The 142,380-nt window shown below is 47.6% G+C and overlaps 7 protein-coding genes, 1 long non-coding RNA gene and 1 pseudogene across 13 annotated transcripts; 6 read left to right on the top strand and 3 right to left on the bottom strand.

Moving 5' to 3' along the window:
• Positions 1–24,978: 24,978 nt before the first annotated feature.
• On the top strand, positions 24,979–36,347 carry LOC139248317 (zinc finger protein 551-like). 2 transcript variants are annotated; one of them, XM_070872114.1, is made up of 2 exons: positions 24,979–25,004; positions 34,332–36,347. In XM_070872114.1, exon 2 carries the CDS (start codon positions 34,439–34,441, stop codon positions 35,306–35,308), a length of 870 nt encoding a protein of 289 aa, XP_070728215.1. In that variant the 5' UTR covers positions 24,979–25,004; positions 34,332–34,438; the 3' UTR covers positions 35,309–36,347. The 2 variants fall into 2 exon arrangements, with proteins under 2 accessions (XP_070728215.1, XP_070728213.1); XM_070872112.1 differs by lacking the exon at positions 24,979–25,004 and adding an exon at positions 30,455–30,638.
• A 1,574-nt stretch (positions 36,348–37,921) lies between these two features.
• On the bottom strand, positions 37,922–77,091 carry LOC139248268 (zinc finger protein 3-like). 3 transcript variants are annotated; one of them, XR_011591024.1, is made up of 5 exons: positions 77,039–77,091; positions 75,138–75,286; positions 54,189–55,235; positions 43,757–44,217; positions 37,922–39,085 (listed from the first exon to the last, which is right to left on the bottom strand). XR_011591024.1 is itself a non-coding variant. In XM_070872049.1 (3 exons), the coding sequence occupies exon 3, from the start codon at positions 54,868–54,870 to the stop codon at positions 54,196–54,198; it is 675 nt and encodes a 224-aa protein (XP_070728150.1). In that variant the 5' UTR covers positions 54,871–55,235; positions 75,138–75,286; positions 76,533–76,937; the 3' UTR covers positions 54,044–54,195. The 3 variants fall into 3 exon arrangements, 1 of the variants encoding a protein (XP_070728150.1); XR_011591023.1 differs by lacking the exon at positions 77,039–77,091 and adding an exon at positions 76,533–76,937; XM_070872049.1 differs by lacking the exons at positions 37,922–39,085; positions 43,757–44,217; positions 77,039–77,091 and adding an exon at positions 76,533–76,937 and having other exon boundaries at positions 54,044–55,235.
• Positions 76,710–78,875, top strand: LOC139248282 (uncharacterized). Its single transcript, XR_011591036.1, has 3 exons — positions 76,710–76,833; positions 78,332–78,633; positions 78,711–78,875. It is a non-coding gene; the product is annotated as an uncharacterized lncRNA (long non-coding RNA).
• A 19,992-nt stretch (positions 78,876–98,867) lies between these two features.
• On the top strand, positions 98,868–99,545 carry LOC139248147 (histone H1-like). Its single transcript, XM_070871894.1, has one exon. The coding sequence runs from the start codon at positions 98,868–98,870 to the stop codon at positions 99,543–99,545; it is 678 nt and encodes a 225-aa protein (XP_070727995.1).
• A 2,140-nt stretch (positions 99,546–101,685) lies between these two features.
• On the top strand, positions 101,686–101,997 carry LOC139248298 (histone H4). The gene has a single exon (XM_070872079.1). The coding sequence runs from the start codon at positions 101,686–101,688 to the stop codon at positions 101,995–101,997; it is 312 nt and encodes a 103-aa protein (XP_070728180.1).
• A 403-nt stretch (positions 101,998–102,400) lies between these two features.
• Positions 102,401–102,785, bottom strand: LOC139248146 (histone H2A type 2-A-like; annotated as a pseudogene).
• Positions 102,786–103,086: 301 nt separating this feature from the next.
• On the bottom strand, positions 103,087–131,859 carry LOC139248309 (histone H2B 1.2-like). Of its 3 annotated transcripts, XM_070872092.1 has the most exons (4): positions 131,811–131,852; positions 130,699–130,777; positions 130,160–130,248; positions 103,087–105,420 (listed from the first exon to the last, which is right to left on the bottom strand). In XM_070872092.1, exon 4 carries the CDS (start codon positions 104,183–104,185, stop codon positions 103,808–103,810), a length of 378 nt encoding a protein of 125 aa, XP_070728193.1. In that variant the 5' UTR covers positions 104,186–105,420; positions 130,160–130,248; positions 130,699–130,777; positions 131,811–131,852; the 3' UTR covers positions 103,087–103,807. The 3 variants fall into 3 exon arrangements, with proteins under 3 accessions (XP_070728193.1, XP_070728192.1, XP_070728194.1); XM_070872091.1 differs by lacking the exon at positions 130,699–130,777 and having other exon boundaries at positions 131,811–131,859; XM_070872093.1 differs by lacking the exons at positions 130,699–130,777; positions 131,811–131,852 and adding an exon at positions 131,662–131,721.
• Positions 131,860–135,573: 3,714 nt separating this feature from the next.
• Positions 135,574–137,009, top strand: LOC139248145 (histone H1-like). Its single transcript, XM_070871893.1, has 3 exons — positions 135,574–135,954; positions 136,021–136,220; positions 136,916–137,009. The coding sequence occupies exons 1-3, from the start codon at positions 135,574–135,576 to the stop codon at positions 137,007–137,009; spliced, it is 675 nt and encodes a 224-aa protein (XP_070727994.1).
• A 134-nt stretch (positions 137,010–137,143) lies between these two features.
• Positions 137,144–137,530, top strand: LOC139248144 (histone H4-like). Its single transcript, XM_070871891.1, has one exon. It carries the CDS (start codon positions 137,144–137,146, stop codon positions 137,528–137,530), a length of 387 nt encoding a protein of 128 aa, XP_070727992.1.
• Positions 137,531–142,380: the final 4,850 nt, after the last annotated feature.

Genomic DNA, 142,380 nt, shown 5'->3' with positions numbered 1-142,380 from the left:
CCTCATAGAAACGTTTAAAATTCTGATGGGTTTAGACAGGTTAGATGCAGGAAGAATGCTCCCAATGTTGGGGAAGTCCAGAACCAGGGGACACAGTCTAAGGATAAGAGGTAAGCCATGTAGGACTGAGATGAGGAGAAACTTCACCCAGAGAGTGGTGAACCTGTGGAATTCTCTACCACAGAACGTTGTTGAGGCCAATTAACTAAATATATTCAAAAAGAAGTTAGATGAAGTCCTTACTACTCGGGGGATCAAGGGGTATGGCGAGAAAGCAGGAATGGGGTACTGAAGTTGCATGTTCAGCCATGAACTCATTGAATGGCGGTGCAGGCTAGAAGGGCCGAATGGCCTACTCCTGCACCTATTTTCTATGTTTTGATTCTATGTCACCCGGAAGCCCAGTGAGATCAGACTGGTGTAACCAGGGGAGGATGGGCCCAGTAAGTTCAGACAGTGTGTAACCCGGGGAGGATGGGCCCAGTGAGATCAGACAGTGTGTAACCCGGGGGTGGGCCCAGTGAGATCAGACAGTGTGTAACCCGGGGGTGGGCCCAGTGAGATCAGACAGTGTGTAACCCGGGGGTGGGCCCAGTGAGATCAGACAGTGTGTAACCCAGGGGCCCAGTGAGATCAGACAGTGTGTAACCCGGGGGTGGGCCCAGTGAGATCAGACAGTGTGTAACCCGGGGGCCCAGTGAGATCAGACAGTGTGTAACCCGGGGGTGGGCCCAGTGAGATCAGACAGTGTGTAACCCGGGGGCCCAGTGAGATCAGGCAGTGTGTAACCCGGGGGTGGGCCCAGTGAGATCAGACAGTGTGTAACCCGGGGGTGGGCCCAGTGAGATCAGACAGTGTGTAACCCGGGGGCCCAGTGAGATCAGGCAGTGTGTAAACCGGGGGTGGGCCCAGTGAGATCAGACAGTGTGTAACCGGGGGGCCCAGTGAGATCAGACAGTGCGTAACCCAGGGGCCCAGTGAGATCAGACAGTGTGTAACCCAGGGGCCCAGTGAGATCAGACAGTGTGTAACCCGGGGGTGGGCCCAGTGAGATCAGACAGTGTGTAACCCAGGGGCCCAGTGAGATCAGACAGTGTGTAACCCAGGGGCCCAGTGAGATCAGACAGTGTGTAACCCGGGGGTGGGCCCAGTGAGATCAGACAGTGTGTAACCCGGGGCCCAGTGAGATCAGACAGTGTGTAACCCGGGGGTGGGCCCAGTGAGATCAGACAGTGTGTAACCCGGGGGCCCAGTGAGATCAGAAAGTGTGTAACCCGGGGGCCAGTGAGATCAGACAGTGTGTAACCCGGGGGTGGGCCCAGTGAGATCAGACAGTGTGTAACCCGGGGGCCCAGTGAGATCAGAAAGTGTGTAACCCGGGGGCCAGTGAGATCAGACAGTGTGTAACCCGGGGGGCCCAGTGAGATCAGACAGTGCGTAACCCAGGGGCCCAGTGAGATCAGACAGTGTGTAACCCAGGGGCCCAGTGAGATCAGACAGTGTGTAACCCGGGGGTGGGCCCAGTGAGATCAGACAGTGTGTAACCCAGGGGCCCAGTGAGATAAGACAGTGTGTAACCCGGGGGCCCAGTGAGATCAGAAAGTGTGTAACCCGGGGGCCAGTGAGATCAGACAGTGTGTAACCCGGGGGGCCCAGTGAGATAAGACAGTGTGTAACCCGGGGGCCCAGTGAGATCAGAAAGTGTGTAACCCGGGGGCCAGTGAGATCAGACAGTGTGTAACCCGGGGGGCCCAGTGAGATCAAACAGTGTGTAACCCTGGGGCCCAGTGAGATCAGACATTGTGTAACCCGGTGGCCCAGTGAGATCAGACAGTGTGTAACCCGGTGGCCCAGTGAGATCAGACAGTGTGTAACCCGGGGGCCCAGTGAGATCAGACAGTGTGTAACCCGGGGGCCCAGTGAGATCAGACAGTGTGTAACCCGGGGGCCCAGTGAGATCAGACAGTGTGTAACCCGGGGGTGGGCCCAGTGAGATCAGACAGTGTGTAACCCGGGGGCCCAGTGAGATCAGGCAGTGTGTAACCCGGGGGTGGGCCCAGTGAGATCAGACAGTGTGTAACCCGGGTTGGGCCCAGTGAGATCAGACAGTGTGTAACCCGGGGGCCCAGTGAGATCAGGCAGTGTGTAACCCGGGGTTGGGCCCAGTGAGATCAGACAGTGTGTAACCGGGGGGCCCAGTGAGATCAGACAGTGTGTAACCCAGGGGCCCAGTGAGATCAGACAGTGTGTAACCCAGGGGCCCAGTGAGATCAGACAGTGTGTAACCCGGGGGCCCAGTGAGATCAGACAGTGTGTAACCCGGGGGTGGGTCCAGTGAGATCAGACAGTGTGTAACCCAGGGGCCCAGTGAGATCAGACAGTGTGTAACCCGGGGGTGGGCCCAGTGAGATCAGACAGTGTGTAACCCGGGGCCCAGTGAGATCAGACAGTGTGTAACCCGGGGGTGGGCCCAGTGAGATTAGACAGTGTGTAACCCGGGGGCCCAGTGAGATAAGACAGTGTGTAACCCGGGGGCCCAGTGAGATCAGACAGTGTGTAACCCGGGGGCCAGTGAGATCAGACAGTGTGTAACCCGGGGGCCCAGTGCGATCAGACAGTGTGTAACCTGGGGGCCCAGTGAGATCAGACAGTGTGTAACCCGGGGGTGGGCCCAGTGAGATCAGACAGTGTGTAACCCGGGGGCCCAGTGAGATCAGACAGTGTGTAACCTGGGGGCCCAGTGAGATCAGACAGTGTGTAACCCGGGGGGCCCAGTGAGATCAAACAGTGTGTAACCCTGGGGCCCAGTGAGATCAGACAGTGTGTAACCCGGGGGCCCAGTGAGATCAGACAGTGTGTAACCCGGGGGCCCAGTGAGATCAGACAGTGTGTAACCCGGGGCCCAGTGAGATCAGACAGTGTGTAACCCGGGGGCCCAGTGAGATCAGACAGTGTGTAACCCGGGGGTGGGAACAGTGAGATCAGACAGTGTGTAACCCGGGGGTGGGCCCAGTGAGATCAGACAGTGTGTAACCCGGGGATCCAGTGAGATCAGACAGTGTGTAACCCGGGGGCCCAGTGAGATCAGACAGTGTGTAACCCGGGGGCCAGTGAGATCAGACAGTGTGTAACCTGGGGGCCCAGTGAGATCAGACAGTGTGTAACCTGGGGGCACAGTGAGATCAGACAGTGTGTAACCCGGGGGCCCAGTGAGATCAGAAAGTGTGTAACCCGGGGGCCAGTGAGATCAGACAGTGTGTAACCCGGGGGCCCAGTGCGATCAGACAGTGTGTAACCTGGGGGCCCAGTGAGATCAGACAGTGTGTAACCCGGGGGTGGGCCCAGTGAGATCAGACAGTGTGTAACCCGGGGGCCCAGTGAGATCAGACAGTGTGTAACCTGGGGGCCCAGTGAGATCAGACAGTGTGTAACCCGGGGGGCCCAGTGAGATTAGACAGTGTGTAACCCGGGGGCCCAGTGAGATCAGACAGTGTGTAACCCGGTGGCCCAGTGAGATCAGACAGTGTGTAACCCGGGGCCCAGTGAGATCAGACAGTGTATAACCCGGGGGCCCCGTGAGATCAGACAGTGTGTAACCCGGGGGCCCAGTGAGATCAGACAGTGTGTAACCCGGGGGCCCAGTGAGATCAGACAGTGTGTAACCCGGGGGTGGGCCCAGTGAGATCAGACAGTGTGTAACCCGGGGGCCCAGTGAGATCAGGCAGTGTGTAACCCGGGGGTGGGCCCAGTGAGATCAGACAGTGTGTAACCCGGGTTGGGCCCAGTGAGATCAGACAGTGTGTAACCCGGGGGCCCAGTGAGATCAGGCAGTGTGTAACCCGGGGGCCCAGTGAGATAAGACAGTGTGTAACCCGGGGGCCAGTGAGATCAGACAGTGTGTAACCCGGGGGCCCAGTGCGATCAGACAGTGTGTAACCCGGGGGCCCAGTGAGATCAGACAGTGTGTAACCCGGGGGTGGGCCCAGTGAGATCAGACAGTGTGTAACCCGGGGGCCCAGTGAGATCAGACAGTGTGTAACCTGGGGGACCAGTGAGATCAGACAGTGTGTAACCCGGGGGCCCAGTGAGATCAGACAGTGTGTAACCCGGGGGCCCAGTGAGATCAGACAGTGTGTAACCCGGGGGTGGGCCCAGTGAGATCAGACAGTGTGTAACCCGGGGCCCAGTGAGATCAGACAGTGTGTAACCCGGGGGCCCAGTGAGATCAGACAGTGTGTAACCCGGGGGTGGGCCCAGTGAGATCAGACAGTGTGTAACCCGGGGGCCCAGTGAGAGCAGACAGTGTGTAACCCGGGGGTGGGCCCAGTGAGATCAGACAGTGTGTAACCCGGGGGCCCAGTGAGATCAGACAGTGTGTAACCCCGGGGCCCAGTGAGATCAGACAGTGTGTAACCCGGGGGCCCAGTGAGATTAGGCAGTGTGTAACCCGGGGGTGGGCCCAGTGAGATCAGACAGTGTGTAAACCGGGTTGGGCCCAGTGAGATCAGACAGTGTGTAACCCGGGGTCCCAGTGAGATCAGATAGTGTGTAACCCCGGGGCCCAGTGCGATCAGACAGTGTGTAACCCGGGGTCCCAGTGAGATCAGACAGTGTGTGCCACGTACTAGTCAGAGTAGGAATCGCAGGATAGCGCAGATGAATACGTGGCTTGAGCAGTGGTGCAGCAGGGAGGGATTCAAATTCCTGGGGCATTGGAACCGGTTCTGGGGGAGGTGGGACCAGTACAAACCGGACGGTCTGCACCTGGGCAGGACCGGAACCAATGTCCGAGGGGGAGTGTTTGCTAGTGCTGTTGGGGAGGAGTTAAACTAATATGGCAGGGGGATGGGAACCAATGCAGGGAGATAGAGGGTAACAAAAAGGAGACAAAAGCAAAAGACAGAAAGGAGATGAGGAAAAGTGGAGGGCAGAGAAACCCAAGGCAAAGAACAAAAAGGGCCACTGTACAGCAAAATTCTAAAAGGACAAAGGGTGTTAAAAAAACAAGCCTGAAGGCTTTGTGTCTTAATGCAAGGAGTATCCGTAATGAGGTGGATGAATTAACTGTGCAAATAGATGTTAATAAATATGATGTGATTGGGATTACAGAGACGTGGCTCCAGGATGATCAGGGCTGGGAACTCAACATCCAGGGGTATTCAACATTCAGGAAGGATAGAATAAAAGGAAAAGGAGGTGGGGTAGCATTGCTGGTTAAAGAGGAGATTAATGCAATAGTTAGGAAGGACATTAGCTTGGATGATGTGGAATCTATATGGGTCGAGCTGCAGAACACCAAAGGGCAAAAAACGTTAGAGGGAGTTGTGTACAGACCTCCAAACAGTGGTAGTGATGTTAGGGAGGGCATCAAACAGGAAATTAGGGGTGCATGCAATAAAAGTGCAGCAGTTATAATGGGTGACTTTAATATGCACATAGATTGGGCTAACCAAACTGGAAGCAATACGGTGGAGGAGGATTTCCTGGAGTGCATAAGGGATGGTTTTCTAGACCAATATGTCGAGGAACCAACTAGGGGGGAGGCCATCTTAGACTGGGTGTTGTGTAATGAGAGAGGATTAATTAGCAATCTCGTTGTGCGAGGCCCCTTGGGGAAGAGTGACCATAATATGGTGGAATTCTGCATTAGGATGGAGAATGAAACAGTTAATTCAGAGACCATGGTCCAGAACTTAAAGAAGGCTAACTTTGAAGGTATGAGGTGTGAATTGGCTAGGACAGATTGGCGAATGATACTTAAGGGGTTGACTGTGGATGGGCAATGGCAGACATTTAGAGACCGCATGGATGAACTACAACAATTGTACATTCCTATCTGGCGTAAAAATAAAAAAGGGAAGGTGGCTCATCTGTGGCTATCAAGGGAAATCAGGGATAGTATTAAAGCCAAGGAAGTGGCATACAAATTGGCCAGAAATAGCAGCGAACCCGGGGACTGGGAGAAATTTAGAACTCAGCAGAGGAGGACAAAGGGTTTGATTAGGGCAGGGAAAATTGAGTACGAGAAGAAGCTTGCAGGGAACATTAAGACGGATTGCAAAAGTTTCTATAGATATGAAAAGAGATAAAGGTTAGTAAAGCCAAACATAGATCCCCTGCAGTCAGAATCAGGGGAAGTCATAACGGGAAACAAAGAAATGGCAGACCAATTGAACAAGTACTTTGGTTCGGTATTCACTAAGGAGGACACAAACAACCTTCCGGATATAAAAGGGGTCAGAGGGTCTAGTAAGGAGGAGGAACTGAGGGAAATCCTTATTAGTCGGGAAATTGTGTTGGGGAAATTGATGGGATTGAAAGCCGATAAATCCCCAGGGCCTGATGGACTGCATCCCAGAGTACTTACGGAGGTGGCCTTGGACATAGCGGATGCATTGACAGTCATTTTCCAACATTCCATTGACTCTGGATCAGTTCCTATGGAGTGGAGGGTAGCCAATGTAACCCCACTTTTTAAAAAAGGAGCGAGAGAGAAAACGGAATTATCGACCGGTCAGCCTGACCTCAGTCGTGGGTCAAATTATATAATCAATTATTAAGGATGTCATAGCAGCGCATTGGGAAAGAGGTGACATGATAGGTCCAAGTCAGCATGGATTTGTGAAAAGGAAATCATGCTTGACAAATCTTCTGGAATTTTTTGAGAATGTTTCCAGTAGAGTGGACAAGGGAGAACCAGTTGATGTGGTATATTTGGACTTTCAGAAGGCTTTCGACAAGGTCCCACACAAGAGATTAATGTGCAAAGTTAAAGCACATGGGATTGGGGGTAGTGTGCTGACATGGATTGAGAACTGGTTGTCAGACAGGAAGCAAAGAGTAGGAGTAAATGGGTACTTTTTAGAATGGTAGGCAGTGACTAGTGGGGTACCGCAAGGTTCTGTGCTGGGGCCTTAGCTGTTTACACTGTACATTAATGATTTAGACGAGGGGATTAAATGTAGCATCTCCAAATTTGCGGATGACACTAAGTTGGGTGGCAGTGTGAGCTGCGAGGAGGATGCTATGAGGCTGCAGAGTGACTTGGATAGGTTAGGTGAGTGGGCAAATGCATGGCAGATGAAGTATAATGTGGATAAATGTGAGGTTATCCACTTTGGTGGTAAAAACAGAAACAAACTATTATCTGAATGGTGACAGATTAGGAAAAGGGGAGGTGCAACGAGACCTGGGTGTCATGGTACATCAGTCATTGAAGGTTGGCATGCAGGTACAGCAGGCGGTTAAGAAAGCAAATGGCATGTTGGCCTTCAAAGCGAGGGGATTTGAGTCCAGGGGCAGGGAGGTGTTGCTACAGTTATACAGGGCCTTGGTGAGGCCACACCTGGAGTATTGTGTACAGTTTTGGTCTCCTAACTTGAGGAAGGACATTCTTGCTATTGAGAGAGTGCAGCGAAGGTTCACCAGACTGATTCCCGGGATGGCGAGACTGACCTATCAAGAAAGACTGGATCAACTGGGCTTGTATTCACTGGAATTCAGAAGAATGAGAGGGGACCTCATAGAAACGTTTAAAATTCTGATGGGTTTAGACAGGTTAGATGCAGGAAGAATGCTCCCAATGTTGGGGAAGTCCAGAACCAGGGGACACAATCTAAGGATAAGAGGTAAGCCATGTAGGACTGAGATGAGGAGAAACTTCACCCAGAGAGTGGTGAACCTGTGGAATTCTCTACCACAGAACGTTGTTGAGGCCAATTAACTAAATATATTCAAAAAGAAGTTAGATGAAGTCCTTACTACTCGGGGGATCAAGGGGTATGGCGAGAAAGCAGGAATGGGGTACTGAAGTTGCATGTTCAGCCATGAACTCATTGAATGGCGGTGCAGGCTAGAAGGGCCGAATGGCCTACTCCTGCACCTATTTTCTATGTTTTGATTCTATGTCACCCGGAAGCCCAGTGAGATCAGACTGGTGTAACCAGGGGAGGATGGGCCCAGTAAGTTCAGACAGTGTGTAACCCGGGGAGGATGGGCCCAGTGAGATCAGACAGTGTGTAACCCGGGGGCCCAGTGAGATCAGACAGTGTGTAACCCGGGGGTGGGCCCAGTGAGATCAGACAGTGTGTAACCCGGGGGTGGGCCCAGTGAGATCAGACAGTGTGTAACCCGGGGGTGGGCCCAGTGAGATCAGACAGTGTGTAACCCAGGGGCCCAGTGAGATCAGGCAGTGTGTAACCCGGGGGTGGGCCCAGTGAGATCAGACAGTGTGTAACCCGGGGGCCCAGTGAGATCAGGCAGTGTGTAACCCGGGGGTGGGCCCAGTGAGATCAGACAGTGTGTAACCGGGGGGCCCAGTGAGATCAGACAGTGTGTAACCCAGGGGCCCAGTGAGATCAGACAGTGTGTAACCCGGGGGTGGGCCCAGTGAGATCAGACAGTGTGTAACCCGGGGGTGGGCCCAGTGAGATCAGACAGTGTGTAACCCATGGGCCCAGTGAGATCAGACAGTGTGTAACCCGGGGTTGGGCCCAGTGAGATCAGACAGTGTGTAACCCGGGGCCCAGTGAGATCAGACAGTGTGTAACCCGGGGGTGGGCCCAGTGAGATCAGACAGTGTGTAACCCGGGGGCCCAGTGAGATAAGACAGTGTGTAACCCGGGGGCCCAGTGAGATCAGACAGTGTGTAACCCGGGGGCCCAGTGAGATCAGGCAGTGTGTAACCCGGGGTTGGGCGCAGTGAGATCAGACAGTGTGTAACCGGGGGGCCCAGTGAGATCAGACAGTGTGTAACCCGGGGCCCAGTGAGATCAGACAGTGTGTAACCCGGGGGTGGGCCCAGTGAGATCAGACAGTGTGTAACCCGGGGGCCCAGTGAGATAAGACAGTGTGTAACCCGGGGGCCCAGTGAGATCAGAAAGTGTGTAACCCGGGGGCCAGTGAGATCAGACAGTGTGTAACCCGGGTTGGGCCCAGTGAGATCAGACAGTGTGTAACCCGGGGGCCCAGTGAGATCAGGAAGTGTGTAACCCGGGGTTGGGCCCAGTGAGATCAGACAGTGTGTAACCGGGGGGCCCAGTGAGATCAGACAGTGTGTAACCCAGGGGCCCAGTGAGATCAGACAGTGTGTAACCCAGGGGCCCAGTGAGATCAGACAGTGTGTAACCCGGGGGCCCAGTGAGATCAGACAGTGTGTAACCCGGGGGTGGGCCCAGTGAGATCAGACAGTGTGTAACCCAGGGGCCCAGTGAGATCAGACAGTGTGTAACCCGGGGGTGGGCCCAGTGAGATCAGACAGTGTGTAACCCGGGGCCCAGTGAGATCAGACAGTGTGTAACCCGGGGGTGGGCCCAGTGAGATCAGACAGTGTGTAACCCGGGGGCCCAGTGAGATAAGACAGTGTGTAACCCGGGGGCCCAGTGAGATCAGACAGTGTGTATCCCGGGGGCCCAGTGAGATCAGAGAGTGTGTAACCCAGGGGCCCAGTGAGATCAGACAGTGTGTAACCCGGGGGCCCAGTGAGATCAGACAGTGTGTAACCCGGGGGCCCAGAGAGATCAGACAGTGTGTAACCCGGGGGTGGGCCCAGTGAGATCAGACAGTGTGTAACCCGGGGCCCAGTGAGATCAGACAGTGTGTAACCCGGGGGCCCACTGAGATCAGACAGTGTGTAACCCGGGGGTGGGCCCAGTGAGATCAGACAGTGTGTAACCCGGGGGCCCAGTGAGAGCAGATAGTGTGTAACCCGGGGGTGGGAACAGTGAGATCAGACAGTGTGTAACCCGGGGGCCCAGTGAGATCAGACAGTGTGTAACCCGGGGATCCAGTGAGATCAGACAGTGTGTAACCCGGGGGCCCAGTGAGGTCAGACAGTGTGTAACCCGGGGGCCAGTGAGATCAGACAGTGTGTAACCTGGGGGCCCAGTGAGATCAGACAGTGTGTAACCTGGGGGCCCAGTGAGATCAGACAGTGTGTAACCCGGGGGCCCAGTGAGATCAGAAAGTGTGTAACCCGGGGGCCAGTGAGATCAGACAGTGTGTAACCCGGGGGCCCAGTGCGATCAGACAGTGTGTAACCTAGGGGCCCAGTGAGATCAGACAGTGTGTAACCCGGGGGTGGGCCCAGTGAGATCAGACAGTGTGTAACCCGGGGGCCCAGTGAGATCAGGCAGTGTGTAACCCGGGGGTGGGCCCAGTGAGATCAGACAGTGTGTAACCCGGGGGTGGGCCCAGTGAGATCAGACAGTGTGTAACCCGGGGGCCTAGTGAGATCAGGCAGTGTGTAACCCGGGGGTGGGCCCAGTGAGATCAGACAGTGTGTAACCGGGGGGCCCAGTGAGATCAGACAGTGCGTAACCCAGGGGCCCGGTGAGATCAGACAGTGTGTAACCCAGGGGCCCAGTGAGATCAGACAGTGTGTAACCCGGGGGCCCAGTGAGATCAGACAGTGTGTAACCCGGGGGTGGGCCCAGTGAGATCAGACAGTGTGTAACCCAGGGGCCCAGTGAGATCAGACAGTGTGTAACCCGGGGCTGGGCCCAGTGAGATCAGACAGTGTGTAACCCGGGGCCCAGTGAGATCAGACAGTGTGTAACCCGGGGGGCCCAGTGAGATCAAACAGTGTGTAACCCTGGGGCCCAGTGAGATCAGACAGTGTGTAACCCGGTGGCCCAGTGAGGTCAGACAGTGTGTAACCCGGGGCCCAGTGAGATCAGACAGTGTGTAACCCGGGGGCCCAGTGAGATCAGACAGTGTGTAACCCGGGGGCCCAGTGAGATCAGGCAGTGTGTAACCCGGGGTTGGGCCCAGTGAGATCAGACAGTGTGTAACCGGGGGGCCCAGTGAGATCAGACAGTGTGTAACCCGGGGCCCAGTGAGATCAGACAGTGTGTAACCCGGGGGTGGGCCCAGTGAGATCAGACAGTGTGTAACCCGGGGGCCCAGTGAGATAAGACAGTGTGTAACCCGGGGGCCCAGTGAGATCAGAAAGTGTGTAACCCGGGGGCCAGTGAGATCAGACAGTGTGTAACCCGGGTTGGGCCCAGTGAGATCAGACAGTGTGTAACCCGGGGGCCCAGTGAGATCAGGCAGTGTGTAACCCGGGGTTGGGCCCAGTGAGATCAGACAGTGTGTAACCGGGGGGCCCAGTGAGATCAGACAGTGTGTAACCCAGGGGCCCAGTGAGATCAGACAGTGTGTAACCCAGGGGCCCAGTGAGATCAGACAGTGTGTAACCCGGGGGCCCAGTGAGATCAGACAGTGTGTAACCCGGGGGTGGGCCCAGTGAGATCAGACAGTGTGTAACCCAGGGGCCCAGTGAGATCAGACAGTGTGTAACCCGGGGGTGGGCCCAGTGAGATCAGCCAGTTTGTAACCCGGGGCCCAGTGAGATCAGACAGTGTGTAACCCGGGGGTGGGCCCAGTGAGATCAGACAGTGTGTAACCCGGGGGCCCAGTGAGATAAGACAGTGTGTAACCCGGGGGCCCAGTGAGATCAGACAGTGTGTAACCCGGGGGCCAGTGAGATCAGACAGTGTGTAACCCGGGGGCCCAGTGCGATCAGACAGTGTGTAACCTGGGGGCCCAGTGAGATCAGACAGTGTGTAACCCGGGGGTGGGCCCAGTGAGATCAGACAGTGTATAACCCGGGGGCCCAGTGAGATCAGACAGTGTGTAACCTGGGGGTGGGCCCAGTGAGATCAGACAGTGTGTAACCCGGGGGCCCAGTGAGATAAGACAGTGTGTAACCCGGGGGCCCAGTGAGATCAGACAGTGTGTATCCCGGGGGCCCAGTGAGATCAGAGAGTGTGTAACCCAGGGGCCCAGTGAGATCAGACAGTGTGTAACCCGGGGGCCCAGTGAGATCAGACAGTGTGTAACCCGGGGGCCCAGAGAGATCAGACAGTGTGTAACCCGGGGGTGGGCCCAGTGAGATCAGACAGTGTGTAACCCGGGGCCCAGTGAGATCAGACAGTGTGTAACCCGGGGGCCCACTGAGATCAGACAGTGTGTAACCCGGGGGTGGGCCCAGTGAGATCAGACAGTGTGTAACCCGGGGGCCCAGTGAGAGCAGATAGTGTGTAACCCGGGGGTGGGAACAGTGAGATCAGACAGTGTGTAACCCGGGGGCCCAGTGAGATCAGACAGTGTGTAACCCGGGGATCCAGTGAGATCAGACAGTGTGTAACCCGGGGGCCCAGTGAGGTCAGACAGTGTGTAACCCGGGGGCCAGTGAGATCAGACAGTGTGTAACCTGGGGGCCCAGTGAGATCAGACAGTGTGTAACCTGGGGGCCCAGTGAGATCAGACAGTGTGTAACCCGGGGGCCCAGTGAGATCAGAAAGTGTGTAACCCGGGGGCCAGTGAGATCAGACAGTGTGTAACCCGGGGGCCCAGTGCGATCAGACAGTGTGTAACCTAGGGGCCCAGTGAGATCAGACAGTGTGTAACCCGGGGGTGGGCCCAGTGAGATCAGACAGTGTGTAACCCGGGGGCCCAGTGAGATCAGGCAGTGTGTAACCCGGGGGTGGGCCCAGTGAGATCAGACAGTGTGTAACCCGGGGGTGGGCCCAGTGAGATCAGACAGTGTGTAACCCGGGGGCCTAGTGAGATCAGGCAGTGTGTAACCCGGGGGTGGGCCCAGTGAGATCAGACAGTGTGTAACCGGGGGGCCCAGTGAGATCAGACAGTGCGTAACCCAGGGGCCCGGTGAGATCAGACAGTGTGTAACCCAGGGGCCCAGTGAGATCAGACAGTGTGTAACCCGGGGGCCCAGTGAGATCAGACAGTGTGTAACCCGGGGGTGGGCCCAGTGAGATCAGACAGTGTGTAACCCAGGGGCCCAGTGAGATCAGACAGTGTGTAACCCGGGGGTGGGCCCAGTGAGATCAGACAGTGTGTAACCCGGGGCCCAGTGAGATCAGACAGTGTGTAACCCGGGGGGCCCAGTGAGATCAAACAGTGTGTAACCCTGGGGCCCAGTGAGATCAGACAGTGTGTAACCCGGTGGCCCAGTGAGGTCAGACAGTGTGTAACCCGGGGCCCAGTGAGATCAGACAGTGTGTAACCCGGGGGCCCAGTGAGATCAGACAGTGTGTAACCCGGGGGCCCAGTGAGATCAGGCAGTGTGTAACCCGGGGTTGGGCCCAGTGAGATCAGACAGTGTGTAACCGGGGGGCCCAGTGAGATCAGACAGTGTGTAACCCGGGGCCCAGTGAGATCAGACAGTGTGTAACCCGGGGGTGGGCCCAGTGAGATCAGACAGTGTGTAACCCGGGGGCCCAGTGAGATAAGACAGTGTGTAACCCGGGGGCCCAGTGAGATCAGAAAGTGTGTAACCCGGGGGCCAGTGAGATCAGACAGTGTGTAACCCGGGTTGGGCCCAGTGAGATCAGACAGTGTGTAACCCGGGGGCCCAGTGAGATCAGGCAGTGTGTAACCCGGGGTTGGGCCCAGTGAGATCAGACAGTGTGTAACCGGGGGGCCCAGTGAGATCAGACAGTGTGTAACCCAGGGGCCCAGTGAGATCAGACAGTGTGTAACCCAGGGGCCCAGTGAGATCAGACAGTGTGTAACCCGGGGGCCCAGTGAGATCAGACAGTGTGTAACCCGGGGGTGGGCCCAGTGAGATCAGACAGTGTGTAACCCAGGGGCCCAGTGAGATCAGACAGTGTGTAACCCGGGGGTGGGCCCAGTGAGATCAGCCAGTTTGTAACCCGGGGCCCAGTGAGATCAGACAGTGTGTAACCCGGGGGTGGGCCCAGTGAGATCAGACAGTGTGTAACCCGGGGGCCCAGTGAGATAAGACAGTGTGTAACCCGGGGGCCCAGTGAGATCAGACAGTGTGTAACCCGGGGGCCAGTGAGATCAGACAGTGTGTAACCCGGGGGCCCAGTGCGATCAGACAGTGTGTAACCTGGGGGCCCAGTGAGATCAGACAGTGTGTAACCCGGGGGTGGGCCCAGTGAGATCAGACAGTGTATAACCCGGGGGCCCAGTGAGATCAGACAGTGTGTAACCTGGGGGCCCAGTGAGATCAGACAGTGTGTAACCCGGGGGGCCCAGTGAGATCAAACAGTGTGTAACCCTGGGCCCCAGTGAGATCAGACAGTGTGTAACCCGGGGGCCCAGTGAGATCAGACAGTGTGTAACCCGGGGGCCCAGTGAGATCAGACAGTGTGTAACCCAGGGGCCCAGTGAGATCAGACAGTGTGTAACCCGGGGGCCCAGTGAGATCAGACAGTGTGTAACCCGGGGGCCCAGAGAGATCAGACAGTGTGTAACCCGGGGGTGGGCCCAGTGAGATCAGACAGTGTGTAACCCGGGGCCCAGTGAGATCAGACAGTGTGTAACCCGGGGGCCCAGTGAGATCAGACAGTGTGTAACCCGGGGGTGGGCCCAGTGAGATCAGACAGTGTGTAACCCGGGGGCCCAGTGAGATCAGACAGTGTGTAACCCGGGGATCCAGTGAGATCAGACAGTGTGTAACCCGGGGGCCCAGTGAGGTCAGACAGTGTGTAACCCGGGGGCCAGTGAGATCAGACAGTGTGTAACCTGGGGGCCCAGTGAGATCAGACAGTGTGTAACCCGGGGTTGGGCCCAGTGAGATCAGACAGTGTGTAACCCGGATGCCCAGTGAGATCAGATAGTGTGTAACCCGGGGGCCAGTGAGATCAGACAGTGTGTAACCCGGGGGCCCAGTGCGATCAGACAGTGTGTAACCTAGGGGCCCAGTGAGATCAGACAGTGTGTAACCCGGGGGTGGGCCCAGTGAGATCAGACAGTGTGTAACCCGGGGGCCCAGTGAGATCAGACAGTGTGTAACCTGGGGGCCCAGTGAGATCAGACAGTGTGTAACCCGGGGGGCCCAGTGAGATCAGACAGTGTGTAACCCGGGGGCCCAGTGAGATCAGACAGTGTGTAACCCGGTGGCCCAGTGAGATCAGACAGTGTGTAACCCGGGGCCCAGTAAGATCAGACAGTGTGTAACCCGGGGGCCCAGTGAGATCAGACAGTGTGCAACCCGGGGGCCCAGTGAGATCAGACAGTGTGTAACCCGGGGGCCCAGTGAGATCAGACAGTGTGTAACCCGGGGGTGGGCCCAGTGAGATCAGACAGTGTGTAACCCGGGGCCCAGTGAGATCAGACAGTGTGTAACCCGGGGGTGGGCCCAGTGAGATCAGACAGTGTGTAACCCAGGGGCCCAGTGAGATCAGACAGTGTGTAACCCGGGGGTGGGCCCAGTGAGATCAGCCAGTTTGTAACCCGGGGCCCAGTGAGATCAGACAGTGTGTAACCCGGGGGTGGGCCCAGTGAGATCAGACAGTGTGTAACCCGGGGGCCCAGTGAGATAAGACAGTGTGTAACCCGGGGGCCCAGTGAGATCAGACAGTGTGTAACCCGGGGGCCAGTGAGATCAGACAGTGTGTAACCCGGGGGCCCAGTGCGATCAGACAGTGTGTAACCTGGGGGCCCAGTGAGATCAGACAGTGTGTAACCCGGGGGTGGGCCCAGTGAGATCAGACAGTGTGTAACCCGGGGGCCCAGTGAGATCAGACAGTGTGTAACCTGGGGGCCCAGTGAGATCAGACAGTGTGTAACCCGGGGGGCCCAGTGAGATCAAACAGTGTGTAACCCTGGGCCCCAGTGAGATCAGACAGTGTGTAACCCGGGGGCCCAGTGAGATCAGACAGTGTGTAACCCGGGGGCCCAGTGAGATCAGACAGTGTGTAACCCAGGGGCCCAGTGAGATCAGACAGTGTGTAACCCGGGGGCCCAGTGAGATCAGACAGTGTGTAACCCGGGGGCCCAGAGAGATCAGACAGTGTGTAACCCGGGGGTGGGCCCAGTGAGATCAGACAGTGTGTAACCCGGGGCCCAGTGAGATCAGACAGTGTGTAACCCGGGGGCCCAGTGAGATCAGACAGTGTGTAACCCGGGGGTGGGCCCAGTGAGATCAGACAGTGTGTAACCCGGGGGCCCAGTGAGATCAGACAGTGTGTAACCCGGGGATCCAGTGAGATCAGACAGTGTGTAACCCGGGGGCCCAGTGAGGTCAGACAGTGTGTAATCCGGGGGCCAGTGAGATCAGACAGTGTGTAACCTGGAGGCCCAGTGAGATCAGACAGTGTGTAACCCGGGGTTGGGCCCAGTGAGATCAGACAGTGTGTAACCCGGATGCCCAGTGAGATCAGATAGTGTGTAACCCGGGGGCCAGTGAGATCAGACAGTGTGTAACCCGGGGGCCCAGTGCGATCAGACAGTGTGTAACCTAGGGGCCCAGTGAGATCAGACAGTGTGTAACCCGGGGGTGGGCCCAGTGAGATCAGACAGTGTGTAACCCGGGGGCCCAGTGAGATCAGACAGTGTGTAACCTGGGGGCCCAGTGAGATCAGACAGTGTGTAACCCGGGGGGCCCAGTGAGATCAGACAGTGTGTAACCCGGGGGCCCAGTGAGATCAGACAGTGTGTAACCCGGTGGCCCAGTGAGATCAGACAGTGTGTAACCCGGGGCCCAGTGAGATCAGACAGTGTGTAACCCGGGGGCCCAGTGAGATCAGACAGTGTGCAACCCGGGGGCCCAGTGAGATCAGACAGTGTGTAACCCGGGGGCCCAGTGAGATCAGACAGTGTGTAACCCGGGGGTGGGCCCAGTGAGATCAGACAGTGTGTAACCCGGGGGCCCAGTGAGATCAGGCAGTTTGTAACGCGGGGGTGGGCCCAGTGAGATCAGACAGTGTGTAACCCGGGGGCCCAGTGAGATCAGACAGTGTGTAACCGGGGGGCCCAGTGAGATCAGACAGTGTGTAACCCGGGGGCCCAGTGAGATCAGACAGTGTGTAACCCGGGGGCCAGTGAGATCAGACAGTGTGTAACCCGGGGGCCCAGTGCGATCAGACAGTGTGTAACCCGGGGGCCCAGTGAGATCAGACAGTGAGTAACCCGGGGGTGGGCCCAGTGAGATCAGACAGTGTGTAACCCGGGGGCCCAGTGAGATCAGACAGTGTGTAACCTGGGGGCCCAGTGAGATCAGACAGTGTGTAACCCGGGGGCCCAGTGAGATCAGACAGTGTGTAACCCGGGGGCCCAGTGAGATCAGACAGTGTGTAACCCGGGAGTGGGCCCAGTGAGATCAGACAGTGTGTAACCCGGGGCCCAGTGAGATCAGACAGTGTGTAACCCGGGGGCCCAGTGAGATCAGACAGTGTGTAACCCGGGGGCCCAGTGAGATCAGACAGTGTGTAACCCGGGAGTGGGCCCAGTGAGATCAGACAGTGTGTAACCCGGGGCCCAGTGAGATCAGACAGTGTGTAACCCGGGGGCCCAGTGAGATCAGACAGTGTGTAACCCGGGGGTGGGCCCAGTGAGATCAGACAGTGTGTAACCCGGGGGCCCAGTGAGAGCAGACAGTGTGTAACCCGGGGTTGGGCCCAGTGAGATCAGACAGTGTGTAACCCGGGGGCCCAGTGAGATCAGACAGTGTGTAACCCGGGGGCCCAGTGAGATCAGACAGTGTGTAACCCGGGGGCCAGTGAGATCAGACAGTGTGTAACCCGGGGACCCAGTGAGATCAGACAGTGTGTAACCCGGGGCCCAGTGAGATCAGACAGTGTGTAACCCGGGGGCCCAGTGAGATCAGACAGTGTGTAACCCGGGGGCCCAGTGAGATCAGACAGTGTGTTACCTGGAGGCCCAGTGAGATCAGACAGTGTAACCCGGGGGTGGGCCCAGTGAGATCAGACAGTGTGTAACCCGGGGGCCCAGTGAGATCAGACAGTGTGTAACCCCGGGGCCCAGTGAGATCAGACAGTGTGTAACCCGGGGTCCCAGTGAGATCAGATCGTGTGTAACCCGGGGGCCCAGTGAGATCAGACAGTGTGTAACCCGGGGGCCCAGTGAGATCAGACAGTGTGTTACCTGGAGGCCCAGTGAGATCAGACAGTGTAACCCGAGGGTGGGCCCAGTGAGATCAGACAGTGTGTAACCCGGGGGCCCAGTGCGATCAGACAGTGTGTAACCTGGGGGCCCAGTGAGATCAGACAGTGTGTAACCCGGGGGTGGGCCCAGTGAGATCAGACAGTGTGTAACCCGGGGGCCCAGTGAGATCAAACAGTGTGTAACCTGGGGGCCCAGTGAGATCAGACAGTGTGTAACCCGGGGGGCCCAGTGAGATCAAACAGTGTGTAACCCTGGGGCCCAGTGAGATCAGACAGTGTGTAACCCGGGGGCCCAGTGAGATCAGACAGTGTGTAACCCGGGGGCCCAGTGAGATCAGACAGTGTGTAACCCAGGGGCCCAGTGAGATCAGACAGTGTGTAACCCGGGGGCCCAGTGAGATCAGACAGTGTGTAACCCGGGGGCCCAGTGAGATCAGACAGTGTGTAACCCGGGGGTGGGCCCAGTGAGAGCAGATAGTGTGTAACCCGGGGGTGGGAACAGTGAGATCAGACAGTGTGTAACCCGGGGGCCCAGTGAGATCAGACAGTGTGTAACCCGGGGATCCAGTGAGATCAGACAGTGTGTAACCCGGGGGCTCAGTGAGGTCAGACAGTGTGTAACCCGGGGGCCAGTGAGATCAGACAGTGTGTAACCTGGGGGCCCAGTGAGATCAGACAGTGTGTAACCTGGGGGCCCAGTGAGATCAGACAGTGTGTAACCCGGAGGCCCAGTGAGATCAGACAGTGTGTAACCCGGTGGCCCAGTGAGATCAGACAGTGTGTAACCCGGGGCCCAGTGAGATCAGACAGTGTGTAACCCGGGGGCCCAGTGAGATCAGACAGTGTGTAACCCGGGGGCCCAGTGAGATCAGACAGTGTGTAACCCGGGGGCCCAGTGAGATCAGACAGTGTGTAACCCGGGGGTGGGCCCAGTGAGATCAGACAGTGTGTAACCCGGGGGCCCAGTGAGATCAGGCAGTTTGTAACCCGGGGGTGGGCCCAGTGAGATCAGACAGTGTGTAACCCGGGTTGGGCCCAGTGAGATCAGACAGTGTGTAACCCGGGGGCCCAGTGAGATCAGGCAGTGTGTAACCCGGGGGTGGGCCCAGTGAGATCAGACAGTGTGTAACCGGGGGGCCCAGTGAGATCAGACAGTGTGTAACCCAGGGGCCCAGTGAGATCAGACAGTGTGTAACCCGGGGGTGGGCCCAGTGAGATCAGACAGTGTGTAACCCGGGGGCCAGTGAGATCAGACAGTGTGTTACCCGGGGGCCCAGTGCGATCAGACAGTGTGTAACCCGGGGGCCCAGTGAGATCAGACAGTGTGTAACCCGGGGGTGGGCCCAGTGAGATCAGACAGTGTGTAACCCGGGGGCCCAGTGAGATCAGACAGTGTGTAACCTGGGGGCCCAGTGAGATCAGACAGTGTGTAACCCGGGGGGCCCAGTGAGATCAAACAGTGTGTAACCCTGGGGCCCAGTGAGATCAGACAGTGTGTAACCCGGGGGCCCAGTGAGATCAGACAGTGTGTAACCCGGGGGCCCAGTGAGATCAGACAGTGTGTAACCCGGGGCCCAGTGAGATCAGACAGTGTGTAACCCGGGGATGGGCCCAGTGAGATCAGACAGTGTGTAACCCGGGGCCCAGTCAGATCAGACAGTGTGTAACCTGGGTGTGGGCCCAGTGAGATCAGACAGTGTGTAACCCGGGGGCCAGTGAGATCAGACAGTGTGTAACCCGGGGGCCCAGTGCGATCAGACAGTGTGTAACCCGGGGGCCCAGTGAGATCAGACAGTGTGTAACCCGGGGGTGGGCCCAGTGAGATCAGACAGTGTGTAACCCGGGGGCCCAGTGAGATCAGACAGTGTGTAACCTGGGGGCCCAGTGAGATCAGACAGTGTGTAACCCGGGGGGCCCAGTGAGATCAAACAGTGTGTAACCCTGGGGCCCAGTGAGATCAGACAGTGTGTAACCCGGGGGCCCAGTGAGATCAGACAGTGTGTAACCCGGGGGCCCAGTGAGATCAGACAGTGTGTAACCCGGGGCCCAGTGAGATCAGACAGTGTGTAACCCGGGGGCCCAGTGAGATCAGACAGTGTGTAACCCGGGGGCCCAGTGAGATCAGACAGTGTGTAACCCGGGGGTGGGCCCAGTGAGATCAGACAGTGTGTAACCCGAGGGGCCCAGTGAGAGCAGACAGTGTGTAACCCGGGGGTGGGCCCAGTGAGATCAGACAGTGTGTAACCCGGGGGCCCAGTGAGATCAGACAGTGTGTAACCCGGGGGCCCAGTGAGATCAGACAGTGTGTAACCCGGGGGCCAGTGAGATCAGACAGTGTGTAACCTGGGGGCCCAGTGGGATCAGACAGTGTGTAACCTGGGGGCCCAGTGAGATCAGACAGTGTGTAACCTGGGGGCCCAGTGAGATCAGACAGTGTGTAACCCGGGGGCCCAGTGAGATCAGACAGTGTGTAACCCGGGGGCCCAGTGAGATCAGACAGTGTGTTACCTGGAGGCCCAGTGAGATCAGACAGTGTAACCCGGGGGTGGGCCCAGTGAGATCAGACAGTGTGTAACCCGGGGGCCCAGTGAGATCAGACAGTGTGTAACCCCGGGGCCCAGTGCGATCAGACAGTGTGTAACCCGGGGTCCCAGTGAGATCAGATAGTGTGTAACCCGGGGGCCCAGTGAGATCAGACAGTGTGTAACCCGGGGGCCCAGTGAGATCAGACAGTGTGTGCCACGTACTAGTCAGAGTAGGAATCGCAGGATAGCGCAGATGAATACGTGGCTTGAGCAGTGGTGCAGCAGGGAGGGATTCAAATTCCTGGGGCATTGGAACCGGTTCTGGGGGAGGTGGGACCAGTACAAACCGGACGGTCTGCACCTGGGCAGGACCGGAACCAATGTCCGAGGGGGAGTGTTTGCTAGTGCTGTTGGGGAGGAGTTAAACTAATATGGCAGGGGGATGGGAACCAATGCAGGGAGACAGAGGGAAACAAAAAGGAGACAAAAGCAAAAGACAGAAAGGAGATGAGGAAAAGTGGAGGGCAGAGAAACCCAAGGCAAAGAACAAAAAGGGCCACTGTACAGCAAAATTCTAAAAGGACAAAGGGTGTTAAAAAAACAAGCCTGAAGGCTTTGTGTCTTAATGCAAGGAGTATCCGTAATAAGGTGGATGAATTAACTGTGCAAATAGATGTTAATAAATATGATGTGATTGGGATTACAGAGACGTGGCTCCAGGATGATCAGGGCTGGGAACTCAACATCCAGGGGTATTCAACATTCAGGAAGGATAGAATAAAAGGAAAAGGAGGTGGGGTAGCATTGCTGGTTAAAGAGGAGATTAATGCAATAGTTAGGAAGGACATTAGCTTGGATGATGTGGAATCTATATGGGTCGAGCTGCAGAACACCAAAGGGCAAAAAACGTTAGAGGGAGTTGTGTACAGACCTCCAAACAGTGGTAGTGATGTTAGGGAGGGCATCAAACAGGAAATTAGGGGTGCATGCAATAAAAGTGCAGCAGTTATAATGGGTGACTTTAATATGCACATAGATTGGGCTAACCAAACTGGAAGCAATACGGTGGAGGAGGATTTCCTGGAGTGCATAAGGGATGGTTTTCTAGACCAATATGTCGAGGAACCAACTAGGGGGAGGCCATCTTAGACTGGGTGTTGTGTAATGAGAGAGGATTAATTAGCAATCTCGTTGTGCGAGGCCCCTTGGGGAAGAGTGACCATAATATGGTGGAATTCTGCATTAGGATGGAGAATGAAACAGTTAATTCAGAGACCATGGTCCAGAACTTAAAGAAGGCTAACTTTGAAGGTATGAGGCGTGAATTGGCTAGGACAGATTGGCGAATGATACTTAAGGGGTTGACTGTGGATGGGCAATGGCAGACATTTAGAGACCGCATGGATGAACTACAACAATTGTACATTCCTATCTGGCGTAAAAATAAAAAAGGGAAGGTGGCTCATCTGTGGCTATCAAGGGAAATCAGGGATAGTATTAAAGCCAAGGAAGTGGCATACAAATTGGCCAGAAATAGCAGCGAACCCGGGGACTGGGAGAAATTTAGAACTCAGCAGAGGAGGACAAAGGGTTTGATTAGAGCAGGGAAAATTGAGTACGAGAAGAAGCTTGCAGGGAACATTAAGACGGATTGCAAAAGTTTCTATAGATATGAAAAGAGATAAAGGTTAGTAAAGCCAAACATAGATCCCCTGCAGTCAGAATCAGGGGAAGTCATAACGGGAAACAAAGAAATGGCAGACCAATTGAACAAGTACTTTGGTTCGGTATTCACTAAGGAGGACACAAACAACCTTCCGGATATAAAAGGGGTCAGAGGGTCTAGTAAGGAGGAGGAACTGAGGGAAATCCTTATTAGTCGGGAAATTGTGTTGGGGAAATTGATGGGATTGAAAGCCGATAAATCCCCAGGGCCTGATGGACTGCATCCCAGAGTACTTACGGAGGTGGCCTTGGACATAGCGGATGCATTGACAGTCATTTTCCAACATTCCATTGACTCTGGATCAGTTCCTATGGAGTGGAGGGTAGCCAATGTAACCCCACTTTTTAAAAAAGGAGCGAGAGAGAAAACTGAATTATCGACCGGTCAGCCTGACCTCAGTCGTGGGTCAAATTATATAATCAATTATTAAGGATGTCATAGCAGCGCATTGGGAAAGAGGTGACATGATAGGTCCAAGTCAGCATGGATTTGTGAAAAGGAAATCATGCTTGACAAATCTTCTGGAATTTTTTGAGAATGTTTCCAGTAGAGTGGACAAGGGAGAACCAGTTGATGTGGTATATTTGGACTTTCAGAAGGCTTTCGACAAGGTCCCACACAAGAGATTAATGTGCAAAGTTAAAGCACATGGGATTGGGGGTAGTGTGCTGACATGGATTGAGAACTGGTTGTCAGACAGGAAGCAAAGAGTAGGAGTAAATGGGTACTTTTCAGAATGGTAGGCAGTGACTAGTGGGGTACCGCAAGGTTCTGTGCTGGGGCCTTAGCTGTTTACACTGTACATTAATGATTTAGACGAGGGGATTAAATGTAGCATCTCCAAATTTGCGGATGACACTAAGTTGGGTGGCAGTGTGAGCTGCGAGGAGGATGCTATGAGGCTGCAGAGTGACTTGGATAGGTTAGGTGAGTGGGCAAATGCATGGCAGATGAAGTATAATGTGGATAAATGTGAGGTTATCCACTTTGGTGGTAAAAACAGAAACAAACTATTATCTGAATGGTGACAGATTAGGAAAAGGGGAGGTGCAACGAGACCTGGGTGTCATGGTACATCAGTCATTGAAGGTTGGCATGCAGGTACAGCAGGCGGTTAAGAAAGCAAATGGCATGTTGGCCTTCAAAGCGAGGGGATTTGAGTCCAGGGGCAGGGAGGTGTTGCTACAGTTATACAGGGCCTTGGTGAGGCCACACCTGGAGTATTGTGTACAGTTTTGGTCTCCTAACTTGAGGAAGGACATTCTTGCTATTGAGAGAGTGCAGCGAAGGTTCACCAGACTGATTCCCGGGATGGCGAGACTGACCTATCAAGAAAGACTGGATCAACTGGGCTTGTATTCACTGGAATTCAGAAGAATGAGAGGGGACCTCATAGAAACGTTTAAAATTCTGATGGGTTTAGACAGGTTAGATGCAGGAAGAATGCTCCCAATGTTGGGGAAGTCCAGAACCAGGGGACACAGTCTAAGGATAAGAGGTAAGCCATGTAGGACTGAGATGAGGAGAAACTTCACCCAGAGAGTGGTGAACCTGTGGAATTCTCTACCACAGAACGTTGTTGAGGCCAATTAACTAAATATATTCAAAAAGAAGTTAGATGAAGTCCTTACTACTTGGGGGATCAAGGGGTATGGCGAGAAAGCAGGAATGGGGTACTGAAGTTGCATGTTCAGCCATGAACTCATTGAATGGCGGTGCAGGCTAGAAGGGCCGAATGGCCTACTCCTGCACCTATTTTCTATGTTTTGATTCTATGTCACCCGGAAGCCCAGTGAGATCAGACTGGTGTAACCAGGGGAGGATGGGCCCAGTAAGTTCAGACAGTGTGTAACCCGGGGAGGATGGGCCCAGTGAGATCAGACAGTGTGTAACCCGGGGGTGGGCCCAGTGAGATCAGACAGTGTGTAACCCGGGGGTGGGCCCAGTGAGATCAGACAGTGTGTAACCCGGGGGTGGGCCCAGTGAGATCAGACAGTGTGTAACCCAGGGGCCCAGTGAGATCAGACAGTGTGTAACCCGGGGGTGGGCCCAGTGAGATCAGACAGTGTGTAACCCGGGGGTGGGCCCAGTGAGATCAGACAGTGTGTAAACCGGGGGTGGGCCCAGTGAGATCAGACAGTGTGTAACCCGGGGGCCCAGTGAGATCAGACAGTGTATAACCCGGGGAGGATGGGCCCAGTGAGATCAGACAGTGTATAAGCCGGGGGCCCAGTGAGATCAGACAGTGTGTAACCCGGTGGCCCAGTGAGATCAGACAGTGTGTAACCCGGGATGTATGGGCCCAGTGAGATCAGACAGTGTGTAACCCCAGGGCCCAGTCAGATCAGACAGTGTGTAACCCGGGGAGGATGGGCCCAGTGAGATCAGACAGTGTGTAACCCGGGAAGGATGGGTCCAGTGAGATCAGACAGTGTGTAACCCGGGGAGGATGGACACAGTGAGATCACACAGTGCTGGTTTGTCTTAGCAATAGACAGTAAATTACGCAGTTTTGTCAAGAACTCTGGAAATTTGTGTGATGCTCCCGTTGGCTTGCCGGGGAAATGACAAACTCCAACAAGAATACTCAACCCTGAACTTTCAGTTTTATTAAGCGTCAGAAAAGTATACATTACATTCCACTGCACACCGTCAATATTTGTCTCATTTTCTGCCCTGCCATTATTAGATCTTCCGGTGAATGATGGAGTGATTGAGAAAGTTCCACAGGTGGAAGGAAACAGGGACTGTAGACTGAGGAACAATGGCCGGTGAACCAGCACAGGATTGTGAGAGCACCAACCAGAGATAACCCTTCTGATTCAAAGAGCTTCCATAGATCGACAGGGGCGAAAGGTAAGAGAGAGTCCCATTGACTCAGATACACCCTGGTCCTGGGGATGGACTGAGGAGAAAGGTCAGAGAGAGTCCCATTGACTCAGATACACCCTGGTCCTGGGGATGGACCACTGAGAAAGGTCAGAGAGAGTCCCATTGACTCAGATACACATTGGTCCTGTAGACAGTACACAAAGATTACAAGGTAAGGCAGGAAATGATGGGAATGAGATTGGGAGAGTCTGACCACCGAGCACAATTATCCAGCAGGAGGTCGTGCAGTGGGACATGAAATAAGATCAGTTTCTGTCTCTGAACACACAGTCACATTGAATCGTGTGTGTTTTTAGAGTAAATTAAGTATCACAGTGTTGAGGTAAGTGCAGTAGAGGTTGTATACATGGACTTTGAAAAGCCATTTGATAAAGTATCACATAATGGACTGGTTTGTAAAATTGAAGCACATGTGTTAAAGGGACAGTGGTAAATTGGATATGTAATTAGCTGAGGGACAGGGGGCAGAGAGCAGTGGTGGACCGATGTTTCTCCAACTGTGGAGAAGTTTACATTGGGTCAACCAGGTGTCACAATTGATGCCTTTGCTTTTCTGGTTATATTTTAAATGACCTGGTCTTCGCTATCGGGAGTGGACCTTCGAGGTTTGCTGAGGGCAAGAAAGTTGATTGTAGTAAATGGTGAGCAGGATCGCAGCAGGCTTTCGAAAGGCACAGACAGACTGGTGAACTGGACTGAAACATGGCAGATGCAATTTATTATAGCTCAGTGTGAAATGATACACTTTGGGAAGTTCAACATGGAGAAGCAGTATAATGCAGACGGTACTATTTTGAGGGGATGTAAGAGCAGAGAGACCTGGTGGTAAATATCCACAAATGTTTGAAGATGGAAGGGTAAGCTGATAAGACATTTAAGAGAGTGTATGGGATCTTTCACTTTTTAAATGGAGCACTAAACATAAAAACAAGGGGTTCAATGCTAACCCATTACAAATCAGTGGTGAGGCTGGAGTATTGTGTACAATTCTGAGCAACACACATTAGGAAGAATGCCAAGGTGTTGGAGAGGGTACAGAGGAGGTTTACCAGGATGATACCTGAGACTTCAATTATGTGGAGAGATTAGTCATGCTTGACCAATCTTCCAGAATTTTTTGAGGATGTAACTAATAGAGTGGATAAGGGAGAACCAGTGGATGTGGTGTATTTAGAATTTCAAAAGGCTTTTGACAAGGCCCCACACAAGAGATGTGCAAAATTAAAGCACATGGTATTGGGGGTAATGTATTGACATGGATAGAGAACTGGTTGGCAGACAGGAAGCAAAGTGTAGGAACAAACGGGTTCTTTTCAGAACGGCAGGCAGTGACTGGTGGGGTGCTGGAAGGTTCCATGCGGCTGGGGGGGTCGGGGGTTGTGGAGGGGGCGTAGTGGGGAGGTGCTGGGGTGGCTGGTCAGCCATGATCTTGTTGAATGGTGGTGCAGGCTTGAAGGGTCGAAGGGTCTACTCCTGCACCTATTTTCTATGTTTCTATGCTGGGACCCCAGCTATTTACAATATACATTCATGATTTAGACAAAGGAATTGAATGTAATATCCCTACATTTGCAGATGACACTAAGCTGGGTGGCAGTGTGAGCTGTGAGGAGGAAGCTAAGAGGCTGCAGGGTGACTTGGATAGGTTAGGTGAGTGGGTAAATGCATGGCAGATGCAGTATAATGTGGATACATGTGATGTTATCCACTTTGGTAGCAAAAACAGGAAGGCAGAATATTAACTGACAGATTGGGAAAAGGGGAGGTGCAACGAGACCTGGGTGTCATGGTACATCAGTCATTGAAAGTTGGCATGCAGTTACAGCAGGTGGTGAAGAAGGCAAATGGCATGTTGGCCTTCATAGCGAGAGGATTTGAGTATAGGAGCAGGGAGGTCTTACTGCAGTTATACTGGGCCTTGGTGAGGCCACACCTGGAGTATTGTGTACAGTTTTGGTCTCCTAACTTGAAGGACATTCTTGCTATTGAGGGAGTGCAGCGAAGGTTCACCAGACTGATTCCTGGGATGGCGGGACTGACCTATCAAGAAAGATTGGATCGACTAGGCTTATATTCACTGGAATTTAGAAGAATGAGAGGGGATCTCATAAAAATATATACAATTCTGACGGGATTGGACAGGTTAGATACAGAAAGAATGTTCCCGATTTTGGGAAAGTCCAGACTCAGGGGTCACAGTCTAAGGATAAGGGGGTAAGCCATTTAGGACCGAGATGAGGAGAAACTTCTTCACTCAGAGAATTCTGAACCTGTGGAATTGTCTACCACAGAAAGTTGTTGAGGCCCGTTCGTTAGATATATTCAAAAGGAATTAGTGGTGGCCCTTACGGCTAAAGGGATCAAGGGGTATGGAGAGAAAGGAGGAATGGAGGACTGAAGTTGCAAACATGCTCAGCCATGATCATATTGAATGGTGGTGTAGGCTCGAAGAGCCAAATGGCCTACTCCTGCACCTCTTTTCTATGTTTCTATAAGTTGGGATTGTTGCCTTTAGAGCAGAAACGGTTAAGAGGAGATCCAACAGAGTTATTCAAAATTGCGAGAGATTTTTATAGAGCAAGTCGAAAGAAATATTTCCTCTGACCAGTTGGGCTGTAAACAAAGATCACAGTTTTAAAATAATCGGCTAAGGAACTAGAGTGGAATTAGGAGAATGTGTTTTATGCAGAGGTTTCAGATCTGGAATGTACCACCTGAGAGACTGGTGGAAGCAAACTCCATAGGAACATTCAAAAAGCAATTGGACCTGTACTTTAAGAGGACCCATTTTCAGGGTTTTGGGGACAACGCTGGGGTGTGGGCTTAGTTGGGACAGCTTTTCACCAACCAGTACAGATTGGATGGGCTAAATGGCCTCCTATGTTGTAAGATTAGAAGGGGTTTGATCAAAGAGGTGACTCCAGTCTGAGGCAGAGCCCAGCAGATATACACCATCTCATTTTCTGTTTTATTTCAGATTTCCTTCCTCTGCAGTATTTTGCTTTTGTATTAGTGGAAATCTGGAACTTTCTCCACCCAAAATGCTGTTGAGTTTGGGGTTCATTTGAAAATGTCAAAACTGAGATTATTAGATGTTTGTTGGGCATTAAGATTCTGGAACCAAGGAAGGCCCATGGAGTCAAGGTACAGATCAGCCATGACCCAGTTCAATGGTGGAACATGTTGGAGGGGTTCAAGGGCCACCTCCTGTTGCTATGTTGCGATGTAGTCCTCCCACCACTGGCGGCGCTGCAGTGAAGTATTCTTGCTCCCCCACGCAGGCGCAATGTCGCTCCTGCAATGAATCCGGGGATTCCCAATGGGCGGGGTTTGCCTCTTGCGCTGGCCGGGCGGATGGCGCGGGCCAGTGTGCGAGTGACGGTAAGGAACAGAAGGGTTGCCCGGGTTACCGAGGCGGGGCCGGTGTGTGAGTGACGGTGAGGAACAGAAGGGTTGTCCGGGTTACCGGGGCGGGGCCGTTGTGTGAGTGACGGTGAGGAACAGGAGGGTTGCCCGGGTTACCGGGGCCACGCTCTGTCACTGGGATAACGGGGCTGTGTTGAGCTCACAGATTGAGAGCGGGCGGTTCAGTCCCAGACTTTGTATCACACACGGAGGGCCCGGGAATGGAACAGTGACGGGCTGGAACAGCGGGCAAAATGGCGCATCGCCGTCTGCAGGACTTTACATGTGGCAGTCTCAGGTCTGAGGCTTTCTATCAGAGGTCACAGTCTAAGGATAAGGGGGAAGCCATATAGGACCGAGATGAGAAACTTTTTCACCCAGAGAATTGTGAACCTGTGGAATTCTCTACCACAGAAAGTTGTTGAGTCTAGTTCGTTGGATATATTCAAAAGGGAGTTAGATGTGGCCCTTATGGCTAAAGGAATCAGGGGGAATGGAGAGAAGGCAGGAGTGGGGTACTGAAGTTGCATGATCAGCCATGATCATATTGAATGGTGGTGCAGGCTCGAAGGGCTGAACGGCCTGATCCTGCACCTATTTTCTATGTTTCTATGTGAAAGAAGGGAGGAAATGAGGCTTGCGCAGGAAAGAAGGTTCCTTGAATGAACACATTGTGAGGCTGTTTTGTGACTCGTCTGTGTGCGGTTAAAAACATGAAATGGAAATTGGCACATCCAATGACACTTATATTGCCAATGGTGCTTTCTAAGTTAATCTCTATATCCTAAACCGAATATCCTATTGATTGCCCTAACCACGAAAATCCCAATCGTAACAAGTAACCACAAGCCACAACCACTGACCTCTAAACCTATTATACCCAGCCCCTAACCAAGGCTAAGAACATAAGAGATAGGAACAGAAGAAATAGTAGCATTCAATAAGATCATGGCTGATCTGATCTTGGCCTCAATTCCACTTCCCTGCTCTCTCCCCATTACCCTTGACTCCCCTATCCTTCAAAAATCAGTCCATCTCCAACTTAAATATATTCAATTACTCACCCTCCGCTGCTCTCTGGGGTAGAGAATTTCAAAGATCACGAATCTATGAGAGAAGAAATTCCTCCTCAATTCCGTTTTAAATGGGCGACCCCTTATTCTCAGATGGTGCCACCTAGTTCTAGATTTCCCCACAAGTGGAAACGGAGATCAGAGGGGGAGCTAAAGACATGATAAGGAAGTAGTTAAACAATTATTTTGATGCAAGTAATACTGCAAGGTATGTTAGTAACAAGTAATTGTAATTAACTAACCCATCAAAATTAGCAAATACAATTACAAAGATCAGAACATTTCAAAGGCAATCACATGCAGTATGTTTGGAGTTCTACTAACTGCATTCAAAAATGGTTAAACAATACAGAAAATAGCAGATTTCCAGTCTTCAGTAAGATAGTTCTTTTGAGGGTTGGTTGAAAGGAATGTCAAATGAGTGTAAAGTGAGACACTCCGGTTCAGTCCATGACACCCACAAACCGTATACTCAAACGAAAGAAGCTTGGGATTTGATGTGGTAAAAGATGAACTGCGTGAGAAGTGAAATAATCTCGAGGAAGAAAAGGCCCAAAATGGAAGGGAAGAGAACATTAATTAGTCGTCTCTTATTATGGCGAAATCAAATATTCAACACACGGTGTTTGAAACAAGCTGATTTATTTAATATTTATAATCAATCTCCACCACGGTTATAGGGGTTATTAAGAGCAGCCGAAACAAAGTCTAACTGCCAGAATGAACATGATTCAGTGCCCAATGCAATCACAGTAAATCAGATTCCATTCACTAACAGGATTTTCCGATGGCGGCGTATTTACCCAGCATTCCCGGCACGGAGAATGTGCTGAACTCACACTACAGGATCCCAGTGCGCAGGCGTGGGACCTGGCTTTGTGTAGGGCATGCGCGGTGCGTGTAATGGCGGAACGGACTCAGTGAGAATCTGTTCTGTACAAGCGGCCATTTTCAGCGTGGCAGAGGGGAGTAATGGACCATCGGGTAGTCGGGGAGGCTTCATAAACAATTGGTGCCCGTCGGAAGCCCGGAATAACAACCTGAATATCGGCGATTGCAGCTTCGAGGCTTTCTCCCGGTCACAGGCCCAGGTTAATGGCGGCCATCTTTGTACAGGAAGGCAAGTTCGGTGGTTCGCCATCTTGCTTCAGTGAGCAACCAAACGCATGCGCGGCCATCTTGGTGCAGGAGCAATGTGAAATGCGTTAGTGTCTTTCCAACCGTTCCTCGTGGTTAAAGCAACAACTTAGTTATTTTATTCTCACTCTGGAGACCTCGGAATTCTTACCCTCTCTCCTAAAGGCGCTGCTCAGTGCTAAGCTTACAGTTTACATGCCAGACAATTGTAACAGGAAAGCCCCAGAGCGGTACACTCCCAGGGTTAGAATCCTCATGTACAGTCTCAGGGTTGAAATACCCGTGAACAGTCCCAGGGTTATTATCTCATAAGAACATAACATAAGAGGAGCAGGAGTAGGTCATTTGGGCCCCGGAGCCGGCTCTGCCATTCAATAAAATCATGGCTGATCTGATCATGGTCTCACTTCCACTTCTCTGTCCCCTCCCCATAACCTTTACTCCCTTATTGCTCAAAAATCTGTCTATCTCCACCTTAAATATATTCAATGACCCAGCCTCCTCAGCTCTCTGGGGCAGAGAATTTCATAGATTTGCAACCGTCAGAGAAGAAATTTCTCCTCATTTCAGTTTTAAATGGGCAGCCCCTTATTCTGAGACTATGTCCCCTAGTTTTAGTTTCCCCTATGAGTGGAAATATCCTCTCTGCATCCACCTTGTCGAGTCTCCTCATTATCTTATGTTTCAATAAGATCATCTCTTCTTCTTCTGAACTCCAATGAGTAGAGGTCCAACCTACTCAACCTATCTTCATAAGTTAACACCCTCATCTCCGGAATCAACCTAGTGAACCTTCTCTGAACAGCCTCCAGTGCAAGTATATCCTTCCTTAAATATGGAGATCAAAACTGCATGCAGTACTCCAGCTGTGGCCTCACCAATACCCTATACAGTTGTAGCAGGACTTCTCTGCTTTTTACTCTATCCCCCTTGCAATAAAGGCCAACACTCCACTTGCCTTCCTGATTACTTGCTGAACCTGCATACTAACTTTTTGTGTTTCATGCATGAGGACCCCCAGGTCTCCTGCAACAGGTTGCAATTTTTCTCCAATTTAATTATAATTTGCTTTTCTATTTTTTTGTGCCAAAGTGGATAACCTCACATTTTCTCACATTATACTCCATCTGCCAAATTTTTGTCCACTCACTTAGCCTGTCTATAACCCTTTGCAGATTTTTTGTGTCCTCCTCACAATTTTCTTTCCCACCCATCTTTGTATCATCAGCAAACGTGGCTACATTACACTCGGTCCCTTCATCCAAGTCATTAATATAGATTGTAAGTAGTTGAGGACTCAGCACTGATCCCTGCGGCACCCCACTAGTCACTACTTGCCACCGGAAAATGACCCATTTATCCTGACTCTATTTTCTGTTAGTTCGCCAATCCTCTATCCATGCTCATATATTACCCCCAACCCCATGAGCTCTTATGTGACACCTTATTGAACGCCTTCTGGAAATCCAACTAGACAACATCCACTGGTTTCCCCTTATCCACCTTGCTCGTTACATCCTGAAAGATCTCCAGCAAATTTGTCAAACATGATTTTCCTTTCATAAAACTATGCTGAGTCTGCTTGATTGAATTGTGCTTTTCCACCTGTCCCGCTGCTGCTTCCTTAATAATGGACTACAGTCCCAAAGCTGCAATCCCCATGTATCATCCCAGGGTTGAAATCCCATGTACAGTCCTAGGTTTAGAATCCCCGTGTACAGTCCTAGGTTTAGAATCACCGTGTACTGTCCCAGGGTTCATAGAATAATATAAATATACAGCAGGAAGGAGACCATTTCAGCCCATCGTGTCCATGCCTGCCGACAAAGAGCTATCCAGCCAAATCTGCCCTTCCAGTTCTTGGTCCTGGGTTTGAATCCCCATGTACACTCCCAGGATTAGAATCCCCATGTACAATCCCAGGGTTAGAATCCCCATGTACAGTCTCAGGTTTAGAATCCCCATGTACAGTCCCAGGGTTGAAATCCCCATGTACACTCCCAGGGTTAGAATCCCCATGTACAGTCCCAGGGTTAGAATCCCCATGTACAGTCCCAGGGTTAGAATCCTCATGTACAGTCCTACGGTTTAGAATCCCCAGATACAGTCCCAGGGTTTAGAATCCCCATGTACAGTCCCAGCATTGGAATCGTGTGACTGTACAGAGAAAAATTGAGGCCTTGAATCTGAGTTGAAAAACAATCATCGAAACATGATTCAATTTGTATACGAAACTATTTGAAATCAAATCAAATGAATTGTTGCGCCAAATGGGAAAGAAGTGATGTGTGGGCTGTGCAGGATTGTTTGTGCCTGATTACACAGCGTGACCCTGGCTCTCTACTCCAAATGCGCTTCATTAGGTTCACAGTCTGATTGACACTTCTAACTGACTGGATGGACCTCGCCCTTTAAACCCCATCAGAGAAATAAACATTTATAAAGCACTGGTTAGGCCTCAGCTCGAGTATTGTGTTCAATTCTGAGCTCCAAACTTTGGAATAATGCCAAGCTTTTAGAGAGGTTGCAGAAGGAATGGTCCCAGGAATGAACAACTTCAGTGTTGTGGAGAACTGGAGAAGGTTTTCTCCGGAGAGCAGTAAAGGGTAAAAGGAGATTTGATAAGAGATGTACAAAATCATGAACAATTTTGTTTCCAGTGGCATTATTGTAGGTAACCAGATGAGTCAGAGTTCCGATGATTGGCAAAAGAACCAGAGGTGAGATGTCGGATCGTTTGTTAGCCAGCGAGTTGTTATCATCTGGAATGCACTGTCTGAAAGGGTGGTGGAAGCAGATTGAATAGTAACTTTCAAAACGAAATTGGATAAAAACTTGAAGGAAAAAATATACCAAGCAAAGGGGGAAGAGCCATTGAACAGCTCCACAAAAGAGCCAGCATTGACACGATGGGCCAAATGGCCATCTTCTGTGCTGTACCACTCCCTGACAATGGCAGATGATCTTACCCAGAGTGCTCCATGTGGGGAAATATGCCCTATCTCCATCAGCAGGGGGGCAGCGTGTTGGTGCAGGAAGGGCTGGTCTCCGGAGAGCGCTTTCCTGAGACTGAGCGGAGCGAGCATAGCCTCAGCAACACCGAGTGCGGCTCTCAAGCCTCGGGTAACACCAAGTGCAGCTCTCAGGCCCCAGACAACACCGAGCGCGGCTCTCGGGTAACACCGAGTGCGACTCTCGGGCCCTGAGTCAGAGCCGCCAGGCCCGGCACCAGCAAACCCCAGGGAGAGTGCCACCCCCTGCAAGACAACAACTTGCATTTATACAGCAGGCCCAGCAATTCCCAGCCGCTCTGTATCAGGGAGGGCGCTGGATGTGGAAGTCTCTCCCTGACCTCCTGTGTGGGTCTGTTTGTTGCATCAGTTTGAGTTGGAGTGGGGAGGAGGGAGAAGCTGCTGGCTTTCACCCCCAGTACTTCTGGGCCCAGTGGGACCAACAATTTCCCATGTGGGACTGTCACGGGAGGTGGGTTCCCTTCCCTGATGGACAGTCATGACCCAGATGTGTTTTTACGACAAACTGGCAGCTTTCGTGGTCACTTTTTTCTAGTGCCAGCCCCACAAATGACCAGATTCATCAAGCTCAATTTCACAACCTGCCTTTGTGTTTTTGTGGTTCTCTCTCACTTACTTTTTCCTGTTTGAAATTCACTTTACAGGGTGTTAAAAGGGGAGGATTTGTAGACTGGAAGCTCAAACCTAAGATCACCTCAAGATCTGACAGTCACTCGATACATTGGGACTGGAATATTATCAGCTTTTGACCATGGAAGCAGAAGACATCGTTCACAGTGGGGAGAAACGATACACGTGCTCTGTGTGTGGACAAGGCTTCAGCCGATCATCCAAACTGGAGAGACACAAGCGCAGTCACACTGGGGAGAAACCATGTAAATGTGGGGACTGTGGGAAACGATTCAACTACCCGTCCCAGCTGAAAATACATTGGCGAGTTCACACTGGGGAGAGGCCGTTCACCTGCTCCGATTGTGGGACGGGATTCAATCGGTCATCCCATCTGCTGAGACACCAGCGAATTCACACTGGGGATCGGCCGTTCACCTGCTCAGAGTGTGGGAAGGGATTCACTCAGTCATCCAGCCTGCTGCTACACCAGCGAGTGCACACCGGGGAGAGGCCTTTCACCTGCTCTGAATGTGGGAAGGGATTCACTACATCACCCAACCTGCTGACACACCAGCACACTCACACTGGAGAGAGGCCGTTCGTCTGCTCTGAGTGTGGGAAGGGATTCACGACATCATCCTACCTGGTGACACACCAGCGAGTTCACACTGGGGAGAGGCCGTTCATCTGCTCTGAGTGTGGGAAGGGATTCACTCAGTCATCCAACCTGCTGACACACCAGCAAGTTCACACTGGGGAGAGGCCGTTCACTTGCTCTGACTGTGGGAAGGGATTCACTCAGTCATCCAACCTGCTGATACACCAGCAAGTTCACACTGGGGAGAGGCCATTCCCCTGCTCTGACTGTGGGAAGGGATTCACTCGGTCATCCAACCTGCTGAGACACCAGCGAGTTCACACTGGGGAGAGGCCATTCCCCTGCTCCGACTGTGGGAAGCGATTCAGTCGGTCATCCCACTTGCTGAGACACCAGCGAATTCACAAGTGACTGCAGTGGTTGGATTCTGCTAATCACATCCGGGACTGAATCGTGTTCATTCTGACAATTGGGATTTATAACTCCTGTAACGCTGATGTTAATAACTCCTGTAACTGGACTGGAGTTTAATATTTGATATATCGACACATAAATTAGTGTTGCTTTCAACACATTGCTGTCTTTCTCACCTGAATGTTTAGCATCACCTGGCTGGAGCTGAGAAAGGACAATCTGGGGGGAGGATCATACAGGGAGAACAAAACTTCAGCCTGGACACAGTCCTTCAGGGCCACACTAAGATCACCTCATTCTTCTGAACTCCAATGTGTATAGGCTCAACCGATTGTCATAAGTCGAACCCCCTCATCTCCGGAATCAACTCTGGAATCTGCAGCAGTCATGAACAAGGACCTGAGGCTTATTAAAAGACACATATTTCATTACAGACAAGGTTACACTGGGAGAAATGTTCAGTTAGAACATAAGAAACATAAGAAATAGGAGCAGGAGTAAGCCATTTGGCCTCTCGGGCTTGCTCCGCCATTCAATACATCATGACTGATCTGATCATTGACTCAGTTCCACTTCCCTGCACGCTCCCCATAACCCTTTACTCCCTTACCGCTCAAAAATCTGTCTATCTCCGCATTAAATATATTCAAAGACTCAGCCTCCACAGCTCTCTTGGGCAGAGAATTCCATAGATTTACAACCCTGAGAAAAAATTCCTCATCAAACAGTTTTAATTGGGCAACCCCTTATTCTAAGACTATGTCCCCTTGTTTAATTTCCCGTATGAGTGGAAATATCCTCTCTGCATCCACCTTGTCGAGCCCCCTCAAAATCTTATGTTTCGATAAGTTCACCTTTCATTCTTCTGAACTGCAATGTGTATAGGCCCAAACTACTCAACCTATCTTCATAAGACAACCCCCTCATCTCCAGAAGCTACCTAGTGAACCTTCACTGAACAGCCTCCAATGCAAGTATATCCTTCCTTAAATACGGAGACCAAAATACAGAGTCCATTACAGGCAAAATGCCGAGCAAACCAGCAGCACACTGGCACCTTAACAGTGTCTCATCGGTCTGCAGGCTTTTCTTAAATAGATTTCCTAAGTGGATATAAACTTATACTAGGTTTGCAGGCGTGATGCTCTATTCACATATTGGAGGAAGAAGCGATGCTGTGGGGTACACGCTAAGTCCAGTAGCTGGAAGTGATTAACAGACTGGGTTTTGTGTTTAGTGAACCCGGCCATGTTATCAATACCAGCAAAACGAAGCCCGTGGAATAACAGGGACAATGGCAGCATGGATATGAAAGTGGCTAAGTGACACAGAGTAGTGGTGAACAGTTGTTTTTCAGACTGGAGGAAGTGGTATTCCCCAGGGGTCGGTAGTAGGGCCATTGCTTTTTTTGATCTATATTAATGACTTAGACTTGGGTGTACAGGGCACAATTTCCAAATTTGCAGATGACACAAAACTTGGAAGTATGGTGAACAGTGAGGAAGATAATGATAGATATCAGAAAGACTTAGGCCTAGACGTTCCACTTTTTTTGCAAGATACCGGCCACTTAACGACCATTTTAACACTGAGATGAGGCGTAACACCCAGAAATCGCCCAACTAGCAACAAAATGGAAACTAACGCCCATGTATCGCTCACTTATCGGCCAGCATTACTTTTGGCATGTAGTTAATGCCGAGAATTAATAATACCGCCCGCCCACTTTTTTTTGCCATAAAGATCAGAATGAGTGAAACTAACACCCATAATATCGCCGAGCGTTACTTTCGGCACATCGGCCACATATCACCGAAAATATCGCTCGCCGAAAAACCCACTGAGAAAAAGTTGCTCTCACCTGAACTAAACCCAGCGGTATGGACGCCATGTTGTAAATCGGAGGTCGGTTCATATAAAATGCTGCTTCAAGTTCTGGGGAGTTTTGATGTACTGTGCAGTTTTGTAAGGTGATTTGAACATCTGAACAAACATCTTATCATAGTGTGGACGATTTGAATTTATTTTAGGTGTTTAATAGGTAAATTTATTGTTTGTGACCAATCGGTATGATACTGATTGTGATTGTAATGGGGCCTGTAATTTCTCAGCCTGTCTTGATGACTACGCACGTGCTGCAGACTAGAGATGGCAGACGGTATATTCAAGAGCAATATGTGCCCAGTCAAAGGGTAGGCACACTGAGGAGGAGGACAAGAACTTACACCCCACGCACTTTCAGGGAGAAGCGGTCTTATCTGAGACAATGCGCAACAGGGTTATGTGAAATAAAAAGCATTTAATGAGAACATTTGTATAAAATCATAATTATAACTGTAAAAAAACACCCCACCTCACCCCACAACAAATTGAAGACATTTATATCATTCATAAAAGTGTTCACATTTCAAACATAACTTCATAATCAAAGAACACAAATGCAATAAAACAAGGTCACCCCCCCTTCCCCCAAACCTCCCAACAAAATAGTAACCACAACATAAAATACTGTGACCAATAAAACTCCTGCGGCTATTCACCTCACTTTCCTTTCCTCCCCGCTTCTCCCCACCTCTACCCCTTCCCCTCCTGACTCCAAGCCACTTGGCCGAGGAGCTGTTCAGGCATTGCTTCACTGGGGGGGATGGCGGCAGAACCGCTGGTTGGCCGGATACGGGAGAGGATGGTCCCAAGGTGGGAACATCCTCTGAGCCAGAAGATCTTCCTCCAGGCTCTCGTGTCATTGGCAATGGGGGTGTGGTACCTTGGGGTGCAGTGCCACGCTCTGGGACTACTGGGAGCCCTCTGCCACCAGTGTTCCTGGCTATCACCTCCAGGGCCTCTGCCATCCGTGCCACGTACTCGGTCATGGTCGAGGACATGTTGGCCAGCTGTTGGGATATGCCCCCCATTGTCTGTAAGATCTGCTGACCTATGTCAACAATTCTCCTGGACAAGTGTACCATGTCCCCGCAGAGATCTGCCGCTCGTGGAGCAGACCTGCTGCGTCGAACCAACCTCCGCGTGGTCGGCACCGTCATGGACACACCTCGGCTGCCTTGGGGCAAGGTGCTTGGGCACGCTCCCTCCACGGTGGAGGAGGGCATGGCCGCAGAAGCACTCGATGTAATCGGTGTCGAATGCATTATGGAGCTTGGCGATGCACGCTCCTCGAAGTCCGCACTGTCATCCGTGGAGAAGGCACCCTGCAGCTCCACGGGCGAGGATCGGTGCTCCTCAGCACCAAATGGACAATCGTCTGGCGACTCCGGCCCCGGACCCCCAGCTCCTGGGCTCGGCGGTCTTGCATAGGGGCTACGCTGCTGACTGAGCTACAAAATGTAAATGAGGTTATTAGAGGAGAAGGGGGTGCTAGGGTCACAAGGTGATTCCGACACTACACCCAGCATGTGCACGACAAGCACCACCGCTATCAAAATCATCACCGCCATCACATTTCATGACCATGACCAAATTCTGCATTGCAATGATTCTCATGAGGCCATCATTATTCATGTAACACTTTTATCAATCATCTATCATATATTATTGGTCGGACATGAGTGGGTGTGGCATCTATTGACTTTACATCACGCAATGGTGTATACTTTACTCATGAGGCATCACATCAGGTTCTGCTGCTGCTTGTGTGGCCGACCCGGGGTGGCTCCCCACTAGTGCCAGCACCCACTCCTCGATGTCGGTGAGCTCGATGATGACTGGTGGTCCCCCACCCGTGCGTCGCTGCTCGGCCCTATTCTTCGAAAGCTTCTTCTGTAAAAGGTAACACCAGCACGATGTGGCATGAGATCATTGCATGAGATCATTGCTAGGTACTGTCACAGAGACTGATACAACATGATGGATTTAATCATGAATATTACAAAAATGATCATTATTTACCTAAAGACGTACACCGTCAATGCAGGATTTGAGTAAAACATTCTCGGTATAAGTGTAAGACATCACATCTGATTTTAATCACTCATTACACTTACAATTCAAATATAAGTAAATGTAAATAAATGTAATACTCTGGCAGATCCGACAAGGTCATTCCAGTGCTTGCAGCATTGGTTACCCTTACGCATCTCATTCGTCGCCGACATGGGGCTATGGGCTATGTCGGCCCATATCTTCTGGTAAACTTTTGGGGCGGGCTTCCCATGCACACCCTGGGTCAATTGACCCCAGCATGACTCCACCTCCCGCAGGAGGTAGGCATTTGCCTCGTCGGAGAATCTCCAAACTCGTTTTCCTCCTCCCAATATCTCCCACCTCACTGCTTTCACCAGCTTCCTCAGTCTTCACAGCGTGCTGTGTCACCTCCTCCATCCCTTCCATTTTAACTCTATTTTTTTGCCCCAAAAGCTCCGTGGGAATGTTATTTGAGCTCAAGTCTTTTTGCTGCTGGTAAATCTCCCTCCTACCTCCCACAACAGCCAAACAACCACACAGCACACCCACACACAGTTTCAGTTCCTCTCCGCTCTCTCTTCTCTGCGCATGTATTGATGACCCCTGACCTCCTGAAATGCGGGAAATTACCATTGTCAGGTCAGTTACGCATGATCCCAAATTGAGCACGCTGTTAGAGCCGCTACATGTGCTCCTACGCAAAGGTCGCAAATGGGTCTGGGGGGACAGCCAGGAAAGGGCTTTTGATAACAAACTGCGTGCTCTATGCTCCAACAATCTGTTAATGCTAATATGACCCATGTAAGAAACTTGTTTTAACGTGCGATGCATCGTCCTATCGGGTAGGGTGTGTGTGGCAGCATGTTAATGCCAAGGGTCAGTTACAGCTGGTAGCTTATGCCTCCAGAAGTCTGTCCCAGGCAGAAAGGGGCTACGGGTTGGTAGAAAAGGAAGCGCTTGCATGTGTATATGCAGTAAAAAATATGCACCAGTACCAGTTTGGCAGGAAATTTGAGCTGGAGACAGATCACAAACCCCTTACGTCCCTTTTGGCTGACAACAAGGCCATAAATGCAAATGCGTCGGCCCACATACAGAGGTGGGCACTCATGTTAGCCTCCTATGACTATACAATTCGGCACAGACCGGGCACTGAAAACTGCGCCAATGCACTCAGCAGGCTCCCACTAGCCACCACTGAGGGGACAACTGAGCATGATGCTGAGATGGTCATGGCTGTTGAAGCTTTCGAAAGCGAAGGCTCACCTGTGACAGCCCGTCAGATTAAAGTCTGGACAAATAAAGACCTGTTACTGTCTTTAGTTAAGAAATGTGTCCTGAATGGGGACTGGGCAGCCACGTTCGGGGCATGCCCTGAGGAGTTTAAACCGTTTCATAGGCGCAAGGATGAACTCTCGATTCAGGCCGATTGCCTACTATGGGGAAACCGAGTAGATATGCCCCAGAAAGGCAGAGAGGTGTTTATCAGAGAACTTCACAATGAGCATCTGGGCATTGTCATGATGAAGGCAATTGCCAGGTCACACGTTTGGTGGCCAGGGATAGATGCAGACCTGGAACTTTGTGTTCGCAGGTGCAACACGTGTGCCCAGCTGGGCAATGCGCCCAGGGAAGCCCCCCTTAGCCCCTGGTCCGCCAAACCATGGTCACGCATCCATGTGGACTACGCAGGTCCCTTCATGGGAAAAATGTTTTTGGTTGTAGTAGACGCCTACTCCAAATGGATCGTGTGACATTCTCAATTCAAGCACATCATCTGCCACGGTAGAAAGTCTACGGGCAATGTTCGCCGCCCATGGTCTACCGGACGTCTTGGTCAGCGACAATGGCCCGTGCTTTACAAGCATTGAGTTCCAGGATTTCATGGCAGGAAATGGTATCAACCATGTCAGAACGGCACTGTACAAGCCAGCCTCAAACGGCCAGGCGGAACGAGCAGTGCAGATAATCAAACAGGGGATGCTCAGAATCCAAGGGGGTTCCCTACAAAGCCGCTTATCACGCCTCCTGTTGGCCAATAGATCCTGACCATACTCGCTCACAGGGGTTCCACCCGCAGAGCTACTAATGAAAAGGACGCTCAAAACCAGATTATCCCTCATACACCCCACCATCAAAGAAATTGTTGAGAGCAGGCGCCGGTCATAATGTGACTACCATGACAGGAATGCGAGGGCGCGATGTATTGATGTCAATGACCCTGTCTTTGTCCTCAACTATGCTGCAGGGCCCAAATAGCTCACAGGCACTGTGATTGCCAAAGAGGGGAATAGGATTCTGGTAGTTAAACTTACCAATGAACAAATCAGCCGCAAACACGTGGACCAAACAAAAAGGAGGTTCAGCAACCTCATAGAAGAAGCAGAGGAAGAACACGATGTAGAATTCACTCCACCACAGGTGACCGAACACCGGAAGCAAGTGGAGGAGAGCCAAGTCACTGTGGGCAGTCCGGACAGGCCTGAGGCACCGCAAACAGCAGACACTCAGGCCAGCGCCCAACAACTGGAGCCTCAACTCAGGCGCTCTACAAGGGAGCATAAACCATCAGAGAGACTTAACCTGTGATCCCAATAAGACTTTTGGGGGGGGGAGGTGATGTCATGTATTCAACTGTCATTGTAATTCATGTATAAACTGACCTAAGTTGTACACCATGAGAACACTGACCACTAGGTGCTGAACTTGTGGGAGACACTCCTAACCTGGACTTTCAGGTATAAAAGGGAAAGCTCCACCCACCTTCGTCACTTCAGTGCTGGAATAAAGGTTACTGGTCACAGAGTGACCTTCTCTCAATTATGGGCCTCGTGTGCATTTGTACTGTATAGTAAGGACATATCAGAAACCTCCTGCTGATTACCACCTACCTCTCTCCGTCAGCTGATGAATAAGTACTCCTCCATGTTGAACACCACTTGGAAGAAGCAGTGAGTAGCAAGGGCACAGAATGTACTCTGGGTGGGGGACTTCAATGTCCATCATCAAGAGTGGCACCACTACTGACCGAGCCCTGAAGGACATAGCTGTCAGACTGGGCCTGCAGCAGGTAGTGAGAGAACCAACATGTGGGAAACACCTACTTGACCTCATCCTCACCAATCTACCTGTCATAGATGCATCTGGCCATGACAGCATTGGTAGCAGCGACCAACACACAGTCACTGTGGAGATGAAGTTCCGTCTTCACACGGAGGACACCATTCATTGTGTTGTGTGGCACTACCACCGTGCTAAATGGGATAGATTCAGAACTGATCTAGCAGCTCAAAATTGGGCAGCCATCAGCCATCAGCAGCAGCAGAATTGTATTCCACCACAACCTGTAACCTCATGGCCCAGCGTATCCCTCACTCTACCATTACTACCAAGCCTGGGAACCAACCCTGGTTCAATGAAGAACGTAGAAGATCAAGTCAGGAGCAGCACCAGGCATACCTGAAAATGAGGTGCCAACCTGGGGAAGCTGCAACACAGGACTACATGCATGCTAAACAGCGGAAACAGCATGCTATAGACAATGCTGCGGTGAGAGTGACTGCCCTCAAAATCAAGGCAGCGTTTGACCAAGTGTGGCATGAAGGAGCCCTAGTAAAACTGAAGCCAATGGGAATCAGGGGGAAAACTCTGCACTGGCTGGAGTCATACCTAGCACAAAGGAAGATGGTTGTGATGGTTGGAGGTCAATCATCACAGCCCCAGGACATCGTTGCAGGAGTTCCTCAGAGCAGTGTCCTAGGCCCAACCATGTTCAGTTGCTTCATCAATGACCTTCCTTCCATCATAAGTGGGGATGTTCGCTGATGACTGTACAGTGTTCAGTTCCATGTGTAACTCCTCAGATAATGGAGCAGTCCATGCCCACATACAACAAGGCCTGGACAACATTCAGGCTTGGACTGATAAGTAGCAAGTAACATTCGCGCCACACAAGTGCCAGGCAATGACAATCTCCAACAAGCGAGAGTCTACCCACCACCCCTTAACATTCAATGGTATTACCATCACCAAATCCCCCACCGTAAACATCCTGGGGGTCACCATTGACCAGAAACTTAACTGGACCAGACACATAAATACTGTGGCAACAAGAGCAGGTCAGAGGCTGGGTATTCTGCGGCGAGTGTCTCATCTCCTGACTTCCCAAAGCCATTCCATGATCTACAAGGCACAAGTCAGGAGTGTGATGGAATACTCTCCACTTGCCTGGATGAGTGCAGCTCTAACACTCAAGAAACTCAACACCATCCAGGACAAAGCAGCTCGCTTGATTGGCCCCCCATCCACCACCTTAAACATCCACTCCCTCCAATATCGCCCCCCTCCCATGTTATAAAATTCCCCGGACCCCCTGTAACACAACACAAGTATTCAGTGGCTGTAAAACGTTTTTGGATTTCCTTAAGCCACAGAAGCAGCGATAAAAAACGCAATTCTTTCCATTTCAAATCACATTTATTTTGAAATAAATAGTTATTTGACGATTAAGTGCAGTAATAGTATTACCTGGATTTCCCTCTCGAACTGCACTCGGAAAAGGTGAACGGCCTCTCCTCGGTGTGACTGCGTGGATGAATTTCCAGCTCAGACGGGTAATAGAATCCCTTCCCACAGTCCCCACATTCCCACGGTTTCTCCATGGTGTGGGTGTCCTTGTGTCTCTCTAGGTTGGATGATCAGTTGAAGCCTCGTCCACACACAGAACACGTGTGTGGTTTCTCCCCGCTGTGAATGCTGCGATGTTGTGTAACTGATTAAAGCGCTTTCCACAGGCAGTGCACTGGAACACTTTCACATGCTTTTCCAGTCACACTGATGATTGGAATCTTTTCTCACAGACAGAACAGACAAACATTTCTTTGGAAGACTTAAGATATTCAGGTCCTAATGAATCAAGTGATTCTGTCAGATCTTGACGTGATGTTTGGTTTGAGTTTCCCATCTGCAAATCCTCACCTTCTAATATCCTGTAAAAGGAGTTTAGAAAACTTATCACTAAGTACAGGATAGGAATTGAGAACAGACAATTCTAGTTTCTATGGAACATTCTTTCTTCTCTTGTTGTCCCAAACATGTGGTCCAATCAAACTAAAAGAAGCCAAAATAAGCAACAACTTCCCAACAAATGCAAAGAGAACCTTCCCAACGAAACCAGAAAGTTGTTCCCAGTGTCCATTCTGCAGCCTGAGGTGCCAATGATCACAGAAGGTATCTAGTGTCCCGGTGGATACCGCATGCTCTCCAATCTTCCCTCTTTTGTTATTGGTGCGAGGTACCTTTCGGAGGCCGTGCGGCCCATTCCGTTCCGCGCAGGCGCAATAGCTTCCGTTAAAGAAGCTGGTCCCGATCTACGCAAGACCGGCAGAGAGCTATGCAGTCACATGGCCGGCAGAGCGCTGTGCAGTCACATGACCGGCAGGGCGCTGTGCAGTCACATGGCCGGCAGGGCGCTGTGCAGTCACATGGCCGGCAGGGCGCTGCGCAGTCACATGGCCGGCAGAGCGCTGCGCAGTCACATGGCCGGCAGAGCGCTGTGCAGTCACATGACCAGCAGGGCGCTGCGCAGTCACATGACCACACAGCTTATAGCAAATGTTAATGCTCCCTCTCCAGAGCCATCTGGGCACAGATTAGATTGCAAAACAACTTATAATAATATCGTGTCTTTAAGATAGTAAAATGTCCCAAAGCGCATCACAGGAGCGTTATCACACAAAATCTGATATTTGGGCCAATGACCAAAAAGTTTACCAACGAGGGAGGGCGATTTTGGGAGGGAATTCCAGAGCTTAGGATCTCGGCAGCTGAAGACACAGCCGCTAATGATGAAGGATTAAAATGAGTGATACTTAAGAGGCCAGAGAGGGGCAAGGCCAAGGAGGGATTTGAAAACCAGGATGAGAATTTTAAAATTGAGACATTGCTTAACCGGGAGCCAATGTAGGTCAGTGAGCACAGGGGTGATGGGTGAGCGGGACTTGGTGCGAGTTAGGATACAGCCGTTTGGATGAGCTTAAGTTTATGGTGAGTGGAAGATGTGAGGCTGGCCAGGGGTGCATTGGAATAGACAAGTCTCGAAGTAACAAAGACATGGATGAGGGCTTCAGCAGCAAATGAGCTGAGGCGGGGGAGGAGTGGGCGACGTTACGGAGGTGGAAGTAGGTGGTTTTAATGATGGTTTTTGTATATGGTCAGAAGCTCATCGCGGAATCACATATCATGCCTAGGTTGCAATCAGTCTGGTTCAGCCTCAGATAGTTTCCAGGGAGACGGATGGATTTGGTGGCTAGGAACAGAATTTGTGGCGGGGACCAAAGACAATGGCTTTGGTCTTCCCAATATTCAGTTGGAGGAAATGTCTGCTCAACCAGTACTGGAAGTCAGATAAAGATTCTGACAATTTAGAGACTGTGGACGGGTGGAGAGAGGTGATGGTGAGGCAGAGCCGAGTGTTGTGAGCGTACATGTGGAAACTGATGCTGTGTTTTCAGATATCGCCGAGGGGCAGCATATAGATGAGAAATGGATAGATCCTTGGGGAACACCAGAGCTAACAATGCGGGAGGGGGAAGAGAAGCCATTGCAGGAGATTCTCTGGCAACAATTAGATAAGAATGGAACTAGGCGAGTGCAGTCCCACCCAGCTGGACAACAGGGGAGAGGTGTTGGAGGAAGATGGTTTGATCAACCGTGTCTGTTCAACCGTGTCTGTTTCGGTACTGTGGCAGGGGTGAAAAGCTGATAGAGGGAGTCAAACATGGGCAGGGATTTGGGAGGCGACAACACGTTTGGAAAGGAAAGGTATCACATTCATATCTTCACCAAAAGACTCAGACCAAGGGATGAAATAAGGAGTACACTATAAAAATGTTCAGGTTGCTCACTGTCCTTCTGGATCTCTATCCAGGGAGAACTGATGCATTTCTCGTAACTTGTGGTTAAATGTTCTCATCGAGGTGATGGATATCAGTGCAGGGGAATGGGTAATTCTGAGCATCTGGTGCCTGACTGAAGCACTCTCCAGTCAGGTACAGCATGGGTTAGATACAGAGTAAAGCTCCCTCTACACTGTCCCATCGAACACTCCCAGGGTAGGTACAGCACGGGGTTAGATACAGAGTAAAGCTCCCTCTACACTGTCCCATCAAACACTCCCAGGGCAGGTACAGCACGGGTTAGATACAACAACTTGTATTTATATAGCGCCTTTAAAGTAGTAAAAGTTACCAAGGCGTTTCACAGAAGTGTTATAAGACAAAAAAATTGACACTGTCACATAAGGAGAAATTAGAGCAGTGCGCAAAAGCTTGGTCAAAGAGGTAGGTTTTAAGGAGCATCTTATATGAGGAAAAAAGGTAGAGAGGCAAAGAGGTTTAGAGAGGCAATTCCAGAGCATAGGGCCGAGACAACAGAAGGCACGGCCAGCCAATGAATTGAGATGGAGTCAGTGGCTATGGAACGGACTTTGTGGCAGGGATTGGAAACAATGGCTTTGGTCGTCCCAACAGTTAATTGGAGAAAATTTCTGCTCATCCGGAACTGGATGTCGGACAAGTAGTCTGACAAATTAGAGACCGTGGAGGGGTCGAGAGAAGTGGTGCTGAGGTAGAGCTGGATGTCAGCGGCGAACATGTGGAAACTGACTCCGTGTTTTCGGATTATGTCGCCAAGGGGCAACATGTAGATGAGAAATAGGAGGGGGCCAAGGATAGATTCTTGGGGACACCAGACGTAATGATGTGGGAGTGGGAAGAGAAGCCATTGCAGGAGATTTCCTGGCTATGATTAGATAGATAAGAATGGAACCAGACGACTACAGTCCCACGCAGCTGGACAATGGTGGAGAGGCGTTGGTGTAGGATTCAGTGGCCATCTGTGTCAAAGGCTGCAGACAAGTCAAGAAGGACGAGGAGGAATAGTTTGCCTTTGTCACAGTCACAAAGGATGTCATTCGTGACTTTGATGAGAGCCGTTTTGGTACTATGGCAAGGGCAGAAACCTGATCGGAGGGATTCAAACAAGGAATTGCTGGAAAGATGGGTACAGATTTGGGAGGAGACAATACGTTCAAGGACTTGAGAGGAAAGGGAGGTTGGAGATGTTTGCAAGCACAGTGGGGTCGAGTTGTATTTTTGAGTATAGGGGTGATGACGGCAGATTTGAGGGAGAAGGGGACAGTACCTGAGGAGAGGTCAGCTAACAGGGGAGCCAGAAAAGGAAGTTGGGTGGTCAGCAGTTTAGTGGGAATAGGGTCAAGGGAGCAGGAAGTGGGTCTCATGGACAAGGTGAGCACGGAGAGGTCATGAGGGGAGAGTGGAGAGAAACTGGAGAAAGATGCGAGTTCAGGGCTAGGGCGGGGGGAGCCTCAGAGGAAGTTTGGCCCGTGGGCTAGGGGAAGGAAGGGAAGAGACAGAGTCGGCTGAACGGATGGTCTCAATATTTGAGACAAACAAGTCCATGAACTCCTCATATTTGTTGTCGGAGGTGAGGATGGAGGAGACAGGGGAGAGGGATTTAAGAAAATTATTAGCAGTGGAGAATAGAAGTCGGGGTTTATCTTTGCATTCCAGAATGATTCTGGTATAGTGTACAATTTTGGCAGAGGAGAGCAGGACCTGATAATGCTTTATGTGGTCCAGCAAGATCTGGCAGTGAATGGCTAAACCAGATTTGCCCCATATCCGTTCAAGTCTGTGTCCCTTGGACTTGAGGGAGCAAAGATGTGGGCTGTACCAGGGGAAAGGTCAATATGAGAGAGAGTAAGTGTTTTACTAGAGACTAGGGCATCAAAGGTGGAGGTGAGGGTGTGGTTGAGCAGATCGGTGGCTGCAGAAATGTCAAGGGGAATGAAGGCCAAAGGTTGGACAGTTGGGACTTCATAAGTGCAGTTGTAAGAAAGTTGGGACAGAGTTTTTTTCCAGAGGCGGACAGAGATGGAAGTAGGGTTGCAGGGGAGGGAGGAGGATGTGGGTGGAGAGCAATGAGGAAGTGGTCAGAGGTGGCCTTATCTGCAACTGACACGGTAGGAGTAGCAAGGCCACGAGAGATGGCAAGGTCAAGGGGATGGCCGTGAATATGGGTTGGGGAGTTTACATGGAGGGAGAGATTAAGGGAGGATAGGAGGCTAGTGAAGTCAGGAGAGAGAGCATGATGAATTGAGATGGAGGTTGAAATCACCGAGGATGAGAAATCATTCGGGCAGAGGTTGAGGGAGAAAAGCAGTGACGATATCTCGGTAATAAATTTCTAACGGTACTTGGGTGGGCGAAGAGAACGAGAATTTTAAATCAGATTTGAGAGGGGTGGAATAAGGTGAAATGCTCAAAGGAGGAGAAAGTGCCGGTGAAGTAGGGGGACAGACCAAGGTGTGATTTGGTGATGGGAGCCACACCCCACCACAGCGGTCTGAGCAGGACAAGTGGTGGAAGGTATAGCCGGGCGTGGAGGCTTCATTTAAGGTGTCATCACCTTTCAACCAAGTCTCCGTCAGGGCCATGATGTCAATGCAATCATCCACGGTGAGGTCAGAGATGGTGTGAACAGACATTCTGGAGGGAGATGCGGAGAGGGTCGGTGATGGTTGCCCCACTGCCAGCATCTACTGGGTCAGTGCTGGGTGAGGGAAAGAGGTGAGTTGGACGGGGAGGAGATTAGCAAGATTAGCCCTCAGTGGGCCTGCTGGGCGGGAAGGTCGTTGAGAGAGTAGGATGGGACAGTCGGGGTTGCTGCTCGTAAGGAGGTAGCGACGAGTGCCACGATGAGCCCTCCGTAGGATGCCAAGAGAGGCACAGAGGGATGCTGTAGGCTTGTCTAAGAAGGAGTCAATCCTGGGACAGCGGCAGGAGAGTAGGAAGGTCGAACAGTAATGAAGGATGGGTAGGGATTTGGGAGGGCAGAGTATCAGAGAGGAGAGATGGAAGGAGGTATGGCCACAGGAGAGAGCAGTCAGGCAGGGATAGAAAGAAAAGGAAAAGGGGAGAGAAAGTGGAAACGTATTGAATGGCTCGGGTCGGGAGCGGCAGCTGAAGTGCAGACGTGAATGACCGGGGAAAAGCTCAGGTTACATCGGCCTGGTTAAATGTAATCATTAATGGGATACATATTTCCTGGTAGCAGGGAATAGGTTGGAAACAATAGTAGGGAGAGCAGGGTCAGAGTCAGAGGTCCCATGGAGGGACAAAGCCGGTGTAAGCAGGATGGGACTGGCACAGAGCATCGACAGACCGCTGTCCATATTCAGAGACAGGTGTAGCAGGCAAGTGAAGTCCAGAAGCTATGTGAAAGGCAGAGAGTTCGAGGATGGAGGTTGTTGCCGTAGGAATGAGAGTCGGTGGCGGTGCAGAAAGATGATGGCGAAATAGCCGCAAGTTGCAGGTCACCGTAGATCAAAGCGACGGAGAAAATGTAAAACTACAAGCCAGCGACCAGCAAAGCTGGAAACCGGTAAAACAAGTCATCGGACAGGAAGTGAAGCAGCAGCTGTTAGCTATAGGCCAACATCGCTGAAAAACCAATGGAACCAGTTCAGCAGACACACGGCCACAGTTTAAATTAAAACAAATGTTTGTTTTGCAGCAGAGATAGAGTCACAGCAGGTAAAGCTTACACTGTAATCTACTGCAGTCCAGTGCAGAAACATAGTGGTGTGATCCAATGTAGTTCAAAACACAAACATAGTCTAGACGTTCAGAGATGGCCAGATCATCAGAAACCGATCTGAGAAATGAATTCGGCAGCTGAAGATACTGAAGTGACTGAATAACAGAGCAGAGACACAGCCGCTGAGTCAGAGTGTGGTCAGTAGAGCAGCGGAGTCCTGTTGGCGAGGAATCCAGGTGATGGAATCAAGTTTCAGCAGAGTTCCGGCAGGTGAACGAGCTCAGTGAGAATAAAGACACGCTGGGTCGGGGGGTAGGTAGCTGACTCAGCACGGGCAGCTTTAAACCTGTAGTTTGGGCTGAAATACCTTCACCATCAGAGCAGGGTATCAAGCAATGGGAGGAAGGAGATTGGGGGAAGAAAGGGCAAAGGATGACCAAGGATACAGTTGATGAGAAGAGCACCTCAGTAAGCAGCAGTTAGCCCAGGAGACATCTTGAATCGAATATAAACCCACCCCACAGTCACTGACACCAATCTCCTCCTGTCTGATATCAACCCACCCCACAGTCACTGACACCAATCTCCTCCTGTCTGATATAAACCCACCTCACAGTCACTGACACCCATCTCCTCCTGTCTGATATAAACCCACCTCACAGTCAGTGACACCCATCTCCTCCTGTCTGATATAAACCCACCCCACAGTCACTGACACCCATCCCCTCCTGTCTGATATAAACCAATCCCTCAGGCCCAGAATGATTAAACTCAGCCTGTGATTTGTACCAACGGTGATAGACAGGGCTTTACACTAAATAAGGGGGCGGGGGGGGGGGGGAAAGAAAAGAAAAGGAAGCAATGCAGGAAAGTGATTGTGGTAAGGATAACCAGATTATGTCAGGAAGGGACAGAGCATACAAACGAAAGAGTGTACTAACAAATAGGTTCCAGGTAAGGAAAAATAGCAATATGACAAACAGGACTATAGAACAAAATGTTAAGATGTCTAATAATGTTAAAAAGACATTTAAGAGCATTGTATCTGAATGCACAAAGCATCTGTAATAAGGTAGACGAATTAACAGCGCAAATAGATGTAAACGGATACGATATAGTTGCAATTACAGAGACATGGTTGCAGGGTGACCAGGGTTGGGAACTGAATATCCAAGGATATTCGATATTTCGGAAGGACAGGCAAAAAGGAAGAGGGGGTGGTGTGGTGTTGTTAGTAAAGGATGAAATCAGAGCAATAGTGAGAAAGGATATTGGCTCAGAAAATCAAGATGCAGAATCAGTCTGGGTGGAGCTAAGGAGCACCAAGGGGCAGAAAACATTGGTGGGAGTTGTCTATAGGCCTCCAAACAGTAGTGGTCGTGTTGGGGATGGCATCAAACAGGAAATTAGAGCTGCATGTAGCAAGGGTACTGTAGTATTCGTAGGTGACTTTAACCTACATATAGACTGGCCAAAGCAAATAAGTACTAATACTGTGGCAGATGAATTCCTGGACTGTGTACTAGATGGTTTTTTAGACCAGTATGTTGAGGAGCCTACTAGGGAACAGGCTATCCTAGATTGGGTATTGTGTAATGAGAAGGGTTAATTAACAGTCTTGTTGTGCGGGGTCCTTTGGGGAAAAGTGACCATAACATGATTGAATTCTTTATTAAGATGGACAGTGAAGTAGTCCAATCCGAAACTAGGATCCTAAATCTAAACAAAGAAAACTACGAAGGTATGAGGAATGAATTAGCTATGGTAGATTGGGAGGATTCATTAAAAGGCATGACAATGGATAGGCAATGGCTAATATTTAAGGAACGAATGCATGAATTGCAACAGTTATACATTCCTTTCTGGCGTAAAAACACAAAAGGAAAAGTGAACAAACCATGGCTATCAAAAGGAATTAAGGATAGTATTAGATCCAAAGAGGAGTTATACAAAGTTGCCAGAAAAAGTAGCAAGCCTGAGGATTGGAAGCAGTTTAGAATTCAGCAAAAAAGGACCAAGAGATTGATTAAGAAGGGAAAAATAGAATATCTGAGTAAACTTGCAAGGAACATAAAAAACGACTGCAAACGTTTCTACAAGTACGTAAAAAGAAAAAGATTAGTGAAGATAAATGTAGGTCCTTTACAGACAGAAACGGGAGAATTTGGAATGGGGAATAAGGAAATGGCAGAACAATTAAATATATACTTCGGTTCCGTCTTCACAGAAGAGGACACAAATAACGTCCCAGAAATGCTAGGTAACCAAGGGTCTTGTGAGCAAGAGGAATTAAAGGAAATGATTATTATTAAGAAAATAGTGCTGGAGAAATTAATGGGACTGAAGGCAGATAAATCCCCAGGGCCTGATGATCTGCATCCCAGAGTACTAAAAGAGGTAGCCATGGAAATAGTAGATGCATTGGTTGTCATCTTCCAAAATTCTATAGATTATGGAACAGTTCCTGCAAATTGGAGGGTGGCAAATGTAACCCCACTATTTAAAAAAGGGAGAGAGTAAACGGGGAACTACAGACATCAGTAGTAAGGAAAATGCTAGAGTCTATTATAAAGGGTGTGATAACGGCACTTAGATAATATCAAAGGGATTAAACAAAGTCAACATGGATTTATGAAAGGAAAATCATGTTTGACAAACCTACTGGAGTTTTTTGAGGATGTAACTGATAGAATAGATAAGGGAGAACCAGTGGATGTAGTGTATTTGGATTTTCAGAAGGCTTTTGATAAAGTTCCACATAAGAGGTTAGTGTGCAAAATTAAAGCACATAGGATTGGGTGTAATGCATTGGCATGGATTGAACATTTGGTTAACTAACAGGAAACAGAGAGTAGGAATAAACGAGTCTTTTTCGGGGTGGCGGGCAGTGACTAGTGGGGTACCACAGGAATCAGTGCTTGGGCCCCAATCTAAATATATAAATGATTTAGATGAGGGAACCAAATGTAATATTTTCAAGTTTGCTGACGACACAAAACTAGGTGGGATTGTGAATTGTGAGGAGGATGCAAAGACGCTGCAAGGCGATTTAGATAGATTGAGTGAGTGTGCAAACACATGGCAGATGCAGTATAATGTGGATAAATGTGAAGTTATCCACTTTGGTAGGAAAAACATAAAGACAAAGTATTATTTAAATGGTGATGGCTTGGGAAGTGTCGATGTAGAGGGACCTGGGTGTCCTTGTGCACCAGTCATTGAAAGCAAACATGCAGGTGCAGCAAGCAGTTAGGAAGGCAAATGGTATGTTGGCCTTCATTGCAAGAGGATTTGAATAAAGGAGCAAGGATACAGGGCCTTGGTGAGACCGCACCTGGAGTATTGTGTGCAGTTTTGGTCTCCTTACCTCAGAAAGGATATACTTGCCAAAGAGGGAGTGCAGCGAAGGTACACCAGACTGATTCATGGGATGGCAGGAGTGTCGTATGAGGAGAGATTGGGTCGACTAGACCTGTGTTCACATGAGAGGGGATCTCACTGAAATGTATAAGATTCTGACTGGGTTGAATAGACTGGATGCAGGGAGGATGTTTCCCCTGGCTGGGAAATCTAGAACAAGGAGTCACAGTCTCAGGATACGGGGTAGGAAATTTAGGACCGAGATGAGGAGAAACTTTTTCACTCAGAGGGTGGTGAACCTGTGGAATTCTCTACCACAGAAGGCTGTGGAGGCCAAGTCACTGAATATATTCAAGAGGGAGATAGCTAGATTTCTAGAAACAAAGGGCATCAAGGGGTATGGGGAAAAAGCGGGAATATGGTGTTGAGATAGAGGATCAGCCATGATCATATTGAATGGCGGTGCAGACTCGAAGGGCCGAATGGCCTACTACTGCTCCTATTTTCTGTTTCAATGAGGGGATTGCAGTACCAGATGGGAGGGACAACATTTGGAGACACTGATTCGCCACCAATTCCCATTCCCCTTCTTTCTGGTGGATAATGGAGGGGCCACTATGTGTAATGTGCAAGTAAGAAAGAATTGTCAGCAAGCTCTTTGTAATTGGAGATTTTATTCAGTGGAAACTTTGATACTGTATTGTAGATTTTGTACCAAAGATCAATTTAGGATTGAAGTAAAAGTTCATAATTTTATTGCAAACTAATTTCTGATGAGAATCCCTGAATCAGATCACAGACAGCAGTTCTTAAAGGGACACTGCAGCCCCAAGAACACAATCAGCAATATATCCAGAATATTCAACTCCAGCCCAGTTACAGGGGTTAGTAACACCAACAGAAACAAACCCCAACTGTCAGAATGAACACGATTTAATCGGAATGTGATTAACAGTAGCAATAACAGCAGAATACAAACCCTGCAGTCACTTGTGAACTTGCTGGTGTCTCAGCAGGTGGGATGACTGAGTGAATCCCTTCCCGCACTCAGAGCAGGTGAATGGCCTCTCCCCAGTGTGAACTCGCTGGTGAGTTACAAGGTGGGATGAATAAGTGAATCTCTTCCCACATTCAGAGCAGGTGAACGGCCTCTCCCCAGTGTGAACTCGCTGGTGTCTCAGCAGGGTGGATGACCGAGTGAATCCCTTCCCACACACAGAGCAGGTAAATGGCCTCTCCCCGGTGTGAATTCGCTGATGTGCCAGCAGGATGGATGGCCGAGTGAATCCCTTCCCACACTCGGAGCAGGTGAACAGCAACTCCGCAGTGTGAACTCGCTGGTGTGTTACAAGGTGGGATGAACAAGTGAATCTCTTCCCACAATCAGAGCAGGTGAACGGCCTCTCCCCAGTGTGAACTCGCTGGTGTGTTACAAGGTGGGATGAACAAGTGAATCCCATCCCACACTCAGAGCAAGTGAATAGCCCCTCCCCAGTGTGAACTCGCTGGTGTCTCAGAAGATTGGATGACCCAGTGAATCCCTTCCCACAATCGGAGCAGGTGAACGGCCTCTCCCCGGTATGAGTACGACGATGAATTTCCAGCCGTGATGGGATAATGAATCCCTTCCCGCAGTCACCACATTTCCACGGTTTCTCCATGGTGCGGGAGTCCTTGTGTCTCTCCAGGTTGGATGATCAGTTGAAGCCTCATTCACACATAGAACACGTGTACAGTTTCTCCCCAATGTGAATGCTGCGATGTTTTGTCAGTCTGTGTAACTAGTTAAAGCTTTTTCCACAGTCAGTGCACTGGAACGCTTTCACTCGGGTGTGTGTGTGTCTCGGTGCTTACCCAGTCATATCGATGTTTGAAATCTGTTCCCACAGGCAGAACAGGCAAACAATTATCCTTTCACATTCAAAGGCCGATGAAATTCAGGTCTTGATGAATCAAGTGACACTGTCAGATCTTGACGTGACGTTTGGTTTGAGTTTCCTGTCTGCAAATCACCCCTTCTGATACCCTGTAAAAGGAGTTTTCAAAACTCATCACTAAGTACAGGACAGAAATTCAGAATAGGCATAGGTAGTTTCCATCGAACATTCTTTCCTCTTCCAAAATTGTAAATCCCCGTCCCATAAAATGTCCCTCCTCCCTGTGTTGAAATCCAAGCACATCGCACATCTCTCGACTGCTTCTCCCCCACTTCCAGTTGTCACCAACAATTCTGACTGGGTTCAGTTCTACTCTCACTGGTTCCCCCTCCCTCTCCTCCCCTGAAGGTGCTGACTCTGGCTGGGTTCAGGTCTACACTCACCAGTTTCTATCCAATATGTGACCCATGTGCCCAATCTCCATGTGTGAACCTTGACAGGTTATTCCACTGTCCTCATCTGAGGCCTCACACGTGCATTTTCCAGCAGGGTCACAGGACCCACCTCCCAATGGCTCAGTGGGTGAAGTGGGGCTATCAAGCTCTGTTATAATTAAAGGGTTAAGAATGAAACTCGGAACTAAAACGAGCTGACATAGGATTTTGTAGTGGTCAACTTTCCAAAGATGTTTAAAGGGAAATATGTCAGAATGATTAATTGTTACAAGCTGTGTAACCGGAGGACAATGACAAGAGGCCAAACTGTTGAACCACAGGAAGCTCACAGGGCAAGGGGTCAAAAGTGACACATTGGAAAAACTCCATCTGGTATGAGATATAGGCGACTGATTGTGTGACGCGAAAGGGAATTCGTCAAGCAGCAATTGTGTACGTGGGCTTTGGGCCAATTAAACGGCATGTGGGGGAGGGAGGGGGCCGCGCTCGAGGCTGACATGCATCATTAAGTGAATAAAAGGTTGCTTGGAACTTTGTATCATTGGAGAGGCCTGGCTCCAGACAACCAGCAGGCGGCTCCCCACCGGTGCAAAATAAAGACGACTTGGATCTTCGAACCCAGACCTGGTGTTGAGTTTTATTTTAAATACCCCACTACAGAGGGTCAAAGCAACGCCCAGTGTGACTGAGGCAGATGTACAGGAGTGGCCCAGGTTTAATCTCTTCTGCATATCCTCCCCTTCTAATCCCCTGTAAAAGGAGTTTACAAAAGTCAGCACTGTAAGTAGGAACATAGGAAAAGGAAAACACCATTCAGCCCCTTTAGCTGTTCCACCATTCAATTAGATCGTGGCTGATCAGTCGCTTAACTCCGTCTACCTGCCTCGGTTCCATCAACCTTAATACCCTTGCCTAAGACGAATCGATCAATCTCAGTGTTGGAATTTTCAATTGGCCCCAGCCTCAGTTTTATGGGACACAGTTGCAACTTTCCACTACCCTTCAAGAACATAAGAAATAGGAGCAGGAGTAGGCCACACGGCCCCTCGAGCCTGCTGCGCCATTCAATAAGATCAAGGCTGATCTTGTACTTCAGCTCCACTTTCCCCGCATGCCTTGATCCCTTTCGTGTCTCAGCCCTGAATATACTCAACGACTCAGCATCCACAGGCCTCTGGGGTAGAGAATTCCCAACATTCACAACCTTCTGAGTGCAGAAATTTCTCCCTATCTCTGTCCGAAATGGCCGACCCTTTATCCTGAGACTATGACCTGAGACTATGACCCCTAGTTCTAGACTCTCGAGCCACGAGAAACAGCCTCTCAGCATTTGTGTGAGGAAGTGCTTCCTGACATCACCCTGAATGGTTTAACTCTAATTTTAAGATTGTGTCCCCTTGTTGTAGACTCCCTCACCAGAGGAAATAGTTTCTCTATCTACCCTATCATCTCCTTTAATCATCTAAAACAGCTCAATTAGATCACCCTTTAATCTTCTATATTCAAGGGAATACAAGCCTAGTCTGTGCAACCTGTCCTCGTCATTTACAGGTCATCACTGCAAGTACAGGATATTAGACATTTACAGCACAGAAGGAGGCCATTCGGCCCATCATGTCCGTGCCAGCCTAATCCCACTTTTCAGCTCTTGGTTCGTAGCCTTGTCGGTTATGCCACTTTAAATGCATATCCAAGTACATTTTAAATGCTATGAAGGTTTCTGCCTCCACCACCCTTTCAGGCAGTGAGTTCCAGACACCCACCACCCTCTGCATGAAAATATGACTCCTCAAATCCCCTCTGAACCTTCTACTAATTACTTTAAATCTTTGTCCCCTAGTTATTGACCCCTCTGCTAAGGGAAATAGGTTCTTCCTAGCCACCCTATCTAGGCCCTTCATAATTTTATACACCTCAATTAGGTCTCCCCTTAGCCTCCTCTGGTCAAAAGAAAACAACCCCAGCGTATCCAATCTTTCCTCATAGCTAAAATTATCCAGTCCTAGCAACATCCTCGTAAATCTCCTCTATGCCCTCTTTAGTGCAATCACATCTTTCCTGTAATGTGGTGACCAGAACTGCACGCAGTATTCTAGCTGTGGCCTAACTAGTGTTTTATATAGTTGAAGCATAACCTCCCTGCTCTTATATTCTATGCCTCAACTAATAAAGACAAGTATCCCATATGCCTTCTTAACCACCTTATCTACCTGGCCTGCTACCTTCAGGGATCTGTGGACCTGCACTCCAAGGTCCCTTTGTTCCTCTACACTTCTCAGTATCCTACCATTTATAGTATATTCCCTTGCCTTGTTAACCCTTCCTAAATGCATTAGCTAACATTTATGCGGATTGAATGTAATTGCCACTTCACTGCCCACCTGACCAGTACATTGATATCTTCCTGCAGACTGCAGCTTTCTTCTTCATTATCAACCACACGGCCAATTTTCATATTATCTGTAAACTTCTTAATTGTACCCCCTACATTCAAGTCCAAATCATTGATTATATACAACAAAACGCAAGGGACCATGTTCTGAGGCCTGCGGAACCCCACAGGGGTCACAAAAACACACATCAATCATTACCCTTTGCTTCCCGCCTCAGAGCCAATTTTGGATCCAACTTGCCACTTTGCCTTGGATCCAATGGGCTTTTACTTTTATGTGTGTCATGTGGGACCTTATCAAAAGACTTAAATCCATGTGGACTACATCAAACACACTACCATCATCAACCCTCCTTGTTACCTCCTCAAAAATTCAATCAATTTGATCAGACACAACCTTCCCTTAACAAATCCATGCTGACTGTCCTTGATTAATCTGTGACTTTCTAAGTGAAGATTTATCCTGTCCGTCAGAATTTTTTCCAATAATTTTCCCACCACCGAGGTTAGGCTGACTGGTCTGTAATTACTCGGTCTATCCCTTTCTCCCCTTTTAAACAATGATACATTGTTAGCAGTCCTCCTGTCCTCCGGCACCACATCTGTAGCCAGAGAGGAAAATGATGGGCAGAGCCTCTGCTCTTTTTCTTCTCTTAACAGCCTGGGATACATTTCATCTGGGCCTAGGGATTTATCCACTTTCAAAGATGCTCAACCCCTTAATACTTCCACTCTCATTATGTTTATTTCATCTAATATTTCACACTCATCGTCCCTGATTGAAATGTTCACATCGTCCCTCTCTCTTGTGAAAGCAGAAACAAAGTATTCATGTCAAACCATACCCACGTCTTCCGCCTCCACACATAGGTTTGCTTTATGGTCCCGAATAGGCCCTACTCTTTCTTTAGTTATCCTCTTGCTCTTAATGTATTTATAAAACATCTTTGGGTTTTCCTTGATTTTACTTGCCAATAATTTTTCATGCCCTCTCTTTGCTTTCCTAATTTCACCCCTGTACTTTTTATACTCCTCGAGGGGTTCTGCAGTATTGAGCGCTCGGTATCTGTCATAAGGTTGTCTGAATTGCTTTATCCTATCCTGTATGCCCCTTACGTTTGACAGTGACTTGCCCAAGTCTGAAACTGGAGTCTTAAACTTAAATAAAGCCAACTACATAGATATGAAGCGGGAGTTGGAAAAATAGATTAAAAGGTATGGCAGTAGATAAGCAGTGGCTAGCATTTAAATAAATATTTCTTAATTCTCAACAAAAATACATTCCATATAGAAACAAAAACTCCACAGGAAAAGTGATCTAAAGAAGTTAAGGATAGAATTGGATTCCAAGAAGAATAGTATTAAGCCTGAGGATTGGGAGTTTCAGAAACAGGAAAGGGTCACCAAAAAATTGTTAAAACGGGAAAAAATAGAATGAGAGAAAACTAGGCAGAAATATAAAAACAGATTGCAAGAGCTTCTATAAGTATATAAAGAGGAAGAGAGTAGAAAAAGTAAACATTGGTCCGTTAGAGGCTGAGACAGGAGAAATATTTTGTATCGATCTTCACAGTAGAAGACGTAAAAACATATCTAAAATGGTGGGGAACCTCGGGTCAAATGAATATAAGAACATAATAAAAAGGAGGATTGGCCATACGGCCCTTCGAGCCTGCTCCGCCATTTAATATGATCGTGGCTCAGGTCCACTTCCCTACCCGTTCTCCCTCATTAAGAAACTGTCTATTTCTGAGTTAAATTTATTCAATGTCCCAGCTTCCGCAGCTCTCTGAGGCAGTGAATTCCACAGATCCACAACCCTCAGAGAAGAAATTTTTCCTCATCTCAGTTTTAAATGGGCGGCCCCTTATTCTTAGATTATGCCCCCTAGTTCTAGTCTCCCCCATCAGTGGAAATATCCTTTCTGCATCCATCTTGTCAAGCCCCCTCATAATCTTATACGTTTTGATAAGATCACCTCTCATTCTTCTGAACTCCAATGAGTAGAGGCCCAGCTACTCAACCTTTCCTCAGAAGTCAACCCCCTCATCTCTGGAATCAACCTTGTGAACCTTCTCTGAACTGTCTCCAAAGCAGATATATCCTTTCGTAAATATGGAAACCAAAACTGCACGCAATATTCCTGGTGCGGCTCACCGATACCCTGTACAACTGAAGCAAGACTTCCCTGCTTTTATACGCCATCCCCTTTGCAATAAAGGCCAAGATTCCATTGGTCTTCCTGATCACTTACTATACCTGCAGCACTTTGCAAACTTTCATGCACAAGTACCCCCAGATCCCGCTGTACTGCAGCACTTTGCAATCTTTCTGCATTTAAATAATAACTTGCTCTTTGATTTTTCCTGCTAAAGTGCATGACCTCACACTTTCCAACATTATACTACGTCTGCCAAATTTTGCCCACTCACTTAGCCTATGTCTTTTCACAGATTTTTTGTGTCCTTCTCACACATTGCTTTTCCTCCCATCTTTGTATTGTCAGAAAACTTGACTATGTTACACTCGATCCCTTCATCCAAGTCGTTAATATAGATTGTAAATAGTTGGGGTCCCAGCACTGATCCCTGTGGCATCCCACTGGTTACTGATTGCCAATCTGAGAATGAACCATTTATCCCGACTCTCTGTTTTCTGTTAGTTAGCCAATCCTCTATCCATGCTAATAATTACCACCAACCCCGTGAACTTTTATCTTGTGTAGTAACCTTTTATGTGGCACCTTGTCAAATGCCTTCTGGAAGTCCAAATACACCACATCCACTGGTTCCCCTTTATCCACCCTGTTCGTTACATCCTCAAAGAATTCCAGCAAATTTGTCAAACATGACTTCCCCTTCATAAATCCATGCTGACTCTGCCTGACCGAATTTTGTTTTTCCAAATGTCCTGCTACTGCTTCTTGAATAATGGACTCCAACATCATCCCAACCACATATGTTAGGCTAACTGGTCTATAGTTTCCTGCTTTTTGTCTGCCTCCTTTTTTTTTTTAAATAGGGGTGTTAGCGTTAGTGTTTTCTCTGAAGAATCACTCAACACTCAGGGTCGGTTCCAATGCTGAAGCAGCTTTATTACGCTCAGCGGGAAGGAAAAACTCAGGACCGTATCCAGGTTTCTCTTCACAGAACAAAGAGTTACATGTACCTTTATATGTTTTACAACAGTTAAAAAACAGCTTACTGCAGTTACACAGCTCATCACGGCTGGACACAAGCCAATCATAACGATTATAGATTACATATAGGTTTTTTAATCCAATAGAATTCTCCTAGTAACCAGGGAACCATTGTCAATTTGGGTTGATCGATGACTTTATATGTTCTCTCCCTAGTTCTTTCATCTGGGAGAAATAATTGGTTTGTAGCCTTGTTTACAGCAAATGGTTTCCCTCTTATCTTTCTTCCTGGGGAATTAATTGGTTTATGGCCTTGTTCACAGGAGATGGCTTCCTTCTTATCTCTGCCTTCCCAGGCATTCCTACAGTGGGCCTCACAGGGTTATTGCTCGGTCAGTGAACGTTCAACAGTTCACAGTTTGACTACCTGATTTCCCATAATGCCTGGGCAGCCATTTTATGTGTGTGTCCATTTAAGCTTATGTGAGTTCTAAATATCCAGCAGGTGCCTAATGCCTAAGTCTATATATATCTTTCGACTCTCTACAACAATTCCCCCTTTCGGTAAAGGGACTAGCCCTAGTCCCCTTTTAACCGAAATACTGCCTTTATCTGATATTTGTGCACGGCCCGGTATTCCTTGCCTCAACGTGCTGGCCAGTCACGCGGTTTCAGGAGTTCCGGTTGCTCAAATCAAATTAACAAAGGCTAGCTCCTCCCGTCCCCTTATCAAACAGACTTGTTTAATATCCAGGGAACGGTGATTGGTCCGTTTCTGCCGTATGTGGCGCCTGCATACCTGGCAGGCCATCACGCCCCATGTTATTGCTAAGATTAATTGTATTCCGACTAGTGTGTGTGAAATAATTCGAATCCATGGGTGGATGTTCACATTTATTCCCCAGTCCCAGACCTTTCTCCACCAACTCTGACTTTGTAAGTCTACCTCGGTATCTTCTTTGATTTTAGTTTGTAGCTGGTGATAGAGTTTTACAGATTGACCCACTCTGAGCCTCAACTCCCGTAATACTTCGGTTAGATGTGGGATAGGGACCTGCTCTGGCTCGTCATAATCCTGCAAATGATCATGGAGCTGATCAGTTACTTCAATAACTTCGGACTTCCGGCGCCTAACCTGGGTGATATGCGCTTGCCCGATCGCGACAGGTCGTAGTGGTGTAAAGCAAAAGTTTGGCTGCGGTATAGGGCACTGCAGGTCATTATACTGGTATGAACGCTCAGTAGTAGAGACGCAGTATCTTCCCCTCCCTCCGTAGCCTGCCCTCGCGAAGTGCATGTGTGCGGGCACTATTTCTAGTACACACCCATTGGTTCGGTTAAACCCGCACTCGTCTAGTTCGCCTCGGCCCACCGGGTGAGGGCATACTGTGATTTCCCCCCTTTGCTTGCAATCTGCTAGGGAAATCCCGGTAAGTATGTTGTTTCGACGAACGGCAGAGGTGGTGGTCAGGTAGTAGCGTATGGAGACATTTTCCCGTATTACTCCGATATTCTCTAGTTGGTATAAGGGGAACGGCCCTGAGTCCGGCGTTGCTATGGGGATCAACAGGACTATCCCTATCCCGGTAGTCCTACCCATCTGGCAATCTGGAATTGCGGGGTATACTCGGGTCAGTCCCTTCAGAGTACAATTATCCAGTGTCCCCCTTTGGTTCGCCAACTGAGCTAAATGTGAACTGTCTATCCAATCGGGTACCTCCCCGCGTTGGATCTGGTTGAGGTTGTGGCGGATCTGTCCCACCATCCACAGACCATAAGCATGACAGAGTTGCCCCTGTCTTTGCTTTATTGTATCTTCTTGTTCTCTATCAATGAGGTGATTGATGGTTTTAGCGTGAGCTTCCAGGACTGAGATGCCATCCAACTGGATTTCGGCCCCCTCCTTTCCTAGGTTGGCCTGGTCTTCCTGGTTTTGCTCCACCCTCTCCAATAACCCCTTCATCACCCCTTTAAGCTGTTCTACCCTCTCATTTAGCCCTTGTATGTCTATCGAGTTCACTACGGAGGTTCCTGTATTGAAAACGGTAGCAACATCATTTACTATTTCCCTCTTCACCCTGGGTGCTAACCCCTGTCCCCGGAACTTACTGGCACCCATGGCATCGGCAGCCTGCTGCATTACGACTTTACTTAATACATTGTACATCTTCCTTGACTGTTCGGTACAATATTCCGGCATCTGGATGCCTGAAATATTGATCAGAACAGGCACAATTTCATGTTTAACATTATCATACAATAATTCCCCTTCGTTGTACATTGCAATCCCATTTTCTGGTCCCTTAGTAGTTATGGGACAAGGCAGTTCTTCGGGCAATGTAGTGATTCTTATGGGGCGCGGTGTCGGAGGGGGTGAGAAACATACATACAATTATATTGCAGCCGCCCCCGCCTCCTCGTAATACCCACACAGCCCCATTCCCTTCTTGCGGATGACTGATTGCTGGGATTGTCCCGGAGGCGCGCAAATTATGCCGAAAGTACATTCATCAGGCCCTTTGACATCCCTCCGTTTAATGCATCTGCTCCTTATACCCGTGGAGCACTGTACACATACTCTTATTCTTATTAGGATTCTTATTAGGATTCACTTGTAACCATGCATTAAAATAAGTCCTGTCCTTGCTCCAGTCCTTGGTTGCTGGGATGCACATTCCGTCCGTTAAATTAAACAAGACTCCATAGTTCATATAGTTGTTTATTTCCAGCGTGCTCTGCTGTCCGTCGGTGTTGCCCAGGGTACGTGCATGTCGCAGGGCTATCCATATTACGAGTAGCGCCTTTCGTATTCCCATTCCGGTAAGTATTATCTGTAATTTTAAACAGACGGCCTGGTCGTCACCAGGGGTTAAGTTTTTTTGCTCTACGAGTGTCCCTGTCACCCTGCAAAATCAGAAGGACAAGGTTATAATCGAACCATTTCGAGCTGAATCTGTAGGGCGTGCGCCCGTGTCTTTACCCACTTAAATATTACCCAAACTCCTATTATGACCAAGGCCAAAGCTATTCCTCCAAACATCGCTGTCTGCTTTACCGTTAGGTTGGGTTTGTGGACTACACCTACCCACCGTGGGGTACATTGGCTCTATTGCCAGAGGTGATGGTGCTATGGCTGCGCACTGCACTATCCGTCTAGTCCCGTTATCTCTTCCAGCCTGTTTATCTTAGCTTTTAACTCTTCAATTTGTTTTATTGAATATCTATTTCTTTATTGTATCAGGCAAGTATTATTACATAAGCTAGTTCTGTTTTTATTTTTGTTTCCTCTGTTAGGTGAGTCCTTTTTTTCCCTATTAAGAAATCCAAATTAATAATGTTCAGTATAAAACGGCTGTCAATGGAAAGGGTTAACTCCTTTCCAGGTTTGTAAGAAGACCTGATGTCATTACGTGACTTCACGTAATCATCTGAAAAAAAAGTCTTTGTGCCTTCAAAACTGGCTTCGAAATTAGGAATCCGTTAAACAGCATAAATCATTAGAGTAAACTCCAATGTTTTCTTAACTTCTAATTCAAGTACTTGCCAAAGAATTTTTTTTTTTTTTAAATTGTTTTAAAACAAGACCACACATACAATAGCAATTTTGTTTACTGAAATTCAATTCTGTTTTTTTTTTATTTCTCTCTTTCTCCTCGTTATCTTCAAAACCCTCCTGCTTGTTTAGACTGTTCGGGACATTTTGGAAATCTTTTCAAACTGCATTGAAACTTTTTCATAATTGAAAATTCGAATCCATGTAGAGTGTTTTTTACTTATTCCAATTTTTTTTTTTCCTCTTCTAATTAAACCAATATCTTTTTCACAGCAAACATCAACTAGTATTTAGTAAGTTATGTCTTTTTCCATTTAGTCCGTTACATCTTTTTTTTTTTCTTTCTTCAAATTAGGTTTTGTATTTTACACGGAGGGTTCGTAACTCCATAAAGTTGTTAATTTGTTTACTTTCAAAGTGGCGTCTTTATCTTTTTCTTTTTCTCCATAACTGGAATGGAGACCAGCTTTGAGAGTTTGAGTGCTGCCTTTCGTTATCTCAAAATGCTCCAGTTTCAAAGCCGTTACTAAAGCTTGCTGTTTTTTAACATTTTCCAAAAGTTCCTTTTACACCTTCGCAGATAGCTCGCCACTTGCCCAGGAGTTTGACCTGATCAGATTTAATTTAATCTTTTTTTTTTTAAATCCACCTCAGTATTTCCTGTGCCTTCTCTGAATATCTCAAAATCCCAATTCAAACTTTGTAATTTCAATCTTTATTTGAAACTTTTTTTTTTTAGAAGCTCTTTTTTTTTAAAGCATTCTTTATCTCATTCCGAGACTAAATTTATGTCTTTCAACCCAATCAATCATTGCATGTTTTCTTTCGGCAAGTAAGTGAGCATGTCAAATAAATATTTTGCTCAACAAACCTATTCTTTATTTGTTTATTCTCCTAGCTCCGTAACTTATCATCCGAATAAATCCACACCTGCGTTTCTAACTTAAATGTCTTAAAACTTCCCACATACAGGACAACATTACAAAGGGTTTAAAAAAAAAGACTTTCACTCTGTTTCTAAAATAAACAGACACTTGCATTCCTCTTCCAACCAGGCTTTCGGAACATGAAAACATAAAACAAAAATTCATTCTGCAGTCAAAAATCACACAGACACTTCTCACTCAACGATTAGACATTTACAACAGTCTCTCTTCTTGTTTTGGCCGGCTCTATTTTTGGATCCATGACCTTTCAGGGAATTCGTAGTTTTATCTAAATAATTCCTCACATAACTAATTCCTGAGGATTCCACCCTGCTTTAATCATTTTTTCAATTAGCTTCTTTTGTTTTTCCGCCAGGTGGCGGGTAAGCGACCCTTCTGGTCCCCACTCGAGTTTACTTGTTTTCATGGCCATTCCTGGGTAGGACTGGTATCGTTAGGAATCTACTCTCAGCGGTCCGCTTTCTTTCTAGCGCGACTTGTAGTAAACTGTCTCTTGGCTACTGTCAGGTCACAAGTTCTGCTGTTACACAAACTTATACAATTCTTAAAAACGCGTTTAAGCAATTCCCGCAGTGCTCTACGTATCCTTAACGACTACCTACCACCGCTCAGCCTGTTGGTCCGACCCTGTTCACAGGTTTGGATTCCGTTAGCCGCTGTACACCGCTTGGTTCTACCCCGGGGTATTTCAAATTTCACTACTGGGTCCGGAAGATGTCTCTCGGTATCACGATCCCACGGTCTAAGTGTGTTCCCTACGCCTACTTGGTTCCTGGCCGTCACGTGGGACAAAAGTCCTCTTAATTCAGGCTCAGGCTAGGCGTTTGAGATATTAGACCGTCTCCTCATGTCGATCAACCAGCTTCCACCTTCCGCACCCTTTATACTTAAAAATTGTTTTTTATACTCACCCGGGTTTTTTTTCCAAGGGCGTCCAGCGACTCCGGGAAATCCCGTCGACTACGCCATTGTTAGCGTTAGTGTTTTCTCTGAAGAATCACTCAACACTCAGGGTCGGTTCCAATGCTGAAGCAGCTTTATTACGCTCAGCGGGAAGGAAAAACTCAGGACCGTATCCAGGTTTCTCTTCACAGAACAAAGAGTTACATGTACCTTTATATGTTTTACAACAGTTAAAAAACAGCTTACTGCAGTTACACAGCTCATCACGGCTGGACACAAGCCAATCATAACGATTATAGATTACATATAGGTTTTTTAATCCAATAGAATTCTCCTAGTAACCAGGGAACCATTGTCAATTTGGGTTGATCGATGACTTTATATGTTCTCTCCCTAGTTCTTTCATCTGGGAGAAATAATTGGTTTGTAGCCTTGTTTACAGCAAATGGTTTCCCTCTTATCTTTCTTCCTGGGGAATTAATTGGTTTATGGCCTTGTTCACAGGAGATGGCTTCCTTCTTATCTCTGCCTTCCCAGGCATTCCTACAGTGGGCCTCACAGGGTTATTGCTCGGTCAGTGAACGTTCAACAGTTCACAGTTTGACTACCTGATTTCCCATAATGCCTGGGCAGCCATTTTATGTGTGTGTCCATTTAAGCTTATGTGAGTTCTAAATATCCAGCAGGTGCCTAATGCCTAAGTCTATATATATCTTTCGACTCTCTACAACAAGGGGCATTACATTTGCAGTTTTCCAATCTGCTGGGACCTCCCCAGAATCTAGGGAATTTTGGAAAATTACAACCCATGCATCCACAATCCCTGCTGATACTTCTCTTAAGACCCTAGGATGCAAGCCACCAGGTCCAGGGGATTTATCTGCTTTAATCCCATTATCTTACTGCATATCACCTCCTTAGTGATTGTGATTGTGTTAAGTTCCTCCCCCACTATAGCCCCTTGACTATCCACTGTTGGAATATTATTAATGTCCTCTACCATAAAGACTGATACAAAATATTTGTTCAGAGTTTCTGCCATCTCCATGTTCCCCATTACTAATTCCCCGGTCTCGTCCTCTAATGGACCAACATTTACTCTAGCCACTCTTTTCCTTTTTATATACCTACAGAAACTCTTGCTATCTGTTTTTATATTTCGTTCTAGTTTACTTTCATAGTCTATCTTCCCTTTCTTAATCATTTTTTTAGTCATTCTTTGTTGGCTTTTAAACACTTCCCAATCTTCTGTCCTCCCATTAGTTTTGGCCACATTGTACGCCCTTGTTTTTAAATTGGATACCGTTCTTTATTTCTTTAGTTAGCCACGGATGGCTACCTTTGCTCTTATGCTCTTTCCTCCTCACTAGAATGAAGGTGAGGAACTTAATTTAATTAATATAAGTAGAGAAAAAGTACTTGAGAAACTAATGCGACTAAAAGCCGACAAGTCCCCTGGACCTGACGGCCTACATCCTAGGGTTCTAAAAGGGATAGCTGCAGAGATAGTGGATGCATTAGTTTTGATCTTCCAAAATTCCCTCGATTCGAGAACAGTCCCAGCGAATTGGAAGGTGGCAAATATACCACTATTCAAGAAAGGAGTGAGAGAAAACAGGGAACTGCAGGCCAGTTTGCCTGAAAGCAGTCATCTGGAAATTACTGGAAGCCATTGTTAAGGAAGTGGTATCAGGGCACTTAGAAAATCATAACATGATTAGGCAGAGGCAACATGGTTTTCATGAAAGGGAAATCATGTTTGACAAATTTATTAGAGTATTTTTGAGGATGTAACTAGCAGGGCAGATAAAGGGGAACCAGTGGTTGTAGGATATTTGGATTTCCAAAAGGCATTCGATAAGGTGCCACATAAAAGGTTATTGCACAAGATGAGGGCTCATGGGATTGGAGGATTGGTTAACGGACAGAAAGCAAAGAGTAGGGATAAACGGGTCCTTTGCAGGTCGGCAGGCTGTAACTAGTGGGGTGCCACAAGGATCAGTGCTGGGGCCTCATCTTCGAACAAATCTACATTAATGATCTAGATGAAGAGACCGAGTGTAATGTATCTAAGTTTGCTGATGATACAAAATTCAGTGGGACAATAAGCTGTGAGGAGAACACAAGAGTCTGCAAAGAGATATAGATAGACTATGTGAGTGGGCAGGAAGGTGGCAGATGGAGTATTATGTTGGGAAATGTGAGGTAGGAAGAACAGAAGAACAGAATATCTTTTAAATGGTGAGAAACTTTTAAATGTTGGTGTTCAGAGAGATTTGGGTGTCCTTTTACAAGAAACACAGAAAGCAGGAACAGCAAGCAAAAAGGAAGGCAAATGGCATGTTAGGAAAATTGATGGGATTGAAGGCCGATAAATCCCCAAGGCCTGATAGTCTGCATCCCAGAGTACTTAAGGAAGTGGCCCAAGAAATAGTGGATGCATTGGTGGTCATTTTCCAACATTCTATAGACTCTGAATCAGTTCCTATGGATTGGAGGGTAGCTAATGTAACTCCACTTTTAAAAAAAGGAGGGAGAGAGAAAACAGGGAATTATAGACCGGTTAGTCTGACATCGGTCATGGAGAAAATGTTGGAATCAATTATTAACGATGTAATAGCAGCGCATTTGGAAAGCAGTGACAGGATCGGTCCAAGTCAGCATGGATTTATGAAAGGGAAATCATGCTTGACAAATGTTCTAGAATTTTTTCAGGATGTAACCAGTGGAGTGGACAAGGGAGAACCAGTGGATGTGGTGTATTTGGATTTCAAAAGGCTTTTGACAAGTCTCACACAAGAGATTAGTGTGTGAAATTAAAGCATATAATATTGGGGGTAAGGTGGATAGAGAACTGGTTGGCAGACAGGAAACAAAGAGTAGGAACAAACGGGTCCTTTTCAGAATGGAAAGCAGTGACTAGTGGGGTACCGCAAGGTTCAATGCTGGGACCCCAGCTCTTTACAATATATTTAATGATTTAGACAAAGGAATTGAATATATCTCCAAGTTTGCAAATGACACTAAGCTGGGTGGCAGTGTGAGCTGTGAGGAGGATGCTAAGAGGCTTCAGGGTGACATGGACAGGTTAGGTGAGTGGGTAAATGTATGGCAGATGAAGTATAATGTGGATAAATGTGAGGTTATTCACCTTGGTGGCAAAAACAGAAAGGCAGACTAGTATCTGAATGGTGACAGATTAGGAAAAGGGGAGGTGTAACGAGACCTGGGTGTCATGGTACATCAGTCATTGAAAGTTGGCAGGTGGTGAAGGCGGCAAATAGCATGTTGGCCTTCATAGCGAGAGGATTTGAGTATAGGAGCAGGGAGGTCTTACTGCAGTTGGACAGGGCCTTGGTGAGGCCTCACCTTGAATATTGTGTACAGTTTTGGTCTCCTAATCTCCTAAAGGGCATTTTTGCTATTGAGGGAGTGCAGCAAAGGTTCACCAGACTGATTCCCGGGATGGCAGGACTGACAGATGAAGGGGTAGCCTGGAGGAGGAATTCATAGAATGCATACGGGATTGTTTCTTCGAACAGTATGTTACAGAACCTACAAGGGAGCAAGCTATCTTAGATCTGGTCCTGTGTAATGAGACAGTAATAATAAACGATCTCCTAATAAAAGATCTACTCAGAATGAGTGATCACAGTATGGTTGAATTTGTAATACAGATTGAGGGTGAGGAAGTAGTGTCTCAAACGAGCGTACTATGCTTAAACAAAGGGGACTACAGTGGGATGAGGGCAGAGTTGGCTAAAGTAGACTGGAAACACAGACTAAACGGTGGCACAATTGACGAACAGTGGAGGACTTTTAAGGAGCTCTTTCATAGTGCTCAACAAAAATATATTCCAGTGAAAAAGAAGGGATAACCAGCCGTGGATAACCAAGGAAATAAAGGGGAGTATCAAATTAAAAACCAATGCGTATAAGATGGCCAAGGTTAGTGGGAAAATAGAAGATTGGGAAAATTTTAAACGACAGCAAAGAATGACTAAGAAAGCAATAAAGAAAGGAAAGATAGATTACGAAGGTAAACTTGCGCAAAACATAAAAACGGATAGTAAAAGCTTTTACAGATATATAAAACGGAAGAGAGTGACTAAAGTAAATGTTGGTCCCTTAGAAGATGAGAAGTGGGATTTAATAATGGGAAATGTGGAAATGGCTGAGACATAAAAACAAATATTTTGCTTTGGTCTTCACAGTGGAAGACACAAAAACCATGCCAAAAATTGCTGGTCACAGGAATGTGGGAAGGGAGGACCTTGAGACAATCACTATCACTAGGAGGGTAGTACTGGACAGGCTAATGGGACTCAAGATAGACAAATTCCCTGGTCCTGATGAAATGCATCCCAGGGTATTAAAAGAGATGGCGGAAGTTATAGCAGATGCATTAGTTATAATCTACCAAAATTCTCTGGACTCTGGGGAGGTACCAGTGGATTGGAAAGCAGCTAATGTAACGCCTCTGTTTAAAAAAGGGGGCAGACAAAAGGCAGGTAACTATAGGCCGGTTAGTTTAACATCTGTAGTGGGGAAAATGCTTGAAACTATCATTAAGGAAGAAATAACGGGACATCTAGATAGGAATAGTACAATCAAGCAGACGCAGCATGGATTCATGAGGGGAAATCATGTTTAACTAATTTACTGGAATTCTTTGAGGATATAACGAGCATGGTGGATAGAGGTGTACCGATGGATGTGGTGTATTTGGATTTTCAAAAGGCATTCGATAAGGTGCAACACAAAATGTTACTACAGAAGATAAAGGTACACGGAGTCAGAGGAAATGTATTAGCATGGATAGAGAATTGGCTGGCTAACAGAAAGCAGAGAGTGGGGATAAATGGGTCCTTTTTGGGTTGGAAATCAGTGGTTAGTGGTGTGCCACAGGGATCGGTGCTGGGACCACAACTGTTTACAATATACACAGATGACCTGGAAGAGGGGACAGAGTGTAGTGTAACAGAATTTGCAGATGACACAAAGATTAGTGGGAAAGCAGGTTGTGTAGAGGACAGAGAGAGGCTGCAAAGAGATTTAGATAGGTTAAGCAAATGGGCTAAGGTTTGGCAGATGGAATGCAATGTCAGAAAGTGTGAGGTCATCCAGCTTGGGAAAAAAAACAGTAAAAGGGAATATTATTTGAATGGGGAGAAATTACAACATGCTGCGGTGCAGATGGACCTGGGGGTCCTTGTGTACGAATCTCAAAAGGTTAGTTTGCAGGTGCAGCAGGTAATCAGGAAGGCGAATGGAATGTTGCCCTTCATTGCGAGAGGGATGGAGTACAAAAGCAGGGAGGTCCTTCTGCAACTGTATAGGGTATTGGTGAGGCCACACCTGGAGTAGTGTGTGCAGTTTTGGTCACCTTGCTTAAGGAAGGATATACTAGCTTTGGAAGGGGTACAGAGACGATTCACTAGGCTGATTCCAGAGATGAGGGGGTTACCTTATGATGATAGATTGAGTAGACTGGGTCTTTACTCATTGGAGTTCAGAAGGATGAGGGGTGATCTTATAGAAAAATTTAAAATAATGAAAGGGATAGACAAGATAGAGGCAGAGAGGTTGTTTCCACTGGTCGGGGAGACTAGAACTAGGGGGCACAGCCTCAAAATACGGGGGATCCAATTTAAAACCGAGTTGAGAAGGAATTTCTTCTCCCAGAGGGTTGTGAATCTGTGGAATTCTTTGTCCAAGGAAGCAGTTGAGGCTAGCTCATTGAATGTATTCAAGTCACAGATAGATAGATTTTTAACCGATAAGGAAATTAAGGGTTACGGGGAGCGGGCAGGTAAGTGGAGCTGAGTCCACGGCCAGATCAGCCATGATCTTGTTGAATGGCAGAGCAGGCTCGAGGGGCTAGATGGCCTACTCCTGTTCCTAATTCTTATGTAAGACTAGGCTTATATTCACTGGAATTTAGAAGAATGAGAGGGGATCTCACTGAAACATATAAAATTCTGATGGGATTGGACAGGTTCGTTGCAGGAAGAATGTTCCCGATGTTGGGGAAGTCCAGAACCAGGGGTCACAGTCTAAGGATAAGGGGTAAACCATTTAGGACCGAGATGAGGAGAAACTTCTTCACTCAGAGAATTGTGAACCTGTGGAATTCTCTACCACAGAAAGTTGTTGAGGCCAGTTCGTTAGATATATGCAAAAGGGAGTTAGATGTGGGCCTTACGGCTAAAGGGATCAAGGGGTATGGAGAGAAAGCAGGAATGGGGTACTGAAGTTGCATGATCAGCCATGATCATATTGAATGGTGGTGCAGGTTTGAAGGGCCGAATGGCCTACTCCTGCACCTATTTTCTATGTTTCTATGTTGTCCTTTATTGCAAGGGGGTTGGAGTACAAGAGTAAGGATGTCTTGCTACAATTGTACAAGGCCTCAAGTGAGACTGCACTTGGAGTACTGAGCACAGTTTTATCGAAGGAAGGATATACTTGCCTTGGAGACGGTGCAACAAAGGTTCACTAGTTTGATTCCTGGGATGAGAGGGCTGTGTTATGATGAGAGATTGTGCAGAATGGCCCTATACACTCGAGTTTAGAAGAATGAGAGGTGATCTCATTGAAACATTTCAGATTCTGAAGGGGATTGACAGGGCAGATGCTGAGAGGTTGATTCCCCTGGCTGGAGTGTCTAAGATCAGGGGGAACAGTTTCAGGATAAGGGGTAGGCCATTTAAGACTGAGATGAGGAGGAATTTCTTCACTCAGAACTTCTCTGTCCCAGAGGGCTGTGGATGCTGAGTCTCTGAATATATTCAAGGCTGAGATAGATGGATGTTTGGACTCTAGGAGAAACAAGGGATATGGAGATCAGACGGGAAAATGGAGTTGAGGTCGATGCTCCTATTTCTTATGTTCTTATGTTGACATCCAGGGGGCTCTAGATTTATTAGGCGCACATTTCTTTAAGTGAACATACTTGCTCTGAACCCTCAATCTCCTCCTTGAATGCCTGCCACTGCTCTGACACTGATGTATCTTCCAGTAGCTGTTTCCAGTCCACTTTGGCTAAATCACATCTCAGCATTGTAAAATTAGCTTTTCCCCCAGTTGAGAACTTTTTATTCCAGGTCTATCTTTGTCTTTTTCCATAACTACCCTAAATCTAACTGAATTGCGATCTGGGAGACTGAAGAGGGATCTGGGGGTCCTTGTACATGAAACACAATAGGTTAGCATGCAGGTTCAGCAAGTAACCAGGAAGGCAAATGGAATGTTGGCCTTTATTGCAAGGGGAATATAGAGTATAAAAGTAGGGAAGTCCTGCTCCAACTGTGTAGGGCGTTGGCAAGACCACACCTGGAGTACTGCGTACAGTTTTGGTCTCCTTATTTAAGGAAGAGTATACTTGCATTGGAGACAGTTCAGAGAAGGTTCACGAGGTTGATTCCTGAAATGAAGGGGTTGTTGCATGAAGAGAGGTTGAGCAGGTTGTGCCTACACTCATTGGAGTTGAGAAGAATGAGAGATGATCTTATTGAAACATACGATTCTGAGGGGGCTGGACAGGGTAGATGCAGAGAGGATGTTTCTCCTCATGGGGGAATCTAGAGCTGGGGGCATCGTTTTAGAATAAGGGGTCGCCCATTTAAGACAGAAATGAGGAGGAATTTCTTCTCAGAAGATCGTGAATCTTCGGAATTTTCTACTCCAAGGAGCTGTGGCGGCTTGATCATTGAATATATTTAAGGTGGAGATAGACAGATTTTTGAATGATAAGGGAGTCAAGAGTTATGAGAGCAGGTGGGGAAGTGGAGTTGAGGCCAGGATAAGATCAGCCATGATCTGATTGAATGCAGCAGCAGGCTCAAGGGGCCAAATGCCCTACTCCTGCTCCTATTTCTTATGATCACCAGCACAAAAATGTTCTTCTATTGATAACCTTTCCACCTGCCCAAGCTTCAGCCAGCCTAATCCCACTTTCCAGCTCTTGGTCCATAGCGCTTCAAGTGCACATCCAAGTACCTTTTAAAGGTGGTGAGGGTTTCTGCTCTACCACACTTTCAGACAGTGAGTTCCAGATCTCTACTATCCTTTGGGTGAAGAAATGTCCCCTCAAATCGCCTCTAAACCTGCTACCAGTCTATGCCCCCTGGTTGTTGACCCCTCTGCAAAGGGAAATCGGTCCTTCCTATCCACTCTATCGAGACCGCTCATAATTTTATATACCTTATTAATTAAGCACTCCACTCAGCCTCCTCTGTTCCAAAGAAAACAAGCCCAGCCTATTAAGAGAGTTGGTGGGCTGGAGGAGGTTACAGAGAAACGGAAGGCTGAGGCCCTGGAGAAATTTGAACAAGACGATAAGTATTTTAAAGGCTGATGGCATCTGCCATCTCACCCAGCTCAGAATGTGACTCACTACCAACAGGAAGGATGTTACTTTAACTACAACAAATGCTAATGAGCGGAAATCAATCTCTGTACCTTTAACTAACAACATGGAAAGAGAGAATTGAATGATCTTTAAACACCTAGTCCACTTGACACTAAAGTGTCTGAAACTCAGAATAGGAACACCAGGGAAACAAAATACTGACAAATGTTAAACTGTTTTGTTGACAAAAGAAATCTGGATTTAACTTTTAAAAGATAAATTGTTTTACAGGGGCTCACAATGACTCACCTGAGAGGCCGACCCAGGATCCAACCCTCAAGCACCACGATTGGTTTCAGAACTTGCTGATCCCTGAGCTCACCAGCCTCTGAGCTCTCTTCCTGTTGGTTCCCAATGCAATCAGTCACCACTGGCCAACATTACGCTGCCAGATTAAGCTGAGGGACACAGAGGAAGAAATAAAATGAGGCCGTGAACCTGAGTTAAGAAATAAAATTACAGAAGCATGATTAAATGAATGAGGAGAGACCTTATAAACTAAAGGGTACAATCCAAAAGGGGGGGGTGCATGAACAGTGAGACCTGTGGGTATATGTGCATAAATCGCTGAAGATGGCAGGACAGGTTGAGAAAGCAGTTAAAAAAGCTTACAGAATCCTGGGCATCACAGATGCACTGAGTACAAAAGCAAAGAATGTTATATGAGGAGAGACTGGATCAACTGGGCCTTTATTAACTGGAGTTTAGAAGGATGAGAGGGATCTCTAAGAAACGTATAATATTCTGACGGGACTGGACAGGTTAGATGCAGGAAGAATGTTCCCGACGTTGGGGAAGTCCAGAACCAGGGGACATAGTCTTAGGATAAGGGGTAGGTCATTTAGGACTGAGATGAGGAGAAACTTCTTCACTCAGAGAGTTGTTAACCTGTGGAATTCTCCCACATAGAGTTGTTGATGCCAGTTCATTGGATGTATTCAAGAGGGAGTTAGATATGGCCCTTACAGCTAAAGATATCAAGGGGTATGGAGATCAAGCAGGAAAGGGATACTGAGGGAATGATCAGCCATGATCTTATTGAATGGCGGTGCAGGCTCGAAGGGCCGAATGGCCTACTCCTGCACCTATTTTCTATGTTTCTATAATGAACCTTTATAAAACACTGGTTCAGCCTCAACTGGAGTACTGTGTCCAATTCTGGGCACCGCACTTTAGGATGTGAAGGCCCTCAAGAGGGTGCAGTAAAGATTTACAAGAATGATTCACGAGATGAGGGACTTCAGTTACGTGGATAGACTGGAGAAACTGGAGCTGTTCGCCTTGGAGCAGAGATGGTTGAGAGGAGATTTGATAGAGGCGTTCATCATCATGAGGGGTCTGGACAGAGTAGACAGAGAGAAACTGTTCCCATTGGCGGAAGAGTCCCGAAACCACAGATTTAAGGCGATTGGCGAGGGGGAAAGGGGACTCGCTGGGAGCTGGCATGGGCTCGATGGGCGAATGGGCTTCCGTGCTGTAACCATTCTCTGATTCTGTGAGCAGAACCACTCTGTTCCCTGACTCAATCGAAAGCCTTCCTGATTGTAACCACCTCTGTAAAAACTGCCCTGCACCGTTACTGCTCCAAGGTGAACCACCCCAGCTATTGCAGCTTGATTCATGTCACTGGTCACCATCCTGTACCTGATGGCCTCCCTGCACCAAGATGGCTGCCGCTCATATCACTGGTCACCATCCTGTACTTGACGGACTCCCTGCACCAAGATGGCCGCCGCGCATGCTCTCTGCCCTGCAGTTGGACAATGGGCCGTAATATGACGTCAGAACAAGCCACACCCCTCTCACTCCCTGCAACGAGCAGGAAGCCCCGTGCAGCACAAAGATGGCGGCAGAACTACCCAGCAACCGACATTTCTCTCCCACCGCCAGTAACCGAGGCCTAGCCCTGCCCGAAGCTCCCCTGCAGCCGCCGCCCGCGGTGTCAGTGAGTGTGCGAGTCCGCAGAGAGCCGCTCCTCCCTCCCCCGGCACACCGCCCGCGGTGTCAGTGAGTGTGTGAGTCCGCAGGGAGCCTGGGTGCGCCCCGGGCCCCTCCTCCGCTGCGGCTGCGAAACGTCCGGCCGGCCGCCCGCCCGCGGACAAGCTCCACAATGGGCTGGCCCCGCGCCTGCGCACAAGTCCCCGCCTCACCCGCTGCAGCTCTCCGAACATTCCGGGCCGCGAGCGGAGCCCGCCACCAACCGCCAACCCGTCCGCGCGCCGCCAATCAGCCCGCAGCCAATGGCGAGGCCGCGCGGGCCATCCGCCCACCCAGCGCGCGCTGCTCCGCGCCAATCAGCGGCGGGGGCGGGGCTTGGCTCCAATCAATCAATCTGAAAAATACAGGGCGCGCTCCTTAAAGGGGCAGGCTCTCTTCAAAGTTTAAGGCTCTGTGTCTGTTTAAAGGGGCAGTGTCACTGCCTGTTTCATCATCATCCTAGGCAATCCCTCGGAATCGAGGAAGACTTGCTTCCACTCTAAAAATGAGTTCTCAGGTGACTGAACAGTCCAATACGAGAACCACAGTCCCTGTCATAGGTGGGACAGACAGAGGTTGAGGGAAGGGGAGGGTGGGACAGGTTTGCCGCACGCTCCTTCCGCTGCCTGCACTCGATTTCTGCACGCTCTCGGTGACAAGACTCGAGGTGCTCAGTGCCCTCCCCAATGCTCTTCCTCCACTTAGGGCAGTCTTTGGCCAGGGACTCCCAGGTGTCAGTGAGGACGTTGCATTTTATCAGGGAGGCTTTGACGATGTCCATGTAACGTTTCCTCGCCCCACCTGGGGCTCGCTTGCCGTGAAGGAGCTCCAAGTAGAGCGCTTGCTTTGGGAGTGTTGTGTCGGGCATGCGGACGATGTGACCTGCCCAGCGGAGCTGGTCGAGTGCGGTCAGTGCTTCAATGCTGGGGATGTTGGTCTGATCAAGAACACAGACGTTGCTGCGTTTGTCCTCCCAGGGGATTTGCAGGATCTTGCGGAGACATCGTTGGTGGTATTTCTCCAGCGATTTAAGGTGTCTCTGTGCCTGTTTAAATTTGAAGCATCTCTGTCCGTGTTTAAAGGGAGAGGGGGTGAAATTTGGCGATAACTGGGTGTAAATGAGTTTATGACTGGACGCAGTGAGAACAGTGCCTCCCGCTAAATTTGGCAGGAGTTTTGCGGCGGCAGTAACACAGTGCGCCCCGCTTTGCTGCGCTTCGTGATGCTGATGTCATCGCCATGCATAGCACCCCGGCTCAAACATTGTCCTCGCCCCCTGGTTCTGACAACGACAGCTTCAGCAGTCGAGGGTCAGTCGGATGTCGGCTATTTACAGGTTTACTTTTAATCGGACAATAATGCTTCTTTCTTAGTTTCACATAATCTCTGTTGCTGTTTAAAGGGAGAGAGTCTCTATGCCCATTTAAAGGGAGAATTTCTTTAGATTCTCTTATTACTTCAAACAGGTATGTCCCGCTTTGTGATTTGGAGAACACAACAGACAGTGAGGTCAGCACCAGTGACACCGAACCTCAATGCTCACATCAGCATCTTGGAAAAGATAAGAGGAAGGCTGCAGCGTCCAGGAGGACACCATTTGAACAGCCAACAAATAGCAAGAGGCAAGGGGCAATCCACATTGGGGACTCTATCTTCAGGCACACATAGAGCACCCTATGTAGAGGTAATGCTCTGTCAAGAGAAATCTTCTGTTTTCCAGGGGCCAAGGTAGCTGATCTCCAGGATTGTGTGGAGGAACTAATGAAAGGTGAGTGTTAAGATACTGTAATAGGTTTACATATTGGAACTAACGATATCATGGATAGAAGTCCATTTGTTTTGCAGGATTCCTAGATGTCCTTCAGCAAAAGGGTGCAAGGGTAGTAGCTATTCCCAGTCATGTCCAGATCGATGGAGAGGAATAGCCGAATCATAGGGTTCAACATCTGGCTTCGGGACCTCTGTAAAAAGAAGCTTCACTTCATCGATAATTGGGAGGTGTTCGCTGGACAAGGTAAGTTGTTTCAGTCTCCATCTTAACTTCTTGGGAGCTAAAAGGCTGGCAGAGGCTGTTGAGCATGCTTTGAGAAAACATTTAAACTAACTCAGCTAGGGGATAGTGTCAATAAGTTCAAAGTTAGCCTCACTGCACATAATAATTACATCGATACTAAGCATGAAGATGAACCAGGTAGGAAGCAAACAAGAATTAATAACTTTAGGAAATAGTAATGGGAGATCTTTAAATTGCTTTCATGTTAATGCAAGGTGTTAGAAGCAAAGTGTTAGAATTGCAATCCTCTGCTGTGTTGGAGAGCTTAGACATATTGTACATTTCTGAGACATGACAATGAATGCACAGACATTCACCTAAAGGGGTTCAGAAAGAATAGAGCAGGTCAAAGGGGAGGTGGGATTGCTATTTTGATCAGTAAGAATCTAACAGCTAGAGAGAGACTTGATATTGCCTCATCAGGTACAGCTGAAGCTATCTGGGTTCAAGTGGACCAAGCTCACGGACAGGGATTAATTATCAGTAATTGTTAGAGGCCCCCGGGTCAGACACTTGAATGTAATGAGTTATTATGGAAACATATCACTCATGGTTTTAATATAAAATGCCACCTTTGTCTGGTGGGTGATTTCAATTTTTCTGGCATTTAGTAGCATGATGGTTTACCTGCTGGTGGGGGGAATTGCAGCTGAAATATTTATTGAAAATATACAAGACTGTTTCCTGACTCAACATGTTAATAAAGTAACTTGCAATAATCATATATTGGATCTGGTGTTTAGTAGTGAGCCTGACCATGTATCAGGCCTCCACGTGGGTGAACATCTGTGAACAACAGTGAATACATAGAAACATAGAAAATAGGTGCAGGAGTAGGCCATTCGGCCCTTCGAGCCTGCACCGCCATTCAATGAGTTCATGGCTGAACATGCAACTTCAGTACCCCATTCCTGCTTTCTCGCCATACCCCTTGATCCCCCTAGTAGACTACATCCAACTCCTTTTTGAATATATTTAGTGAATTGGCCTCAGAGAATTCCACAGATTCACCACTCTCTCGGTGAAGAAGTTTCTCCTTAATATTATAGGGTTCCAATTGATTAGTAGAACTAAAGGGACTGAGAACCTGCGACTCGCACCACATTTCAGAAGGGCAAACTTCTCCAAAATGGCAGAGGACTTGCAACAGGTAAATTGGCCAACCCCCCTCGGTGCTGATGCGACCGATGTTGAATATAAGTTGTTAAGAATAAGATTAAAAATGTGGAAAACCAACATGTAGCCAAAATCAAAAGAAGGGAATGTTGTAAGAAAAAGCCAAGGTGGCCGACTGGCTCTGTACAAAGATAAATAAGATATAAACAGAAATATCACTATAAATTAAAGATATTTAACACTCAGATAAATAGGGTGAATACAAGGAACAACCAAAGAAATCAAAGGCAGCTATTCGATCAGCAAAAAGGCTAATGGAAAAAAGGATTGTGGACAACTGTGGCAGTCATGGGAAGAGCTTTTTGAGTTATGTGAAGAGTCAGAGAACTATCAAAGACTGTTTTGGGCCACTGAAGGGTGTTCAAGGACAGGTTACAAAGGACTCACTGAGTATGGCGGAAATATTAAATGAGTACTTTGCATCAGTCTTCACCCTTGAAAATGATGCTCAAATATTAGAATTTAATAATACTAGTTTTATCAGTAACATTAACTTATATAAGAAGATTGTTTGAGAAAGAATTAAGAACTTGAAAATAGATCGAGCAGCAGGGCCGGATAATACCCACCCGAGGGTCCTCCGGGAGATGGGACATGTGCTGTGCGAGCCCCTGGTCTGTATTTTAAATAGCTCACTGCAATCTGGAATGGTTCCTACAGACTGGAAGGAGGCTAAGGTAGTCCCCGTTTAAAAAGAAATGTGACAAGGCAGACCCGGGTAACTATAGGCCCATCAGTTTAATATCAGCAATAGGTAAGATGCTTGAAAGAATCATTAAGGGATGCAATATATGAATATTTGGATAGGGAGGGACATATTAGGGGCACCCAACAAGGCTTCATAAAAAAGAGTTCATGTCTCACAACTCTAAATGTATTTTTTGAAAAAGTTACAAAGTTGGTGGATGAGGGAAGCCCAGTAGACATTGTCGACTTAGATTTCCAAAAAGGTTTTGACAGGATACCACACAAGAAGCTTCTCTGTGAGATGGGAGCCTCTGGTATTAGTGGAAATATATTGAGCTGGATACAGATCTGGCTGGCAGGATGCCGGTAAAGAGCAGTTATAGATGGATTTGGATCTGTTGGAGACCGGTCACCAATGGTGTCCCGCAGGGATCAGTGCTGGACCATTGCTTTTCACTATTTTTATTAATGATCTAGATTCAAGGGTTGACGGCACAATTTGTAAATACAGTGCTAGAACTGTAGAAGAGGCTCGTCTGATTCAGGCAGATAATGTTTTGGGAGACTGGGCTCATGACTGGAAAATGATGTATAACTTAGATAAGTTCAGTGGTATGCATGTGGACAGGGCAAATGCTCAACATTCGTACACCCTCTAGGGAAAGGCATTAAAGATGGTGGAGATAGAAAGAGATTTGGGCGTTCTAGTGCATACATCCTTAAAGGTACATGAGCAATGCTGTGCAGCGATAGCTAGAGCAAATAGGGTGTTGGGTGTATCCATAGGACAATGGAGTATAAGACGAGGCGTACTGTTTTGTCCTGATACAACACCTTAGTCAGGCTGCACTTGGAATACTGTGTCCAGTTTTGGTCTCCTCACATGGTGGATGATATTGAGGCTCTGGAAAAGGTGCAGAAGAGGGCCACTAGACTAATTTCAAGTCTAAAGTATCTTAGTTATCAAGAAAGGTTAAAAGAGTTGGGACTCTTTTCCTTAGAGCAGCGTAGGGGGATATTATTGAGGTTTATAAGATAATGAAGGGATAATAAATACCACCAACAATGTCTCCGCAAGATCCTACAAATCCCCTGGGAGGACAGACGCACCAGCATTCGCGTCCTCGATCAGGCCAACAACCCCAGCATCGAAACACTGACCACGCTTGATCAGCTCCACTGGGCAGGCCACATAGTTCGCATGCCAGACACGAGACTCCCAAAGCAAGTGCTCAACTCGGAGCTCCTTCACGGCAAACGAGCCAAAGGTGGGTAGCGGAAATGTTACAAGGACACCCTCAAAGCCTCCCTGATAAAGTGCAACATCCCCACTGACACCTGGGAGTCCCTGGCCAAAGACCACCCAAAGTGGAGGAAGTGCACCCGGGAGGGTGCTGAGCACCTCGAGTCTCAATGCCGAGAGCATGCAGAAATCAAGCACAGGTAGCGGAAAGAGCGAGCGGCAAATCTTCCCTCAACGACTATCTGTCCAACCTGTGATAAAGTCTGTGACTCTTGTATTGGACTGTTCAGCCACCAAAGAACTCACTTCAGGAGTGGAAGCAAGTTTTCCTCGATTCCGAGGGACTGCCTATGATGATGAATGAAGGGAATCGACAGTGTAGCAGCTGACAATTTATTTCATTTAAATAGGTTAGGCAGGACCAGGGGGCACAAATTTAAGTTGTACAGGCTAGATTTAGATTGGATGTCAGGAGCTGTTTTTTTTCCCCCAGAGAACAGTAGACCTCTGAAACAAGCTGCCCTCTCATGTATATCTGCCCGAGTATGTGAGTGTAATGTTTATTCTGTACCTGTCAGTGAGTGTGGGGGATATTCGGTACCTCTTCGCGTCAGGTGTGTGAGTGTTAGATTTAGTCTGTACCTGGTTGTTTCTGGTATGCAAATGTTGTGTTAATTCTGTACCTGTCAGTTTCCACTTTGTGACTGTGGGGTTATTCTGTAGCTGTCTGTCTCTGGTATATGAGTGTGGGATTTAATCTGTACCTGTTAGTTTCAGGTATGTGAGTGTAGGGATTAATCTGTACCTGTCAGTTTCTGGTATGTGAGCGTGGGTTTAATCAAAATCTGTAGCGGTCAGATACTGGTGTGTGAATATGGGTTTTATTCTGTATCTATAATTTTCTGGTATGTGAGGGTGGGCTTTTCTCTATCTTTCTGTCTTTGGTATGTGAGGATGGGATTTCATCTGTACCTGCCAATCTGTGGCTGGTATATGAGAGTGCAGTATAAGCGGTACCTGTCACTTTCTGGTATGTAAGCGTGGGATTTAATCTGTACCTGTCGTTTCTGGTGAGTATTGGGTATAATCTGTACCTGTAGGATTTCCTCACATTCTGTCAACTTCTGCTACAAAGTTTTTACCCTGAATTTGTCAGTTTCTGGTATGGGAGTGCGGGTTTCACTTTGTACCTGTCAGCATTTTATGTGTGATTATGAGTGTTTCCCTGTATATATCTGTCTCTGGTGTGTCAGGGTCTGATTTTCTCTGTATATACCTGTCTCTGGTGTGTAGCGTGGGATTTTCCCTGCATATATCTCTGGTATGTGATGGTGGGATTTTCTCGATATATATCTGTCTCTGGTATGTGAAAGTGGGATTTTCTCTGTATATATCTGTCTCTGGTGTGTGAGGGTGGGATTTTCCCTGTATATATCTGTCTCTGGTGTGTGAGGGTGGGATTTTCCCTGTAATATGTCTCTGGTGTGTGAGGGTGGGATTTTCTCTGTATATACCTGTCTCTGGTATGTGAGGGTGGGATTTTCTCCATTTATCTGCCAGTTTCTGAAATGTGAGTGTGGGTCTTCCTCTGTACCTGACAGTTTCTGCTTAATTGAGAATTGATGCCACCTATCTCATACCGTTTAATTCAACATCTTTCTTGTCTGTCACTGCTGCTGTAACTACATTCGTTGTTTTACGATTACCTTCACTTGGAGTATCCTTGGCACTGTTTGGGACCCGAACTCTGCTCTTCACCCATTTTTTGGACATTTAACTACCATTTTTACTATAGTTTTTCATTGAGCACTGATTTATTAGTTTGAAGTCCCTTTTAGTTTAATTTTGTTAATTTTAATTTACAAATGGGATTGACAATTGTCTTGTTGTAAAATCCTGCTGCAAGATCCCATAATTCAGTTCTGACCTGCGACGGATATTCAAAGTACCTCGGTTGAGATGGCCAAGACTCGAACCTGGGTCAACTGCTTGAAAGGCAGCTATGCTCAGCACTATACCACCATTGCCCACACATCAGTCATTTTGTTTTTGCAGACAAACTGCTTCTTACGGGTCTTCAGCGGGACCAATAAATTGCTGTGCAATCATTTTAATCAGAATGTAAGCACGGTGCTGGGACACCTTCCCTCCAATTACAAATGGTCACTGTGAATAGTAATCTTGCTTGGACCGAGCCCTCACCCCATTTATTAGTTTAAAGTCTGGACTGAGTCCTCACCCCAGTTACTTTTTCTTCAGTCCCCTATAGATTAAACAATAGTTATCACCAAAAATAAATGAAACCTCAATTTTGTGTGATAAATAAATGGATGATGAATGTGGCTTGTAAATGTTAGAGAAATGGCATTTGTTGGAAGGCACTCGTGTTCGGTTCTAAACTGCGACATGGTGACATAAACTGTATTAAATGGAGCCTGTTTGTGCTGGCCGAGAATGAAACCTGAGTCAACCCCTGGGAAGGCAGCTATGCTCACCACTATAGCACCATCACACTAAGTTTAACATGTAAACCTCTGTATTGACAGATGACTCACCATGGGTCTTTGGAGCTTTAGTCAGGACTAACTGCAATCATTGTAATCTGAACGTAAACAAGGTGTTCAGGTTATTTGTCTCCAGTTTAAAACAGTTACTGATGAATGGTTATCTTGTTGCACTACTGGCTGGCAGCCAGGAGATGGCACCAACCTCCAATAGTTTGGCTGTTGTGGATTGTGTCCACACCCAGACCGCTGTGAGTCTGGTGCTGCCCGGGGAGCTGGCCAAGCACGCCGTGTCGGAATGGGACAAAGGCAGTGACCATTGCAAATAAATTCACAACACAGGAAAAAGCATTAAAAAAGCAACGGCTCTTTTAAGAGGAAACCACAGTGTTAATTTAGTCGATTTATTCATTCTGCTATCGCCCTTTTATAAAATAATGATACAACACAGAGTGTGTGAGTTTCACTCTGTATCAATCTGTCTCTGGTATGTGAGTGAGTTTCACTCTGTACCAGTTCTGGTGTGTGAGTGCGCATTTTATTATGTACCAGCTGATTTCAGCTAAGTGGGTGTGTGGCTTACACTGTATGTATCAGTTTCTGTTTGCGAATGTGGGACTTAATCTACCTGTCAGTTTCTAATATGCAAATCTGTGTTTTACTCTTACTGTCAGGTTGTGAAAAGTGAGAGTGGGATTTACGCTGTAACTGTCAGTTTCTAGTTTGTGAATGTGGTTCCACTCTGTACCTGTCAGTTTCTGATTTGTGAGTGAGTTTTACTCTACAATTCATTTACCACTACATTAGTGTGGGTTTTCCTTTCTACCTGTCAATTTCTGCTATGGAAGAGAGGGGTTTACGTGAGTGTGGGTTTTAGTCTTTATCCGTCAGTCCCTGCTTTGTGTGTGTTATTTTTTTTTTCAGTATCTTCTCTATCTTGTCTGTGAATGTGGGTTTTATTATGTACCTGTCAGTGTCTGAAATGAGAACGTGGGTTTCGCTCTGTACCTGTCTGTCTCTGGAATTAAATTTGTGGGTTTTATTCTGTAACTCTCATTTCCTGTTACGTGAGTGTGGGTATTACTCTGTATCTGTCAGGCTCTAAGATGTGAATGTGGGTATTTCTCTGTATCTGCCAGTTTCTGGTAGGAGTGGAGGTTTTACTTTATATGAATAGAATACCAGAATATTGTTTAAAACCTGAGAGATTAGTAAACGTTGCAATTCAGAGGGACTTGAGGATCATTGTACACGAAACATTGAAAGTTAACATGCAGTTACCGCAAGCACTTAGGAAGGTGAAAGATGTGGGTCTATACACTTGGAGATGAGAAGAATGAGAGGTGATCTTATTGAAACATATAAGACCCTGAGGGGGATTGACAGGGTAGATGCTGGGAGGCTGCTTCCACTGGATGGACAGTCCAGAACTAGGAGTGTTAGACTCACAATAAGGGGGCAGCCATTTAGATCTGAGATGAGGAGAAATGTCTTCACTGAGAGGGTTGTGAATCTTTGGAATGCTCTATCCCAGAGGGATGTGGATGCTCAGGCGATGAGTGTATTCAAGACTGAGATTGACATTTTGTTTGATATTAAGGGAACCAAGGGATAGGGGGATAGTGCGGGCAACGGGAGTTGAGGTAGAAGATCAGCCATGATCTAATTCAATGGCGGAGCAGGCTCGAGGGGCAAATCATAGAATCATAGAAATTTACAGCATGGAAGGAGGCTATTCGGCCCTTCATGTCCGCGCCGACCGACCAAGAGCTATCCTGCCTAATCCCATTTTCCAGCTCTTGGTCCCTAGCCCTGAAGGTTACGGCACTTTAAGTGCACATCCAAGTATTAAATGTAGTGAGGGTTTCTGCCTCTAGCACCCTTTCGGGCAGTGTGTTCCAGACCCCCACTACTCGCTGGGTGAAGACATTTCCCCTCGTATCCCCTCTAAACCTCCCCCCAATTACATTAAATCTATGTCCCCTGGCTGTTGACCCCTCTGCCAAGAGAAACAAGTCCTTCCTTTCCACTCTATCCAGAACCCTCATAATTTTATACACCTAAATCAGGTCTCTCCTCAGCCTCCTCTCTCCAATTTTTCCTCATTGCCAATATTCTCCAGTCCAGGCAACATTCTTGAAAATCTCCTCTGCACCCTTTCCAGTGCCATCACACCTTACTGGAATGTGGTGACCAGAACTACACACAGTACTCCAGCTGTGGCCTAACCAGTGTTTTATACAGTTCAAGCATAACCTCCTTGGCTCTTGTATTCTATGCCTAGACTAATAAAGGCAAGTATTCCATATGTCTTCTTAACCACCTTATCTACCTGGTCTGATACCTTCAGGGATCCGTGGACATGTACTCCAAGGTCCCTTTGTTCCTCTACACTTTTAAGTGGCGTACCATTTAATGTGTATTCCCTTTCCTTGAAAGCCCTCCCCAAATGCATGACCTCACACTTCTCTGGATTGAATCCATTTGGCACTGCTCCACCCACCTGACCAGTACATTGATATCTTCCTGCAATCCACAGCTTTCTTCTTCATTAATCAACCACACAGCCTATTTTACTGTCAGCTGTAAACTTCTTAATCATACCCACAACATTCCAGTCCAAGTCATTGATATATACCACAAAAAGCAAGAGACCCAGCACTGAGCCCTTCGGAACCCCACTGGATACATCCTTCCAGTCACAAAAACACCTATCAACCATTACCCTTTGCTTTCTGCCTCTGAGCCAATTTTGGATCCAACTTGCCACTTTGCCCTGGATCCCATCGGCTTTTACTTTCGTGATCAGTTGGCCATGTTGGACCTTATCAAAAGCTTTGCTAAAATCCATATACACTACATCACATGCACTGCCCTCATCGATCCTCCTGGTGACCTCCTCGAAAAATTCAATCAAGTTAGTCAGACATGACCTTCCCTTAACAAATCCATGCTGACTGTCCTTGATTAATCCCTGTCTTTCCAAATGAAGCTTTATCCTGTCCCTCAAATGGCCAACTCCTGCTCCTATTGCTTATGTTCTTATATGAGTGTGAGTTCATTCTGCACCTATCTGTCTCTGGTATGTGAGTGTGAGTTCATTCTGTATCTATCTGTCTCTGGTATGTGAGTGCGAGTTCATTCTGTATCTATCTGTCTCTGGTATGTGAGTGTGAGTTTCACTCTGTGTATCTATCTATCTCTGGTATGTGAGTGTGAGTTTCACTCTGTATCTATCTGTCTCTGGTATGTGAGGGTGAGTTCACTCTGTATCTATCTATCTCTGGTATGCGAGTCTGAGTTCATTCTGTATCTATCTGTCTCTGGTATGTGAGGGTGAGTTCATTCTGTATCTATCTGTCTCTGGTATGTGCATCTATGCTTTTCTCTGTATCTGTTATGGTAGTCGGGGTTTTATTCTCCCCTTGTTATGTTCTGATATGTTAGTGAGTGTCCTACCCTATAACTGCCAGTTTCTGCTTAATTGGAAGTTGCTTTTCCTTTGTATCTGTCAGTTTCAGGTATGGGCGAGACGTTATAACCCTGTTCCAGTCAATAACTGGTAAGTGAGGATGGTCTTTACTCTATCTGTCAGTATCTGTTGTGTGAGTGTGGGTTTTACTTTGTACATGTCACTTTCTGGTATGTGATTGGGTGATTTATTTTGCAACTGTTAATTTCAAGTTAGTGAGTTAGTAATTTACACGATGTATCTTTCGCTAGAACACGAATGTGGTATTTACTCTGTATCTGTCAGTATCTAAGTGCAGGTTTTATTTTACCTGTCAGTTTCTGGTATGTGAGATTCAATTTTATTTTGTATCTGCGTCTCTGGTATGGGAGTATGGGTGGAGATAAGAAATAATCAGGAAAATAAGTCACTGGTGGGAGTGGTCTAAAGGGCCCCCTAACACTAGATACACTGTAGCACAGACTATAAATCAAGAAATAATGGAGGCTTGCAAGAAAGATACGGCATTAATCATGGGTGATTTTAATCTTAATATTGATCGATAAATCAAATTGGTAAATGTAGTCCCGAGGAAGAGTTAATTGAGTGTATTCGGGATAGTTTCTGAGAACAATACGTTGTGGAACCAACCAGGGTGCAGATTATTTTAGATTTGGTAATATGTAATGAGACTGGATTAATTAATAATCTCATACTAAAGGATATTCTCGGGAAGAGTAATCATAGCATGTTAGAATTTCAAATTCAGTTTGAGGGTGAGAATCTCAAACTAGTGTCCTGAACTTAAATAAAGGCAATTACAAAGATATGAAGGCAGAGTTGGCTAAAGTGGTCTGGGAAAATAGACTAAAGAGTAAGATGGTAGATGAGCAGTGGCAAACATTTAAGGAGATATTTCATATCTGTCAACAAATATATATTCCAGTGAGAAAGAAGGACTCTAAGAGAAGGATGAACCATCCATGGCTAACCAAGGAAGTAAAGGATGATATCAAATTGAAAACAAAGGCATACAAATGTTGCAAAGAATAATGGAAGGCCAGAGGATTGGAAAATATTTAGAAACCAGCAAAGGATGACTAAAAATAATAAAGAGAGAAGATAGATTACCAGAGTAAACTAGCAAGAATTATAAAAACAGACAGTAAGAGCTTCTGCAGGTATAGCTACAGTAAAAGTTGGTCTCTTAGACAATGAGACTGGGGAGTTAATAATGAGAAACAGAAAAATGGCAGAGACTTGGAACAAATATTTTGTATTGCTTTTCATGGTAGAAGACACTAAAAGCATCCCAATAACTGATAATCAAGGGGCTATTTGGAGGGGGTAAACTTAAAGCAATCATGATCACTAGATAAAAAGTACGAGGCTAATTAATGGGTGTAAAGGTGGACAAGTCGCCTGGATCTGATGGCCTGCATTCTAAGGTCTTAAAAGGCATGGATGCTGAGATATTGGATGCATTGATTGTAACCTACCAAAATTGCCTGGATTCTGGAGAGGTCCCATCAAATTGGTAAACCGCAAACATAATGCCCCTATTTAAGAAAGGAGGGAGACAGAAAGCAGGAAACTATAGACCAGTTAGCCGAACTTCGGTTATTGGGAAAATGCTGCAGTCCATTATTAAGGAAGCAATAGCAGGACATTTAGAAAATCATAATACAGTCAAGCAGAGTCAGCATGGTTTAATGAAAGAGAAATCATGTTTGACAAATTTGCTGGAGTTCTTTGAGGATTTAATGAGCAGGGTAGATAAAGGGAAACCAGTAGATGTTGCGTACAGTGTATTTGGATTTCCAGTAGGCATTTGACAAGGTGCCACATAAAAGATCATTGCACAAGATAAACGCTCAGGGGGTGAGGGGTAATATATCAGCATGCATAGAGGATTGGCTAAAGAATAAGTCGGGATAAACGGGTCATTTTCAGGGTGGCACAATGTAACTGTAACTAGTGGGGTGCCACAGGGATCAGTGCTGGAGCCTCAACTTTTTATAATGTATTAATTTATTAATTAATTGCATTATATTAATGACTTGGATAAAGGGACTGAGTGTAATGTAGCCAAATTGTTGATGACAGAAAGATTGGTGGGAAAGCATATTGTGATGAGGTGGCAAAGAATTTGCAACAGGATATCGATAGGCTAAGTGAGTGGGCAAAAATTTGGCAGATGAAGTATAATGTTTGAAAATGTGAGGTTTTCCACTTTGGTAGGAAAAATAAAAAGGCAAATTATTATTTAAATGGGGAGAGATGATAAAATGCTGAGGTACAGAGGGATCTGTGGTCCTTGTACATGAAACACAAAAAGTTAGTATGCAGGTACAGCAAGTAATTAGGAAAGCCAATGGAATGTTGGCATTTATTGCAAAGAGGTTAGAGTATCAAAGCAGAGCAGTGCTGCTACAACTGTACAGGGCATTGGTGAGACCACACCTGAAGTACTGCGTACAGTTTTGGTCTTATTTAAGGAGGGATATACTTCCATTGGAGACAGTTCAGAGAAGGTTCACGGGGTTGATTCCTGAGATGAGGGGGTTGTCTCGTAAATGCTGTAATTGTGAGGGATTTGAGTGTCTTAGTAAACACATCACAGAAAGTTAATGTGCAGGAACAGGAAGCAATTAGGAAGGTAAAAGTTTTGGGCCTATACCCTTGGAGATGAGAAGAATGAGAGGTGATCTCAATAAAACATCAGATTCTGAGGGGGATTTACAGGGTAGATGCTGAGAGGCTGCTTCCCCTGGCTGCAGTGTAGAACTAGGAGCGATAGACTCACGATAAGGGCTCGGTCATTTAGAACTGAGATGAGGAGACACTTGATCACTCAGAGGGGTGTGAATCTTTGGAATTCTCTACTGCAGAGGGCTGTGGATGCTCAGTCAATGACTGTATTCGAGACTGAGATCGGGAGGTTTTTGGGCACTAAGGGTTATGGGGATAAGGTGGGTAAATGGAGCTGAGATAGAAGTTCAGTTCAGGTATTATTGAAAGATAGAGCTGGCTCGAGGGGCTGTATGACCTACTCCTGCTCTTATTTCTTACTTTATTTTAGCGGTCACTCTTTGGGTTGTGAATGTGAGTTTTAGTCTGTATCTGTTAGATTCTGATGAGTGTGGGGGATTTACTCTCGCTATCAGTCCCCGATATGCAAGTGTGGATTTTAGTCTGTATCTGTTAGACTCTTAAATGCGAGTGTTGGATTTACTCTATAGCTGTCTGCCTCTTTGATGCGAGTGTGGGTTTTATTCTGTACTTGTCATTTTCTGGTATATATGAGTGTAGAGCTTAATCTATACCTGTCACTTCTTGGTATATGTGTGTGGCTTACATCTATACGTGTCACTTTCTGGTACTTGAGTGTGGGTATCTATTCTGTACCTGAAAGTACCTGGTATATGAGTGTGGGGTATAATCAGTACCTGTCAGTTATTGTCATGTGAATGTGGGTTTTAACCTGTACAAGTAAGTTTCACGTATGAGTGTGGGTTGCATCTGTACCTGTCAGTTTCTGGTAATATGAGTGTGTATTTTATCTGTCCCTGTTAATATGTGGTATATGAGTGTGGGTTTAATCTATATATCAGTTTCTGGTATTTGACTGTGTTTTATCCTGTACCTGTCAGTTTTTGGTATGTGAGTATGGGTGGTATTTTGTAACTGTTAGCTTCTGAGATGTAAGTGTGGGCATAATCTGTACCTGACGGTTTCTAGTATATGAGTGTTGATTTAATTTGTACTTGTCAGTTTCTGGTATGTGAGAGTGGGGTTTATTCTGTACTTGTCAGTTTCTCATATCTGAGTGTGTGTTTTAATCTGTTCCTGTCAGTTTCTGCTATATGAGTATTGTTTTAATCTGTACTGATCAGTTTCTGGTATGTGATTGTGGATTTTATTCTGAACCTGTCAGTTTCTGATATGTGAGTGTTGGTTTAATCTGTACCTGTCAGTTTCTGGCTTTTGAGTGGTAGTTTAACCTGCAACTGTCAGCTTTTATTTATGATACATGAATATGGGCTTTATACTGTATGTGTCTCTGATATGCGAGTCTGTGTATATTTCTGTAACTGTCAGATTTAGGTATGCATGTGGGGGTTTAATCTGTGCCTCTCAGTTTCTGGTGTGTTAGTCTGGGTTTAATCAGCACCTGTTAGCTCTTGCAATTTGGGTGTATGTTTTAGACTGTACCTGTCAGTTCCTGCTATATGAGCGGGGATTTACTCTGTATCTGCCCGTCTCTGGTATGTGAACGTGAATATCTGTTTTATGTTCTACCTGAATTTGTCTAATATGTGAGTAAAGGTTTTACCTTTCTGATAGGTGTGTGTGGGTTTCACTCTGCATCTGCCAGTTTATGAGATGGCAATATGTCTTTAGCTCAGCAACTGTCAGATTCTGCAATGCAAGTATCAGTTTTACTTTTTACCTCTGTTTTCTGACATGTGACTCTGGGATTTACACTCTACCTGTCACTCTCTGGTGTGGAGTTTACTCTGTGCGTGTCATTTTCATCTATGTGGGTGTGGGTTGTATATTGTATCTGTCAGTCTATGGTTTTATTCTGCACCTGTCATTTTCTGGTATATTCGAGGTGGCTTGATACTGAATCGCTCCTTTCCTGATACGTGATTATTGCTTTTGCTCTGTACCCGTCAGCTTCTAATATGAGAGTATGGTTTTTACTTTCTAACTTATATATTAAGGTATGTGATTGAGTGTTTTATTCTCTACCTGCCAGTTTCTGGCAAGTGAGTGCGGGTGTTTAATCTACATGTCAGTTTGATCTGTTTCAGTGATGAAACAGCGTCTGATTCTACTGCTCCATGTAACTCTTGTACTGTGGATTACTGTGGGACTGACTGCTTCTGCTGCCAGTGATAATAGGATTAAGGCCAGTTCTGTGTCTCTGCGCTCTGTGAGTGATATCGTACTTACTGTGTGTGAGAAGGAGCTGCCTGCACTGGTTGACAGTCCGTGTATGCCAGCAGTGTGGATTGACACTGTGTCAGTGTCTATATGTTCCTGTGTTTGTGAGTAAGTGAGTGAAAATGGATCTGTCTCTCAGTGCGATATGTTTGGACTTTGAAACAACATCTTGTTGTACTGCTCCAAGTGACTGTGGGATTCATAATGTAACTCTGGAAATTCGGATCACTGTGGGACTGACAGCTTCTGCTGCCTATGACAATAGGATTGAGACCAGTTTTGTGTCTCTGCGCTCTGTAAGTGATAATATACTTACTGTGAGTGAGAAGGTGCTGACAGCACTGTTCCTTGTGTTCCGGGTGGAGGAAAGATCACATTTATTCAGGCTCAGTGAAGTACTTCTCTCTGAGAATAATAATACGAGAACATTATTAGTTATGATATGGACAAGTGAGTGGGAGAATATAAAAAATAAAGTTATAATTAACATGTTTGTTTATAATAAAGTAAAGTATCTGGAGAGGGGAAACCGCGATACAAACAGTGTCATTGTCTGACCTCACTGCAGTACAGTGGCGCTCAGATTCTGCACACCAGGTGTGTAGGATGGTTCTATAGTAAGTTATCAGCATCCAGACACAACCCAAACCCAGCACTGGTCCATGAATAGGACCACCCGATTGGAACAGTCCAGGTTTATATCTCCCACTCCCATGGGATTATTTGTAAAATTCTGAATCTCTTCCTGGAATATAACTGTAGTACCTGGGCTGTACAACAATTGTTTTCAGTCAATTGAAACCGAGTTGAGGGCCTGTGTAGTTAACAGTATGTCACAGGGCCCAGATCCTGATGTATCTGAGGGAGCGACAGGCTCTCGATCACCAGCAACACGGTTCTGGACAACTCAATGCACCAAAACAAATTAACCGATGCTTGAAATGTCTTCTCCTACACTCCTCACCTGGTGTCTGCAATAGATGCACTTTGTGAAACTCCTCACAACCTCACCGTCGTGGCTGTGTTTCCACTGTTCACTGTCCAAGAACAACAGACATGATGAGATTGGAACTGAATCAGGAACATTCACTACAGATTTGGGGAAAGAAAGCAGCAATGATTTGAAAGAGCGAGGTGGTTTACTTTCACTGTTACCCCACACTGTATACACACAACTATTTTAGTAAAACAATAAATCAAGTGCCCCTTTATTAAAGGGGCATTAAAACAGACAAATTAAACTTTGGTGTTAAATGGATCAAATTAAAATTTGGTTCCCGGGGGTGATGATGCACTCCAGTCCCTCTGGCGCCCGCCTCTCACAGAAGGCCGCGAGCGTACCGGTGAACACCGCGTCGTCCATCTCCAGGGACACCCTGGCTCGAACATAACCGTGGAAGAGAGGCAGGCAGTCGAGCTGAACACCCGCTCGACCGCCCGCTGCCTGGACCGGTTAATGGCCACCTTGGCCATGCCCAGAAGCAGTCCTACGAGGAGGCCTTCCGATCTGCCCGCTCCCCTGCGCACAGTGGGCCCAAAGATCAGGAGCGGGGGACTGAAGTGCAAACGATTAACGAGTGTCAACCTTATGCAGGAGCCGTCAAGCAAACTCTGCCAAGTAACGTTCATTGGTTCATGTGCAACGGCCTGCGGAGAACCATGAGATGCTGCTGGAAGAACTGCTTACAACCAGAGTCATCAGAGGACCATTTTATCCTCAAGTAGAAAGTAAGAGACTGTCCACACACAGCCCGAGAATGGCCTCTCCCTTCCCCCACTCACTCCATGTTCCGGAACTAGTTCCTGCTCCACTCTGCCTCTGACAAACAAACAGCCCCCGACGGAACTAAACCAGGAACGTTCAGTCCTGGTTAGGAGAGAGAAAGCAGCAATGATTGTAAACAGCAGATTCTGCCCATTCTGTCTCCCTTCCCCCTGGACACACACTGTCCACACACAGCCCGAGAATGTCCTCTCCCTCCCCCCACTCACACCACGCACTGACACTGGTTCTTGCTCCACTCCGCCCCTTACACACAGCCCCCGACTCCCCCTGAACTCAGTGCCGGTCTCTGAGCCCATCTGCGGACACGCTCCCAAAGCGCTGCGCTGCTGTAAGGAGGCTGCTGCTCGCTGCCTTACCCCGGGGCCGCGGGCTCTCCATTCCCGGCTGTTTGAAACCATCTTCTTCTGCTCACTGAGTGAATGGCGATCACAGGCAGGACTGGGGGAAGGGAGGGCGCATGCGCTCTTCTGCTCACTGGGAATCGACACAGGGGGCGGGGCTGAGCCGCGCATGCGCAGCTCTCTGCAATAATTCAGCCTGTAAAAATCAAAGTGCACCTTTCCCAATTTACTTTTATCAGAATCTGAACAAAGGAACTGGGCCTGGGGGGAAAGGACAGAGAATGATTAAAGCTGGGAGCCTTGTCCCTTGAAGATGCTCAATTTGGGATCATTCCGTGCAGGGTGTTTCTCTCTCCATGAGCCCGTCTTCACAAAGCAATCCTGCAGAAACATCGGAGGGACGAGGGAGTGGGAGTGTTTGCTGGGACCGTGCATGAGTTAATATCTGATAGAAACAGTCCGAGATTAGTTTAAACACTCTCACTGTGAGTAATATCGAAGTACACAATCAACAGGTTATGGGTAGGGAGGAACTTATTACAATCACTGTCACTAATGAAGTAGTACTCGGTAAAATAATGGGACTAAAGGCGGACAAGTCCCCTGGACCTGATGGCTTACATCCTGTGGTCTTAAGAAATGTGGCTGTAGAGATAGTGGATGCATTGTTTGTAATCTACCAAAATTCCCTGGATTCTGGGGAGGTCCTAGCAGATTGGAAAATTGCAAATGTTTAAAAAAGGAGGCAAACAAAAAGCAGGAAACTATAGACCAGTTAGCCGAACATCTGTTGTTGTGAAAATGCTGGAGTCCATTATTAAGGAAGCAGTAGCAGGACATTTGGAAAAGCATGATTGAATCAAACAGAGTCAGCATGGTTTTATGAAAGGGAAATCATGTTTGATAAATCTGCTGGAGGTCTTTGAGGATGTAACAAGCACGGTAGATAAGGGGCAGCCTGTGGATGTGGTGTATTTGGATATCCAGCAGGCATTCGATAAGGTGCCACATAAGAGGTTACTGCACAAGATAAAATCTCATGGGATTGGGAGCAATATATCAGTATGGATAGAGAATTGGGTAACTAACAGAAAACAGAGAATCAGGATAAATGGGTCATTTTCCGGTTGGCAAACAGTAATGAGTTGGGTGCCACAGGGATCGGTGCTGGGTCCTCAACTATTTATAATCTATATCAATGACTTGAGTTTAATTTAGCCAAGTTTGCTGATGATACAAAGATGGGTGGGAAAGCAAATAGATATGCAAAGGGATCTCGACAGGCTAAGTGAGTGTGCAAACATTTGGCAGATAAGAACATAAGAAATAGTAGCAGGAGTAGGCCATATGGCCCCTCGAGCCTGCTCCGACATTTAATACAATCATGGCTGATCCGATCATAGACTCAGGTCCACTTCCAGATGTAATATAATGTGGGAAAATGAGAGGTTATCCATTTTGGCAGAAATAATAGAAAAGAAAATTATAATTTAAATGGAGAAAAATTGCATCGTGCAGCAGTACAGAGAGCCCTGGGGGTCCTTGTACATAAAACACAAAAGGTTAGTATGCAGGTACTGCGAGTAATCAGGAAGTCAAATGGAATGTTGGCCTTTATTGCAATGGGGATAGAGTCTAAAAGCAGAGAAATCCTGCTCCAACTGGACAAGGTATTGGTAAGGCCACACCTGGAGTACTGTGTACAGTTTTGGTCTCCGTATTTAAGGAAGGATATACTTACATTGGAGGCTGTTCAGAGAAGATTCACTCGGTTGATTCCGGAGATGAGGGGGTTGACTTATGAGGATAGGTTTGAGTAGGTTGGGTCAGTACACATTGGTGATCAGAAGAATGAGAGGTGATCTTATTGAAACTTATAAGATAATGAGGGGCTTGACAAGGTGGATGCAGAGAGGATATTTCCACATGGGGCAACTAAAACTAGGTTACATAGTCTTAGAATAAGGGGCTGCCCATTTAAAATTGGGGTGAGGAGGCATTTCTTCTCTGAGGGTTGGAAATCTATGCAATTATCTGCCCCAGACAACTGTGAAGGCTGTGCCATTGAATATATTTAAGGTGGCGATAGACAGATTTTTGAGCGATAAGGGAGTAAATGGTTATGGAGAGGGGGCAGGGAAGTGGAGCTGAGTCCATGATCAGATCAGCAATGATCTTATTGAATGGCAGAGCAGGCTCGAGGAGCCAAATGACCAACTCCTGTTCCGATTTGTTATGTTCTTATGGCCCTAAGCTGCAAGATTGCAGAGAGTACAACAGGCAAGCGAGTGATAAATGTGTGACATTATTTCTCTCACTCTCTGACACTGTCCCGCAGTGTGGGATTAATAATGCATCTGTCTCTGGTACAATATCAGTGAGAGAGGAGACTGCATCTTCTGTCTCTTCAAAGGGATCTTTCAGAATAAAACGGGACTTCACCGGTCAGTCTGGAACTGATACTGTGCATGTCTTTCTGTGTCTCACCGCCTTACATCGCACTCTCCTGTCTCTCGCTCAGCCCTCTCCCCTCTCTCTGCCTCTCTGTTGCTATCCCTCTCTCTTGTACTCTTCGTGAAGGCGGGAGACTGTTATTTAGCGTGATGTGGAAACACTGTTGGAAGTGCAAGACTGATAATGTCTCTGTTTCTCTCTGGTGCAATACGTGAAGGTGTGGCACTGTTACTGAGCGTATTATGGAGACTGATACAAAGTGGAAAACTGATACTGTGTCTGTCTCTGTGTCTTTTCCGCTGGTGCTGTACATTAATGTGTGATAACATTATTGAGAGTAATATGGAGACACAGTTCGGGAGTTTCAAGACTGATACTGTGTCTGTCTCTCTGTCGCTCTCTCTGCTCGCCATCTCTGGGTGTTGAGTATGGGATTGACAGGACACCAGTTACTGTTATATGTCGCTCATTTTCTGAGAAGAGAGAGACAAAGAGAGGTTGCAGGGGCGGTGAGCACATAATTTGTGTTTTCATGTTAGTCAAACATATTTCTGCATTCGAACAATATAACAACTTAAAAGCAGATATGGGTTAAGCCAGCCACAGCTGTGATTGGCTCCTGCCCCTGAATCTGGGAACAGACACTGTGAGGAGCGCCGGCCTCTGAGTGTTTAACACTTACTGAGCTGGGAAACGACAACTGACCCGAGAATCGGCAGCACAGCCGAGCGGAGAGGAAAGCCTGTGCTGGGAACTGTAAATCTGGGAACAGTTTGTGCTGTGAATGTGCAGATTTCAACATTGTGTGAGCGAGAGTGTGTTAAAGGGGCGGGCGGGTTAGACTAATGTCACTGTGTTTGTGTGTCCGCTCTCATCGCCGGATTTCAGAGTCCCTCTTGTTTAAAATTCAAAGATTTCCCTGTCACAGGATCGCCCTGCTGCCCTGCTCAGGCCTGAAGTGGGAATGAATCAGAAAGTTTGATTTGATTTCAAATTTCAGTCAAAAAACAGAGAAAATATCCGCGATCGGCTGAGAGAGCGCGACCAGTGCAGCAATGAAACGGGTTTAAATCGAAATTGCTGCCTTCAATTCGGATGGAACTTTCTCGGCAGCAAACATCCCGGTCTTCGGGACAGAAAGAGGCTAGTCTGGGAATGTGGAGGGCCCGAGTTGAATTGGAATCGGAGAGTTAGTGAGGAGAGAGAAACACAGAGAGGCTGGAGGGGCCGGGAGCTGACAGCAGGATGTCTCCTCCCCGTCCGCTCGCTGCCTTTAAGTTGCTCTGTGTCGCCGCCTCTCGTTTCATTTCTGACCCAGCTCTGACTGTCAGAGAGATTTTCCAGAGTCGCCGACATGACTGATACTGCAGCCGCCGAAACGGCTCCTCCTGCCGCCGTCGCTCAAACCAAGGCTCCCAGCAAGAAGAAGGCGGCGGCTTCCCGCTCCGGGCCAGCCGGTCCCAAGTTGGGCAACCAGATCCTCAAGGTTGTGGCCGATGGCAAGGATCGCAGGGGAACGTCCCTGGCCGCGATAAAGAAGGCTCTGGCGGCCAAAGGCGTCGATGTGGAGAAGCGCGGCTTCCAGATCAGGTCCAGTATCAAGAAGAATGTGATGAATGGCTCCCTGAAGCAGATCAAGGGCACGGGCGCCTCGGGCTCATTCAAAATCGCTATTACAGATCCCCAGGGGAAAGTGGGAAAGAAGGTGAAGAAGCCAGCAGCCAAGAAATCTCCAGCAAAGAAAGCAACAGCCAAGAAATCTCCAGTAAAGAAAGCAACAGCCAAGAAATCTCCAGTAAAGAAAGCAACAGCCAAGAAATCTCCAGCAAAGAAAGCAGCAGCCAAGAAAACGAGCACCAAGAAGGCGCGAACGGCAAAAAAGACAGCGAAAGGGCCGGCTGGGAAGAAGGCGGCGGCGAAGAAGCCCAAGAGCCCCAAGAAAGTGAAGGCGGCCAAAAAGGTGGAAAACCCGAGGGTCAAGGCCACGCCCAAATCAGCAAAGGCCAAGAAAGCAGCGCTCCAAAAAAAATAAAAAGGCAACTTCTAAACATTTAAACCCAAAGGCTCTTCTCAGAGCCACCCACGCCTCTCAGAAAAGAGCTGATCCCAGAATCAAATAATCCCTGTTCCGGGCTCAGATTCCAGATAGAAATCATTGAAAATGACCCCGGGATCCCTAGTGACTCGTTGGAATTGTCTGCACCCACCCCCTCCCCTAGTGTCTGCACCCTCCCCTCCCCCACTGTCTGCACCCACCCATCCCCCAGTGGCTGCACCCACCCCCCCCCCCCCCCCCGAGTGTCTGCACCCGCCCCTCCCCCAGTGCCTACAATAAAACACAGAGAATGGGATGTCCGGCCCGGGCCTCACTGTAACTGGGGTTTGAGTCCGGCTCCAGTCTCAGTTCCTGGTCATTGTCATTTCAAAGATTCAGGGGGAAGAGTCTCTGTGAGACAGTGGGACTGGCGGCGAGACCCCGCCTCACAACTCTTTTGGGAGAAAAACTAAACATTAAATCGTGCCCCCCAATCTGGGGGACACACCAAACATTTTCAAGGCCCTTTTTTTGGTGTTTTTTTTTGTTTATTTTGTATTTTTTTGGGGGCACTAAAATCAAATGTTTTTTTCCAAGTGCCCCCTATAAAAGGGGAGGGGGACACTAAAAACACCGGCAATTAAAACAAATTAAACTTTAAAACATAAAATCAAATTAAAATTTGGTTGCCGGGGGTTTTGATGCACTCCAGTCCCTCCGGCGCCCAACTCTCGCGGAAGGCCGCGAGCGTACCGGTGGATACCGCATGCTCCATCTCCAAGGATACCCTGGCGCGGATGTACACGCGGAAGAGAGGCAGGCAGTCAGGCTGAACGAACCCCTCGACCGCCCGCTGCCTGGACCGGCTGATGGCCCCCTTGGCCGTGCCCAGGAGCAGTTCTACGAGGAGGCCCTCGGACCTACCCGCTCCCCTCCGCACAGGGTGCCCAAAGATCAGGAGTGTGGGACTGAAGTGCAGCCAGAATTTCAGGAGCAGCCCCTTTAAATATTGGAACAGGGGCTGCAACCTCGTGCATTCAATAAAAACATGGAACACGGACTCTTCCAGACCGCAGAAATTGCAGGCGGCCTGGGAGCCCGTGAACCGACTTAAAAATTTATTGCACGGGACTGCTCCGTGCACCACCCTCCAGGCCAAGTCCCCGATAAATAATGGGAGGACTCCTGCGTAGAGTGCACTCCATCAGGGACCCCCGCCTCCTCCGGACGGCAAGATGGTACGCCATGGTATGTCCGGACGGCAGACGAGGATGGCAAAGTTGAGAGTGTGCAGGAGCAGACTGTACAGGAAACCCCTCCGCGCAGAGCTGAAAGGCATGGAGGGGATTTCCCCGAGGCGGCTCAAGTTGTGAGGCGCCGGCTCCCGAGGGAGGTTCCGATGTTTGGTGCCGATGAGGAATTCCGTCCGGACAGGGGTCAGTTCGGACGGGATCTCCCCACGTGCTTGAGCCTCCTCAACACACCTAACGGAGTCAGGGCCCAGTGCTGTTTTTAGCGACTCGATGGCATCGGCCGCGCGGCGGACGTCGGCCGAATTTAGGCGCCGCGCCAGTGTTTCTGTCGCCATCCAGCCCGCTCCTCCGCCATCGAGCAGGTACACCGCCTCACAACTCAAACCCCAAACACCAGATTCTCCAAATCAGCTGGAATAAGGTGTTTGTAAAGTGCTGAACCTGTCTGTGAGAGGAGATGGAATAAGGTCTGAGATTGACAGGGAACGGACTATATAGGCGGGAATATTCCTGATTGTTAATTGTACCGGGACCTTATTTAACAGCTTCTGGTTCCTGGAAGCCTTGAATATGAATTCCGAGTCTGTAAGGGTTTGTGCGGAGCGCTGTGTTTCGGTTGTATTGTGGAGAAAACAATTTGAAATTGACGGTTGCAGAAAGCTGGAGGTGGAGCTGGAAGATCAGAGGCGGCGCTCTGCTCTGTCTCTCAATCTTGAATCTGTCTCCTCACCTGCCGCGCTCTCTGTTTAATCTATCACTCTGTCTCCTGCCCTTCTCGCCTCTCTCACTCTGCGCTTTCTCAGTCAGGTCGGGGCCGGCTCTATAAAAAAGGAGCCAGGAGTAGTTAGTTCCTCATTCAGCGACAGTTTGAGTGAAGAATCATCATGTCTGGGCGAGGTAAAGGAGGCAAAGGACTAGGTAAAGGCGGAGCCAAGCGGCACCGTAAAGTGCTCCGTGATAACATCCAGGGCATCACCAAACCCGCCATCCGCCGCCTGGCTCGCCGTGGCGGTGTCAAGCGGATCTCGGGCCTGATCTACGAGGAGACCCGCGGGGTGCTGAAGGTTTTCCTGGAGAATGTCATCAGGGACGCCGTCACCTACACCGAGCACGCCAAGCGCAAGACGGTCACTGCCATGGATGTGGTGTACGCTCTCAAACGACAGGGCCGCACTCTCTATGGATTCGGCGGCTGAACAACTCCACACTTTCCACCCAGCACAACACAAAGGCTCTTTTAAGAGCCACCCACCGCCTCACAGAGAGCAGTGACCTGGGGATGGGAGTGTGGACAGTTTGGTTGGGAAGTTATTTCAGCTATTTAATTAATGCAAAGAAACACTTTGATGTTTCGAGTGCCTTACACGGCCATCGGACTTCTGCCGCACTGTTTGAAAATCCACACTTCCAGATGCTTAACCTTATAACTAAAAACATCTGAGGCTCATTTCTGATCAAACTTCAAGCTTAATTATAGTGAAGTATGTTAAATTAAATCTGGGACTATTGTTATCCACAGAACAGAAAGCAGCCCTTTCACAGATACTGTGGGTGGCTCTGAAAAGAGCCTTTGGGTTATTAGATTAAATCCTGTCCGCTTTACTTGCCCTTGGGCGCACTGGCGGTTTTCTTGGGCAGCAGCAGCCTGGATATTAGGCAGCACCCCGCCCTGAGCGATGGTCACCTTTCCCAGCAGCTTGTTGAGCTCCTCGTCGTTGCGGATGGCCAGCTGCAGGTGCCTGGGGATGATGCGGGTCTTCTTGTTGTCGCGGGCCGCGTTGCCGGCCAGCTCCAAGATTTCAGCGGTCAGATACTCGAGCACAGCAGCCATGTAGACCGGGGCTCCGGCACCCACACGCTCAGCGTAGTTCCCCTTTCGCAGATGCCTGTGAACACGGCCCACAGGGAACTGCAGTCCGGCCCGCGAGGAGCGAGACTTGGCCTTGGCCCGAACTTTACCGCCTGTTTTTCCTCTCCCAGACATTCCTACAATCCACACGTTCAGAGAAAGAATGAGAAACTCCTCCCACATCTGCCTTTCTTGTACCTTCTGGAGGAATGCAGGGAGCGAATTTGTGATTGGTCGCTCGGTGGTGAATTTCATTGGTCTTTTCAGGTGACCAATCACAGTCTGGTTCGCCCACCAATGAAAGTAGGGCGGAAATTACTGTCTCCAACAGTCAGAATATCGATTTTTAATTCAAAAACCCCGCCAAGAAATTTTAAAATAGCGGCTTATGTTAATATAAATTCACCATTAGTCAAAGATTTCCCAACACGTTTTAATTAATTTTGTATTTTACATATTCTCCTTGCAAGTTCCAAGCTGTTACAATCAGGATTAAATTCGGGTACTATTTCAAACTGTCTAATGGGCGGGAATCAATCCCCACCGATTCTGTAACGGGACACATTCCAACTCAATCTTTGCAAAAATTGGGTTTCACAGATTATCGATCGATCCCCTGCAAAGGCGGGAGTGAGCCCAGAACTGGGAGTCCTTCTGTGAAAAGAGAAGAGAGACAGAGTGTTCAAACTGCCCCGCTTCTGGGTCTGGTCTCTGTAAGAACTCCCATTCTGGGTTGTTACACTGCGGGGAGTGTCGACTGAATAAACGGACTGACCCGCAACAGGAATTGAAAAATAAACTTGAAAAGGGCTTGCGAGAGAGAATGTGTGACTGAAATCTGAGTCTCAGTCCCTAAACAAGCTCTTAATTCGGTAGGCGGTGAAAATGAGCGTGTCTGAGAGCAAAGGGAAACAGCGACCAGGGACCGTGTTTGTAGTTGGCGGAAAATTCCAGCGACGCTAAGGTGGAACCGGACAGTGAAACTGATATCTGAGAATTCAAAACTAAATCTACAACTGGAAGTGTAAAAGTTCTCAAATATACTTGTTCAGGAAATAATTACAGGAAACAGAGTGCAGCTCTTTCAGAGAGGTTGTGGGTGGCTCTTAAAAGAGCCGTTGTGTTTGGGGTTTGATCTGTCAGGACAGCGGGCAGTCTCACTTGGAGCTGGTGTACTTGGTCACCGCCTTTGTCCCTTCGGACACGGCGTGCTTGGCCAGCTCCCCGGGCAGCAGCAGGCGCACGGCGGTCTGGATCTCCCGGGAACTGATGGTGCGGCGCTTGTTGTAATGGGCCAGGCGGGAAGCCTCACCCGCGATGCGCTCGAAAATATCGCTCACAAACGAGTTCATGATGCCCATGGCCTTGGAGGAGATGCCGGTGTCGGGGTGAACCTGCTTCATCACTTTGTAGATGTAGATGGCGTAACTCTCCTTCCTCGACTTTCTGCGCCTCTTGCCGCTCTTCGCTGGGATTTTCTTGATTACTTTCTTGGCGCCTTTCTTGGCGGGACCTGTTTTCTTTTCGTCAGCCATCGTCTCGTTCAGTCGGGCGCAGATTTGGGGAAACTTTGCTCCGAGCCCGCATTATATCGGCAGCCCCACACTCCGCCCACAGCCCTATGCTAATGAGGGATGGGCGAAGGCAATGGTTGTGATTGGCTTGTCAAAACCATTGTTCTGTATCTCTCTGATTGGATGTTTAAAGAGACCAATCAAATTTGTTGCTCGTCACAATCTCAAATTCTTGAATGAGGTCATGTGTTGCAACACCTCCTGATTTATACTCTGTTCTTTGTGTTTCTGTTCTGCTTTCAGGCAAAAATCTTATGAGCAAGGTTCATAAATCTTTTAGTATATATTCAATAATCTGAACAGCAAACTCGCTGCTCTGTTTGTCGATCTGGATTTTTACATGTTCAACAGACATTGACCGGTTTATAACCGAGATTGACTGAGGGTGACTTCTGGTCAGGAAACTCCCAGTTTATCAACCGTCGGGATTTAATATCAAGTAGAGAAATAGTGACCTGGATTTATATAGCGCCTTTCACGACCATCGGACTTCTGAACGTGCTTCGCAGCCAATGAAGTGCTTTTTGAAGTGCAGACACTGTAGTAATGTAGGAACGGCGGCAGAGATTTCACGCACAGCAAGCTCCCATAAACAGCAATGTGGTAATGACCGGATAATCTGTTGTGTTTTATTGATCGAGGGATAAGTATTGGCCAGGACACCGGGGATAACTGACCTGCTCTTCTTCAAAATAGTGGCCGTGGTATATATTACAACCACCTGAGAGAGTGACGGGCCTCGGTTTAACGTCTCTTCCTACAGATGGCACCTCCGACAGTGCAGCACTCCCTCATCACTGCACTGGCATGTCAGCCTAGATTTTTGTGCTCAAGTCCCTGGAGTGGGACTTGAACCCACAACCTTCTGACTCAGAAGCGAGGGTGCTACCAACTGAAGCACAGCTGATAAGATTGTGATCAATAGACCAGTTTCTTCAGAAAGTAACCAGCCCTTTCACAGATAGAGTGCGTGGCTCTGAAAAGAACCGACGTGGTATTAGATTAAATCTTGTCCACTTTACTTGCTCTTGCTGGGGCCAGCATTGGATTTCGTTGTCAGGAGCACCGCGTGGATTTTTGGCTGTTCAGCCATGGTCCTATTGAATTGTGGAGCAGGCTCGAGGTGCCTTATGGCTTTCTCCTATTTCTTACAGCTGTCAGTCTCTGGTATGTCAGTGTTGTTTTTTCTTCAGTTTCTGCAAGGCAAATTTGGGTTTCATTATACATCTGTCAGCTTCGAGTATGTGAGTGTGATTTTCACAGTATCTCACTGTCCCTGGGATGTGTGTGTGGTTTTTATTCTGTACCTGTCAGTTTCTGTTATGCAAATGTGTGTTCTACTCTCTACCTGTAAGTTTCTGTTATGTGAGTGTGGGTTTTATTGTGTATTGTTCAGACTCTGAGGTGTGTATGTGGATTTTATTTTATATGAATGTAACTAATCTTTTTTACAAAGAGAAAGACGAGTAAATGTTATTGAGTGGAATCTGAGTGTCCTTGTACATGAATCACAGAAAGTTAACATGCAGTTACAGCAAACAATTCTGAAGATAAATGGTATGTTAGCCCTTAATGCAAATGGGTTGGAGTAAGGTAGCATTGGTACAATGATATCGAACTGAGATTGGGAGAAATTTGTTCACTCAGAGGGTTGTGAATCACTGGAGTTGAGATTTTAACCTGCATCTGTCAGTTTCTTGTTTGTGAATCGTGATGTTTTCTGTTTTTTTTGTCAGTAATTTGTGGAGATTTACTTCGAGCTGGTGTGCTTGGCTAGCTCCCCGGGTAGTACCAGACTAATGCCCGTCTCGATGTGTGGACACAACCTGCACACTCGAAACTGTTAGAGGTTGCTGCCGTCTCCTGGCTGCAACAAGTGACAATCATTCAGCAGAACCCATTTTAAATTCCAGAGATTGCTCAGAACCAGGTTTATGTTCAGCTTAAACTATTGCAAAGTATTTTATTGGTCCGGCTGAAAACTCCAAACAACCATTAAAAGCAGGTGGAGGCGCTCATCCGATTCTAGTGTGAACAGTGGGGTTAATCACTGGTGTGGGATAGACATTACTGGGCAATCCATTTCAACCAAACGTGCCTTTGCAGAGCCGTCCACTGTGCTGGGGTTAATCATCAAGTGTGGGACAGACACTGCCTCTGTCACTCAGGTTCTGTGTGCTAACGTGGGATTCACTGGTCAGTGTAGGATAGATACTGTATCTGTCACTGTCTGGTACAGTGTGTCAGTGTGAGATTGACTGGGACTATAGTAAAGACACTGTATCTGTCACTGTCTGGTACAGTGTGTCAGTGTGGGATTGACTGGGAGTATAGTAAAGACACGATCTGTTCACTGTCTGGTACAGTGTGTCAGTGTGGGATTGACTGGGTGTATAGTAAAGACACTATCTGTCACTCTCTGAACTGTGTGTCAGTGTGGGATTGGCTGGGAGTATAGTAAAGACACTATCGGTCACTGTCTAGTACAGTGTGTCAGTGTGGGATTGACTGGGTGTATAGTAAAGACACTATCTGTCACTCTCTGCACAGTGTGTCAGTGTGGGATTGGCTGGGAGTATAGTAAAGACACTATCTGTCACTGTCTGGTACAGTGTGTCAGTGTGGGATTGACTGGGAGTATAGTAAAGACACTGTATCTGTCACTGTCTGGTACAGTGTGTCAGTGTGGGATTGACTGGGAGTATAGTAAAGACACTGTATCTGTCACTGTCTAGTACAGTGTGTCAGTGTGGGATTGACTGGGTGTATAGTAAAGACACTATCTGTCACTCTCTGGTACAGTGTGTCAGTGTGGGATTGACTGGGAGTATAGTAAAGACACTGTATCTGTCACTCTCTGGTACAGTGTGTCAGTGTGGGATTGACTGGGAGTATAGTAAAGACACTGTATCTGTCACTCTCTGGTACAGTGTGTCAGTGACTGAGAGTATAGTAAAGACACTATCTGTCACTGTCTGGTACAGTGTGTCAGTGTGGGATTGACTGGGAGTATAGTAAAGACACTATCTGTCACTGTCTGGTACAGTGTGTCAGTGTGGGATTGACCGGCACGTGTAAAAACAGAAAGCGATGCTTTCCCGCTTGATGCGTGTGATGGTGGTAGAGTGGTGAGCACAGCTGCCTTCCAAGCTAGTTGATCTGGGTTCAATTCACGGCCGTAGGATCCAGTCAAATTTTAATCCACGTTCTGTTTGGGATATATAAGTGAGTGTTTTAAACAATACCTGTGAATTTCTCGTTTGTGAATGTGGATTTTAATCTTTACACACATTCTCTGATTATTGTGGGGGGTTTCTATGTTCTGTATTGGAACCGGGTTTGTGGTTATGGACTTTATTCTGTATCAGCCCACCTCTGGTATGTGATGATGACTTTTACTCTATCTGTCAGTGTTTGATATGACGCTGTGTTTTATTCCTGCTCCTATTTTTTATGTTATGTTTATTATGATAGTCGAGTATAAAAGCAAAATACTGTGGATGCTGAAATCAGAAATAAAACCCGAAAATGCTGGAAATTTCAGCGGGTCAGGCAGCATCTGTGGAGAGAGAGAGAGAGTTAACGTTTCAGTTCGATGACAAAGGCTCATCCACCTGAAACATTAACTCTGTTCCTCTCTCCACTGATGCTGCCTGACCCGCTGAGATTTACAGCATTTTCTTTATGATATACCAGTATTAATTTTCCTTTCTACCTGTCAATTGTTGATACAGAGTAGAGGCGAGTACTCTGTATCTATCATTTTCAGCTTTGCGATTGTGGGTTCTAGTCTGTTTCTCTCAGTCTCTGGTACGTGAGCGTGAGTTTCGCTCTGTATCTATCTGTCTCCGGTATGTGCGTGTGGGGTTTACTCTATATCTGGCAGTGTCTGTTATGGGAGTCTGGATTTTATTCTGTACTTGTCATCTTCTGATTTATTAGTCTGGGTCTTATCTATAACTGCCAGTTTGTACCTAATTCAGAGATGGTTTTCCTTTCAATCTGTCAGTCTCTGGTATGGGAGTATGTATCTATCTGTGTGCCTGTCAGTGTCTTGTATGGGAGTATGTATCTATCTGTGTGTCTGTCAGTCTCAGGTATAGGAGTATGTATCTATCTCTGTCCCTGTCCGGTATGGGAGTATGTATCTATCTGTGTGCTGTCAGTCTCTGGTATGGGAGTTTGTATCTATCTCTGTGCCTGTCGGTCGTTGGTATGGGAGTATGTATCCAAATCTGTGTTCGTCAGTCTCTGGTATAGGAGTAGGTATCTATCTCTGTGCCTGTCAGTTTCTGGCATGGGAGTATGTACGATCTGTGCCATTAGTTTCTGGATGGGAGTATGTATATATCTCTGTGCCTATCATTCTCTAGTATGGAAGTATATATCTATATGTGTGCCTATCAGTTTCTGTATGGGAGTATGTATCTATTTCTGTCCCTGTCAGTCTCTGGTACAGGAGTATGTATCGATCAGTGCTGTCCGTGTCTGGTCTGGGAGTATGTAGCTATCTGTGTGCTTTCAGTACCTGGTATGAGAGTATGTATCTAATTCTGTGCAAGTGAGTCTCTGGTATTGGATTGTGTATCTATCTCTGTGCCTGTCAGTCTCTGATGTGGGAGTATGCATCTATCTGTGTGCGTGTCAGTGTCTGGTATGGGAGTATGTATCTATCTCTGTGTTGTCAGTCTCTGGTATTGGAGTATGTATCTATCTGTGTGCCTGTCAGTATCTGGTCTGGGTGTATGTATCTATCTCTGTGCCTGTCAGTCTCTGGTATGGGAGTATGTATCTATCTGTGTGCATGTCAGTGTCTGGTAAGGGAGTATGATTGAGTGTGATTGAGTCTGCCTCCACCACCCTTTCTGGCAGTGCATTCCAGATGTTGACCACTCGCTGTTTAAACATGTTTTTTCTAATGGTGCCTTTGGTTCATTTGTCTATCAGCTTAAATCTGTGTCCTCTGGTTCTCGACCCTTATGCCACTGGGAACAGTTTCCCTCTATCTCTGTCCAGATCCCTAATGATTTTGAACACCTCTATCACATTTTCTCCAAATCTACTCTGCTCCATGGAGAACAACGCCAACTTCTCTAGTCTGTCCATGTGACTGAAGTCCCTGATCCCTGGAATCATTCTCGTTAATCTTTGCTGCACCCTCTCCAAGGCCTTCACATCCTTCCTAAATTGTGGTTCCCAGTTGAGGCCGAACCAGTGTTTTATACAGGTTCATCATATGTTCCACGCTTTTGTACTATATACCTCTATTCATGAAGCTCTGGGTCCCGGAAGCTTTTTTAACCACTTCCTCAACCTGCCCTGCCATGTCCAACAATCTGTGCACATATACCCCCAGGTCTCTGTTCATGCACCCACTTTCGAATTGTACCCTTTCGTTTATATTGCTTCTCCTCGTTCTTTCTACCAAAATGTATCATTCACACGTTTCTGCGTTAAATTTCATCTGCCACGTGTCCGCCCATTCTACCAACCTGCCTATGTCATCCTGAAGTCTATCACTGTGCTCCTCACTGTTCCCTATATTTCCAAGTTTTGTGTCATCTGCAAGTTTTGAAATTGGGCCCTGTACACTCACATCCAAGTCATTAATATGTATCAAGCAAAGCACTGGTCCAATACTGACCCTTGGGGAACATCACTGTGTACCTTCCTCCAGTCCGAAATAAAACCATTCTCACTCCTGTCACTTACCTCATTTCTTATCCATGCTGCCACTGTCCCTTTTATTCCATGGGCTTCAACTTAGGTTTACAAGCAAATATGTGGCACTTTGTCGAATGCCTTTTGGAAATCCATGTACACCACTTCAACTGCATAGTTGTCTCTGGTATGTGGGTGTGAATTTTACTCTGCATCAGTCAGTGTCTGTATTGTGAACATGGATCCTTCTCTCCACCCGTCGGTCTCTGGTATGCTAATATTGGTTTTACTCTGTATTAGTCAGTTTCTGATACAGGAGTGTGGGGTTTCCTTTCTACCTGTCAATTTCTGCTGAGAAGGGTTTACTCTGAATCTCGAAGTGCATGGTGCATGAGTGTGGGTTTCAATCTTCATCTGTATGTCTCTGATATGTGAATGTTTCTCCCCCACTATCTTCAGTTTGTGGTGTGTTAGTTAGGGTTTTACTCTGTTAGTTAGAGTTTTACTCTGTATTGTGCATCTCTGGTATGAAAGTGTGAGTTTCACTCTGAACCTGTCAGTTTCTGGTATATGTGTTGGGTTTTATTTGCACCTTCCAATCTCTGGGATGTGAGCATGTGTTTTACTCCCTGTTTCTGGTATACGAATGTAGGTTACGCACTGTATCTCTCAGTTTCTGGTATTTGAGTGGCGTTTCATTCTGCACCTCTCAGTTTCTGTTATGTGACTCTTACACTGTATTAGCAGTTTCTGGGATGTGATTGTGCTTTTTTTCACTGTGTACCTGTCAGGTTGTGATACCTTAGTCTGAGTTTTGTGCTGTACCTGTACATTTCTGTTATATGAATGAGTAAGGGTTTTAATCAGTACCTGCCAGTGTCTTGTCAGGGAATGTGGATTTTATCTGTACCTGTCAATCTCTGTTACATAAATATGGGTTTTCTGTTCAACCTGTCTGTTTCTACTATGCGAGTGTGGGTTTTAATCAGTACCTGCCAGTTTCCGGACCTGGAGTTGGGATTTTAACCTGCATCTGTCAGTTTCTTGTATGTGAATCGTGGTGTTTTCTGGGTTTTTTGTCAGTAATTTGTGGAAATTTACTTGGAGCTGGTGTGCTTGGACAGCTCCCCGGGTAGTACCAGACTAATGCCCGTCGAGATGTGTGGACACAATCTGCACACTCCTAACTGTTAGAGGTTGCTGCCATCTCCTGGCTGAAAGTGAGTGCTGCAACAAGTGACAATCATTCAGCAGAACCCATTTTAAATTCCAGAGATTGCTCAGAACCATGTTTATGTTCAGCTTAAACTATTGCAAAGTATTTTATTGGTCCGGCTGAAAACTCCAAACAAGCATTAAAAGCAGGTGGAGGCGCTCACCCGATTCTAGTGTGAACAGTGGGGTTAATCACGGAGTGTGGGATAGACATTACTGGACAATCCATTTCAACCAAACGTGCCTTTGCAGAGCCGTGTACTGTGCTGGGGTTAATGATTGAGTGTGGGACAGACATTGTGTCATGTATTTCACCATCTTGCAATGGCTATAAGTATGTAGCTGTAACTCATGCATACTGTACCTGTACCCTTGTAATGCACACCCTGACCACAGGGAGTTAGCTCCTCACCCGGGCTTCTAGGTACAAAAGGGGAGGTCCCACCCAGGATCAACAATCTTAAGTCCTGGGAATAAAGTGAAGGTCACAGAGTGACCGTGTCTGATATATCCATGCCTCGTGCGAGTTTGTAATAAGGTGCAGAGACACTACACACTGCCTCTGTCACTCAGGTACTGTGTGCTAATGTGGGATTCACTGGTCAGTGTAGGATAGATACTGTATCTGTCACTGTCTGGTACAGTGTGTCAGTGTGGGATTGGCTGGGAGTATAGTAAAGACACTATCTGTCACTGTCTGGTACAGTGTGTCAGTGTGGGATTGACTGGGAGGAAAGTAAAGACACTATCTGTCACTCTCTGGTACAGTGTGTCAGTGTGGGATTGACTGGGAGTATAGTAAAGACACTATCTGTCACTCTCTGGTACAGTGTGTCAGTGTGGGATTGACTGGGAGGAAAGTAAAGACACTGTATCTGTCACTCTCTGGTACAGTGTGTCAGTGTGGGATTGACTGGGAGTATAGTAAAGACACTATCTGTCACTCTCTGGTACAGTGTGTCAGTGTGTGATTGATGGGGAGTATAGTAAAGACACTGTATCGGTCACTGTCTGGTACAGTGTGTCAGTGTGGGATTGACTGGGAGTATAGTAAAGACACTATCTGTCACTCTCTGGTACAGTGTGTGATTGACGGGGAGTGTAGTAAAGACACTGTATCTGTCACTCTCTGGTACAGTGTGTCAGTGTGGGATTGACTGGGAGTATAGTAAAGACACTATCTGTCACTCTCTGGTACAGTGTGTCAGTGTGGGATTGACTGGGCGGAAAGTAAAGACACTATCTGTCACAGTGTGTCAGTGTGTGATTGACTGGGGAGTATAGTAAATACACTGTATATGTCACTCTCTGGTACAGTGTGTCAGTGTGGGATTGACGGAGTATAGTAAAGACACTGTATATGTCACTCTCTGGTACAGTGTGTCAGTGTGGGATTGACTGGGAGTATAGTAAAGACACTATCTGTCACTGTCTGGTACAGTGTGTCAGTGTGGGATTGACTGGGAGTATAGTAAAGACACTATCTGTCACTGTCTGGTACAGTGTGTCAGTGTGGGATTGACTGGGAGTATAGTAAAGACACTATCTGTCACTGTCTGGTACAGTGTGTCAGTGTGGGATTGACAGGCACGTGTAAAAACAGAAAGCGATGCTTTCCCGCTTGATGCGTGTGATGGTGGTAGAGTGGTGAGCACAGCTGCCTTCCAAGCTAGTTGATCTGGGTTCAATTCACGGCCATCGGATCCAGTCAAATTTTAATCCACTTTCTGTTTGGGATATATAAGTGAGTGTTTTAATCAATACCTGTGAATTTCTCATTTGTGAGTGTGGATTTTAATCTTTACACACATTCTCTGATTATTGTGGGGGGTTTCTATGTACTGTATTGGAACCGGGTTTGTGATTATGGACTTTATTCTGTATCAGCCCACCTCTGGTATGTGATGATGACTTTTACTCTGTATCTGTCAGTGTTTGATATGACGGTGTGTTTTATTCCGTACCAGTCCTGCTCCTATTTCTTATGTTCTTATGTTTATTATGATAGTCGAGTATAAAAGCAAAATACTGTGGATGCTGGAATCGGAAATAATCAGAAAATGCTGGCAATCTCAGCGGGTCAGGCAGCATCTGTGGAGAGAGAGAGAGAGTTAACGTTTCAGTTCGATGACAAAGGCTCATCCACCTGAAATATTAACTCTGTTCCTCTCTCCACTGATGCTGCCTGACCCGCTGAGATTTACAGCATTTTCTTTGATATATCAGTATTCATTTTCCTTTCAACCTGTCAATTATTGATACAGAATAGAGGGGAGTACTTTGTATCTGTCATTTTCAGCTTTGCGATTGTGGGATTTAGTCTGTTTCTCTCTGGTACGTGAGCGAGAGTGTCGCTCTGTATCTATCGGTCCCTGGTATGTGCGTGTGGACTTTACTCTGTATCTGGCAGTGTCTGTTATGGGAGTCTGGATTTTATTCTGTATTTGTCATCTTCTGATTTATTAGTCTGGGTCTTATCCTATAACTGCCAGTTTCTACCTAATTCAGAGACGGTTTTCCTTTGAATCTGTCAGTCTCTGGTCTGGGAGTATGTATCTATTGGTGATCCTGAAAGTCTCTGGTATGGGAGTATGTATCTATCGGTGTGCCTGTCAGTCTCTGGTATGGGAGTATGTATCTATCGGTGTGTCTGTCAGTGCCTGGTATGGAAGAGAGGTTATTACCCTGTACATGGCAATTACTGGTAAGTGAGGTTGGTCTTTACTCTGTATCTGTCAGTTTTTGGTATGCGAGTGTGGGTTTTATTCTGTATCTGGTGATTTCAAGTAAGTGAGTTAGTAATTTACAATGTATGTGTCATTCGCTGGTTTTATTCTACCAGGCAGTTATTGTATGCAAGAGTCATTTTTATTTTGAATCTGTCAATGTCTGGTATGGGTGTATGTATCTGTCTCTGTGCCTGTCAGTCACTGGTATGGGAGCACGTATATATGTCTGTACCTGTCAGAAGCTGTTATGTAGTATGTATCCACCTCTGTGCCTGTCAGTGTCTGGTATGGGAGCATGTATCTATCTCTGTACCTCTCAGTCTCTCGTATGGGAGTATGTATCTATCTGTGCGCTGTAAGTCGCTGGTGTGGGAGTATGTATCTATCTCGGTACCTGTCAGTTTCTGGTATAGGAGTATGTATCTATCTCTGTGCCTGTCAGTCGCTGGTGTGGGAGTATGTATCTATCTGTGTGCGTGTCAGCCTCAGGTATGAGTGTATGTTTCTATCTGTGCCCTGTCAGTGTCGGGTATGGGAGTATGTATCTATCTCTGTACCTGTCAGTCGCTGGTGTGGGAGTATGTATCTATCTCTGTACCTGTCAGTCGCTGGTGTGGGAGTATGTATCTATCTCTGTACCTGTCAGTCGCTGGTGTGGGAGTATGTATCTATCTGTGTGAGTGTCAGCCTCAGGTATGAGAGTATGTTTCTATCTGTGCCCTGTCAGTGTCGGGTATGGGAGTATGTATCTATCTGTGCCCTGTCAGTGTCTGGTATGGGAGTAAGTATCTATCTGTGTGCCTGTTTGTCTCTGCTATGGGAGTATGGAAATATAGAAAATAGGTGCAGGAGTAGGCCATTCGGACCTTCAAGCCTGCACCGCCATTCAATAAGATCATGGCTGATCATTGCTTCAGTACTCCTTTTCTGCTTTCTCTCTATAGCCCTTGATCCCCTTAAACGTAAGGGCCATATCTAACTCCCTCTTGAATATATCCAATGAACTGGCATCAACAACTCTCTGCGGCAGGGGATTCCACAGGTCAACAACTCTCTGAGTGAAGAAGTTTCTCCTCATCTCACTCCTAAATGGCTTACCCCTTATCCTAAGATTATGTCCCCTGGTTCTGGACTTCCCCAACATCGAGAACATTTTTCCCGCACCTAATCTGTCCAGCCCCGTCAGAATCTTATATGTTTCTATGAGATCACCTCTCATCCTTCTAAACGCCAGTGAATAAAGGCTCAGTTGATCCAGTCTCTCCTCATATGACAGCCCAGCCATCCCTGGAATCAGTCTGGTGAACCTTCGCTGCACTCCCCAATAGCAAGAACATCCTTCCTCAGACTAGGAGACCAAAACCGTGCACAATATTCCAGGTGAGGCCTCACTAAGGCCCTGTACAATTGCAGTAAGACCTCCCTGCTCCTATATTCAAATCCCCTAGCTATGAAGGCCAACATACCATTTGCCTTCTTTACCGCCTGCTGTACCTGCGTGCCCACTTTCAGTGACTGATGAACCATGACATCCAGGTCTCGTTGCACCTCCCCTTTTTCTAGTCTGCCGCCATTCAAATATTGTGCCTTCATGTTTTTGCCCCCAAAATGGATAACCTCACATTTATCCACATTATACTGCATCTGCTATGTAGTTGCCCACTCATCTAATCTGTCCAAGTCACCCTGCAGCCTCTTAGCGTCCTCCTCACAGTTCACACCACCACCCAGTTTAGTCTCATCCGCAAACTTGGAGATATTACACTCTATTCCTTCATCCAAATTGTTAATGTATATTGTAAAGAGCTGAGGTCCCAGCACTGAGCCCTGCGGCACCCCACGAGTAACTGCCTGCCATTCTGAAAAGGACCCGTTTATCCCGACTCTCTGCTTCCTGTCTGCCAACCAGTTCTCTATCCACGTCAGTACATTACCCCCAATACCATACGCTTTGATTTTGTACACCAAACTCTTGTGCGGGACCTTGTCAAAAGCCTTTTGAAAGTCCAAATACACCACATCCACTGGTTCTCCCTTGTCCACTCTACTAGTTACATCCTCAAAAAATTCCACATTCAAAAATTTGTTCACTCAGAGGGTTGTGAATCACTGGAGTTGGGATTTTAACCTGCATCTGCCCGTTTCTTGTATGTCAATCGTGGTGTTTTCTGTTTTTTTGTCAGGAATTTGTGGAGATTTACTTGGAGCTGGTGTGCTTGGCCAGCTCCCCGGGCAGTACCAGACTAATGCCCGTCTAGATGTGTGGACACAACCTGCACACTCCGAACTGTTAGAGGTTGCTGCCATCTCCTGGCTGAAAGCGAGTGCTGCAACAAGTGACAATCATTTAGCAGAACCCATTTTAAATTCCAGAGATTGCTCAGAACCATGTTTATGTTCAGCTTAAACTATTGCAAAGTATTTTATTGGCCCGGCTGAAAACTCCAAACAACCATTAAAAGCAGGTGGAGGCGCTCACCCGATTCTAGTGTGAACAGTGGGGTTAATCACTGAGTGTGGGATAGACATTACTGGGCAATCCATTTCAACCAAACGTTCCTTTGCAGAGCCGTCTACTGTGCTGGGGTTAATCATCGCGTGTGGGACAGACACTGCCTCTGTCACTCAGGTTCTGTGTGCTAACGTGGGATTCACTGGTCAGTGTAGGATAGATACTGTATCTGTCACTGTCTGGTACAGTGTGTCAGTGTGAGATTGACTGGGACTATAGTAAAGACACTGTATCTGTCACTCTCTGGTACAGTGTGTCAGTGTTGGATTGACGGAGTATTGTAAAGACACTGTATCTGTCACAGTCTGGTACAGTGTGTCAGTGTGGGATTGACTGGGAGTATAGTAAAGACACTGTATCTGTCACTCTCTGGTGCAGTGTGTCAGTGTGGGATTGACTGGGGAATATAGTAAAGACACTATATCTGTCACTCTCTGGTACAGTGTGTCAGTGTGGGATTGACAGGCACGTGTAAAAACTTCGCCTTGGCCCGATCCTGTCAGCTTTCCAAATGCGCTGCTATTTCATCCTTAATGATTGATTCCAACATTTTCCCCACCACCGACGTCAGGATAACCAGTCTATAATTCCCTGTTTTCTCTTTCCCTCCTTTTTTAAAAAGTGGTGTTACATTAGCTACCCTCCAGTCTATAGGAATTGATCCAGAGTCAATAGAATGTTGGAAAATGATCACCATGCACCCACTATTTCTAAGGCCACTTCCTTAAGTACTCTGGGATGCAGACGATCAGGTCCCGGGGATTTATTGGCCTTCAATCCCATCAATTTCCCTAACACAATTTCCCGCCCAATAAGGATATCCTTCAGTTCCTTCTTCTCGCTAGCCCCACTATCCCCTAGTACATTCGGAAGATTATTTGTGTCTTCCTTCGTGAAGACAGAACCGAAGTATTTGTTCAATTGATCTGCCATTTCTTTGTTCCTCATTATAAATTCACCTGATTCCGACTGCAAGTAACTTTCTCTGTGCCTGTCAGTTGCTGGTATGGGACTATGTAGCAATCTGTGTGCCTGACAGTGTCGGGTATGGGAGTTTGTATCTAACTCTGTGCCCGTCAGTCTCAGGTATGGGAGTATGCGTCTATCACTGTATCTGTCAGTCTCTGATATGGGACTGCGTAACTATCTCTGCGCTGTCAGTCTCTGGTATGGGAGTACGTATCTGTCTCTGTGCCTACAATCTGTGGTATGGGAGTACGTATCTGTCTCTGTGCCTACACGATCTGGTACGGGAGTACGTATCTGTCTCTGTGCCTACACGATCTTGTACGGGAGTACGTATCTGTCTCTGTGCCTACACGATCTGGTACGGGAGTACGTATCTGTCTCTGTGCCTACACGATCTGGTACGGGAGTACATATCTGTCTCTGTGCCTACACGATCTGGTACGGGAGTACTTATCTGTCTCTGTGCCTGTCAGTGTCAAATGTGGGAGTATGTATCTATCTCTATGCTTGTCAGTGTCTGGTATGGGAGTATGTATCTATCGGTGTGCTGTCAGTCTCTGGTTTGGGAGTATCGCCCCAGAAGAGGCGAGGGCCCAGAGGCAGCATGGGCCAGCCCACACTGCGATATGTGTGCGCACGATGTCCTTGCAGCAGAGGCGGTTTCCAGTCGCCTTGGTTAATCCTTGCCACTAGACCAAGACCTAGCTCTGTCAAGTCCGTGTGGTGGCTGGTGTGTAACGGCCACCACACGATAAAAAAATCCACGCACAGGCATCTTCCACCCTTCAAGATTTAGTTCAGGACCTGGAATATTAGGTCCTTCATTCAAACACCTGTGAACTTTATGGTGTGGAAGCAAGTCATCCTCGACTTGAGGGACTGCCTATGATGATGATGGGAGTATGTACCTATCTCTGTGCCTGTCAGTCTCTGGTATAGGAGTATGTATCTATCTCTGTGCCTGGCAGTCTCTGGTATGGGACTATAGAAACATAGAAAATAGGTGCAGGAGTAGGCCTTTCGGCCCGTCGAGCCTACACCACCATTCAATAAGATCATGGCTGATCCTTCACCTCAGTACCCCTTTCCTGCTTTCTCTCCATACCCCTTGATTCCTTTAGCCGTAAGGGCCATATCTAACTCTCTCTTGAATATATCCAATGAACTGGCATCAACAACTCTCTGCGGTAGGGAATTCCACAGGTCAACAACTCTGAGTGAAGAAGTTTCTCCTCATCTCAGTCCTAAATGGCCTACCCCTTATCCTAAGACTATGTCCTCTGGTTCTGGACTTCCCCAGTCTCTGGTCTGGGAGTATGTATCTATCTATGCCTGTCAGTGTCTGGTATGGGAGTATGTATCTAGCTCTGTGCCTGTCAGTGTCTGGTATGGGAGTATGCATCTATCTCTGTGCCTGTCAGTCTCTGGTACGGGACATCCCCAACATCGGAAGCATTCCTTCTGCATCTAACCTGTCCAGTCCAGTCCCGTCAGAATTTTATATGTTTCCATGAGATCCCCTCTCATCCTTCGAAACTCCAGTAAATACGGGCCCAGTCGATCCAGTCTCTCATAAGAACATAAGAATTAGGAACAGGAGTAGGGCATCTAACCCCTGAAGCCTGCTCCGTCATTCAACAAGGTCATGGCTCCTCATATCAGTCCAGCCATCCTGGGAATCAGTCTGGTGAACCTTCGCTGCACTCCCTCAATAGCAAGAACATCCTTCTTCAGATTAGACCACCAAAACTGCACACAATATTCCAGGTGAGGCCTCACCAAGGCCCTGTACAACTGTAGTAAGACCTCCCTGTTCCTATACTCAAAACCCCAAGCTACGAAGGCCAACATACTATTTGCCTTCTTCACCACCTGCTGTATCTGCATGCCAACTTTCAATGGCTGATGTACCATGACACCCAGCTCTCGTTGCACCTCTCCTTTTCCTAATCTGCCACCATTCAGATAATATTCTGCCTTCGTGTTTTTGCCCCCAAAGTGGATTACGTCACATTTATCCACATTGTACTGCATCCGTCATGCATTTGCCCACTCACCTAACCTGTCCAAGTCACCCTGCAGCCTCCTCACAGCTCACACCGCCACCCAGTTCAGTGTCATCTGCAAACTTGAAATATTACACTCAATTCCTTCATCTCAATCATTAATGTTAATAGCTGGGGTCCCAGCACTGAGCCCTCCGGCATCCCACTAGTCACTGCCCGTCATCTGAAAAGGACCCGTTTATCTCGACTCTCTGCTTCCTGTCTGCCAACCAGTTCTCTATCCATGTCAATACATTACCCCCAATACCATGTGCTTTAATTTTGCACACCAATCTCTTGTGTGGGACCTTGTCAAAAACCTTTTGAAAGTCCAAATACACCACATCCACTGGTTCTCCCATGTCCACTCTACTAGTTACATCCTCAAAAAATTACAGACGATTTGTCAAGCTTGATTTCCCTTTCATAAATCCATGCTGACTTGGACCGATTCTGTCACTACTTTCCAAATGTGCTGCTATTTCATCTTTATCTATGTATCTATCTGTGTGCTGTCAGTGTCCGGTATGGGTGTATGTATCTATCTCTATGCCTGTCAATCTCTGGTATGGGAGTATGTATCTTTCACTGTGCCTGTCAATGTCTGGTGTGGGAGTATTTATCTATCTCTATGCCGGTCAGTCTCTGGTACGGGAGTACGTATCTATCTCTGTGCCTGCTATTCTCTGGTATGGGAATATGTATTTATCTGTGTGCCTGTCATTTTCTGGTATGGGAGTATGTATCTATCTCTGTGCCAGTCAGTCTCTGGTCTGGGAGTGTGCATCTATCTCTGCGCCTGTCAGTATATATCTCTCTCTGTCCCTGCCAGTGCCTGGTATGGGATTAAGTATCTATCTGTGTGCCCATCAGTCTCCGGTATGGGAGTATGTATCTATCTCTGTCAGTGTCTGGTATGGTGGTATGTATCTATCTCTGTGCATGTCAGTCTCTGGTATGGGGGAATGTATCTATCTGTGTCTTTCATTCTCTGGTCTGGGCGTATGTATCTTTCTGTTTGCCAGTCAGTGTCACGTATGGCAGTATGTATCTATCTCTATGCCTGTCAATCTCTGGTATGGGAGTACGTATCTATCTTTCTGTCTTCCATTCACTGGTATGGGAGTAAGTATCTATCACTGTGCCTGTCAGTTTCTGGTACGCGAGTATGTATCGATCTGTGTGCAAGACAGTCTCTGGTATGGGAGTATCGCCCCAGAAGAGGCGAGGGCCCAGGGGCAGCATGGGCCAGCCCACACTGCAATATGTGTGCGCAATATGTCTTTGCAGCAGAGCTGGTCTGCAGTCATCTTGCCACTGGACCAAGACCTAGCTCTGTCATGTCCGTGTGGTGGCTGGTGTGCAACGGTCACCAAACATTAAAAAAATCCACGCACAGCAATCTTTCACCTTTTAAGATTTAGTTCGGGACCTAGAATATTATGTCCTTCATTGAAACACCTTTGAACTTTTTGGTGTGGAAGCAAGTCATCCTCGACTCGAGGGACTACCTATGACGATGATGGTAGTATGCATCTATCTCCATGCCTGTCAGTCTCTAGTATGGGAGTATGTATCTATCTGTGTGCCTGTCAGTGTCCGATATGGGAGTATGTATCTATCTCTGAGCCTGTCATTCTCTGGTATGGGAGTATGTGTCTATCATTGCGCCTCTCACTCTGGTATGGGAGTAAGTACCTATTTCAAAAAGCTTTTCACAAGGTCCCGCACAAGAGATTGGTGTACAAAATCAAAGCACATGGTATTGGGGGTAATGTACTGACGTGGATAGAGAACTGGTTGGCAGACAGGAAGCAGAGCGTCGGGATAAACGGGTCCTTTTCAGAATGGCAGGCAGTTACGAGTGGGGTGCCGCAGGGCTCAGTGCTGGGACCCCAGCTCTTTACAATATACATTAACGATTTGGATGAAGGAATTGAGTGTAATATCTCCAAGTTTGCAGATGACACTAAACTGGGTGGCGGTGTGAGCTGTGAGGAGGACGCTAAGAGGCTGAAGGGTGACTTGGATAGATTAGGTGAGTGGGCAAATACAAGGCAGATGCAGTATAATGTGGATAAATGTGAGGTTATCCATTTTGGGGGCAAAAACACGAAGGCAGAATATTATCTGAACGGCGGCAGACTAGAAAAATGGGAGGTGCAACGAGACCTGGATGTCATGCTTCATCGGTCACAAAGTGGGCACGCAGGTATAGCAGGCGATAAAGGCGGCAAATGGTATGTTGGCCTTCATAGCTAGAGAATTTGAATATAGGAGCAGGGAGGTCTTATTGCAATTGTACAGGGCCTTAGTGAGGCCTCACTTGGAATATTGTGTTCACTTTTGGTCTCCTAATCTGAGGAAGGACGTTCTTGCTGCTGAGGGAGTGCAGCAAAGGTTCACCAGACTGATTCCAGGGATGGCTGGGCTGTCATATGAGGAGAGACTGGATCAACTGGGCCTTTATTCACTGACGTTTAGAAGGATGAGAGGGGATCTCATATAGAAACACATAAGGTTCGGACGGGACTGGACAGGTTAGATGCGGGAAGAATGTTCTCGATGTTGGGGAAGTCCAGAACCAGGGGCCATATTCTTAGGATAAGGGGTAGGCCATTTAGGACTGAGATGAGGAGAAACTTCTTCACTCAGAGAGTTGTTGACCTGTGGAATTCCCTGCCGCAGAGAGTTGTTTATGCCAGTTCATTGTATATATTCAAGAGGGAGTTAGATATGGCTCTTAGGGTTAAGGGGATCCAGGGGTATGGAGAGAAAGCAGGAAAGGGGTACTGAAGGAATGATCAGCCATGATCTTATTGAATGGCGGTGCAGGCTCGAAGGGCCGAATGGCCTACTCCTCCACCTATTTTCTATGTTTCTATCTCTGTGCCTGTTATTCTCTGGTCTGGGAGTATGCATCTATCTCTGTGCCAGTCAGTGTCGGGTGTGGGAGTATGTATCCATCTGTGTGCTCTCAGTCTCCGGTATGGGACTATGTATCTGTGCCAGTCAGTGTCTGGTATGAGAATATGTATCTATCTCTGTGCAAGTCAGTGTCTGGTGTGGGACTATATATCTATCTGTGCCTGGTATGCAGGCATGTATCTATCACTGTGCCTGTCAGTCTCTGGTATGGGAGTATGTATCTATCTGTGTGCCTGTCAGTCTCTTGTATGGGAGTATGTATCTATCTGTGTGCCTGTCAATCTCGGGTATGGGAGTTTGTATCTATCTCTGTGCCCGTTATTCTCTGGTATCGGAGTATGTGTATATCTCGGTGCTGTCAGTCCCTGCTGTGGGAGAATGCAACTATCTGTGTGTCCGGTGGTGTCCAGTATGGGACTATGTATTTATCCATGTGCCGATCAGTTTCTGGTAGGGAGTATGTATCTATCTCTGTGCCGGTAAGTCTCTGGTATGCAAGTCTGTATCAATCAGTGCTGTCGAGTCTGCTATGAGAGTAATAATCTATTCTCTGTGCCAGTCAGAGTCGTGAATGGGAGTATGTATCAGTCACTGTGATGTCAATCTCTGGTATGGGAGTATGTATCTATCTGTGTGCTGGTCAGTATGTACCTATCTCTATGCTTGTCATGGTATGGGAGTATGTATATCTCTTTGCCTGTCAGTCTCTGGTATGGGAATAGGTATCTATTTCTGTGCCCATCAGTGTCTACTATGGGAGTGGAAATCTATCTCTGTGCAAGTCTGTCTCTGGTATGGGAGTGTGTATCTGTCTACATAAGAAATAGGAGAAAGAGTTGGCCATACGGCCCCTCGAGCCTGCTCCGCCATTTAATACGATCATGCCTGATCCGTTCATGGACTCAGCTTCACTTCCCTCCCCGCATCCCATAATCCCTTATGGGTTAAGAAATTGTCTTAAATTTATTCAATGACCCAGCTTCCACAGCTCTCTGAAGCAATGAATTTACGACCCTCTGATATGAGGAAATTCCTCCTCATCTCAGTTTTAAATGAGCTGCCACTTATTCTACATTTATGCCTGTAATATCTCCAAGTTTACAGATGACACTAAATTGGGTTGCGGTGTGAGCTGTGAGGGGGACGCTAAGAGGCTGCAGGGTGACTTAGACAGGTTAGGTGAGTGGGCAAATGCATGGCAGATGCAGTATAATGTGGATAAATGTGAGCTTATCCACTTTGTGGGCTAAAACGCAAAGACAGATTATCTGAATAGTGGCAGATTAGGAAAAGGGGAGATGCAACGAGACCTGGGCGTCATGGTTCATCAGTCATTGAAAGTTGGCATATAGGTGCAGCAGGTGGTAAAGAAGGCAAAAGGTATGTTGGCCTTCATATCGAGGGGATTTATAGGAGCAGGGAGGTCTTACTGTAGTTGTACAGGGCCTTGGGGAAGTCTCACCTGGAATATTGTGTTCAATTTTGGTCTCCTAATCTGAGGAAAGACATTCTTGCTATTGAGGGAGTGCAGCAATGGTTCACCAGACTGATTCCTGGACTGACATATGAGGAGAGACTGGATCAACTGGGCCTTTATACATTGGAGTTTAGAAGGATGAGGGGGGATCTCAGAAACATAAAAGATTCTGACAGGATGGGACGAGACAGGTTAGATGCGGGTAGATTGTTCCCGATGTTGGGGAAGTCCAGAACCAGGGGACACAGTCTTAGGATAAGGGGTAGGCCATTTAGGACTGAGATGAGGAGAAACTTCTTCACTCAGAGAGTTGTTAACCTGTGGAATTCCCTGCCACAGAGAGTTGTTGATGCCAGTTCATTGGATATGTTCAAGAGGGAGTTAGATATGGCCCTTATGGCTAAAGGGATCAAGGGGTATGGAGAGAAAGCAGGAAAAGGGGTACTGAGGGAATAATCAGCCATCAGAATGGTGGTGCAGACTCAAATGGCCAAATGACCGACTCCTGCACCTATTTTCTGTTTCAATGCCCCCAAGTTCTAGTCTCCCCTATCAGTGGAAACATCCTCTCTGCATCCACCTTGTCAAGCCCCCTCATAATCTTATACATTTTGATAAGATCACCTCTCATTCTTCTCAATTCCAAGGAGTAGAGGCCAACGTTCCCTCATCAGTCAACCCCCTCATCTCCAGAATCAACCCAGTGAACCTTCTCTGAACTGCCTCCAAAACTAGTATATCCTTTCTTAAATATGGAAACCAAAACTGTACGCAGTATTCCAGTTGTGGCTTCACCAATATAACTGCAGCAAGACTTCCCTGCTTTTATACTCCATCCCCTTTGCAATAAAGGCCAAAATTCCATTGGCCTTCCTGATCACTTGCTGTACCTGCATACTAACCTTTTGATTTCATGCACCAGGACCCCCAGTACTGCAGCACTATTCAATTTTTCTCCATTTAAATAAGAACTTGTTCTTCAATTTTTTTCTGCTAAAGTGCATAACCTCACACTTACCAACATTATACTCCATCTGTCAAATTTTTGCCCACTCACTTAGCCTGTCTATGTCCTTTTGCAGGTTTTTTGTGTACTTATCACACACATCTTTTCCTCCCAACTTTGTATCGTCAGCAAAATTGACGATGTTCTACTCGGTCTCTTCTTCCAAGTCGTTAATATAGAGTGTAAATAGTGGGGTCCCAGCACTGATCCCTGTGGCACCCCACTAGTTACTGGTTGCCAACCCAAGAATGAACCATTTATCCCAACTCTCTAGTTAGCCAATCCTCCATCCATGCTAATATATTATCCTCAACCCCGTGAACTTTTATCTTATGCGGTAATCTTTTATGCGGCACCTTGTCAAATGCCTTCTGGAAGTCCAAATACACCACATCCACTGGTTCCCCTTTACCACCCTGTTCGTTACATCCTCAAAGAATGCCAGCAAATTTTTCAAACATGAATTCCCCTTCATAAATCCATGCTGACTCTGTCTGACTGAATTATGCGTTTCCAAATGTCCTGCTACTGCTTCTTTAATAATGGACTCCAACATTTTCCCAACCACAGATGTTGGGCTAACTGGTCTATAGTTTCCTGCTTTTTGTCTGCCTCCTTCTTTTAAATAGGGACGTTAAATTTGCAGTTTTCCAATCTGCTGGGACCTCCCCAGAATCCAGGGAATTTTGGTAAATAACAACCAATGCATTCCACTATCCCTGTCGCTACTTCTCTTAAGACTCAGTACCTGTCAGTTTCTGATGTAAGAGTGTGGGTTTTATTCTGCATCTCTCAGTTTCTGGTAGATAAGTGTGGTGCTCAATATGTACCTGTCAGTATCTGGTTTGTGAGTGTGGATTAAAGCTGTAACTGTCAGTAATTGGTATGTGAGTGTTGGTTATATTCTGTACCCGCCAGTCTCTAGCACTAGAGCAAGTGTCGGCTCCCTCTTCACCCCGCCCCAGGACACGCCCTCAGCCCCCGGGACACTCACCCTCAGCCCCCGGCTCCCTCTCCCCCCGGGACACTCACCCTCAGCCCCCGGCTCCCTCTCCCCCAGGGACACTCACTCTCAGCCCCCGGCTCCCTCTCCCCCCCCGGGACACTCACCCTCAGCCCCCGGCTCCCTCTCCCCCCCCCGGGACACTCACCCTCAGCCTCCGGCTCCCTCTCCCCCAGGGACACTCACTCTCAGCCCCCGGCTCCCTCTCCCCCCCCGGGACACTCACCCTCAGCCCCCGGCTCCCTCTCCCCCCCCCCGGGACACTCACCCTCAGCCCCCGGCTCTCTCTCCCCCCGGGACACTCACCCTCAGCCCCCGGCTCTCTCTCCCCCCGGGACATTCACCCTCAGCCCCCGGGACACTCACCCTCAGCCCCCGGCTCCCTCTCCCCCTGGGACACTCACCCTCAGCCTCCGGCTCCCTCTCCCCCCGGGACACTCACCCTCAGCCTCCGGCTCCCTCTCCCCCCGGGACATTCACCCTCAGCCCCCGGGACACTCACCCTCAGCCCCCGGCTCCCTCTCCCCCCGGGACACTCACTCTCAGCCCCCGGCTCCCTCTCCCCCCCCCCCCCCGGGACACTCACCCTCAGCCCCCGGCTCCCTCTCCCCCCCCCGGGACACTCACCCTCAGCCCCCGGCTCCCTCTCCGCCCGGGACACTCACCCTCAGCCCCCGGCTCCCTCTCCCCCCCCCGGGACACTCACCCTCAGCCCCCGGCTCCCTCTCCGCCCGGGACACTCACCCTCAGCCCCCGGCTCCCTCTCCGCCCGGGACACTCACCCTCAGCCCCCGGCTCCCTCTCCGCCCGGGACACTCACCCTCAGCCCCCGGCTCCCTCTCCCTTCGCTTGCTTTCCACCATTTTGATTTTTCCTTCACCAACCGTCAACATCCGGGACATGCGCAGAGCGCGCTCAGCGAGTCAATCGTGATCCATCGCTGCTATTGGGTGCAAGCAGCTGATGGACAGCTCACCGCCCCAATCGTGGCCCGGCACAGCTGGACAAGCGCCCCGCCCACTCCCACAGTCGGAGGCGGGGCCGCTCCCAGTCACGTGGCTCCCGATTTGAATCCGCGCCGCATTTTACCGGTCTGACCGCAAGTGACGTCCGTAACCCAGCAACGCCAGCTGTGTGACGTTGTCACACAGACTGGTTGCCAAGTTACGTCACGTAAGCTGGCACCAGGGGCGGGGATGGCCGCGAGCCCACAGGATGGCGGTTGGTGCGTTTACCTGTGTGTGTGATATATGTCTGTGTACGGGCTGTGTGTGTGTTTGGGGGATGTCTCTACCTGTGTGTGTGATATATGTCTGTTATATATGTGTGTCTGTGTGTACACGTGTGTCTATATTTGTGTCTCTGTTGATATAAATATTGGTGATGTGCCCTTCTCCCTGTTGGTAATGACAGCAATTACTTTGTATATAAAGATTAATGATACACCCCACTATTGTTGGTAATTCAGTAATTGCCGTTTATGTAAAGTTTGGTAATGGGCCCACCTACCTGTTGGTAATTTTGGTAGTTACTTTTATATAAGAACATAAGAAATAGGAGCAGGAGTAGGCCATACAGCCCCTCGAGCCTGCTCCGCCATTCAATAAGATCACGGCTGATCTGATCATGGACTCAGCTCCACTTCCCTGCCCGCTCCCCATAACCCTTTATTCCCTTATCGCTCAAAAATCTGTCCATCTCCGCCTTAAACATATTCAGTGTCCCAGCTTCCACAGCTCTCTGGGGCAGCGAATTCCACAGATTTACAACCCTCAGAGAGAAGAAATTCCTCATCTCAGTTTTAAATGGGCGGCCCCTTATTGTGTGACTATGTCCTCTAGTTTTATTTTCCCCTATGAGTGGAAATATCGTCTCTGCATCCACCTTGTCGAGCCCCCTCATTATCTTACATGTTTCAATAAGATCACCTCTCATTCTTCTGAACTCCAATGAGAAAAGGCCCAAACTACTCAACCTATCTTCATAAGTCAACCCCTTGATCTCCGGAATCAACCGAGAGAACTCTGAACAGCCTCCAATGGAAGTATACCCTTCCTTAGATGCGGAGACCAAAACTGTTGTGTATGTATAAAGTATGTACTGTAAGATTAGACCACTGAATGTATCTTCACACTGTATACACTATACCTGTACCACCAGAGGGTGCTACTGGTGGAGACCTAAGGCTCACCTGCACACTGCAGGTAACCAAGTATAAAAGGGAACGCACCTCACTGTATTCTTACTCAGGAGCTACAATAAATGAACAAAGGTCACAACAGTTCAAGTACAATACCTTACCTTGTGTTACCTTACTAGAGTGCTTACACACATAACATCTCGCGAGGAGATTATGCATTTCCATGCACAAAATGGCTAATCTTAGCAACTTTCAACAATTCACTGAGGGGGAAGATTGGGATGCCTTTGTGGAAAGGCTCGAACACGTTTTCATTGCAAATGACCTGGCAGGAGACGACCCGATCTCGCTGGCTGATAAGCGCAGAGCTATCCTGCTCAGCAGTTGTGGGCCCACATTCCATGGCCTCGTCAGGGACCTGCTAGCCCCAGTGAAGATGACAATCAAAATGTATGCAGAGCTTGTAACAATAATACAGGAACAGCTCAAACCTAAAGAGAGCATCCTCACAGCCATACATTTGTTGTACACCCACTGGTGGCCCGAAGGCCAAGAAATTGCAAAATATGCTGCAGACCTGAGACGAATGGCTGCACCATGTGATTTGGGCGACCCTCTCACCGAAGCACTGAGGGACATCTTTGTTAATGGAATCAGCCATGAGTGCCTCCTCTCTGTGGACACTACAGTCACACTGCAGAAGGCAATTAAAGTGAGCCAGGCGTTTCTGGTATGTGAGAGTGGGGTTTATTCTGTGCCTGTCAGTTTCTCATATCTGAGTGTGTGTTTTAATCTGTTCCTGTCAGTTTCTGGTATATGAGTATTGTTTTAATCTGTACTGGTCAGTTTCTGGTATGTGAGAGTGGATTTTATTCTCAACCTGTCAGTTTCTGATATGTGAGTGTTGGTTTAATCTGTACCTGTCAGTTTCTGGCTTATGAGTGGTAGTTTAACTTGTAACTGTCAGCTTTTATGTATGATACATGAATATGGGCTTTATACTGTATGTGTCTCTCATATGCGAGTCTGTGTATATTTCTGTAACTGTCAGATTTAGGTATGTGTGTGGGGGTTTAATCTGTGCCTCTCAGTTTCTGGTGTGTTAGTCTGGGTTTAATCAGCATCTATTAGCTCCTGCAATTTGGGTGTATGTTTTAGACTGTACCTGTCAGTTCCTGCTATATGAGCGGGGATTTACTCTGTATCTGCCCGTCTCTGGTATGTGAACGTGAATATCTGTTTTATGTTTTACCTGAATTTGTCTGATATGTGAGTAAAGGTTTTACCTTTCTGATAGGTGTGTGTGGGTTTCACTCTGCATCTGCCAGTTTATGAGATGGCAATATGTCTTTAGCTCAGAAACTGTCAGATTCTGCAATGCAAGTATCAGTTTTACTTTTTACCTCTGTTTTCTGACATGTGACTCTGGGATTTACACTCTACCTGTCACTCTCTGGGCGTGTGGAGTTTACTCTGTGCGTGTCACTTTCATCTATGTGGGTGTGGGTTGTAGATTGTATCTGTCAGTCTATGGTACGGGAGTGTGGGTTTTATTCTGCACCTGTCATTTTCTGGTATATTCGAGATGGCTTAATACTGAATCTCTCCTTTCCTGATACGTGATTATTGCTTTTGCTCTGTACCCGTCAGCTTCTGATATGAGAGTATGGTTTTTACTTTCTAACTTATATATTAAAGTATGTGATTGTATGTTTTATTCTCTACCTGCCAGTTTTTGGCAAGTGAGTGCGGGTGTTTAATCTACATGTCAGTTTGATCTGTTTCAATGGTGAAACAGCGTCTGATTCTACTGCTCCTTGTAAGATTCACAATGTAACTCTTGTACTGTGGATTACTGTGGGACTGACTGCTTCTGCTGCCTGTGATAATAGGATTGAGGCCAGTTCTGTGTCTCTGCGCTCTGTGAGTGATAATGTACTTACTGTGTGTGAGAAGGAGCTGCCTGCACTGGTTGACAGTCCGTGTATGCCAGCAGTGTGGATTAACACTGTGTCAGTGTCTATCTGTTCCTGTGTTTGTGAGTAAGTGAGTGAAAATGGATCTGTCTCTCAGTGCGATATGTTTGGACTTTGAAACAACATCTTATTGTACTGCTCCAAGTGATTGTGGGATTCGTAATGTAACTCTGGAAATTCGGATCACTGTGGGACTGACAGCTTCTGCTGCCTATGACAATAGGATTGAGACCAGTTTTGTGTCTCTGCGCTCTGTAAGTGATAATATACTTACTGTGAGTGAGAAGGAGCTGACAGCACTGTTCCTTGTGTTCCGGGTGGAGGAAAGATCACATTTATTTAGGCTCAGTGAAGTACTTCTCTCTGAGAATAATAATACGAGAACAATATTAGTTATGATATGGACAGGTGAGTGGGAGACTATAAAAAGTAAAGTTATAATTAACATGTTTGTTTATAATAAAGTAAAGTATCTGGAGAGGGGAAACCACAATACAAACAGCACTGGTCCATGAATGGTACCACCCGATTGGAACAGTTCAGGTTTATATCTCCCACTCCAATGGGACTACTTGTAAAATTCTGAATCTCTTCCTGGAATATAACTATAGTACCTGGGCTGTACAACAATTGTTTTCAGACTTTTGAAACTGAGTTGAGGGCCTGTGTAGTTAACAGAATGTCACAGGGCCCAGATCCTGATGTATCTGAGGGAGCGACAGGCTCTCGATCACCAGCAACACGGTTCTGGACAACTCAATGCACCAAAACAAAATAACCGATGCTTGAAATGTCTTCTCCCACACTCCTCACCTGGTGTCTGCAACCGTCATGGTGTGTTTCCACTGTTCACTGACACGGTGAGATTGGGACTGAATCAGGACATTCACTCCTGATTTGGGGAAAGAAAGCAGCAATGATTTGAAAGAGCGAGGTGATTTACTTTCACTGTTACCCCACACTGTATACACAACTATTTTAGTAAAACAATAAATCAAGTGCCCCCTTATTAAAAGGGCATTAAAACAGACAAATTTAACTTTGGCATGAAATGGATCAAATTAAAATTTGGTTCCCGGGGATGATGATGCACTCCAGTCCCTCTGGCACCCATCTCTCACGGAAGGCCACGAGCGTACCGGTGAACACCGCATGCTCCATCTCCAGGGACACCCTGGCATGAACATAACCGTGGAAGAGAGAAAGGCAGTCGGGCTGAACACCCCCTCGACCGCCCGTGGCCTGGACCGGTTAATGCCTACCTTGGCTATGCCCAGGAGCAGTCCCACGAGGAGGCCTTCGGATCTGCCCGCTCCCCTCCACACAGGGGGCCCAAAGATCAGGAGCGGGGGATTAACGAGTGTCATCCTTATGCAGGAGCATTAAGCAAACTCTACCAAGTAACGTTCATTGGTTCATGTGCAACGGCCTGCGGAGAACCATGAGATGCTACTGTAAGTACTGCTTACAACCAGAGTCATCAGATGACCATTTTATCCTCAAGTAGAAAGTAAGAGACTGTCCACACACAGCCCGAGAATGGCCTCTCCCTTCCCCCACTCACTCCATGTTCCGGAACTAGTTCCTGCTCCACTCTGCCTCTGACAAACAAACAGCCCCCGACGGAATTAAACCAGGAACGTTCACTCCTGGTTAGGAGAGAGAAAGCAGCAATGATTGTAAACAGCAGATTCTGCCCATTCTGTCTCCCTTCCCCCTGGACACACACTGTTCACACACAGCCCGAGAATGACCTCTCCCTCCCCCGACTCTCACCACGCACTGACACTGGTTCTTGCTCCACTCCGCCTCTTCCACACAGCCCCTGAACTCCCCCCGGACTCAGTGCCGGTCTCTGAGCCCATCTGCGGACACGCTCCCAAAGCGCTGCGCTGCTGTAAGGAGGCTGCTGCTCGCTGCCTTACCCCGGGCCGCGGGCTCTCCATTCCCGGCTGTTTGAAACCATCTTCTTCCGCTCACTGAGTGAATGGCGATCACAGGCAGGACTGGGGGAGGGGATGGCGCATGCGCTCTTCTGCTCACTGGGAATCGACACAGGGGGCGGGGCTGAGCCGCGCATGCGCAGTTCTGCATTAATTCAGCCTGTAAAAATCAAAGTGCACCTTTCCCAATTTACTTTTATCAGAATCTGACAAAGGAACTGGGCCTGGGGGGAAAGGACAGAGAATGATTAAAGCTGGGAGCCTTGTCCCTTGGAGATGCTCAATTTGGGATCATTCCGTGCAGGGTGTTTCTCTCTCCATGAGCCCGTCTTCACAAAGCAATCCTGCAGAAACATCGGAGGGACGAGGGAGTGGGAGTGTTTGCTGGGACCGTGCAGGAGTTAATATCTGACAGAAACAGTCCGAGATTAGTTTAAACACTCTCACTGGGAGTAATATCGAAGTGTACAATCAAGAGGTTATAGGTAGGGAGGAACTTATTACAATCACTGTCACTAATGAAGTAGTACTCGGTAAAATAATGGGACTAAAGGCGGACAGGTCCCCTGGACCTGATGGCTTACAACCTGTGGTCTTAAGAAATGTGGCTGTAGAGATAGTGGATGCATTGTTTGTTATCGACCAAAATTCCCTGGATTGTGGGAAGGTCCTAGCAGATTGGAAAATTGCAAATGTTCAAAAAAGGTCGCAAACAAAAAGCAGGAAACTATAAACCAGTTAGCCGAACATCTGTTGTTGTGAAAATGCTGGATTCCATTATTAAGGAAGCAGTAGCAGGACATTTGGAAAAGCATGATTGAATCAAACAGAGTCAGCATGGTTTTATGAAAGGGAAATCATGTTTGATAAATCTGCTGGAGGTCATTGAGGATGGAACAAGCATGGTAGATAAGGGGCAGCCTGTGGACGTGGTGTATTTGGATTTCCAGCAGGCATTCGATAAGGTGCCACATAAGTGGTTACTGCACAAGATAAAAGCTCATGGGATTGGGAGCAATATATTAGCATGGATAGAGAATTGGCTAACTAACAGAAAACAGAGAGTCAGGATAAATGGGTCATTTTATGGTTGGCAAACAGTGATGAGTTGGGTGCCACAGGGATCGGTGCTGGGTCCTCAACTATTTACAATCAATATTAATGACTTGGATGAACGGGCCGAGTTTAATTTAGCCAAGTTTGCTGATGATACAAAGATGGGTGGGAAAGAAAATTGTGATGAGGACACAGTAGATATGCAAAGGGATCGCGACAGGCTAAGTGAGTGTGCAAACATTTGGCAGATAAGAACATAAGAACATAAGAAATAGGAGCAGGAGCAGGCCATATGGCCCATCGAGCCTGCTCCACCATTTAATACAATCATGGCTGATCCGCTCATAGACTCAGGTCCACTTCCAGATGGAGTATAATGTGGGAAAATGAGAGGTTATCCATTTTGGCAGAAATAATAGAAAAGAAAATTATAATTTAAATGGAGAAAAATTGCAACGTGCAGCAGTACTGAGAGCCCTGGGGGTCCTTGTACATGAAACACAAAAAGTTTGCATGTAGGTACAGCAAGTAATCAGGAAGTCAAATAGAATGTTGGCCTTTATTGCAAGAAGGATAGAGTCTAAAAGCAGAGAAGTCCTGCTGTACAGGGTATTGGTAATGCCACACCTGGAGTACCGTGTACAGTTTTGGTCTACGTATTTAAGGAAGGATATACTTACATTGGAGGCTGTTCAGAGAAGGTTCACTCGGTTGATTCCGGAGATGAGGGGGTTGAGTTATGAGGATAGGTTTGAGTAGGTTGGATCTGTACACATTGGAGATCAGAAGAATGAGAGGTGATCTTATTGAAACTTATAAAATAATAAGGGGGCTTGACAAGGTGGATGCAGAGAGGATATTTTCACATGGGGCAACTAAAACTAGGTTACATAGTCTTAAAATAAGGGGCCGCCCATTTAAAATTGGGATGAAGAGGAATTTCTTCTCTCAGAGGGTTGTAGATCTCTGGAATTATCTGCCCTAGACAACTATTTAAGGCGGATATAGACAGATTTTTGATCGATAAGGGAGTAAATGGTTATGGGGAGGGAGCAGGGAAGTGGAGCTGAGTCCATGATCAGATCAGCCGTGATCTTATTGAATGGCAGAGCAGGCTCGAGGAGCTAAATGGCCTACTCCTGTTCCGATTTGTTATGTTCTTATGGCCCTGGGCTGCACGATTGCAGATAGTTCAACAGGCAAGCGAGTGATAAATGTGGGACATTGTTTCTCTCACTCTCTGACACTGTCCCGCAGTGTGGGATTAATAATGTGTCTGTCTCTGGTACAATATCAGTGAGAGAGGAGACTGCATCTTCTGTCTCTCCAATGGGAACTTTCAGAATAAAACGGGACTTCACAGGTCAGTCTGGAACTGATACTGTGCATGCCTTCTGTGTCTCACCGCCCTACCTCGCACTCTTCTGTCTCTCGCTCAGCCCTCTCCCCTCTCTCTGCCTCTCTGTTGCTATCCCTCTCTCTTGTACTTTTTGTGAAGGCGGGATACTGTTATTTAGTGTGATGTGGAAACACTGTTGGAAGTGCAAGACTGATAATGTCTCTGTTCTCTCTGGCGCAATACGTGAAGGTGTGGCACTGTTACTGAGCGTATTATGGAGACACTGATACAAAGTGTAAAACTGATACTGTATCTGTCTCTGTGTCTTTTCCGCTGGTGCTGTACATTAATGTGTGATAATATTATTGAGAGTAATATGGAGACACAGTTCGGTAGTTTAAGATTGATACTGTGTCTGTCTCTCTGTCGCTCTCTCTGACAGCCATCTCTGGGTGTTGAGTATGGGATGGATAGGGCACCAGTTACTGTTATATGTCCCTCATTTTCTGAGGAGAGAGAGACAAAGAGAGGCTGCAGGGGCGGTGAGCTCATAATTTGTATTTTCATGTTAGTCAAACATATTTCTGCATTAGAACAATAACAACTTAAAAGCAGATATGGGTTAAGCCAGCCACAGCTGTGATTGGCTCCTGCCCCTGAATCTGGGAACACTGTGAGGAGCGCCGGCTTACTGAGTGGGAAACTACAACTGACCCGAGAATCTGCAGCACAGCCGAGCGGAGAGGAAAACCTGTGCTGGGAACTGTAAATCTGGGAACAGTTTGTGCTGTGAATGTGCAGATTTCAACATTGTGTGAGCGAGAGTGTGTTAAAGGGGCGGGCGGGTTAGACTAATGTCACTGTGTTTGTGTGTCCGCTCTCATCGCCGGATTTCAGAGTCCCTCTTGTTTAAAATTCAAAGATTTCCCTGTCACAGGATCGCCCTGCTGCCCTGCTCAGGCCTGAAGTGGGAATGAATCAGAAAGTTTGATTTGATTTCAAATTTCAGTCAAAAAACAGAGAAAATATCCGCGATCGGCTGAGAGAGCGCGACCAGTGCAGCAATGAAACGGGTTTAAATCGAAATTGCTGCCTTCAATTCGGATGGAACTTTCTCGGCAGCAAACATCCCGGTCTTCGGGACAGAAAGAGGCTAGTCTGGGAATGTGGAGGGCCCGAGTTGAATTGGAATCGGAGAGTTAGTGAGGAGAGAGAAACACAGGGGCCGGGAGCTGACAGCAGGATGTCTCCACCCCGTCCGCTCGCTGCCTTTAAGTTGCTCTGTGTCGCCGCCTCGTTTCATTTCTGACCCAGCTGTGACTGTCAGAGAGATTTTCCAGAGTCGCGGACATGGCTGATACTGCAGCCGCCGAAACGGCTCCTCCTGCCGCCGTCGCTCAAACCAAGGCTCCCAGCAAGAAGAAGAAGGCGGCTCCCCGCTCCGGGCCAGCCGGTACCAGGTTGGGCGACCAGATCCTCAAGGTTGTGGCCGATGGCAAGGATCGCAGGGGAATGTCCCTGGCCGCGATAAAGAAGGCTCTGGCGGCCAAAGGCGTCGATGTGAAAAAGCGCGGCTTCCAGATCAGGTCCAGTATCAAGAAGAATGTGATGAATGGTTCCCTGAAGCAGATCAAGGGCACGGGCGCCTCGGGCTCCTTCAAAATCGCTAATACAGATCCCCAGGGGAAAGTGGGAAAGAAGGTGAAGAAGCCAGAAGCCAAGAAATCTCCAGTAAAGAAAGCAGCAGCCAAGAAATCTCCAGTAAAGAAAGCAACAGCCAAGAAATCTCCAGCAAAGAAAGCAGTAGCCAAGAAAACGAGCACCAAGAAGGCGCTAACGGCAAAAAAGACAGCGAAAGGGCCGGCTGGGAAGAAGGCGGCGGCGAAGAAGCCCAAGAGCCTCAAGAAAGTTAAGGCGGCCAAAAAGGTGGAGAACCCGAGGGTCAAGGCCACGTCCAAATCAGCAAAGGCCAAGAAAGCAGTGCCCCCCCAAAAAAGGCAACTTCTAAATATTTCAACCCAAAGGCTCTTTTCAGAGCCACCCACGCCTCTCAGAAAAGAGCTGATCCCGGAATCAAATAATCCCTGTCCCGAGCTCAGATTCCAGATAGAAATCATTGAAAATGACCCCGGGATTCCTAGTGACTCGTTGGCATTGTCTGCACCCGCCCCTCCCCCAGTGTCTGCACCCACCCCTCCCCCAGTGTCTGCACACACCCCTCCCCCAGTGTCTGCACACACCCCTTCCCCCAGTGCCTACAATAAAACACAGAGAATGGGATGTCCGGCCCGGGCCTCACTGTAACGGGTTTGAGTCCGGCTCCAGTCTCAGTTCCTGGTCATTGTCATTTCACAGATTCAGGGGGAAGAGTCTCTGTGAGACGATGGGACTGGCGGCGATATCTCGCCTCACAACTCAAACCCCAAACTCCAGATTCTCCAAATCAGCTGGAATAAGGTGTTTGTAAAGTGCTGAACCGGTCTGTGAGAGGAGATGGAATAAGGTCTGAGATTGACAGGGAACGGACTATATAGGCGGGAATATTCCTGATTGTTAATTGTACCAGGACCTTATTTAAAAGCTTCTGGTCCCTGAAAGCCTTGAATATGAATTCCGAGTCTGTAAGGGTTTGTGCGGAGCGCTGTGTATCGGTTGTATTGTGGAGAAAACAATTTGAAATTGACGGTTGCAGAAAGCTGGAGGTGGAGCTGGAAGATCAGAGGCCGCGCTCTCCTCTGTCTCTCAATCTTGATTCTGCCTCCTTCCCTGCCGCGCTCTCTGTTTAACCTCTCACTCTGTCTCCTCCCCTTCCCGCCTCTGTCACTCTGGGCTTTCTCAGTCAAGTCGGGGCCGGCTCTATAAAAAAGGTGCCAGGAGGAGTTGGTTCCTCATTCAGCGACAGTTTAAGTGAAGAATCATCATGTCTGGGCGAGGTAAAGGAGGCAAAGGACTGGGCAAAGGCGGAGCCAAGCGGCACCGTAAAGTGCTCCGTGATAACATCCAGGGCATCACCAAACCCGCCATCCGCCGCCTGGCTCGCCGTGGCGGTGTCAAGCGGATCTCGGGCCTAATCTACGAGGAGACCCGTGGGGTGCTGAAGGTTTTCCTGGAGAATGTCATCAGGGACGCCGTCACCTACACCAAGCACGCCAAGCGCAAGACGGTCACTGCCATGGATGTGGTGTACGCTCTCAAACGGCAGGGCCGCACTCTATGGATTCAGCGGCTGAACAACTTCACCTTTCCACCCAGCACAACACAAAGGCTCTTTTCAGAGCCACCCACCGCCTCACAGAGAGAGCAGTGACCTGGGGATCGTAGTGTGGACAAATTGGGTGGGAAATTATTTTAGTTATTTATTTAATGGAAAGTAACACGCCGAGTTATGTAGCGCCTTACACGGCCATCGAACTTCTCAAAGCCAATAAAGTACTTTTGCAGTGTAGTCGCTTTTGGAAGATGGGAATTATTAAATATTTTAGAACAATAGTTTAATATGACATCGGAAACTCCGGGTGCCCCGGTCACAATCAGCGGGCGGGGATACACAGTCTCCCCTCACAGATAATCCTGTCATGTTGTGAGCTTTGTGTGAGAATCGGTGAAACGGGACGGCACTGGCGGGATGGATGCGGACTTTGTGTTTACAGGATGCAGTGACCGGGGAATTATTCCCGCCCGCTACAGACCCATCAGGGAATGGGACAGAATTAAAACCGGAATGTTAAAGAGAATGGGATTGGTGATTTATAATGGGACACCATCGAGGTTGTAAAGAGCCGAATTCTTAAATTGCTGGCGGGAAATTAGAGTTTCTTTAATCTCTGTTCGTTGAGACTCTGAAATTGGCGGGCTGTTTGAAATTGAGGAACTGTCAGTTTCATTTCAGTCAATCATGGCCCAGTAATCCCCGCCCTTCCCTTTCGCTCTCGGTGATTGGTTGAAACATGATTGGCGGTCGGGTTATGACCAATCACAGCCCAGGGGCGGACCCGGATTGACACTTTAAAAGGACCATTCCCAGTCCGTGTGTCCCAGATTGTGCTGAGATCCGTTCAGAAGATGGCCAGGACCAAGCAGACAGCGCGCAAATCGACCGGAGGGAAAGCTCCTCGCAAACAGCTGGCGACCAAAGCAGCCCGGAAGAGCGCTCCGGCCACGGGCGGAGTGAAGAAGCCTCATCGCTACAGACCCGGCACCGTGGCCCTGAGGGAGATCCGCCGCTACCAGAAATCCACCGAGCTGCTGATCCGCAAGCTGCCCTTCCAGCGCCTGGTGCGGGAGATCGCTCAGGACTTCAAGACCGACCTGCGCTTCCAGAGCTCGGCCGTCATGGCCCTGCAGGAGGCCAGCGAGGCTTACCTGGTGGGGCTCTTTGAGGACACCAACCTGTGCGCCATCCACGCCAAGCGAGTCACCATCATGCCCAAAGACATCCAGCTGGCTCGCCGCATCCGCGGGGAGCGCGCCTAGACACCCCCTTCCCGGGCTCCAAGCTTTCGCACCAAGTGCAACAACGGCTCTTTTCAGAGCCACCAAATCAGCAAAGGAAAGAGCTGCGACCGGCTCCACGCAAACTGTCCTGTGTACACTCCGTGCTCGTCTTGTGTTACTACAACTGGGGCTTTATGTAGTCAGGCGGTGATTATCTGGCTTTGATCCAGGTATCAATGCGAGTCAGATGCCCAGTATACCGACTGCACCCGCCCAATGTGGGGCGCTAACTATAAGTGGGAGATGTTCCACCGATTCTTCCTGGTAACCCATTTTAACCGGTTCTGACACCGGGAATGTAGAGACTTGTCCCAGGAATCCTGACAGTCCCTGTGTTTCAGTGAAGGTGGGGAGTTTAAGCTTTGATTGTACAGTCTGACTCATCATTTTGGGCACTACCATCTGTTGGTCACGAGAGGCCTGTTTAGCTCTTTGTCAGCACAGTGGTTCCCTATATCAACCGGGGATTTTCCGGTGGTGTGGGCGGTACATTTAACAACAGCAATGTGCTTGGGGAGCATGAGGGCTTGCAACAAATCAGATCATGGGCCACCCCAAAGGCATACCTAGAGTCGGTATAGATATTGACTTTGAGGTCTTTGGCCAAGATACAGGCTTGGGTGAGGGTGAATAGTTCAGCTTGTTGGGCAGAATAGGCGGTTTCAAAAGCGGCAGATTCCAAGACCTGATTCTCCTGGTTTACTATGGCGTATCCTGAGATTCGTGTACCTTCTGGATTAAAAGAAGATCTTCCGTCAACATACATAATACAGTCTGGATCTTCAATTGGTACATCAACAAAATCTTCCCTGACTGATGTGGCCTCTTAAATTAAAGATAAACAATCATGACTGGGTTCTTCCTCATCTTGGGGTGGCTCAGTAAGAAAACTGCAGGATTAATTGCAGTCCAGTGCCGAAAGGTCAGTTTAGGATTGCCTGTGATTTCAGTGGGTTCTGTCGGATAGAGGGGCCAGTCCACATTGCCCTGCACTAGGATCTCAATCGGATCAATGGGAGTATAACCGACTTGGGAGGGGTCCTCTGCCCACACATGAGGATCCACATAGTCAGGTATGCCAGAGCCAGTATGATGCTGCAGAGTCGTTAAGACCTTCTCGGGGTCCCCGTGGAATTGGACTGTTCGGCCATGTTTTACAATTTGCACATCCCGGCTGGTAGGGTCAGCCTCGTCTATAGCCTGGCGCACCATAACTTCTAAATCTTTAGCGTGGTGGGGAGGTAATACTTCGAGTAATATGTGGTGCCACCGTTGGGGGCTGTCCATTTCCACAAAATCTGCCTTCCCTTCCGGTCCAGTCACTCTAGCCCTTGATTGAATTTCCTTCACTTCCCCTTCGTGATCCTGATAAAAGTTCTGCAGGTCCTGATTCTTTCCACTGGGATCGTATGCTAGGGTCACGTGATAGGGTGCCTGCGGCAGGTCCAGAGACCACCACTGAGGGGTTCTAGTGGTATAATACTGCCGCTTAAGGGTTCCCTGTTTTACAATAATCCCATCATCTCCACACTCCAAATGCAACTGGAATTTGCAGTGGAGGTCTCTAGCCATCAAGTTACAGTCCAGATTGGTTGTGATAAATCGATGTTCCACCGATTCTTCCTGCTAACCCATTTTAACCGGTTCTGACACCGGGAATGTAGAGACTTGTCCCAGGAATCCTGACAGTCCCTGTGTTTCAGTGAAGGCAGGGAGTTTAAGCTTTGATTGTACAGAAGACATGAAGGCTCCTGTATCTATCAAGAAGGGTTGCCACTCATTCCGAATTTAACAATATCATCGGTTCGTCATCCGGGGAGGGTCCCTGCACAATCAAGCTGCGTAGTCAATATGAATCGGGGAATGGTTGGCCAAAGGGGTTGTTCTGGGAGAAGTTAGTATAAGATCCCCGTCCTCTTCCCCCCCCTTGCCCCCCTCCTCTTCCTTTTTCGTGCTGACGGGAGGGACAATTTCTATTCCAATGTCCTTCTTGCCCACAAATAAAGCATCCATCTCATCTTTCCCAGCCCCGACCTCTTCCCATACCAGGCTGGGGACAGTTGGGCGGTCCGTAATTAGCAGGGCCCGGGCCATTTGGGTGTTTGATATAACCGTATCCCTGTTTATCCACCCAACCCTGCACGCAATACTGCAGTTCCATCTGGTATCACCTTGGGTCAGGTTTTGGTCTTTCCACCCGAGGCGGCTCCATACTGATGGGCTTTTGAAGGGTCGTGGTGAGAGCATTAAAGATAGCGTTTAGGCGATCTTGGACATCGTTAGGGTGAGCAACCACCAATGCATCATGAGTAGCACGTCCTAGGTGAGTTAGAAATCGGGCATGCTCAGTTGGGCTCAGGGTTTGCTTTACAAGCGCCCACAGGTCCCTTGATTCTGCATTATATCCATGCATGTCGAGGTCACTCCGTGAAATTGGAGGTCAGGGTTAAGTTGGGTTTGTGGATCCCTTTCAGCTTATTTATCTTAGCCTTTTAACTCTTCAATTTGTTTTGTTTGAGTATCTTTCTTTATTATATCAGGCAAGTATTATTACATAAGCTAGTTCTGTTTTTATTTTTATTCTGACTATCGCAGCATTCCTCTGTTAGGTGAGTCTTTTTTCTATTAAGAAATCCAAATTGATAATGTTCAGTATGAAACGGCTGTCAATGGAAAGGGTTAACTCCTTTACAGGTTTGTAAGATGACCTGATGTCATTACGTGACTTCACGTAACCATCTGAAAAAAAAAGCATTTTCATCAGGAAAGGCAGCATTTGATAAAACTCCAATTCAAGTACTTGCCAAAGAGATATTTTTTAATTGATTTAAAACGAGACCACACATTTTTAACAGCTATTTGTTTACTGAAATTCAATTTCGTCATCAGCCTTGGTCAATGCAAAGCCAACCATTTTAACTTCTCAGAGGTCCCAGTGGAACTCTGAGTACATTTCTCGTGCGTGCACTCTTTAAGACGTCGACGGTTTTTAATATGTCCTCCTTCTGTCAATGAAAGCCCTAATTTAATGGAGTTTTTCTGCCAACTCGATAAGAGTGATGCATTTTTTTTTCAGACTGCAATGGAACTTTTCTCATAATTTAAAATCTCAGAACATTTTTTTTTTCTTTCAGCAAATATTTAGTACGTTACTACTTTTTTTTGTCTTTTCCATAACTAGAGGGAAGTCTGTGGACTGCTTTTCGTTATCTCAATTGTTCCAGCCTCAAGGTCGTGTTATTTAATATAATATTTTTTTTGAATCCATCTCAGTTGTTTTGCTGTGCCTTCTCTGAATGTTTTCTTTCAACAAGTAAGAGAGCATGTCAAATCCTTTTTTAAAACTGGGATCATGTATTCAATAAGGTTCACACTCTTAAACTTCCCATATACAGGACAACAGTGCGCAGGGTTAAAAAAAACTTTCATTCTGTTTGAAAAAGTAGGTGGAGCTAAAACAAACCACAACCCCCCGGCTTTTTTTTTACACAGTAAAAATCACATAAGCATTTCTCATTTAAAACAAACGTTCACAAGAGTCTCTTTTCTTTTCTATTAATTTTTGGATCCATGATTGATCATCTATCCCTATCTAGCTCTAACTATCCCTACTTTCCGTGTCGCCGCACGGATCGACTTGGGCCTCGAACCCACACAGACACT

The sequence above is a fragment of the Pristiophorus japonicus genome, unplaced genomic scaffold (assembly GCF_044704955.1).
Source record: "Pristiophorus japonicus isolate sPriJap1 unplaced genomic scaffold, sPriJap1.hap1 HAP1_SCAFFOLD_29, whole genome shotgun sequence".
Lineage (NCBI taxonomy): Eukaryota > Metazoa > Chordata > Chondrichthyes > Pristiophoridae > Pristiophorus > Pristiophorus japonicus.
Note: the sequence above shows the minus strand (reverse complement) of the source record. Positions and strands in the feature narration are given on the sequence as shown.

What these genes read in the sequence shown, in the direction of transcription:
- LOC139248317 (XM_070872114.1), top strand. Translation starts at nt 34,439, where the DNA reads ATGGAAGCAGAAGACATCGTTCACAGTGGGGAGAAACGATACACGTGC.
- LOC139248268 (XM_070872049.1), bottom strand. Translation starts at nt 54,870, where the DNA reads ATGGAGAAACCGTGGAAATGTGGTGACTGCGGGAAGGGATTCATTATC.
- LOC139248147 (XM_070871894.1), top strand. Translation starts at nt 98,868, where the DNA reads ATGACTGATACTGCAGCCGCCGAAACGGCTCCTCCTGCCGCCGTCGCT.
- LOC139248298 (XM_070872079.1), top strand. Translation starts at nt 101,686, where the DNA reads ATGTCTGGGCGAGGTAAAGGAGGCAAAGGACTAGGTAAAGGCGGAGCC.
- LOC139248309 (XM_070872091.1), bottom strand. Translation starts at nt 104,185, where the DNA reads ATGGCTGACGAAAAGAAAACAGGTCCCGCCAAGAAAGGCGCCAAGAAA.
- LOC139248145 (XM_070871893.1), top strand. Translation starts at nt 135,574, where the DNA reads ATGGCTGATACTGCAGCCGCCGAAACGGCTCCTCCTGCCGCCGTCGCT. An exon ending in CAGAAGCCAAGAAATCTCCA is followed by an intron (nt 135,955 to 136,020) that starts GTAAAGAAAGCA and finishes TCTCCAGCAAAG; the next exon opens with AAAGCAGTAGCCAAGAAAAC. An exon ending in GCAGTGCCCCCCCAAAAAAG is followed by an intron (nt 136,221 to 136,915) that starts GCAACTTCTAAA and finishes TGACGGTTGCAG; the next exon opens with AAAGCTGGAGGTGGAGCTGG.
- LOC139248144 (XM_070871891.1), top strand. Translation starts at nt 137,144, where the DNA reads ATGTCTGGGCGAGGTAAAGGAGGCAAAGGACTGGGCAAAGGCGGAGCC.